At 41.2% G+C, this 144,179-nt stretch overlaps 2 protein-coding genes across 2 annotated transcripts; both read right to left on the bottom strand.

The window, feature by feature from the left end:
* Positions 1 to 7,938: 7,938 nt before the first annotated feature.
* ADAMTS1 (ADAM metallopeptidase with thrombospondin type 1 motif 1) lies at positions 7,939 to 16,238 on the bottom strand. The gene is made up of 9 exons (XM_036243881.1): positions 15,074 to 16,238; positions 13,151 to 13,497; positions 12,636 to 12,768; positions 12,118 to 12,282; positions 11,407 to 11,693; positions 11,014 to 11,200; positions 10,751 to 10,926; positions 9,646 to 9,821; positions 7,939 to 9,482 (listed from the first exon to the last, which is right to left on the bottom strand). Exons 1-9 carry the CDS (start codon positions 15,750 to 15,752, stop codon positions 8,783 to 8,785), a joined length of 2,850 nt encoding a protein of 949 aa, XP_036099774.1. The 5' UTR covers positions 15,753 to 16,238; the 3' UTR covers positions 7,939 to 8,782.
* A 60,794-nt stretch (positions 16,239 to 77,032) lies between these two features.
* Positions 77,033 to 121,610, bottom strand: ADAMTS5 (ADAM metallopeptidase with thrombospondin type 1 motif 5). The gene is made up of 8 exons (XM_036243149.1): positions 120,377 to 121,610; positions 108,807 to 108,939; positions 97,662 to 97,829; positions 87,997 to 88,280; positions 85,981 to 86,164; positions 85,441 to 85,616; positions 83,431 to 83,606; positions 77,033 to 78,013 (listed from the first exon to the last, which is right to left on the bottom strand). The coding sequence occupies exons 1-8, from the start codon at positions 121,478 to 121,480 to the stop codon at positions 77,446 to 77,448; spliced, it is 2,793 nt and encodes a 930-aa protein (XP_036099042.1). The 5' UTR covers positions 121,481 to 121,610; the 3' UTR covers positions 77,033 to 77,445.
* Between the last annotated feature and the right edge of the window lie 22,569 nt (positions 121,611 to 144,179).

Below are 144,179 nucleotides of genomic sequence, written 5' to 3'. Positions count from 1 at the left end.
TTAGAGGGTATTTCAGTGTTTTTAAGTATGTGTACTTTAAATACATTTATTCACATACACACACAAAAATAAGTAAAAGTTAGAGAAGAAAATGACACAAATATATGTCGCATCTTAAATGATTTCAAACACTGGCAATGATTTGTAAATTGGACCAAACAAATATAACTTCTTTTTCATTTGTTTTAGTTTTTCTTCTTTACTTTTTATTATAGAAAAAAATTAATTACGCAAAAGTAGAGAACAGAGCATGAGTCCTCTTTATCTATATATCACTCGGCCTTAACAATGATCATCACTTGGCTGGTCCACTTTCATCTATCCCAACTTTTCTATTTTTGATTGAAAATTTTAAAGAAAATTCCCCACCTTTCATTTTACTCCAGGACCTAGCTTTAGCTTCTGAAACAAGAGACGGTTTCGAGTTCTCTCTCCTGGTTAGGTACCCTGGTGAGAGGACAGGACCTTCCCTGCTGTGCTATCAGCAGTAAGCCCCACTGAGGCCAGAGGCCATGATTGCATCTTCACTTGCTGCTTTGGCAGTGTTATTGGCTCTTCTTTTCTTCCACTGCTAAAGGAAAACATTTCTCTGCTCCTCTGACAATTTCCAGAAGGAAAATGAAGACAAATATAAAAGGACAATTTAAGACATTTAGAAAGTTATTTTGCCGAAACTTCTGTAATAAAGAGGAATATCATATCACATTTGACTTCATTCTTTATGCACGTGTCTGCAAGCAAAATTGTGATTTATTCCCTTACTCTTAGCTTTGGGTGCATCCTTTTGGTCCGTAGATAATCTCAGATACTGAGAATGGTGGTGTGGAGCTTTTTCCTCAAAGAAGACATTGGGCTACTTTTACCCCTAGACAGCTGCGGAACTACAGGACGCAATAACACAATGAAACTCACACACACAGCCGCGCAATCTGTGTGGATTTTGTGCCTGAGACTGATTCTTCTGGATCTCCTCTGGTTCGTAGGTGCATTTTTTTAAAAAAAATTGAAGTGACAGTTACTCTAAATTCTTAGGAATTTACTCTTCATTCATCCTCTTTACAGATGAATAAGGACAGAGAAGTTGAAAAATATAAAAAAGGTGGAAAGCCCAAACAGATTTGAATTTGAAATGTGACTTTTTATTTTCAGCTACATGTGGTATACATTTCTTTGAAAGATATCTTACATACTGAAGTTACAATATGAAGTCAGTTAGTAATAAACTGACCAATTTATGCCTCGTGACTTCTGCCTCCACTCTCGGAATGTCCATCACCATTCAACTACCAATAAAACTGGCTTTCTCTTATGATATGGTCCTGCAAAAGCACTTTATATTTTTGAAGAGTTCTTATTGGAGAAAAACTAAACAAGAACAGCAAATGTTTATAGTGTTTATAAATTACTACGTAGGAAGAATTTATACAATAAAAACTATTCTAATTAGAGTTTTCCACCCATCAAAATAACTTTTTTTCTAATTTGTAAAATGATATAGTTGAGTTTTTATTTTATTTTATTTTATTATTTTTTGAAATCTTCATCCAAGGAGAGAGGACATTTTTCCATTTATCTTCAGATACAGTGAGAGGGAGGGAGGGAGAGAAAGAAAGAGAGAAACATCAATGTGAGAGAGAGATACATCAATTTGTTGCCTCCCTCACGACCCTGACCAGGATCAGAGACTGAACAGCAACAGAGGTGCATGCCCTTGACTGGAACTGAACCTGAGTTTCTTTGATTCGTGGGCCGATGCCCTAACCACTGAACAAAACTGACCAGGACTGTAGTTGAGTTTTGAGTTTTTAATTAGAATATTTAGAAAAGCATAAAGGTAAAGAGAAGAAAATTAAAATAACCAGTAAGGTGTGTGTGTGTGTGTATGCATTAAATGTGTGTGTGTGTGTGAGAGAGAGAGCGAGAGAGAGAAAGAGAGAGAGAACAACTTGGTAGCATAATATGGCTTAAATTTAAGAGTAGAGAGGGCACAGACTCTCAGAGTTGGATGTGTGAGTTGGAATCTTTGCTCAGACTCTTGCTAACTGTCCGACCTCAGCCAAATAGTTCAATTTCTTTTTGCCTATTTCCTTATTTTTAGACAGAAATAATGATAATATCTACACAATTTTTTTTATTAACTGAGTTAATTTATTTAATACACATAGTGAACTTCCAGGAATATTAGGCATCATTGTTGGTATTTGATATTCGAGTTGGGTATTGTCATCCATAGTCTTCAGTATACTCCGCTGCTGGCTGAGTTCAGATTAATATAACATTTCATATAAATCCTTGTGAACCTAGTTGATTAATTATTTAGGATAGATTCTTAGGATAGAAATGTCTAGAGCCAATCGTTTAACTAGTTTCGAGGGTCATTCACTACCTGAAAAGAATATCTCACAGGCACGGTTCTAGGATCTGGGAAAACAATAGTGAACAAAACAGATTCAGAGGTGGAAGAGTGTATGATTTCTGCAAAAAGTGCCAGGAAGGGACAGTGCAGAGCACTTCGAGAGTGTAAACTTGCCTTGGTGTTTGGGAAGGGTTTCCGTGGAAAAGTGACAGGCAGGTGAGATCTAAAGGGTGACTCGTGCTTCATTGGGGGACCATTCGGAAGTCTGGGGTGAAATAATTGCTCACTGGGAAACTCTAAGCCAGTTCAGTTGTCTTTTGTGTTTAGTGAATATAGTTTTTTTTTTGTTTTGTTTTTTTAAGGATTCTTCAGAAACACAGAAGATTAAAGTTTTAAGCCAATCAGTTCAATCCATTTGTGTGCATTCTTTCATTGTTTCTATGGTCAGATCTCCCTCATTATCTAGCAATAAGATAACTATTTTTATATATTTTCTATTATTCTTAAGATTTCCATGTAATTCTTTTAACTTTTTATATATCTGGAATTTAAATTGATGAATGGTCTGAAGGAAGCTCTAATTTTTTTTTTCTTAAACAAATTTCTTTCTTTCTTTCTTTCTTTCTTTCTTTCTTTCTTTTTTTAATTTAAGGCTATGTTTAGAATTACTCTTTTTAGCTCCCAGATTTATGGTGTTCATTTCGTCATACACTAATGTTTTGTGGTTATGGTTACCTTTATTTCTGAACTTTCTTACCCATAATTCTACAAGTACCACTATTTTTCTAATTGTTACTTTATAGTACGTTTTCAAATGAGGTCAAGGAAATAGCTTACATGACACTTAATTTTCAGTTGTGTTTCTTTTTATTTATCTTCATCAAGTTGATTTCCTCAGACGAACTTCAGAGTCATACTATCAAGTTCCAAAAATTTATGAATGCCTAATGATTGAAATTGTATTACATCTACTCATTATTTTAGAACAAACTATAAATGTTTGTCACCTAAACAAATTTGTATGTTTCTTGCTTTGGTCAAGCCTTCTTTTTTTTTTCTCCTCACCTGAAGACATTTTTCCATTTTTTGTTTAGATAGAGTGGGAGGGGAGAGAGGAAGAGAGGGACAGAGAGAAACATCGACCTGAAAGGGACACATCGAGTGGCTGCCACCCACACGACCAACTAGGGCTGGAGACAAACTGCAACCAAGGCACGCGCCCCTAGCAGAAACCGAACCCGGGTCTCTCTGGACCGCAGGCCGACGCTCCAACCACTGAGCCAAACTAGCCAGGGCATTCAAGTCTTCTTTTATGTCTTGGTAAAGTTTTGCATTTTTTTTCTTGCATATTTAATTTGCCCTTACCTAGAGCTGTGTTAAAGAAAAATAGGACAGGCCTTACTTGTTGTTTATCTATTGTACTTTTAACAATTTTAAATTCATACATAGATGTTATCTTGGACACATATTTTGTTGTAGATTCTACCTTCAGTTTATAAAGAATGTCATTCTTTACTTTGCTTAGTGCTTTTCTATCTTCAATATAATTTGGGCTGATATTTTATTCCTACTCTTTTGCTGTTTGACTAATACATTTTTGGATTTCTTTGAAGAAATGTCATTTTAATTTAGATAGTTCCCTTTCATTTATCATGTTACTAAATTTTATTTTTAAACACATCCTGAAGATATTTGTCTCTTTAGTGTCATGATAAAGTGGTTGTGATTTTCTCACCTTATTTTTTACATTTCATTTTTTTCTTTATGGGTTATATATTACTATATCCTCTCCCCACAAAGAGACATGTTTAGGTGTTTGTTTTTAAGAAGTATCATTCATTTATATTACCTAATTACCAAATTCAAGAATAAAATGATGCCCTATGATAATTTCCAACATAATATAAAACATATCTATTCTTCTGTTATGATTTTGTCAATATGACACATGGTTTTAGACTTAAATTACCATTATTAAAATATTTTCGATGATATATTCTCTTTTAACTACTATTTTTATATTTCCAGATAATTTTGAAACCATATTTTCACAATTATTTATATTAAATGCACCATAAAATTACAATAGCTATGGGTTTAACTGGTTTCAATGACTAGTAAAACTTTTGTCTTTTTAATTTCTATTGGTTTTTAAGTACAATGTTCACCTGCAAATATTAAAGTCCTGAACTTGAAGAGATGACCACTTTTTTCAGTGGCATTTTTTTTATTAATTAATTTATTTTTGTTACAGATATTTCTCCTTCTTTTCCCCCAGACACACTCCTCCCAATCCTCTTCCCCATCCACACCCAAGCATTATTGTCTATGTCTGGTGGTTGCTCATATATATATATATATATATATATATATATATATATATATATTCTTTGGTTTAAGGAGATGACCTCTTTTTATGACATCCATGGCTGTCACCTTAGTTTAGCCCATCAGTATCACCCATTGCAATTACTGCAAAAATCTTCTTCCAGGTTAAAATGCCAGGTTATGCCATGTCTCTCCTCTGCTCAGTTTCCTCCCTGGCTCCTCATCTCACTCAGAGAAAAACACAAACACACTTCCTTCTCTTGTGGAACAAGCACTCTGTCCTGCACTGACCTCCTGTCCTCAGAGCTACAAACACACTGGCCTCTCGCTGTCCCCTCCAAGAAGCTGAGTTCACTCACACACACCTGTGGTGGCCACCTTTCTATTACAATCTCATCCCTGGGAAGGCTGTCCCCTTGCATCCTTCTGGTTTCCTTCCCAAAACCTCCTTGTTAAGGAAACCTTTCTGGATTGTTCCACATAAAATTGTACCATGCCTCTTTCCCACAAGTAAATGCTTTGTACCTTCTCTTAACAGCAGTAGAACATAAAACAGTTGTAATCCTAGAGAAGAAGAAACTACTATCATAACTAACAAAAATGCTAAATTCTAAACAAGTAATTGTAGAGTGATTATAGAAACTGACCCTTAGGTAAAGGCGATGTGATTAGTAGAAGAGAGCTGTAAGGAATAGCTCAGACTTTTGAATGGTGGAGACAAGAGCAAATGGAACAAAGACTATGTTAGGAACGTCCGAGACCAGATGGAGGAGACAAATGTGGTGAGCGGGTTTTCTCTATTGCTCTGTGTCCCTGTCACTTGCCATGTTGATGAGTTGGTATAGTTTGTGTTCCACTGCTGTTAGAAAAAGGTACAAACCATTTATCAGCTGGGAAAAACTGGTTGATAAACCAAAGCAGCTTCCATGTTTTACTGTTTGATTTCTGACGATGTCATAGCAGCTCATTCTTGTCACAGAAGTCTGCGTATGGCCGAACAGGCTACACTTTACACTGGGGTACCTTTGCTCAATTTTCTTCATAGATTTAGCACCCCCAATCTTTATATTAATAATTTTTGGCTTTCTTTCATTTGGAAAAGCAATGAGATTAGCAAGTTGTTGCTGTTATTATTCCTAAGTCACATAAAGACTTGTAGTGCCCTCTTCTAAAGACAGATTAAACAAGGAGCAAAAATTTGGCACACTTTTTGTCAATTTTTGCATGAAAGCTCTGATTCAAAACTCACGCTTGCATGGTGGTTATTGGGATGCTGGAGAAAGTGCCCACTGAGGGCTTTGCACATTAGGTGTTTTAATTAATATTCTGTATCATCCCAGCTGGTCAGTTACACCTGTAGCGTGAGGAAGCACAGCATCTTTCCTCCTTTTAAGCGGGTGCCCATCAAGAACCGGCTGTGTTTGGAGCTAAACTTCTTTGCTGTCAAAACTGTGTCTTTCGAAACTGCTCAGTTTACTGATAAAAGGAAAATCTCACCAGCAGAGGGCTGAAAAAAAGAACGTGGCGACATCGAGAGTTGTTTGGCATCGAGAACGCAGAGAACAGTGCGAAATCTTTTGACAGCTTTTCTGTCTGAATCCTGAACCTGTGTCCTGGCTTTCTATGTCCAATCAATGTAAGCCTTTGGGGAGAGCCAAACTCATCAGTGAATTGGACAAGATCCAAAAATGACCTCTTTATGTTATGGGTTATCATTCTAGGTATATTTATCTCATTTTATCAAATAGCTTGTATAGTCATTGAGGACGAGGGCTTCCTCCACTTCGCTTACTGAGTACCATAATAATACAGGCAAAGAAACAAAAAGCAATTGTGGTCAAGATCATTGGTGCAGAGAACGCACTGGGCCAGTGAAGTACATGACCACATCTGATGTGTCACGGAGTTCTCTGGAACCCGCACCTCTTCCCAGTGTGAAGACTTGACTTTTACCTGCTAGTCCAGTGGCCCAGCAAGTAGTGAAAAAGTTACCCAGAGATTAACATGACTGTCCCTTCCCCGGCCCTACTGTCTGCCATACATCTCTGGCTCCTGGAGTCTTACATTCAATTTCCCAGGGGGAGAACACTTTGCGGATTCTGAAGGGCGAATGATAAATTATCATCTGACTCTGAAATCAGCAGGTTATGTAGAACTTTTCGAGGAAGCTCTTCGAGGGAGGGTGGAAAGGGGAATGAACGTGTGAAGTTGGAAATGGCTCTGGCTAACCACGATTCAAGTCTTCTCGGAAGTCCCTGATTCCCTGCGAGAAAGGTAGGTACCATGGAGAAAGTCTGTACTTTTAAAGTCATTGATGTCCCATTTGGTATTTTAAATAGTCATTCACAGAAGACTGCCCAGAGTGCTCCTGGTGTCCCCGGGTTTCTGACATACCTCGGGTATTTCTGAAGAGAAAGGGGAACATTTGGCGGGCTCAACTTACCGTGCTTGTCTATACTAAATGTAATTTAAGGGATCCTTTTGTACTCAGTAGTTAAATACTTCCATATAATTTTAGTTATGTGCTATAGTTGAGGAAGACATACAAAAATTCCAAATACTTCCAGAATCCCACCTTTTTCCATTTATTTTATGATATACATCAGAGGTCAGCAAACTACATCCAAAGAACAAATCTGGCCTACTGCCTGTTTTTGTAAATAAAGTTTTATTAGAACACTGCCATGCCCATTCATCTGTGTATTGTCTATGGCTGTTTTCATGCTACAACAGCACACTTGGGTAGTTGTGACAGAGATGGTCCAGGCCACAAAGCTGAAGAGATTTATTATCTGGCTCTTTACAGGAAAAGTCTGCCAACCACTTGTATATATTATACATTAGTAACAAACCTACCTATCACCAAAGATACCATAGCTTCCTTTCTTGGTAACAATCACATAATCCAGGATACAAAAAATACATTTCACTAGAATGAAATCTTGTTTCTAAAGAATTTAAGAAAATATTCGTTCCTCAAATTCAGTATTTATGTCTCTGATTTCCTTCCTAGAAACAAACTCCCACTTAAAAAAATATACACACATATTTGAAAAGTGTTCTTTTATTATTTCTAGTAACATATACTGTATAAATACTCTATTTTATATGCCCTTTAAAAATCATGATATAACTTAAGAGTTTATCATTAAAAAGAAATGTATAAAAATAAATATGTTATTATAGGCATTTATTACATACTATAGTCCTTCTTAGAAGGAACACACAAACAAATACTTATAAAGTACATAGAATTTATAGTAACGTATTTTACTATATACATATGGAAAAAGTAATTTTCTTTCATAGTAGAAGAGCTGAACAGACATTCACCAGGATATGACTGTTGGACCAGCTGCTGGGGATGGCCCTGCTACCCCTCAGTAGCTTCCCCATCATGAGACAAAGGATCTCACTGTCCCCAAACACTGGGGACCGGTTCTGCTCACCCCATTCTTGTTTTGGCATGACGGCCTTTTTGTGTGTGTGATCTTGCTGACTTTCTTGAGACTCAAACTAGTTTCCACATCCACATCCCCAGCGTAGGCTTACACAAGGAGGAGGGGGAGGTAGGAGATACTGAGCTGGGGGCACCTCCTCTGGTTTTTACCAGCACCTGACACGTCGCTGCTGTTTTCCCTTTGGAGACTTAGCCCATGTTTACAAACCCATAGAATTGTTTCTTCGTCAAAATAAATGCACAAAGACACGAGAATGGCACCAGAAGGAAATGATGGAGTCATCTGTCATCGCTAACCTTTTTTCTCCAGGGTGGACATTCTTGAATTCTTAACTCTCGGTAGAGAGGATGACATGACCTTCTCCGAAAGCATTGCAACCGTGCACAGTGCTGGTCAAAGCTCCTCTTTGCACTCCTCTCCCTCCACTGCCAGTGAGGTAAAGTAAGCCACACCTTAAACTAAGAATCTCACCTTTCTCCAGCTTTGCGGTTCCCAACCCCCAGGATACCAAGTAGTGAATCAGCACCAGGGGACAGACTGTAACGTCACCAGCAAGGTGTACTGGATCCGCCCAGCCTTCTTGATTTCAATGCCTCAGCCCTTCCTCACCTCTTCTCTCCCTCCACGCCGGGCCTGCTTAGCTGCATTCTGTCATCGTGCAAAAGTCTATGTAATGCTTCGGTTTCTTTAAGGGATCGCAGCTCTCGTGAGCCAACACCCCGCCGTCGTCGGACAGGCACTGCAAGGTTCTCTTCTTGTAGCCCTTCCCACAGGTCTTGGAGCAGGGCGACCACTCCCCCAGCTGCCAGCGGGGGCAGGGCTGGTCGTTGCAGGGCCTGGTGCTGGCTGGCTTCACCTCCTTGGCGCACTCGGCAGCGGGCTGCCCGTTGAGGTCTCGGCACTCCACCAGCCTTCTCTGCCAGCCCCGTCCGCAGGGCCTGGAGCACTCGCCCCACTCCTCAATGACCCACTCCGAGAACATCGGGATGGCATTGAACGGCTCCTTCTTCTTCTTCACGAAGTAGGTGTATTTGATCTTCGGCCGCAGGGCGTTGCCCACCGTCAGCACCTGGATGGTCAAGGGCTCCGTGAGCGGGCTGAAGCTGCGAATTCTCTCCAGCGCCGCGGACGAGCCGCTGTAGCGCAGGGCGCTGCCCTTGTGGGTGATGTCCTGCTCTAGCGTGGACAGCGTGAAGTCGCCGTTCAGGATGTACGCGCCGTCGGCCGCTTTGATGGCCAGGAAGCTCCCGGTGTTTCTGGACCCCCTCTGGCTGCGCTGCTTCACCTCGATGTTAGTGGCTCCCACGGGGATGGTGACGATGTCATGATACCCAGGTCTGCAGGCAAGAAAAACAGGTGTCAGGGCCGCTCGTTCACGGGCGATGTGTGTGGCTAAGCCTGAAACCACAGCGGTCATTTACAATAGAAGTTTGACCAGATCTGTGGAACTTTGCAGCCTAAAGGATACGACCTTTGGGAGCACGGCGTTTAAAAACTTACTTGGAACTAGTAACTGATCCTGATATTTTCTTGCATGTAGATCCATTTCCTCCACAAATGCCACATTTATCGAATTTCTTTTTGGAGTCGATGATGCGATCACAACCAGCTTTCACACACTGTCCTTGCACGCAGACAGAGGTGGAATCCGGGCTGCACGGAGTGCCGTCTACCACCTGAGCAAAGAAGATTATGCACCTGGTCACACACAGCCAGGGAAGACCTGAAGCTATGACTATAAAAGTTCTCCCATTAATGTTACGCCTCTGATTTCCAGACCATCACAGTGAAACAGTCCTCTCTCCATGTCATGCACTACCTTTCTCTTTGTCTTTTCCCCGCATAGTACATATAGACATCTGAAAAAATTACAAATTTTGTGATTATATGTTTATTGACCTATCTCACTTCTAGCTAAGTTCCATGAAAGCAGAACTTTTTGTCAATATTTTTTACTGCTGTGTCCTCAGTGCCCAGAATAATACTTGGCAACTGTAGGCGCCGAAGAAATCGCTTACTACATATTGAATCTGCAACTTGGGGATATTTTTATTGCCTACAGTGATAATGACGCCTAGCAGGCAATTTCAACCAAATTCAATGCCATGTTCTACCTCCGCTAGGTTTATCCCCTCAGCCAAACAGCAAAACATTGACGCTAGTTCAATATATGTCCTTAAACACAAAAGGTATCGAAGCTCAGACTTCCAACTGAGTAAGTCTGTTTGCACATGCTACTGCTCGTCACCCAGTAACAAGTACTTTGGACCGTGCTTAGGTTATTTTTCAAAACCACTGGTTGGTTGCCAAGTTAATACATAATTTATCTAACTAGTAGTAAAGGGCTGTTGTTTATAAGAGTAATAATAAGCGATTCCAAGAATCATAAGTGCTGGATTCAAGCTTCACGCATGACTGAACGACATCAAACTTAAACCTGGCCGTTGCTGGGGCATCCAGAAGAAAATGAATTCTACTTTGAAACTGAACATGTTAATATGCAAATTTATGGAAAGCGCATCGTAGGTTGAATGAAAAGCCAACCTAAAAGCCTACAACCCAAAGCCTGGGTTCTTAGGCAAAAAGTAAGTAGGAAAGTTACTACCTTGGGCTGCAGAACGAAGAAGTAGCCAATGCCTTTGGCTTGACAGATGAGCTTGCACCGGTCCTTGGGGGAGACGCCAGCGTACTTGGGTGTCCACTCCACTGGGGGCGCACTCCCGAAGGAAGCTTTGGAGAACTCATTGTGTGCCTCGCATTGTTCCTCTCTGAAAGTTTTTCCTGGAAAGAGAATACGACAATGTTATCAGTTCCCATCCCTTAATTGCCTCTGGGTGGACACACCGTTTCCCACACATTTTCACTCACCATTATTATCTGGACAGTCTTCAATGTTACATGATCGGTATCGCACACGTTTGCCTTCACAGTACTTCCCTCCATTCTTGGGGACTGGGTTGTCACATTCCCTCATCGTATACTGAACACCTCCACCGCAGGTTCTCGAGCAGTCTCCCCAGGGTCCCCAAGGCCCCCAGCTTCCATGAACAGGAGTCTAAATAGGGACACAAGTCATCAGCATTAGATTTCTCTACAGAGACCTTCTTAGGGAATAAAAGAGAAAAATCAGTTATAAAAATAATCAATTCTGTGCCCCGCCTGAGAACAGAGGTAGGGGTGTTCAATGTGCCATCAGACATTCTGACATCGCTGTGTTCAATTCCAAATTTTAAAGGAGTGTGCCCACGAGTATAAACTCACATCAAAATGCTTCTTGTCGGTTTTGTTCACACACTTGCCGTTGACACACCATTTCCCTTCTCCACAGCTGGTGCCGTCTGCCCAGGGGAAGTGTTTGGTTTGGCATACCAGCAACCCGCCAGAGGTGCCCGTGCACCAGAGGGTCGAGCATGTGCTGGCTGCATCTGGGCAGTGTTTGGACTCCTCCCCAAACGTAAACTGGCACTGTCGGTTGGCATCATACAAGGTCCCAGGGAGATCAGAGGGGAGCTGTATGGGACTCTGGGGCTTGTCCATCAAACATTCCCCTGCAAAACAACAACAAACAAACACCGCCAACCAATATTAGTAAATAGTAAATGAAAGCATGTAGGGGGTAGATCAGTTTCAGCAAATGTGTATCTAATTAGCTAATATAATAGCAAAGCGACTTGAAAGTTGTTGAACGTTAGGGAAGATGCCAGAGAAAGTTAAATGAAGGTATTATTCTCCATGGAGTATTTCTGCATGAACAATGACAGGAAATTATTATTCTGCTAAAAACTCAATGTCCGTGAGGGGTCACTAGGCCAGAAGCACTATCTTTTGTTGGAATTAAGATCTAAAACGTGTGCTCTTGGCAGTGAACGTAATAGAAGGGGGGACAATACAAAGAAAAATGAGCTTGTTTAATTAGAACTCTAGACATGGAAGGTTGGAAGCCGTGTAGAAAGAGTAGGTGGAGCATCTTACCATGACCATTATCCAGAAAGGAGGTGATCATGTAGGCACTGCAGGGAGACCAAGGCTGGCTGTGGTCCAAGTTGGAAAGCATCGACGCCATCATGTGGGAGTCCCGGTCGACATTGATGCTGGCGCACTGCTTTGCATCATCGTGTGGCATGTTAAACACGTGGCCTGAGAAGCAATCCCGAAACCCACATTACAACACAGGTCAACTAGCAGCATTTTATTCCCCATAGAGATGCTTCTGGAGGAAAATAACTGTATTTTGGAGACAATGTCTAACTTTTCACAGTGTGGAAACAAACGTACGACATCCAAATAGCCATAGCGCTAACAATCTTATTTTGTATTCTAGTAAAGATGAGCATGTTTAGAATAACTGAAAAATATGTTCTGCAATGTCTAAGGAGCCCTGGCACCCAAAATAGCAACATAACCTATAGACTCTCTCCCTCAAATTAATATTTTGTTTATCAGTTTGAGTTCACAAACTGGGCTTAATGCTTACTCTGAAACAGACTTACCTAATTCATGGGCTGTGGTGAAGGCAGCTTGTAAGCCATCATCTTCGATGACAGAGCAGCTTCTGCTGGGATCACACACAGTTCCAACATCCGCCATCCCAAGGGTATCACACGTCTGAGTCCCACACAGATCCTATAATGAGCAAAGGTATATCCCTGTCAATGGGGACGTAGCATGAATTTTGGGATCTTTTCGGACAGGGTGTATCTTCACATACGTTTTGGAGCATCTACATTCACGACTGTTGAGCTGTCCTTTTAGGAGTATTACATGTGACTTGAATCAAGATTTTTTTTTTCCCTAATACGATTCAAACAAGACTGTGAAACTTGAGGAATTAAAACTATAGAAGAAATAAGGAGATTGAGTGACCATGCTAGCCAATTAAAAAAAAAATGCAAGTGCCAAAAATTGGTGAACTGCCTTAGAGAGATGTGTTACCAGGTGGGTCCCAGGAAGACGTGTTACCAGGTGGGTCCCAGGAAGACCCTGTCGTGGGTGGCTGTCCTCTCACCTGTCTGGTGAACAGAATCGCTGTGTCGTAGTGCTCGGCATCTCGGTCACTGGGCGGGTTGTGCTGCTTCTGCCAGTTGCAGAAGTTGCGCAGAGTGAGGGCAGCGTTGGAAGTCACTTCTGGTCCCTTCTGCTCTTCATAGATGACCAGGATCTTCACCACCACCAGGCTCACCGAATTCCGAATGCTGGGGTGTTTGTACAGCCTGGCTGCCACCGAGAACAGGGTGAGAAGGTAGTTCTTCAGGCCACTGCCGTGGAACTCCGCCATGGACTGGTCAGCCACCAGCATGGTCTCCACGTAACGGGGGCTGGACACAAAGCGCTTCTTTCTTATGCTTCCACTTCCTGCAAAGAAACAAGAAAGATAGTTTGCTCAGGGGCAGTTAGCTAGGAATAGTTACCATCCCGGGGTATATAAGGAAAGACTCACCAGTCAAAGCAAATAAAACAAAAATACACTCGGAACAACAATAACAAAAATATTTGCATCTCTTTGACCGAAAATGTTATTTGTAAAGTTCTCTCATTTATTTTAAATTTAAAAAGGCCATGAGCTCTTGTGAGAGGGTCAGGCTATTTTTTTTTTTTTTTAATATTTACTAATTTTTTTTTTTTTTTTGGTGAGCAGGGTTTCTTTTGTCCTCTTTGAAAGCCTACAATCCAAACCGGGCAGTATGCACACCTTCCTCCCCAGCTGTAGTAAAACCTTGGAGCAAGGGCAGCAGGCAGAGGCCCTGAGTCACTCTTTCGCAGGCCAGGACTCAAATCCTGAATGAGATCATCGGGCTCCACGTGGAAGGCCCAGGGCAGGGCTGGGGCCTCTGCCAAGGGGCCGGGCCTCAAGGAATCTCAGCCTGCACTGCTTTGCAATCTCATTCCAGGGGTCCCTGGGGTGCACTGCTCCTGCCAAATCCAGGCAAAAAGACCACCCACTCTGCCCAGCAGCCTATTGCCCCACTCCGCCGCCCCAGGGGAACACATTCCTGCCTCGAACCACTATTGATTACTTAGAAAAGAGACCTTGACTCCTGAGACTGGGCCCCAGGGAACTGGGCTGTAATCACGTAACCACTTCAGGGAGCAGATGGACCGAGGAAAGTGGAACATTCTAAAACAAGACATGTGAGGAAGTTAAGGAGAATAAAGGCACCAGAGTGAGAGAATGAAAAGAACTAGACAGTAAGCACTGCACACAACAGAGAGAGTCAGGGGACGGCGGAGCAGGATTAGCGGTGACTAATATTTAACAGTGCTTGAGAGCAGAATTATGGCCGCGAGAGGGAGCGCAAACTGGGAGGCCGGGTGGGAGGCGTGGAGAGGCGGGGCAAGCTGGGCAAAGACCTCCCAAGCAGGTTCTGCAGAGGGGCCCCGCGGCCGCCAGTCGGTCGGGGTCAGCCTCCTAACTGGGGAAGGGGCCAGGGGCCAGAGGAACAGAGAGATCTTAGTGCAATCTCGCGGGCTGCACATTCCGAGGTCACCATCGCTCCTCTGCCCCCCGTCCCCGCCCTCCTGTGCGCACAGGGTGCAAGCACAGGCAGAGGTTACAAAACCAGCGCAAAGTTGCAAGGCGACCAAAGAACACATACGCGATCCCGAAACGAAATGAACAGTATTGAAAGAAGTTACACACGCTCACACTCGTCTAAGGTGGAATGAGCTGGTGGGTTACCAACTCTCCCTTCCTGGTCTAAACGCTTCGCCTGAGTCAGCAGAAAATCATTGCTTTTTTTTTTTTTTTTTTTTCGGTTCTGCCTTGACCATTCATTATTCAGGCAAACGTAATTAAGTGTTCTAGCAGGACCTCAAGTCCCATTGCTCCACACCAGGTCTCCGTCCTGTCTGCAAACGGGAGTCTACTAGAAAGTGGGGAGAGGAGGATGAATGGAGAGATAAATGAGAGTAATTCTTCTGGGACGGATACCTGTTGGCTGCCCCTCGCGCTGCGGCTCCGAGTCCCTAGGCCGCCTCTGTGCTTCGGCGCCCTCGCCCTCTGGTCCCACGCCCCTCAGCGGAGTCTCGTCGTCTACCACCCCGCACTTGGCACCGCCGCCGCCCCGCCGCCTCCGTCGCAGGAGATGGAACTGGGGCCGCGTCGGCAGCTCCTCCCCGGTGGCGGCCGGGGTGAGGCGCACAGTGGCGGCGGCGGGCGCGGGCTGGATGAAGAACTCCTCGCCCTGCAGATAGAAAGCGCCGCGCACGCCCTCGCAGAGGCTGAGAGCGGCGGCCGAGCTGGGGTCGCCGTTCACCGTGCCGGAGTAAAAGCAGTGCGCCAGGTCGCCCACGGGGTCGGGGCTTGGAACGTCGGAGCCCTGTCTGCGCCCGACGGTCTGGAGTGTGAAGCTGGGCGCCAGGAAGCCGCGGTCCGGTTGCAGGTCCAGGGTCAGCTGCCGGCCGAAGGCATCGAGGCGGAGGTGCGTGTCCCTGTGTCCCGGGTCTCGCTCCACTGCCGGTAGCACCAGCTCCTCGTCCTCCTCGGCCGGGCGGCCGAGCGCTCCCGGCACGACCAGCACGACCAGCAGCGCTGCGGCCGCCGCGAGCAGCAGAAGCACGGACGCAGGCTGCGAGCCCTGGGACCACCGTGCCCGTTCCGCCTTTCCCATGTCGCCGCCTAAGGTAGCCTTCGAACCCCGCGGGAACCGCTAGCTGCACCCGAGCCCTGGAGGCACCGCGCGCTGCAGCGCACTGAACGAGGAGGCTATTGTTTGGGTCGGGAGTGCAGAGCCTCGCTGGCCTCGCTCTGGATGGTTCAAGTGAACAGTTACTATTATTCTTTGCAAGTTCACGCAGAGCCGGGCTCCGGGAGTCACTTGGGAAGAGGCGCTGCAGTTCAGCCTGCGAACGCGAAGTTTTTCTTCTAAGCGCGGGGTTAGAGGCACCGCGCAGCAGACTCTGGCGGGGTGGCTGCTGCGGGGACAAGAAGCGCCCTGGGACGCCTCTGGGGCGGGGGCACCGGGCCACGCGAAGATCGGTGCCTGGAGCCCCTCTTCGGCCTCCGCCTTAACCAGAGGGCTGCTCGGGCTGTGCAGGGCTCTGTCCTCTTGGCCCAGCTGCGCAACCTGGCTTTGAAACAGCCCCTGGCTCGGAGTGGCTTTCCTGCGAGTGCAAGAACCGGGCACTCGGGATCGCTCTTTTATAGCCTGTGAAGCGGCTCATCCCCTCCCCCCTTCCTCCTCCCTCTTGGCCGCCTTTCCACCCCGAAGACGCCGCCCCCTAAAGTCGGTGCTCGACCGCGCTCGGCGGCGCGGGCCCAGGCGGGGGAGGGGGAGACCTGCGCTGGCTCCGCGCCACCGGCTCGTCAGTCTCTGGCCGGAAGACGCAGGACGGGCGCTGTGACCAGCACATTGTACGTCTGGGGCTGGTGCGGGGAGAGGTACTCACTTCCACCGCGCCTTCCCCTCGGCTGGCTTCCCGGACCACCCTCCCTTCCCGCCGCCCCTCCAGTGCCGGAGCGCATTCGCGCGTTAGGCTGCAGTTCCCAGAAGGGACGAGCGGGGTGGAAAGCCGAGTCCCTGCTCCAAGATTTCACAGCCCAGGAACTGGCCCTGCGAGGCCTCCCCCGCTCACCACCCCTCCCCTCGAACGCCCCTACTCCCCAGACTTGTATGGAAAGGTACCCGCCCCTCCTCGCCATCCCCTTGCCTGCCTCGGGCAGGTTTGCTGCAGTGTGCTTTCTCTTCGCCCCAACTTTTCTCGGAGAAGGCTTGGTTGGCCCAGCGCCTCCCCTAGAAAGCATGCTGGGTGAAGGGGCCGGGAGACGCTTCCCAGGCTCTGGGTTTTAAAACGCGTGTGCACTGACCTTCACACCTACTCCTTCCAACATCCCTCCCCCTCCCGCCGCCCTGGAGCCTTCTCCGTGGGGACCCAGGTCCAGCTTCCGGGAGGGGCTCTGTGGAAGGCGGCCCTACACCCTAGCCTCGGGAGGGAAGTGCGCTTTCTCGTCTTCATTCGAGAAACGATCAGCGCCCGCCCAGCCGCCAGCCGTCCTCGACCTCGTCGCGGCAGCGAGACGCAGGCTGGGTGGCAGAAACGTCAAGGGACCCCGCTTTTCCAGCGAGGGGCTACCGGGATCGCCGGGGCTAGAAAGTGTGCAGCGGGGTGCTTTAGGAAATCGGCTTGTTTCCGGGCCCCTCCCTCTTCCCATCTGGAGTGGAAAAGGCTGCATCCGTGTTGTAAGAGCGAGAACAGCTGAGCCTTTCCACCGTTAGGTCTCTAAGAAAAAGTCGAGCAGCTCTTCCATCGAAAGGAGGGAGGGGCTCGATGACACAGAGGAAGGAAATGTTTCATAATGCTTCCACAGGCGGAAAACCACGGGGACAATAGTGAGAATGGCCGCCGGTCCCGGGCAGACCCGAGTCCCTCGCCCTCTCGCGCTCCACCTCCTGGGCTTCCGAGTCTCCCGTCTCACTGCGCCCAGCCCTCAGTTTCCACCAAGTTTCAAGGCCCTTTCCTCCTCCCCCCGCAGACCTTCCCCACTTCGTTCTGTCCCAGCTAGTCCCCTTCAGCCCTCCCACACAGCCCGCTTCCAATGTTTGCTTTCAGAATACTTTCCAACTTGGATTTTTTCTCTGGGAGTTCTAGATTGCCTACTTGAACAATGGAACCGAAAATTGTGCTTGTTCAAATGAGAAAGAAGGGCCCAGGGAAGCGCACACACTTCACTTGGAAAGAGATTGACAGCATCCCCTGGTCCCTACGCTCTGAGGCGTGCATGCTTTCTTACATGTAGTTTTCTTTGTCTAAGGTCACTGTCATAGTTAAATGCTGAATGAGCAGCTCAGGAATTTTAACAGCAGCTCAAGGTAGCTCAACAACCACTTTTTTCTTTCCTTTCCTCTTGCTTTCGTATACTAACATTTTGACCTTGTTTCTGCCTACCTCCTTTCACAGTATCTCTTTCTAGAACAGCCCATTCCAGTTCTCCTTCAAATTTGATATCAACAGACACACTCATGAGTGGCCACATTCATTTCCACACCGTCCGGCCTCACTTTTTCTGTTCGTCATTGAGGGAAGAGATTTACTCCTCTCTGCTCACAAGTGTCATTTCCCAAACATCCTCACTTGTCAGTTTAGTTTCCAGAGATTGTTTTACACTCCCCTTCTGTTACCAGTTTTTAACATTCAATTTTTAAAATGATTTCTTTTTTTTTTTTTTTTGGCTAGAAGAAATGTTAGATACTTGGGAGAACATTTGAGGAAAGTCACTTTACACGTACAAGATACTAACTATGGAATTGTAAAAGCAACATAGCGAAGCCATCAACAAATGTTCAAACCTCTTGCTTAGAGGAGTGCTCTGGAAACAATATAGGGTGACCAGCAAGTGGGACCTCAAAGTGGCTTTGAGATGGGGTTTCAGACACTTGAGGTGGTCAAGGGCTGGGAGGTTTAATAGAAGACTAAGGGTAAAGGTGAGTTCAGAAGACCAGCAACAAAATGTGTAATTTTAAAAATACTCATGTAGTATATTCTAAACTGTCACCTCCCTACATAAACTTTAGCTTTTGAAATATATGAATGCAAGCTTGACCGTCAGTCCATTTCTGCCCCCAGTACATTCTTATGGAAAGTTTAATACAAGGCGTAGGTTTCCAATCTTGAATGGTTTATTCATAATTTATTCAAACTCATAATTTTTGCATATTTCATAATGTATGTCCAAATAGAGCTGAAAAACAAACAAACAAAAAACAGAAAGCTAAAGGCAAACGGATGGCCAGGAACATGGCTTTTTTATTCACTGGGTTTCTCTCCAGCTTTCTGTTCCTTTACATAATGACTCCAATCTGCCCTGCACCTGTAGTTCTGGGAAATGATTCTTTTCTGATCGCTTCAACAGAGCCATAGATGTAGGAATTGCCAATTACCAAGCTTGAAAAACTCCATCCATACTCAGAAGAACATTTAATCTACCTACTATTTTTTTGTTTTTTAAGACCAGCACTCTTTGGGCGTTTGTGGTATTACATAAATATATACATATAACATATGTATATCTTTAACAAAGTTGCAAATTGAAAAAAATACTTTACTGTGGAAACAAGACCAACAGAAGTAAAATGTGTACATGGTACTAGTAAAAGAGTCCTTGTAAGTAAGTTTCCCACTCGCCTCCTTCATTTGAACCAGCCCCCAAAGATCACATGTCGTCCTAAGTTCTACTGTATTTTCAGCTTTGTTTTTATAGAGTACATATGTGTTTATGCAGACATAAATTTTGATATGTTCTAATTTATAGACTTTTCCCAGTTTTTATTATTTGTGGAGAGGAGCTAACCAAAGTTGAAATATAGGGTGGGGCAACAGTAGATTTACAGTAGTTTGTATGTACAATAGTACAGTAATTAATAAATAATAATATAAAAATAAACTCTGTTTCAGGTAGTCACAACTGTAAACCTACTTTTGCCCCACCCATATTTGACAAAAATATTCTTACAATGAGTGGTTTGACCTTTTAAAAGCATTCTTGTCCTCTATTAACAGAGAAATGAGAATGTTTGGAGCATTTTAAAGTAAGAGAAACAAATGAGTATTTTTACCTCTACCATATAAATGTGTTTGACTTACTCATGTTATAGGCACAATACTCTATTCATAATTCTTAAGAAGTCTACATCAAATTAAGTATTCAGCAACTAGCCATGAAATGAGGGAATCTGGTGATATACATATGCTGTTAGCATTGTTTTAGTGAAAATATTGTCTACAGAAATGATTAATGTACATATTCCATAAAGATGTGATGCTATTTACTCATATTTTCATACCAGAGGACTTATCAACTAGAACTGGGAAAGCTGTTTAGTGCTTCTTTTAGGAACACATGGGCTAAAGTAAGATTAAACAAATGGATATGATCATAAATGAGAAAATAGATACGAAACATTTCTTTAGAGCATGTTGTATATCCAGAAATACAACAAATATTGAAAACAGAAAAATTGATGTAAATTGCATTTGCATTACAAATTGCTGTGACCCTAAAATCACACATTTGCAAGAACTGAAAAAAATGTAATCTGTGCAAACCACTTTCCCTGTTTCACAGATACTGAATTATGTCAAAGGGGCTTGCCTTAAATGTAAACCAACTGGGTGGCTTAGAAATGACTCTGACTCATAATTTCAATCAAATGCCTTTTTGGCATCTTAACTATATAATTGTTTGGTAGGTTAAATATGTTATAAGACTTGCTACTGCTGTTGTTTCCAATCATTAAATTTCATTTAAATTCTAAAGAGGAATTTTCTGGCAATAACAATTCCACCTTAAAAGAGTCACAGCTTTTAGTACCTCTTTCAGCCAGGAGGTGGCGACCGTCTACAGCAAATAAGGTACAGCTCAGTTTTTCTTAGTAGAAGTCATGAATTTGCAAAGTTGGTTATACCATTTCAATTATATTTAATAAAATTTTATCAAATTTTCTTTCACCTTTTGGTATCATGGAATATACCTTTTAAATATGGTAACTTTAAGTATATTTACATCCTTAATAAAATGCTTTAGCCAGCTACTTTTTAATCAAGTAGCTTAAACCAAAAAATTTTAAAAATCAATTAAACTTTAAAAAAGAAAAATACTTTGAATAAGCTAATACTGTGGACCACTTTCATTTGTCACATTTGAGAGCTTTATGCCATTCAAATAAAAAGATCAGAGACATTGCACTGAATCAAATTAAAACCTCACACATTCAATAGATCTTTAAGTACCTACTATATACTTAGTGTATTAGTGCTGGACTATCGATGCTGAAGTTTAATACTTGCTAAAGTTAACTCTTTTCTTGATTTAGAAATTTCCCATAGTAAAAAACAGAAAAGAACTTAATGTGCCCCCCAACATAAATAAATAAATAAAAGTGAGGAAATTGTTCTACCACCAGGTGGTGACAAAAGATAAAATTTAAAATTGCTCCTAAGAGCAAGTAATTCATGCAGATATTTGCCCACCCCCAATGCAAGTGACTTCCAAATGTCGAGTGAATTTAAAATCATATTCTGGGGAAGCTGTGTACCTTACGATGAGCCAATGTTAACACAGCACATTCCTAGCTTAATACATTCTGCAATGAGTGTGGAAGTAGATTATTTTAATCACCAGGGGGTGCATGAGACTACAGAATAAGACATTTTGAACTCTAAAGATCCCCCCTCCACCCCAGTTTGCAATATCAATTATCTGATGGAGATAGAAGTTGTCCCGCCCCCCACCTCCACCCCCAATATAGCTGTTTGAGCAGAGGTTGGAAGTCAGTTGTCTGGATCTTTGGGAAGTGATTATTGCCAGTGATAAAGAGCAATATTTAATGATTTCTAAGCTTCCTTCTTACAAGGATATGACTTTATAAGGCCCCTTTGTGTCTTCTTGATAACCAGTGACTGAATTAAGAAGTTTTGAGGTTCATTGGCAAGCCACCAGAGAAATTAGAATGAATGTCTCAGAATTACTGGCATTGGAGTATCTTCCAAGTGCTAGACTGTGCCTCCTAAAAGCAGCTTTCGATCCCTCAATTACCACTTCTCTTCGCTTTGCTCTTCCAATCTCCCACATCTAACCTTTTGACCCTGTTTCTGCCTACCTCCTTTCACCCGGTCTCTCTTCACAGCCCATTCCACTTCTCCTTCAAATTTGATATCAACAGACACACTCATGAGCCATTCATTTCCACTTCGTCTAGCCTCACTTTTTCTGTTTGTCTTTGAGGGAAGAGATTTACTCCTCTCTGCTCACAAGTGTCATTTCCCAAAAGTATAAACATCCCTACTTCTCAGTTTGGTTTCAGGATTTTTTTTCTGCCTTCTGTCCTCTGTGACACTCAAAGAAATGTATACTTGCACAGCCCACTGGAATCAATAGATAAAGATGCTGCTGAAAACTGACCTAGAGAACTTTCCTGTCTCCGTGGCTCTCGGGCCATCCTGAGAATTGAGGCGAGAGCTAGCTCACTTACCTGAACCAGGTGACGGTAGGCTAGCCAATGCATTCATGCCCACTGGGGAGCTGGGACCTAGACGTCTCTCTAAGCATAGACTACGGAGCACATTAGAGTTGGAAGTCCTTCAAAGCACACCATGTGCCAGGGTGGGAAACCCTTCTCCCTCGTGTACTCAGTGCCCTGACAGCTGGAAGACACATCTGTCCTGGGGATCTGCATTCTGACACAACCCCTGTGGGGTTAGGGAGCCGATGCCCGGAGCCTCAGCCTCCTCACGTATAAAAAACAGATAACAACCATCCTTGACTCGATGAGTTGTTGCAAGGATTAGAGATACGACTGGCTCAGAACTGTCAATGGCTGAATGGAACTTTCGGGGGCTTTGAAAGTGATGGCGAAGGAGTATTGGAGGCATTGGGACGACTACAGGTACCGAATTCTGACAATGTTTTGTCTCATTACCATGGAACACGACAGAGATGAGCATGAGGTGAGCACACTTTTTCTTTTAATGAATGAAGCAGGGTGGTGTTCTGCATGTAGCAAGATCACCTCTAATGGTTGAATGGTATGAAAAAGCAGAGAAACGTTGGTGTATGTGGCGTGAGGCTATCAGGGGTGCAATAATGTAGTCAAATAAAAGAAAGTAAAAAAAAAATCAATGGGGATAGAGGAAACAAAGCGGGACAAGAAGAACCGAGGCCAGTAGTTTCAAAAGGGCAAGGTGACGGATTGAAGAAGGGTATGCAAGGACACTTTCCGAAGTCATCGCCTAATGAGACCTCATGAATTGCCTCAAAGTCAACCCTGCTGAGTTTTCCGTACGTTTTGCCTTTTCACCATGTCGCTTGTGGCTTTTAGAATGCAATCAGTCTACAAACTAACTTGCCCCGGGGCGGGGGGGTATTCTGCAAACCTGTGTTGGACGCCTCACCGCTGCCTCACCTTCTCCTGTCCTCTCCGGCCAGCGCTGCACTGGATGCTTTGGGGCAGGTGCAACCTGACGGCACCACCTCTCGGCAGCACCCTGTGTCTCGGATGCTTGCCCACCGTGGGCGCCTTGCAGCTGCAGGTGCCCGTTCTGCACGTGCCACCCGGGAGCTCAGTAGAATGGATCTAGGTGGCAGCCTTTAACCAGAGTGGGGGCCAATGGGACGTGGCTTCTCTTCTGTCCTAATAGAAATGTCTCTTCAGAGGGTCCTGACGGGGTCCAACCCCAGTTGGCCCGAGCAATGACCGCTTGATAATGCACCCTTGCCTTGGCTTCCCCCTCTTCTGTCTTATTCTCACCAGCCCCCCTCTCCTGTTTCTTAAACTTGCTCGAGTGCTTCTTGCCCTTCCTCCCCCCTCAAGGGCTGCCTCCCCACCCTTCTGTTTCTCGGGTTCTGCTTCTGGGCTCAAGTGAGTCTGAAACAATGAGAATCAGCAGATCCTTTATTTATATGTTTTTTATTCTCACCCAAGGACATTTTTGCATTATCTTCAGATAGAGTGAGAGGGAAAGAGGGAGGAAGAGAGAGAGAGAAACATCGATGTGAGAGAGAAACATCAAGTGGCTGCCACCCACATGACCCCAGCCGGGGCCAAGGACACACTGCAACCGAGGTACATGCCCTTAGAGGGAACCGAACCAGGGTCACTTGGACTGCGGGCCGGCGCTCTAACTGCTGAGCCAGACCAGCCAGCGCTCAGCAGATCCTTTAAATGGGGCTGCTGGCTGATCAGAGAGTGGCAAGAGGCCCTTCACTGGTGGTGCATGAGTGGCACAGCCTGAGGCAGGCTGTGGCATTGCAGTGGCAAAGATTGTCACTGTGGGGCGAGTCAGCAGTGTGGGATGAGGTGCAGGTGCGTGAGGTCGCTGTGGCACTTGACAGAATGCCAAAAAGAGCAATTAAAAAAGTGTGCCGTTGGATGGCTTTTGATAGTTGCTTCAGAACAGGGGTTGCAAAATGTGGCCTGCGGGCTGTCCACCTGTTTCTGTAAATACAGTATGACTGGAGCAAAACCGCAGTCATCCGGGGATGTGTTGTTTACGGCTGCCGCTGTGCTACCAGGCAGAGTTGAGCAATGACGAAAGATCGTGGCTCACAAGTCCCAGATACGAATTATCTGGCCCTCTGTGAATGTTGTAGTTGACTCACGCTGCAGGAGCCTTGAAAATTTTTAAAAGGAGAGGTGATGTTTTTTTCTAACTCTTAATTTCAAGGTATACCATGGAAGTCACCATTATTGCCTGCAGCCAGAGAGCAGACTGTTCTGAAAACCTGAAAATGCACAATCTTACAGTTGCCTGAGCCCAAAGTCAGGTCCTGAGAGGAGAAATGTGGGACCCGGAGGCATGAGACATTGGTTGAAGCCTGATCACCTTGAACCCGCACGATTTCCTGGACCCTCAGGTCGTCAGAGGCAGAGATCAGCCTCTGCTGCACCAGAACGGCCTCCTGTTGCGAAGAGACTGTCAAGTTTTTAGCTTGTCCTCCTCAGTACCTGTGTATCCCTTCATCCTGGCCTCCAGGCAACGTTCAAAACTTCCCGGAGAAACTTTTTAGAGAAACGCTGGCCATGCAAATTCTGGCCCCCAAATATTTTCTAAAACTTAAGAAGCAAGCAATATTAGCTGGGAGCTTTGCATTCATTAGAGTCACACTGTCAAATTATGTGTGCCTAAGACTTATGACAGTATTAAACAGTTTATTGTGGTGTTGTGAAAATGTTTCCACAATTTACAAAAGCTCCATTGTAAAAATGCAGAATTGCATTATTTTGAGGTTGATGCTGTGATGTGAAGTGTGTGCGGTCGCTAGCTGGAAGTTTTGGAGGTCTGGCCATGGTCCCAATCAGAAGAGTCCCAAGGGCCGCAGGACACCTGCTGGTGGTTGCCTGCTCAGCATTACTACCAGTGGAGTATCTCCCTGAGATTCCCAGTCTAGCAGAAATGATTCCAGGAATCTTCCTGTTCATCCACCTGGTCAAGGGAGATGGAGCTGGCAGAATACTGAGGGTGCATGTGTGTGCAGGCAGGTGACTCCTACTCTGTATTCTCCATTCCCTGCTTTCTGGGCAGTGGTCCCTACTGTCTCTGCCAAGCTGTGCCCACCCTTTCATGCCACTAGTAAATGAGGAACTCTTGTCCACTCAAGGGAACTAGGCAGGAGGAGGGAGCCAGCAGGGAATGGCATGTCTGAATTCACATTATTGTAGGGTTTGACCAGGGTAATCATACTACTTCCTGGTATTCACCGAGTGCTTAATACATGCCATGCACACTTGATATATAAGCTAATATATATAGTGCATATATATATATATATACTCATTATTCCTCACATGTAGATTTAGTGCTGTAGTATCTCTGTTTCACAAAGTAATTGAAGCCCAGAGAAGTTAAGAAATGTGGCCAACCCCATGCAGCCGATAATTCATGGAGTCAGGCAATCTGTTATTTTAACCTTTAATGCAAGCAAAGCTCAATATGTGTGCACTTAGATTTAAACCATCATAAGGAGTGCAGAAAAACCAGGACTGGGGCAGGAGACAGGGTAACTAACTGCAGACGGGCACCCGCCTTCCCAGCTCTCGGTCGCAGACCCTCTGGAACACGGTCATTGCTCAGTCTGTACAGTGAGTGGGCTGGGCAGCTACAGCGTGCATCGGCTGTACCTGTTCAGGTGATTCAGCACTTCGCATGGCCAGCCACGCGCATGTGGCTGTACCTTTGTTTTAACGCTATAGCTCAGTTGTATAAGCGATATTTTTATATGGGCATCCTGGGTGAGGTCATTATTCCTCAGTGAAGCTCTGCCTCAGTTAGAACATAGTTCTTATCTAAAAATCAGACACTATTTTCTGTTTCTCGAAACCCACCGTGGCTAACGGTGCTATTGCGTCCAGTGTCAGGAAACCACGCAGTGAATCTTCAGTGGAGCTCGTCCGCCTCCTCCACAGCTGGAGAATGTGATGGCGAAGGGGGCAAGTTTCCAAAAGGCTTCGTCACCACATTTTGTAGATTCTGTGGCTTAAAGGATCATATTTATGTATATGCATTCTATAAATATATAAGCATATGTATTGGAATGAAGAAATGGATTCCAAATTTCCATATTGTATCACTGAGGCAAGAAATATAAAGTGATGTCATTGGTGTGATGACTTTTTAACTTTCCAAACCATTTTATTTGTCATTTACAGTGGACATTAAATATTATTTTATATTGGTTTCAGGTGTACAGCATAGTGGTTAAACAATTAGATAATATACGAAGTGATTCCCCCTCCGATAATTCAAGTGTCCACCTGGCACCCTACGTAGTTACAATATTACTGACTTTAACTCTTATTTCAGTAAATACATGGGACTCTGAGGAACGCTTTCTGAGAGTCGTCAACACCACCCTTCTCATCTCCGGCATCTAGCGAGTCCTTGTGTACAGACGCTGACCTATGGATTTCACATATATTATACAGTTTTGCCAAAAAGTCATTCCTATATTTATAAGACAAAGTTTCCACTAAGAAGAGATAACTAGATGGTAAACTTTAAGAATAAAGAAATATTTCTATCTGGAAGAATGTGACATTTGCTCCAAGTTGCCGAGCAGCTGACATGCACCCAAACTTGAGGCAACTGCACGAGCTATATATGCCTCTCATTAGAAATCAGAGCTCAGATAAAAGTGAGCAGGTGAAGCCCAGAGGAACCTTGCTGCAGCTCTGCAGGAACACGCGTGTGCGGCAGCTGAGGGGTGAACAGTAAGCGGGTGAAAGCCAGAGGAACCTCGCTGCAGATCTGCAGAAACACGCGTGTGCGGCAGCTGAGGGGTGCAAAGATGGGAAATACTACTGTGTGAGAGAAGGCTCCAGGAAAGCATCTTTCTGTTTTTGCAAAATTGGGAATTAAAACAAAAGAAAATTAGTGCACTATATGGAATAAGCCAAAACTATAAAGCATAATAATATACTTTTTTTCTTAAGGGAAAAGATTTTTAACACATTAGCCTTCTAAGCCAGATAACCATTTCTGAGCAACTGGGTCTCAGGATATGGCTTTTGACAGAAAATTGAGACAGTGAGTCACCCACTCCCTGTCTTAAGTCCAGGTGCCATAATGAAAAGCAATTCTTACCTGAGGCTTGGGAATCATTTGATGATTTTAGAGATGATGGAAAAGTCATATTGTGAGAAACAAATAGAAAAAAAAATAGGTTTTTGCCCATCAGCTATATGTCAAATCACAGATATCCGTGTTCACTTAATTTGCACATAGAAAATGAGTGAACAATGGGAAAACTCCCTTTGAGATGATAGCCATTTCCCCCTAAGGTTTATTTTTATTTATTCCATTTATTTTTTTATTTTTGGAGGGGATGGGATAAAAGTGATGAACACAGTAGAATCAGAGGATACATGGAACAGGTTGACAGATGTCAAAGGGCAGGGGGAGGGGGCACCAGACGAAAGAAGATGAGGAGATTAGCCAAAGAACACACGTACATAACCCATGGGCACAGACAACAGTGTGGTGAAGGCCGGGGGCGGGGGGAGCTGGGTGGAGGTGGGCAAAAGGGGGATGGGGGACATCTGTAATAGTAACAACAACAACAGATGGAGCCATTAACCTTGTCCAAGGGCAAGAGGTGGGGGCAGTGGTGAAGGTTCCACAAAGAGGACGTTTTTTAATCTCATTTTCTTTCTTTCACTGTTTTGAAACTTCATAGCTATACCTTGGAAGGGACTAGCATGCTGTTTTCTGTTCCTTTTCCAAGAAGGTGTGAGTATGGAAAGAGTCTCTTTTTATCGAAAGGGTCGTATGCGCTAAAAAGACCTTTGAGTTCGATTTTGTCATTGGTTTAGCGCCTTTCACCCTCCGGCTCAGTTTCTACATCCTGCTGCATTGCCTTTACTCATTACTCTGTGCAGAAGCCACACGGAATCCATAATACAGCTCGAAGATATTCATGGAAGTAAGGACTTAGTTACCGAGAAATAAGGTTTAGATCCATTTAGCATTATCAGGAATGAGAAAAGAAATTATGCTAAAATTAAATTTTAAAAGTGTAATGAATACTTTTACTGGGTAACTCTTTCAGCATCTCTATAAACCTTTCTTCTAGCATCATTTAAGAATTTTATCAATGTTTCTTTGTTCTTTGAGAAAAGAAAAATTCTGGGCACCCATAAACCTAAAGGACTAAAATTCTATTTTTTATTTGGTGTCGAGAAGGACTGTGAGGTATGGTAAAAAAAACTCAGCAGAACCAAAAAATCTTAAAGTTAAAGCCTTCAATATTAAGTTTTTACAATATTTTAATATTTAATATATTCTCCTTTGTATATGATTTGTTCATTCTCTTTGAAAGAATTGGCTGTAAGTAATGGGAATAAGTTTTTACACCTTTTAGATGTTTTCTTACTTTTCTAATGATTCTTGGTAATGGTGGTACAAAACAGTGAAAGAGAAACTTACCTTTCTGAAAAAAATAGATTCCCTAGCATTCTGTTTTCAGATTAAAGGAAATGTTTATATTGAAAAATAAAAATGTTCTAAAACTAATTCCTGATAGAATATTATGCGTGCATATAGTGTGGAAATCCATATATGCCTTCAATCGCATTTTTACAAATTGTGATAATATTGCAATTTTGAACATAAATTGGCACTTTGAATAATATACAATATTTTTAACATGCATTTATCAAAGAATTAAAAAGTGTATTTAATAAAACACTTATTCAACATTTTCCTCACTCACTCTCTGGTAGATGCTGAAGTAGGTACCTAAGTCCAAGTCCAGAATGGTCTCCACGTAATCAAAAAGAATTAAGAAAATAACCATAATAAAGTCTAGTTCTTTTTAGTTAATAAAGGAGCCAAAGACAAATAATTCAAACTATTGGGTAATCTAAGGTAAACATATAAAAATATTTTAATAATACTTTAATAAAATTGATTTGTATATAATGACGATAATGGTGATGGTGGTAAGGATGGTAAGTCACATTTATTGATAATTTTTTGGTTGCCAGGCATTACACTAAAGACTGTCTATGCACTAGCTTATTTATTTCCTCAGAACAGTTCTATGAGGTATGTTCTGTTATTATGGGGAGTCTAGAAAGGTTAATGACCAGCCCAAGGCCCCCCAAAAGAAGTTTATGGATAACTTATGATTATGTTGATTCATGGAGTAAAGACTATTATTATTATTATTCTTAAATAAATTGGTTGAATTTTTAAGAAATAAGTTAGCTTTCTAATTCTTACTACATACCAAACAAATCCTAATTAAAGTTTAACAAATTATTAAAGTTAAAAAATTATTAAAAGGGAATTATAAAAATATTAAAGGGGAAGAACATAAAGATGGTATCTGTTTTATTATTAGGAAAGTAAAGGGTTTTTTTTAAACATAAGAGCAAATTAATGACTGATAGATTGAACTTGAAGCAATATTAAAAAATTAAACTGATCAAAGCTGAGACAGTATATGAAACAGGAGACAAAGGTTTTCTTTTTGTCTCCACTTCACTCAGGTTCCCCTGAACTCTCTTATCAGTTCCTGACTTTGGGGTTCCCCTGTTTATCTCGGCAAGGTCCAGTTTTGTCAAGAATCCTGCTAAGTCAATTTAGCCATAATTCCCCGTCTTCCAGATCTGCTCACCATCAATGTCTGATCAAACTTCTCATCTTCACCACCCCCCAGGTAGTGTTTGGCCACCTTGGCCGATCTTCAGCAGGAATCCTGTTCCATTGGTTTAGCCAGAATCTGACCTTCCCCTTGGTATTTCCTCCTGGAAACCTTCCATTCCCTCACCCCCGCCCTGCTGCGTGGCTGTTGAGTCCCACTTTTCCAACTGTACTTGGAGAGGATCCAGATGTCTCCCCGCCGTACAGCCCATGGCAACGATCGCTACGCCTATTACTACAGTCCCCTGAATAAAGTCAGCCTTACGATTCTTTAATAAAGCTTCAGTATTTTTTCTTTAACACATGCATGACAGAATGTTCATGTTTTTAGAATGCAAAACTCACAAACAGTTTTAATAATAAAACTTGGGAATTGCAATGGAAAAATTTAAATATCAACAAACAATTCCCTAAAGAAGGAACATTGTTGTCCTATAAACAAATGAATAAAGAAAAGGAAAAAAAACACCTCCTTATTAGTAGCCAAATACATTGAAATTAAATCTCAGTTACATTCCCATGTTGAAGCGAATATGGGGAAATTGGCACTCTTTTACATTCTTTTGAGTAGTGAAAACGAGTATAATAAATTTTTGGAGGTCAACGTGGAAATATGCCACAATATTTTTACACGTTTTTTAGCAATATAATTTAAGGAGATATTTAGGCATATACTTAAGCATTTATGTGCAATGATGTTCCCTGTGTGACTTTTTTTTTTTTTTTTTTTTACTAACAGTGAAAAAAATATTCCAACGTAAGGAATTTTAAATAAATTAGAATAAAAGCATATGATTTAATGCTATGGGGCATAAAATGCTGTGAAAGGGAAACTTAAAGGCATGGAAACTTCTTATAATATCTCTTTAATTTAATGAAAAGATTATAATACGTATGCTTCAAAAAAGACTTAAATATGCATAAAAGGAGAGATATATATGTATATATATATTACAGTTTATATATACACACAATAAAATGAATCATTTTCTTGGTGATAAAATAATATATATCCCTTAAAATGATAAGTTTTATAGAAATATGCTCTATCTAAACTAAGAAACTACAATACAAAAATGAAGGAGAAATACCTATGCATGTTCCACTTATTTCATCCTCTACAAATTCAAACATGATATTTCTGTGGTAGGGACTTGTTTTGCTCCTATGTGTCTTTAACCAGCGCTTCTAGTCATCTGGAAGATACGGTTCCGGCTCCTTCCCACGGCCCATGGCCAGGTGTGCAGTCTCGGCTCCCATGGGCCCTCTTGTCATTTACATCCTCATGCTACCAAACTCTTTGTTACTCCTGCACTCACAGTGCTGTTTGATATTTTGGTACCTTGACCTACTCTGTTGTCCTTTCCTGGATGCCAGAACAGCCTTTACTCTCTTGTGACCTGAAAAACTGTTTATTTTCTACACACTCTTATGTCAGCTTCGTGGTGGGAAAATGCCACACGATGCCGGTTTCTTCCCCGCAGTGGAGACAGATTGAGGTAAGAAGTGTCTTTCTTCCAATTTTGTTGCTGTGGTCACAGTTCTTGTTATTACCTTTTACATCTGTCAAGTCGTGGTAATTGTTTGGTTCCTTTTATAATTCTCCACTGGAAGGAAAACTCCTCTAGGGTGAGGGTTGTTTTATCTTCACTCACAACTTAAAAAAAATTCTAGACACTCAAGCAACAAATATTTACTTCAAATACATTTAAGACATATGAAAATGATGCCTGCCTATCGTGGGATTCAACAGAGAGCGTACGTCTTTAGTATGTGCGCTGCCGAAGCAAGCACAAGAGCGTATGTCTTCAAGTGCACTTTTTATGGTGAAGGACTTATTTGGGGAAATTTTTTTTGTGTGTGTGTGTGTGTGTGGTGCGTGCCCCTAGCAGAAACCGAACCCGGGACTCTCTGGCCTGCAGGCCGACGCTCAACCACTGAGCCAAACTGACCAGGGTTTGGGGAAATGTTTTTAATGATTTCCTTTACACTTCATAATTCAAAACAATAATTACTTCATTTTTATAAATGAGAACTCTTTAATTCAAGACTGTTGGAGAGTGACATTTTAATTCATAATATAGGATTGAGAAATTAGTTCACTTGTATTTGTTTGAGGCTTTGTTATGAACTAGATTGTCTTAAGACTCCTCATGCTGAAAACTGAAAAAGTTGGAGGGGGAAAAAAAAAAACAAAATATATATATATATATATATATATACATATTTATATTTATACACATAGACACACATACATATATATATAATTATCCTCACCCAAGGATATGTTTTATTGACTTTTAGAGAGAGACGAAAAGAGAGAGAAACATCAATGTGAGAGAAAAATATTGATTGATTGCCTCCCGTAAGCACCCCAACCAGGATCAAACCTGCAACTTAGGTATGTGCCCTGACTTGGAATCAAACCCACAACTTTTTTGGTTGACAGGACAACACACGAACTAACTGAGTCACCCAGTCAGGGCTGGAGAAAATATTTCAAAGAAATATTCACAAATGCATCTATGAACAGACAAGACAGTAAGAAAACCTTAGAGATCAAAGAATCAATAGAAGGCAACAAAAGGGCATCTTCTGTATAGATAAGGTTTGTTTTCAGGGATTTTTTGGAAACAGGGAACACAGATAAACCTCAGGTTTGTGTAAGATGGGGTGTCCCAGGGAATCATCTCTTCACACCCCATGCATTTCTCAAGAGAGGACAAGAAAAATAGTCTGTTTTGAACTTCAACATCATATGGAGGGGAATGAAAAACTCTTTTAGATTTTGTAACCACAAGCCACCTGATTCAGTTTTACTGACTGAATTCATACTTCCTGGGTGGTCTTAATATTACACATACAACTTTTCAAGGTAAAGTAGTCTTTGGCTAGTAGTGCCCTTGGGACCTGGCAGGGCCATACAAAAGCCCTCTCTCATAAAAGCACCAGAGCACAGGGCTCAAACAATATCTCTAATAATATGAGTTCTCAGTAAAAACAAAAACAAAACAAAACAAAAGCCATATTATCTGAGAGCCAGCAGAAAAAAACAAACCCAGAATCATATCTGCAATAAATTAGATATTTAAATGATCACACATAGAATATAAAATAATGGTTTTGAAATAAACTTCCAAAGTGAGCGTCTATAAAAAAGACCAAGCATAAAATCTGAATAAAATGGGTTTAGTCAGGGATTAAACAAAGATGAAGAGCGAATTTGCGAACTAGAGAGTGAGAATGGAAAATTTTCCAGGAATGTAGCAGAGTCCATAGAATGGAAAATAGAAAAGACAGGTTAAGGAAAAAAATAATAATAAGATGAAGATTGTCAGAGTAAAATAATTATAGAATGGAACCACCTACATATTCTTTATATGAGTCATGCCTTAAGTGAAAAGCATATATATATATATATATATATATATATATATATATATATATACATACATACATACATATGCATATATATATATATAATTATGTTTGGATACATAAATTGAAAATAAAGACTGGAAAATGATATGCAATAAAAACTCTGACAAAATATATATGTCGTGATTATCGTATCCCTATCTGTTACCAACATTTTGAGGTTCTAAATGGTGTCTTTAGAAGAGCAGAAGTTTCATCAGCAAAGTTATGGACTAGGAAAGAACTATGGGCTCAGGAAAGAACAGCTTCCTAACGGGCGCTGCGGGAGGCTTTCTGCAGACCTGCCTGGTGAGCAGAAGCCAGCCGTACTGAAATCTGTGCAGAAAGACGTGTCACGTCATGAAAATGCTCATTGAATCTGCATGTCACGTTTGTTCTCCGATGAAGGCAGCTTGTGAAAACAGGAAGAAAACAAGTCCAGAAAAGAAGATACTGCAGGGAGAGAAGGAAGGGGACACCCGCAGAGGCCTGGCAAATGGGAAGAGAGATTGAGAAAGAAGGTAGGCAAGAGAGGTCAAAGGCCAGACCTGACATTTGATTATACCTTGGAATAGTTAGGATCTTTTCAGCTGCAGGTAACACATGTGTGACTCAAAATGGCTTCAACAACAAGGAATTTTCTACAGGTCGAAATCCAGAAGTGACGCAGGATTTTAGCAGGACACCATCAGGGCTGTAGCTTTGTCTTCCTCTTTCTCGGCTTCGTCCTCCGCAGGAGGGACAGATGGAGATAGAGAGGCAGAGATAGAGATCAGCAAAGATATAGAGGATAGGAAGGTGTACATATGGGTATAAATATATGTCTGTTGTCTCCAAGCTTTTCTATGCCCCTTGCTCCCCAAAGTTTCTGGTTTTGCTCTCTTGATCTCTTCTCCTCCCCACTCTTGGAGACAGGCTCTGCCCACTGGTTCCTTAGATTTGCAATGGAAGTGAAGATGGGTAGATGGACAGAGGGCACCAAAGCTAGAATTAAAGGTGAAGCTTTTCTGGGAATTTTATAAAATTGTAGAAAAAGAGAAGCCAAAAGATATGAGATGATTAGATCAAAGGTGTATTTTATATATAGTTGAAAGTAGTAGAGATGTCCCTCCTTTTTTCCCTCCATTGACACCCTCCTCCCTGCTCCTGTCCCCTCCCCCACCGTCACAGTATTGCTGTCTGTGTCATTGATTGTGCATATATGCATATATGTTCTTTGGTTTATCTCTTCCTGGCCACTCATCCCCCGTCCCTCTGAGGTTTGTCAGTCTGTTCCCTACTTCCATATCTCTGTATTTTTAAAAGAGCTTTTGAGGCAGATGTATTCCTTTCTTAATGTTATTACAATTAAATAAAATGCTTGAGTTTTGGGGAAAATAGAAAACTAGAACTTTTTAATGTTAATGACATACAAGCTATCAACTTTTTCTTTTATGATTAGTGTTTTCTGAATCTTGTTGAATACATTTTACATAATCCCAGGTCCTAAAAATTTCCTCCAATATTTTTCCTAGATATTTAAATATGGTTACCTTTTACATTTAGAGCCATAATTATTTCAAATTAAAGTTTGGATATATAAAGTGAAGTAGGGCCTTAATTTTCTAGTTTTTTCAATGATAATTATTTGAGTCATCCTTTGTAAAAGGGCTTGGCCAGGTGGTTCATTTGTTATCAGCTGGAGCACCTGGGGCTCAAGGGTCTGTGTCCAGGATGGCTTCTTCACCCACAGGTCTGGTGCTCGAACTCTTTGACTTCTCTCTCTCTCTCTCTCTCTCGCTCTCTCTCTCTCTCTCTCTCTCTGTTGCTCTCTCTTTGTCTCCACATTGTGTCTCATCCTCAGTGAGGGTTTCTTGGTGTGCCCTGGGATTCCTATAGCACGGTTGGACTTCTTACACAGCACCTTATGTTTTCAAGAGAACAGGAGGAAGCTGGTAGCCCATGGGTGGTGCAGAACTGGTATAATGTCACTTCCTACATGCTCTCTTGCTGAAAGCAGTCACAGGAAAACTCAGAGTCAAGGGGAGGAATACTGACCACATCTCAGCAAAGGAGTGTCCGCAAGTTTGTGGCCATCTGTAATCTACCTTAGCATCATATTGAAAAGAACATTCTTTCCCCACTGAATTACATTAGCACAGTTGTCATAACTCAAATAAGCATTTACATGTGAATCTATCTCTAAACTCTCTATTCTTTAAAAAAAAATTTTTTTTGTTTATTGATTTTAAGAGAGGAAGGGAAAAGGAGAGAGAGATAGAAACATCGATGACAGAGAACATTGATTGGCTGCCTCCTACATGCTTCCCACTGGGGATCAGACCCACTACCTGGGCATGCGCCCTGATGGGGAATCAAACTGGCAACCTCTTGATGCATGGGTCAACGCTCAACCACTGAGCCACACTGGTTGTGCCTGAACTCTCTATTCTATTTTTAGAAAGTTAGACAGATTTAGCATATGATCCAGCAATCCTATTCCTCAGTATTTGCATAAGATAAATAAAGAAACCTATATTTACATCAAAACTTTTCCATGAATGCTTATAGCAACATTATTCATTATTGTTCAAACACAGGAACAATGCAGGTGACTTTTAACATATAAAGTGCTGTGTACTGAGTGATACAAGGGACAGCACTATTGATTTACACATGGCTGAATGTGAAGTACATTTTGCTAAGTAGAAGAAGCCACACCCACCCAGAGGGCTGCTTGGTTCATTTGTATGCTATTATGAAAAAGCAAAACTGTAGGGATGGAAAACTGACCTAGAGTTCCTAATAAGAATGAGGGGAGATGTTCACAACACAGGGACAGCATGAGTGAATTTCGGGTAGATTATACTGTTGGGTATCACGACTATGTTAGTGGTTACATGACTCTATGCATTTTTCAAAACCCATAGAACTGTGTACCACAAAACTAACCTGATGTCAAGTATAAAACGAGCATTATGCAAATAATGCATTTTAGTTAGTAAATGTGTTTCCTATAGAAGTATGGGTTAATAATTTTGATACTACTTTATGAGTATGTGTTATAATTAAAAGAAAAAGTACATATATTATAGAAAATGAAATCCAAGTCTCTCTTCATTGTCTGAGAAAAACCTTGCAAACAAGGAAAAGGGGATAGGTTAGTTGAATCATGTGGTGTTACATTAGAGTTGGAGATATTTGTATGAACTCGTGATATGTGTATACACACACACACACACACACACACACATACAAACTTGGCTTTCATTTTCTATCACCTATTTACTTATATTTTTATATGTACACATATACAGATAAATGGATACAGAAATAAATAAAATGTGTATGTATGCACAGGTCAGTACACATACACATGTCCTTGCATTCTGTATGCGGAGAGGATCTAAAAGCAATGACAATCCAGTAACAATGAGCACCTTTGGAGCTCAAATCTTGATTTCTAAATACCATTCTACAGTAAAAGGAACCAGGGCTCCTTGGTGAAGTGGCTTATTGGGCAGAGAAAATATAAGATGTGCATGGAATAATTTGTAGTACCAGAAAACAAAACAGTTCTCACAAAAAAGAAAAAAAAAGCAACCCTAACATAGATTAATTATATAAATATAATTTCAAGCAAACAAAAACTATATTACAGAATATATACAGTATCATTCTATTCATATGAAGTTTGGGACCATCTAGAAGCAGACATATTATTAAGGGATGCTAGCATATGTGGAGATGATCTAAAGAAAATCAAAGACATGGTAAACATGCACAATATTTTTCTTATTTGCTAAAAATAAAAACACCGTTGAACTTTCAACAGCTAATTAGCTTCTACAATCAGGAAGAGTTCATTTCTTTATTTCACATGCATCTTTCCATTGTTACAATTAATCCCATCTGTTTTACATTCAGTACATCGAGTGATTGCATCTTCTGGGTAGTAGCCAAGTTTAAAATTGAAGATTGATTTTAGCTTTCCTTCTCTAGAACAAATAATCCCATGTCTTAAAGATCATGTTCTCTAATCACTTTACCATATTTTCTTTATTTTCCTGGCCTTTGAGTTTTCCTTATCTTTTGGCTTGAAAACCTTGTTCAGCACAAAGCTGTGGAACTGACTACTCTTGAGTACAGTGAGTTGAAGACCTCTTATTCCTGTGTGCTGTATTATCTATGATATCAGTTAGCAAAACCATATACATCGGTTCCAAATTCAATTTCCAAAAAATCATGAATAAGGTAGCTCTCTATTGCACAATTCTTCAAATATATCCAAACCTTGTGTGGTTGAAGATTTTCTTTCTCCCACTTTTTCAGGAAGTTCAGAGTATCATCTTTATTTAAGTGGATTGTGTTTTTTTTGTTTGTTTGTTTTTTCTGACTCAGATAGTTTGTAGTCATGGAAATATATCTTTCTATAAACTGTATAAATAATATTATAATAAATATATGGAATATAAATCCCATTTTTCCAGAGCATATATGAATTTATTATTATAGTGTTTTCATATAAATTTTTATGCTTATATACTAAACTAAATGTAAATTAATAAATACTGAGAGCAAAATGAAAATTATATTTACACTAGAGGTTCCAAAGTTACTAAAATCAGAGATTTTGTTTGAAGTTTTATAAAACCTACTGGTCAATCAGTATGTTAGATTTATCCTAAAGCCTTCTCTTAATGATCTTTGGCTATGGTCATGGCTGACTGTAAACCTTCTTTGCCTAGTACCTCAGCATGTTTGATGCATATATTTCCTCGGCTTATTTTGTATTTGCTGTCATTATTTTTGCTTTACCTCTTCACTGGCAGTGATTACCAATAGCTTCAACTAAGACAGAAAGTTATGATATATTTGTGAAATATTTCTATGTCAATTAAGTTTATATATATACACACATATATATATATACACATATATATACACACACACACATATATATATGTATATATATGTAATATATGAACTTTCTTGTTTTTAATGATCTAGTTAGGTATAAGAATAGAACTTTGGGAATCAAGATAAATGGATGGTAATACACCAAACAGACTGTTTGATGAATGACTTATATGAGTCAATGGCAGGTGCTGGGTCACAGCCAATGGTATTTTCCATGTCTAACCCAAAGCAGAGAGCTCTTTATTAGATAAATTTAGAACTGTCATTTTTAACATACCAGATGTGAGTGGGCAAGTCAGTTTGTTGTGCAATTTCGAAAGCAGATTTCTTATCTCACCTGGAATCCGAACCATGTTATCAAGTTGTGAGCTCTAGAGGATGTTTGTGAGAGCCAGTACTTTGCAGTGCATGAATATAGTTCGCGGAGTTAGTGTTATGAGACCTGGATGTGATTTTTTAACTCCATACTTGCAAGTGTTGAGGCATCAAGGAAGCTTCTGCCTCGCTGTACCAATGACACAGCTCCTCTGAGCAGCCACAGTTGACCACTGATTTTTTAGTTTTCTGAAAGGGAAAGAGAAGACATAATGTAGATCAAAGTGTATGTGAACGGGAGTGCTGGGGTATGTGTTGAGGTCCAAAAGTAGAGCAGATGGGATAGACAGAATGAATCTCATGATTCAGAAAACTTTAATAAGGAAACTTTACAACACCTACTTTATTACAGGACATAAGCGAACAGAGTTCTTATTTAATAAACCGTATAGTTCATGTGTAAAACTTCAATTAACACATGTACATTCTCTCTCTCTCTCTCTCTCTCTCTCTCTCTCTCTCTCTCACACACACACACACACACACTAAATTTCTAGCTTTTAAATGTTGATGTTATGTAATAACAAGACCAACCCAAAAGGTGGCACTAAAAAACAGATAGTTATTATGTGACCTTCAAGTTAAAAAGAGAGAGAGAGAGAGAGAGAGAGAGAGATGGTAGACAAACTTCAGTCTTTTTTGTTTAAATGGGTAAGTTGTCTTCTTGGCAGCTTTAAATATTAACCAGTAGAGGTGCTAAAGAATCACTTCTATTTCAGTCCAACCTAACGCATTTGAAATTGATTTGGATTGTAGCCATTGTATGTTTAATGTAATATCTTTTAGCTTTTAAGATTAGTGTCCTCTTTTTGTCATCAGAAGATACTGGCATTTGTAGGCTAATTTGCTTTTCTTTTGAGTCACGCTTCTACCATAAACTTTGAATGAGCAATAGATCTTATCTGAATCTAAATTTATATATTATTGCATGTCTTTGGGCAATAGAAAATGCAAGTAGAAAATATGTTAAAACTGATATTAGCTTTATTGCTTCTATATAAATAACCAAGCCATTAAATAAGTAGATTAAGAATATGCACATATATTAACACATTAATTTCAAATTGCTAATACATTTTTCTATGAAAAAATTAGTTGCACATTCTAATAACTGACCAAAAATGTATAAGCATCACTAAATACCAAAGTAGTAGCTGCAGTATAATAAGGGTAGAAAAAAGCCTATTATAAATATTTATGACAAGTATACTTAAATAAATAATATAAAACAATACACTATCTTTAGAAGTTGCGAGACACAATAAATGCATACCACTGACCCACTCAGATTCCTCAGCAACTAAGAAATATATTAAGTGAATCAACAGATGGAGAACAAAGCAGTAACTCTTGTTGCAGTTAAAACTCAAGTCAGAGTGTGTGTTTTGTACCTGGAAGCATGAGGGCTTCTGAACCAGTGTTGGTCCCAGATTTGGGCAGCCTCACTCACCTGTCACAGGGGTGCTGGCCGGGACAGGCTCTCCCAACAAACACAGGCCCACCGAGAGTGACGCTGTCTCTCAAGAGAAGGAGGATGCCGGCCACACGTGCCCCGGTCCTCCTCCCAAACTCAGCAGGCAGAGGAGCTGCGTGGGAACGAGCCGAGTGGGAGGAAAGCCGGAGCCTGGCCCTGGCTAGAAGTGTGTTCTACCCACCCACACACGGCCTTCTTCACGGAGAGCTCTTGTCCCCCGTGAAAGAGCCTTACATTTCCCGATGATGGAGTGCCAGGGTTCAGGGGAAATTTTTCTCATGCAGTACCTATTATCACAGAATTCTCTCTAATTACGGAGAACACATAGACCCTTGAAACACAGAAACAAGATGCCCGCTGGCTCACACCTCCCAGCGTTTCTCTGGAAGCTCCGGGTAATTCGGCTGTAGCACATCAGATACCTGCTAGGTTCTCCGTATGGGTCCGCTCAGCTCAGCATCGGTAAATGGCAGCCTTTCATCCATTCTGAGCAGAGCTTCTCACGCGTGTGGGCTCTTGGCCGTAAGAGTCTCAGATCACGCTCAGTCCACACTGCTTCCCACCTGGTCCCTGACAGCAGGAGGCGAAGATGAGTGTGTTGGGACAGGCAGTCATCGGCCTCAACTGTTTTCTTACAGGTAGTAATGTTCCAACATGACACCTTGTAGTGCTTGAGGTGAGACTTTCTTCTTTTACTCAACTATCCTGAGATTAATATACAAAACGTTTAAAAATATTTTTTATTTATTTTTTTATTTTTTTAGAGAGAGAGGAAAGGAGAGGGAGAGAAAAATAGAAACATCAACGAGAGAGAAAAATTGATTGGCTGCCTCCTGCACGCTGCCCACTGGGGATCAAGCCTGCAACCTGGGCATGTGCCCTGACTGGGAATCAAACCTCGTGGTACATGGAATGGCGCTCATCCACTGAGCCACACCTGCGGGGCTATAGATTTATTGTGATGGGAACAGTAAAGCTCGCTAAGACTTCTGTTGCTCTTCCATATCTGAGGCCCGCTTCCAAGTAGGTGAGACCATGTGAGCTGAAATGAATTATGTCGTTTCTGATCGGAGGAGATGAAAATCCCCTGCACCGTTTCTAGCTTTTCTCTTTCCCAACCACGGCCACTGAGGATGATATGACACCAAAAATGCCCCTGTTTTCTGGGAGCTGCCTGATGACCCACAGGAGACATCAGTTTGAACGAGAAATAGACTTCTGTGAAGTCGCTGAAATTCAGGGACTGTGTATTGGTATAGCATAAATAGCCTGTCTGGACTCGTACAGTTATCCAGAGCTTTTGTATATAGAAGGAATCCGAGTTTGTTTGCATGTTTTACTGGAGGGACTATTCTACTAGCAGAAAGGACTTCATGGCGGAATTGTGCAGGTCTTCATAGATATGCAATCAGAGCAAGTTGTTTTAGAAGACAGGTAAAATGTGGGGTAAGTTGAGAAAGCTATGAAGGCATATTGAGGAGTGGATTCTGAGCAAACATGTGGGAAGGGGAATCTTTGTGGTGTAGTAAGACTGGCTTGGATAGAGCAAGGAGTTTACATTTAGAGTTATACAAGATGAATTTTTATAGGTGTGATGAATCTCGTAGGGCTGGGGAACCTCTTTCTGCCAAGGGCCATTTTAATATTTATGACATCATTCTCAGGCCATACAAAATTATCAACATTAGTCTGCTGCCCAGCCGGTGTGGCTCAGTGTTGTCCCCTGCACTGGGAGGTTGCTGGTTTGATTCCTGGTCGGGGCACATTCCCAGGTTGTTGGCTCGATCCCCAGTATGGAGAGTGCAGGAGGCAGCCAATCAATGTTTTTCTCTCATTGATGTTTCTCTCTCTCTCCCCCTCTCCCTTCCTCTCTGTCTAAAAAAATCAATAAAAATATAACTAATCATCAGAGAGATGCAAATTAAAACAACAATGAGGTGTCACCTCACACCTGCCAGAATGGCTGCCATCAACAAATCATCAAACAAGTGATGGCAAAGGTGTGGAGAAAAGGGGACTTTAGTACACTGCTGGTGGGAATGCAGACTGGTGCAGCCACTATGGAAAACAATATGGTATTAGCTCAAAAATTTAAAAATTGAACTTCCATTTGTCCCAGTGATCCCACTCTTAGGAATATATCCTACGAAGCCTGAAACACCAATCAGTAAGAATATATGTACCTTTATATTCACAGCAACACTATTTACAATAGCTAAGATCGGGAAACAATGCAAGTGTCCATCGGTGGATGAGTGGATAAAAAAAGCAGTGGTACATCTACACAATGGAGTACTATGCAGCTGTAAGAAAGAAAGATCTCTTATCCTTTGAGACAATATGGAGGGACCTAGAGAGTATTATCCCAAGCGAAGCAAGCTAAGCAGAGAAAGACAAATATCACATGATCTCACTTATTTGTGGAATATAATGAACAAAACAAACTGATGAACAAAATAGTTCCAGAGACATAGAAGTAGGGTACAGACTGACAAACCTCAGAAGAGGGCGGGGAAAGGGAAAGATAAACTACAGAACTTATATGCATGTATGCATAACCATGGACATAGACAACGATGCTGGGGATGGGGAGGAGGGTGTCAATGGGGGAAAAAGGAGAAACATCAGTAACAAAAATATTTTATAACTGATTTTTTGGAACATTCAATGATGGAGGGAGGAGAGAGAGAGAGAGAGAGAGAGAGAGGGACTCTATACAAAGGAGAAAAAAGGAATTGAGGATGACATGATACTGGAAGATCAGCAGTATCTACAGAAATAGGTGACAAGAGGAATTGCTATTAGGTTGAAAATTATTGATTTGCTCTTGAATAAATTGTCTGAGATAAGGGCATTAATGTTAAGTGGTGGTAATTAATGCCCTAAGATGGTAATTATAGGAAGAGAATCATTTTGCTGAGGGACAATGTATACAGAAAGAGGGGCAAAGGGCTGATGACTGAGAAATGTTCATCACAGAAGAACAAACAAATTCTTAAGGAACTGTATCATGTCTTTTATGACCAGAATTCCACACTCTTTACCATATACTGTTGCCTTTTTTGGTTACAAATGCCTGTGAAACCATATTCTGTTTGATTCCATCCTAGGAGAGTGTCTTGCATAATAGCCCAGTCATTCTCTGGTTTCTTGGACAGCTTTCCATTATTTTTGTCTGAATTTCTTTACTCAGAAAATATTGTCCAAAATGTTGCATATTTCTTTGGCTTTAACGAATTGGCTTAATTTGTCCTATTTTTTTTTTTAAACCAATTCTGTTGGACTAGCTTCTACTTCAAGTATACTTGAGGCATTAATATATGAAATGTTGTCCCACACAATCCAAAGGCTTTGTGAACAGCTACAGTTTTGTCAGTGTTTCTATGAGAGTTTATAGTTTGATTGAGTCAATAGAAACTTGACATAAATCTCGAAAGTTTACTTGTCTGTTGTAATAAATTTGTTAAATTTAGGTTGGCATCTTTAGAGACTCCCGAAACTGTACAAGGTCTAGGTATTAAGATATTTCCCATGTTTACAAATAGAATGCCTAAAATGTATCCTATCCAGGTCCTCTGTGTAATTGGGTCAGTAAAGAAAATGCTATATGCATTATTTTATGTGTATTCATTCAGTTCAGTAAACATTTGTTGAATATTTTCATGTGCTGGGTGTTCTATTAAGCATGGGGAACAGAAAGGTGAATCAGACAGACTTTCCAAACTAAAAGAACAGAACCTTCCCTCTGAAAAGGAGACATACAAAGGGAGAGAAAATTATAACAGAGACGGATAATGTGTGCATTATAAATAGAGAGACGGAGTGTGTAGGAAGTAGGCACAGACTGGCTACTGTGGCAGTTGAAGAAGGAGCTGTTTCCCTGGGCCTAGAGGGTAGAAGGGTAGGAGTCCTCCAGGTGCAATGCAGTCAGGGAGCAGGAGGGGCATTCCAGGCAAAGAAGTGGCTGGGGCCCAGGGCAGAGGACAGGGTGACGGTGCTGGAAGGACCTGTAAGTAGTTCAACATGCTGGTGGTGCAGAGTGGTGAGAGATGAAGCTCAGAATAGGGCAGGAGAATAAGAGGCCAGGAAAATTCCTGGGCAAGTGGAATGGGGAAACCGAGACAAGAAAATTAAATAAAGCCAAACAGTTTGGGCACCATAGAGCCAGCTTGTGAATAGCAAGATCTTTTCTTCCCTAACCAAGGACACTTGAGAGCAAATGGTTTATATCCTCCTCCCTAACCAGAGAATACATAGGTTATATCACCCTGGCCTGGGAAATAGAGAACAAAGTCCCAATTAATGGCACTTGTGCCAACTAAACCCAAGGATAGGTGAAGTCGGGGAACAACTACCAAAAACCCCATTAAAGCCAGACAGACCTAAGATAAAAATAAAACAGACCAAAGAATGATACAAAACTCCCCTATACACTCATTTTGATGCTGATGCTGATGAAAATTCTGCTGAAACCCTCCCTTAAGAATCTCATCTACAAAAAAAAAAAAAAGATAAATAGCCCTCAGGACAAAGACTCAATGTAGGCTCACTCTAGAGCATGCCCACGCTCCTTTCTGGGCATGAACCTTTTATTTCTAAGGGTCCCCACAAGACTTGCAGCCAGGGGAGCAGTGGGCAGTGAAAGCTGGACCCGAGCTCATCCCTAATCCTGTCTCCAAGGCCCCTTTTCTCTGACTTCCCAGTGACCTAAAGCAGCCCAGCCTCGGCTCCCCTCTTTCCTGTAACATTTCTAGAGAGCTAGAAAGCACCACCTCGGCTCGCCCCGTTGTTTCTTCTACTCTAATTTCTTCCTTAGTCTCGCTGTCCCCGGCATTAATAAACATCCTCCCAAACCCATTTGGACTTGTGTTGTGAAATCTTCCCTCCATGAAGTCAAGGCTCCACACACCACAGGCAGCCTGAGGCAGCCCCGCTTGGGCCAGTCTCTGTCCTGTAACAGAGGCAACTGAGCCAGAGCAAGATAAACCTTGCTTTCCGTTTGTTTGTTTAGTTACAGCTCACTTTGTTCCAGAAGGGTTTTCAAGTGCCTTGAAGGACTGTGAATCACATCCGAAGACATGTGGAGCTCTTCTAAGATGCTGGCAAGCCTCATGGGGAGAGCAACATCATCTGATTTGCACTTTAGGAAGAAAAGTCTGTCTTCTTAGAGGAGACTAGATCTTAAGGAGCAGAGACAAAGTCAGAAGGGCCAGTTACTAAGTTGCTACGGTGAGTGGGTTGATAAAGGCATCAAGAGAGGCTGAATTAAAGGAGATTCTTTGGCGATGGAAAAAGTAAAAGATCTAAAGTAAACACAATAACATGGTTTGTCAGTAAATATTTTCTCAACGAATGAGTTGTGACTCAATATGTGGGTTGAGGAAGAGAAAAGTCAAGGGTGAATTACAGGTTCAGGCTTGGAAAATGAGGTGTTTCTAAGTCTTTGCTTGCATGCATTTTTTCTGAGTTCCTTGTATGCCTGTGAGCAGTCATTGTTGCTTGTAGATTAATCTTAACTCTACAGTAAACCCTCTGAGATTAGGTCAATGTCTTCCTTTTTTTCTATACTTTCTCCAGCACTAAGAACAATTCTGATCAAACAAAACGGGATCTATTATCTTCGTTAACCTGTAATCCATTGTAAACAATTCAGTGAATCCCGCATACAGTGTCATCCATCTAAGAATGACTGACGTGTTTTAATTAAATACCAATTAGAATCCTTCGATTGCATGCAACAGAAACTGACTGACTCACATGAACCAAAGAGAATTGTGGTGTGCTATTAGAAGTTCTAAGGCATGACGTCAAGTCTGGAGAAACAGGCTTAGAAATAGGCAGTCAGACAAGCGGGGGTGGAGAACAGGCAAGACCACAGGAAGTGTCCTGTAGCATAAAGGAGCTAGTCAGGAAACCACTGCAGAAGTGGACAAACCACAACTTTCAGCTCTTTTCCTGTGTTCGAGATTCACACGCCAGAGCGCTCTAACTTATTGCTCCTTTTGGTAACATCTCTGTTGCCTCGCTAGTGCAGGATCAAGCCCCCAGTGACAGTCCCAGAAGAAGGGAAAGGGGTAATTCCTCAAACATTTGGAAATCATGGTGTTCTTAAGAAGAAAAAAAGGATGCTGGTCAGCCAAATATTACAAATGTCCACTTCAGGCTCATTATAACAAATGTTGTCTTCTGTTTAGAAAAAACAATTCTTAGAAACAAAAATGAAGATTGATGAAATATGGGTAAAAGAAACTTGGATCTTCGATTTAGCTACTGTCTTTGACAACAAATTTAATCTATTATTTAGTGTCTAGAGAGTAAAAGGGACATTTAGAAAACAGCAGGACTCAAGCACTAAACCAGTGAGATGCAATAAGAAATTCTCCTCTTGGAAGGAAACATGAAAATAATTTTACAGGAGAAAATCGAATAGGCTGGGGATGGGGTGGGAAAGAACACATGTGAGGAAAGGGAGACACACTCATAGAAGAAAGATCCAGCCTTATTTGGATACACTTGAGAACAACATTTAAACCGAATCTCTAACCCTCAAGTGTCCAGAGGGAACACCCGGCACTAATTACAGGACTAAGGTATGCAAGAAGCCACCTCAGGGCTGTGGGGCCCGGATCCGTCATCCTGATGGTGGCCTTTCAGATGTGGCTGTGGTTGTTTGTTTGGTGGTAGAGAGAGTTTAAATTTACTTCCACTGGTCTTCGTCGATGTTGATATTTCTTCCATCTCTAATCTCGCTCCAGAGCTGGGGAGATACCTGTGCCAACTATGGCTTCATTTGGTATGCACACAGTGGGGGTGCGACAGGGTCCCATCACCAGGAAGGATGTTTACATAAGTGTGGGAAACAGGGCTGTAGTCCTGTTTGAAGTTCTGCTTGGAGGTCACTGTGAAGGTCCCTTAGCCCACCCCGTTTGAGAAAATAAATGAAAGGGATTGCTTTTATATTTGATTTACAAAACGATGGAAGGATTTTACATTGTTTTTTATTTGAAGCCGTGATTTCGATGATGCTCCTATCTTCTTTCATTTTTCATACACGTTTTTTAAGATAACAACAATTTTCTTTTTGTACAAACATAGATGATGAGCTCAACCTTGAGAAAGTCTGCCGTCCTTGGTTGGGTAGAATACAGATGAGACATTAGACATGAGGTGTGAAAAGTACTTTTTGAAAACCTAATTAGCATTTTCTGTGAGAAATGTGGTCTTGTTATTGGATTAGACATATTATATACTAGCTTAACTATGTACTTCATGTAACTATGCAGTTGATGTTATAACTTAGACTGGAAATTCTCAGTTTTTTTTTTTTTTCTTTTTCCAAACTACAGAGATGCCCTAGAAAATAAATAACTCATAGTTCATTTATTTTCACTTATTTTAAAATCTCATGGGTGTGATTTATTTTCTTTCTCTAGGTAAAAAAGGTGATTATGGAACAGCAGATGGGAAGAGGTAATCTTCAAAATTTAGAAATCAGATGTCTGAGCTGACTAAGGATGAACTTTAAACTATTTTAATTTGTCACACAGAAAGGAAAAAAAAAAAAAAAAAAAAGATCTGACATATTCTTTCTGTTTTAGACATGTTTTTCTCTCTTTACAGCTAGGAGAATTTATGCGTTGCCAGGGATGATGAGAACATTAAACATCGGTTTATAAATTGGACTAGACAACCTCTTAAATTTTTTCCAAAAATGAATTTTTGATGTTACTATTGTGGGCAAGGATGTGGTCACCAGTGTAAGCTAGACTGCCTGGATTTAAATGGTAGCTCTCAGCTGTAGAATCAACTACCATCCAGAAGTTGCAAACAAGTGGCCTTTCGCAGAGCTATAACTATACATATTAATTGGTGCAGAAAAATCCAGAAATTTTACTTTATCAGTTGCTTTTTCATTTGTTCTAGGGAAAGATAAGAGTTCGTGTCTATACATATCTATGGTGATATATAATGTATACATGTGTATGTGGAAATATGTATGCATTTATGTATGTATCACTAATAAAGCTGACAACTCTAAAGAAGATTGATTTAAGACTCTGAATCCTACTAAGCTATTCTAAGGGAAAAGCTTTCATTGAGGATCATAGTGCTGTTATCCCAACCCATTTCACATGGAAAACAGCTGCGTCATTGTTAACCACTCTGCACCAGCTCCTTTGTGTAGCACAGATTAATTCTTTGTAAGAGAGATGAGATGAGTTGGTAGGTGGAGGTGGAATGGAATTCAAGATAATTTACTGTTTGTTTTAGAAGCTCCCATTTTAATCTGGGAGGGGGATATGATCGAGGTGAGTGCTGAGGTATTGCCCCATAAGTGGCAATCAGTAAGATTTCTGATACATAATACAGAAGGGCATGTTGATGAAAAGTTGGTAATTCCACTTGGGCATACTTTTATAATAATGTATTTTAGCCTTTCTTTAGTCATTGTTAACTTCCTTTTAGGCTATTTGCTGAGCATGATGAATCTTGCATGATAACTTGGAGAAAGTCCTTGAACTAAATTAATTCAACCTACTCCTGGCAACAAAATTGTGTGGCTCTCTGCGCATCTTTGGGCTTATGTCAGGAGGGATTTGAAATGAAAGTTACTGGACCAGAAGCCATTTTGAGCTATCCACCAAAATTAAAAATTTTATTCCCCGAGAGATGCCTACAAAATTACGTGCATTTATTATTATATTTCCTTATAATTTTTCATGGAAAATAGGTGTCTCTGATCTTATAATAAAAGAGTAAATTCCCAACTACAATAAAGTTGTCCAGTCTGGCTTAATTCCAGTATGTAATTTGACTTTTTATTTATTTATTTATTTTTAAATATTTTTTTTTTATTGATTTTAGAGAGAGAAAGGGAGAGGGGGAGAGAGAGAGAAAGAAACATCGATGAAAGGGAACATCGATTGGTTGCTTCCTGCACACCCCTCACTGAGAATCGGACCCACAACCTGGGCATGTGTCCTGACTGGGAATCGAATTGGTGACCTCTTGGTGCCTGGGGTGCCGCTGAACCAGTGAACCACACAGGCCAGGCTAAGTTGACTTTTTATCATTTTCTTTTTTTAGAGGTAGAGTGAGTGAAGACATTGTAATGATACCATAAGAAAGCTTTTACATCTTGACTTATTTTGAGATTTTACAGTTCCTATGTTGCTGTGGCTTGATTTGGGTGGGATAACGCCAATGGCACTTATTTGGAGTTTGAGAAGTTTGTAGCAGATTTTTTATTCCGATACTTGTACCAAAACTATTTAGAACTCTCTAAGTTCTCTTCATGGCTTCATTGTCTATTCATGCCTCAGTGAGAACATTATTAATATATGGCAGCCCATCTGGAAACTGAGTGGCAAGGTCAGGCAGAAGTCGTGGAACATTCCAGAAAGGTCAAAATTCTAAATAAAAATAGCTTAACTCAGAATGCTCTTCAGTAAGTGGAGATTGTTTTGGCTTCTGCAGTAGCCTCAGTGATGATCTGCCTTTAAGAAGCTTTCAACAAGTAGATTTTTAAAAAAACTGCCCTTCTCAAAGAGGAGTAAGAAATTCATTGACTGTAAGCATTAGATATGGGTATTCATTAAATCTGAGTGTTTTTCAGAAGGTTTCACACTATCATTACTCTTTGGTTCTAGCATTACTCTGTCGAATATAATAGCTATTAGCTAGGGGTAACCACTGAGCACCTGAAATGTAGCTAGTGAGAAAGAACAGAATTTTTCATTTAATTTAATGTTAATTCATTTAAATTAAAGCACTGACTATAAAATACCTCATTAATATTTTAATATTGATCATATGTTAAAATGGTTAATCTTTTGGATATATTGGGATTAAAGTATATTGTTAATAATCATTTTACCTGTTTTATACTATTTTTGCTGAATGTGACTACCAAAACATTTAAAATTACATGTGTAACTTGCATTATATTTCAGTTGGATAGCCCAGTTCTGCATTATACTTGTTAATTGTCCTCAGCTGGTTAAATTACTTAAATGTGTGACCTCTACTTATTTTTCTCACATAAAATGATGTTTATATATCTGTTTTCATTGATTAATTTAATAGTTGGTTTGAAGTGACTCTGATTTTTTCATGTAATTTCCCAGTTTCTCAGAGAGTATCTTGTCTTTTCTGAGACCAGATTTACTATTATTAAATCGTCAGAGTGACCTAATGTATCACAGTGTCTTTCTTTCTTGGTCCCCTTTAATTGTCCAGCTAACCCATGAGTAGGACATTGAAACATATTACTTTGCTTATATTTTTGATTTAATAGTGCCTCCAGTAAATCTCAATCCTGTCTGCTCTCGTCTAACTAGCAGAATGGCTCCTCCAGAATTCTGAACTTGGCCTTCAACTGCCGCTCTCTCTCCTTATCCGAGATGCATTTCTAATTCTGAGCTAAGTTACTTCCTATGGCTTTCCTCAGGATGCACCTTGCTAAGTCACATCTTCCCAATTCCGCACCTTGACTCTTGGGAACCAGGATAGTACCCGACTGGAATCAAAAGCACTGTTACATTTGACACCCTTTTAGGTACTGAATACAGCTTTGTATGGGATGACTTGGCTTCTAACCCCATGAGATCCACAGCCTAGTGAGAGAGATACAAAATAGTCAAGTTTGTTTTTTCTCCGTTTCTGGAACTTGCCTTGCCTACAAGCAGAGAGGGGATGTACCTAAGAATTTAGTTCTCCCTCAAAACAGCCCTTAACCAATGCCTGATGCATGGGAAATAGGAATAGTCTGTTCCCTGAGCAAGACAGCTTGGGGGTGAGACCTACCCAAAGTGCAGAGCGCCTTGAACTGTTGGATTTAAGTTACACTCTATGGGGCTTTGTTGCTCCCATCCTTACCTGGCCTACTTCTTTACTGGACCTGTCTCCTCACTCTTTCATTATGTCCTGGAAATACCCCAAATACATCACTTTCTCAAAAATTGTCATCTCAATGTTAGCTTCTGGGGGATCGAACCCTCTGTCAGTAATCTTAGGTACTGCATGTGTTCTGGGAAGAGACTCTCATGGATGAGATGTTGGCATTGGATCACTCAGTGGCTAGGGTAACAAAGATCCTGTTGTTGTGGTGAGTGAAATGGCGACAACCTCTGGCCTCTGGTAGCATTACAGTTGTTGATACTCTTACCTGTTGCAAATTGGGGTGGGATACAAATGAAAGGGGGTTCACTGGATTACACAGCATATAAAGAATTGAGTAGTTATGGTAATTATAAAAAAGTTAGAGTTGTTAGTTGACGCCAATTGATGTATTGTAGAAAAAAAATACAGTACTCTGGTTGGGGAGGAGGAGATCAAAAATTCCATTTTATAGATGCTTAATTTGTACCCAAGGGAGATTTCAAGGGTGGGGTGGGGTTATGTATCTGCAGATGGGATCAAAGCTAGAGATGCACATTTTCAAATTATCACTGCACACATGATAGTTGACTTAATCCGTATTAATCTGAGTTCTTAGTAGCAAACAACAAAAACTATCAGGGACCATTTCAAGAAGAAAAGAATATTGGATGGATGTTGGGTAACTCACAGAATTGCTAGAAAAGCTGAGAAAGAGACTCAGAATATTGTCATAAACCAGGAGCCCAAACTGCTTAGACAACGATAATGTCACAAATCCTGTCCAGAGAAGACATCTGTTATTGTCATGACTACACAACTTGATGTCTCGGCTTCTACAACCTCGCGGAGTCCTGGTGCCCTAGAAAATGGGTGTGGCTGCAGCCAGCATTAGAATGGGTTCCCTTCCACCTCTGTTTCTGTGTTTCATAAATTCCTAATTTGAAGATTGGCGAGTGCTTCTGATTGGCAAGCCCAGACTATGTGGCCCTGGGTCCTACCCCAGCTACCCATGTGGCATGTAACTTCTGACCCTTAGGAGAATGCTTCTGACAGTCACCCACATTGTGTGCACCATTCAAGTCCATCCCTTTCTACTGCTGAGTAGTGTCTCATTTTATGTATGTACAAAAATTTTTTAATATCCGAAAACATCCTTGCCTTCAAATTCTCAAAGGTGTTTTCCTGTTTTGTTTTTTTTCCTTTTGGAAGCTTTATACCTTCAGCTTTTATGTTTCGGTGTATGATCCATTTTGAGAACATTTCTTTTTAATGTTGTTTGAAATAAGTATCAAAACTTATTTTTACTACTTAAGTATCCAGTTATTTTGTGAGCATTTGTTGATAAACTCTCCTGTCCCATCGACTCAGTGGGACTGCCATGGTTTACCCTTTAGAAAGTGCTTTGAGGAAGGAAGTTGCGTTGGTCACGGAGTTCACCTCATTTGTTTCCCTCCTCTCAGATGTCACAGTCCTGCGCTCCCAGTTGCTCTCTTTTCTTGAGTCATTTTGCCATGCAAGTAAACACAAAGGGCCAACTAAATATTTGTGCCTGCTGGCATATAACAGATTAAAATGACTTTCAGTGTTTCTTTTTGGGAAATGTAAATAGTGTCTGTCCCCCCAAAAACTGTAAAGAGGCCCCTTCCCACTCACAGACATGTGATCAATGCTGCTAACTCTGGTCGGAGTCTCACTTTCACACCCTCACCCCTGTGTCCTAGCGGCTCTTCCCCTGAATCAGACGGCCCATCACAAGGGCAGCACCGGGCTTGGCGGGTGGGACAGTTCCAGATTTCCCAGTGAGCACTAGAAGTCCTGTGTACTTGCTGGGTTCCAGAATCTCAAAGAGGTGATGGTTTGGGTCAGTGTGGGTCGGGGGGGAGCAATGGCAGAGGTAGGCATGGTACCACACTTGCCATGGACGACCATCCTGAAGTTTACGGAAAAATAAAATGCTGTGAAGACATGAGTGCGGACTTAGTCCCTTTGAATCAATAGATGAAAGACTGTTGTTAACAGCACTGGCAGGTAATTTGACTGCTAGTCATGAATTATTGATCTCCACCCATAAAAATGCAACAAGACAGGTGACCACACATTTTCTAATTAGTTTTGACCATCAGCTTCTGGTCATCTCTCTGTGTATGTGTTTTCTTCCACAGGTAAATAAACTCACTCCAGCTGTTCTGGTGTGTCAACTCCTCCAACAGGTTTGGGCCTTAGCTCTGATTTACCTCCATACAAACCGAGCACTGTCTCCAACCTAATATTTAGTTCGACTTCTCTCTTCTTAGGTCCATGATATTCATGAGTGTTTTTCACACGATTTCAATGTATTTTTATCCAATTAAGCAAGCATTGAGTCAGCACACAACCTAGCTATCTTGGGTCAGTGTTCCTGGACTAAAGGTGTCTGTTTGTCTGCAGTGCATCAAAGTCCAATCAAACGCAAATAGGAGTTTGCAGCCAAGGAAGTCAAAGTTTATTTTTAAGGAAGTGGCACCATACCCAGAGTCACAGGTGACCTCCTGCTGCAAGACCTGTTCCCAGATGGCTTCTAGGGGATGGATTATAAAGAGGACTGAGGGAGTTAAGGTCATGGTTAGGGTCGTGGTCTCTACTGACTGGTCACCACTCAGTTAGGGGGTAGTTGATTATTTCATCTAATCCTGATGTCAGCCCATGACATCACTCTGTCTGGTTTCTCAAGGGTGTGGTCAGTGGGGTCATTCTGCTTTTCTGAGTCTAGAGCTGAAACACAACTGAGACCTAGATGTTATCTCTAATTTGACTGAAACTCTGACTCTGTGGTCAATAGAAATAAGACTTTTTTTCTAAGATTATTTCACACTGACCAGAAAGAACCTCATTGTCCTGGCAGCTTAATGTTTAAGGAAGTGAACATGCAAGGGAGAAGGAGGCAGGTGAGTCAGGGTGCTGAATGGGGCCAGTTTGAATCAAAAGGAAAGAAAGGAGAAAAGATCATATTTAAGAAATGAAACGTCTGCGTAGTTACATCAGTAAGACAAAACATGATGCTGTGTTTGAAAGCATTTATAAAAAAATACACAGTACTATTTTATATGTAAGAAATTATTATCATTTATGTAGCAACTTGAACTTTAGAATTATCTTGAGGTAGTTAGAACATGTGAGGTGTTGGCATTATCCAGGGTCAGGATGTACATGCTGACCATCTCCAGTTTTCTCAGATCCTTGAGACTAAATTCAGTGAAATTAACAATAAATGGTTATGGGTTGAGCCAAGATGTGAAACTGATTTAGATGTCATTACTCTGGTTGGTTGTTTTGCCTTCTCATTTTTCTACTGCTATGAAGTTATTCATCTTAGTTCAAAGCTAATACTTTGGTACTTCTTTTGAAAAGGTAGTAAGAAAGATATAGAGAAATGGGGGAAAAAATTAAATGAAAGGAGATAGTATGGGACCAAAAACTCAAGGTGTGAATGTACTTGAGACCCTAGGACTTCTCAAAAGTTCAGGAGTCTAGATCCCAGTTGGATGGATGTTTTTCATAAGACTTGGTCACTGTGAACTTCTCAACTCACGTGGACATGTCTACTTAATATTTGCATTCAGTTAATTATGATCTCATGTTCATTTTGTGGTTTTAACACTCATTAACAATAAATGTATCAATGTTATGATGCCATATGATGGGACCAATAGTTACAGAAAAGGTCTACATGAAAATGAAAAAGGGGTATAACTTCTTGAAGTAATCCTCTCAAATATTCACATATTCAATTTAGGGAAAACTATAGTCTTTGAGATTTTGTTACAGAAACCAGAGGAGTAAACATTCGTTCTCTTTTTCAGTTTTCCCATTGAACATTCTTTCTGTTTTACTCAATGTCTTTCTGTCTCTCTCTATTTTTACTCATGACTTGATTTTGTTGGTATATTCAGTTTGTCATTCATTCATTAAAATGACTGGAAGGGAAGTTCCCTTAGAAGTTCAGCACAAACACGACTGGTTTATTTCAGTGGAAGCCCATCAACCAAAGGTGGAAAAAATTCCAAAAAATTCTATTTGCTGGAAAATTTGCTAATAAGCTCTTGGTTACTCAAAGGCTTGCTCACAATGTGGGATTTGAGGGTGGGGGCCTGGGTGGAGAGAAGACAGAATATAATAAACACAACAGAAACTTACTGGCATCAAACTAGAGCGCATTAGGAAAACATGAGAGAGAACTGTGAAAACAGTCTTTGTGCTTTGAAAGTGGAACATTTAGGGGATGCCGATTATAAAGATTGGAACTACTAGCAGTGCTCCAAAGCAGGGTTTCTGTTTCAGTCCTACGTATGCACATTTTATTCTTCATTCATAAAGAAATCTTGGTTTGTAAACAGGATGTATACCAGACCCTTCAATGATCTAAGAATTGTATTCACATAGAGAATGAATGTAAACACATGCCCTTCTTTTAGAGTGGAGAGAGATGAAGATGAAATGGAACCAAGAGCATTTAGCTTAGCTGACTTTTAAAAATTAGAAATACAAAGTGTATAAATGAAGACTCCGATTTTTAATTAAAAATGTATTTCAGCATGTTTTCTTTTTTCTGGCACATTTATTTTCTTCTTCCATTTGTTGACTCCAACGTGAATTCAAGTAAGTTCTTGGTTTATTTTGACTTTTGATTTTAAATGGCAAGGGATGAATTTTAGTCCCTAAATTAGGAAACATGTCTTTGGAGTGAGGTCCTCCTAACTTCTGGGAGGGAGTGGCAATTACATTGGCTCACAGAGAAAGGGCATGATTTTAATAACAAGGGATGGGGTAGAGTTCTACAACACAGAGGGCATGGGGTCATTGGATGCAAGGATATGGATGAGGGCCAAGTCATTTGTGATGAGTAAGAGTGATCTTATGGTGGAAGACAAGAGCAAAGGGAGAGGAAAGGTAAGAAATTCATCTTGTGCATGCCCCAGAATGCCAGGCCTAGGAGTTTTATTTGAATAATTGGCCCTTGGCCAACACTGTCATCTTTCCTCCAGACCGCAGGCCGATGCTCTAACCGCTGAGCCAAACCGGCCAGGGCAGCACTGTCATCTTTAAGTAGAGCTCCATGAAGAGAAAGTGGGTAAGCCTGAAGAGAGGAGCAAATGAAGAAAGACTAAATGATTGTGGAACTATTCCTTGTGCTATACATTATAGAGGCATGTCAAATTTCCCACTATGCACCTAGGGAAACTTAGACTCAGAAATGATGAAAATTGCCAAGATTAAAAAATTTAGCATTCAAATCCAGATTTGTTGAATAAAAGCCTAACCTTCAATAATGACAAGATGCAAAAAGTAGTTTAGAACCAGAAACCTGGCAGAAGACCTAGAGATTGGGGGCAGGGACACTAGCCTTCATCTAGGTAGATCTTATGAACTATGATGTTAAAGAACATAGGGCAAACACCAGAATTCTGGTTTATTATTTTTCTCATTATCAAAGTTAATAGAATTTCTGGGTTAGCATATTAGGCATGCTTAATAATATACTTCATCTTAACTTCCCCTTAAGATATCATAATGAGCCCTGGCAGGTTTTGCTCAGTGGTTAGAGTATAGACCTGCGGTCCAGAGAGTCCTGGGTTCAGTTCCCGCTAAGGGCACGTTACCTCGGTTGCAGTTTTTCCCTGGCCCTGGTTGGGTAGTGTGAGTGGCAACCACTAGATGTGTCCCTTTTACGTCGATATTTCTTTCTCTCTCTCTCTCTTCCTCTCTCACCCTCCCACTCTATCTGAACTAAAAATGGAAAAAATGTCCTCGGGTAAGGATAAAAAAAAAAAAGATATCATAATGGTATACAGACAGAGTGGCTGCAACATTATACATCAAACACAAGAAGAGAACAAGGGCAGACCAATTTCTAATTGCATCTCTGGTGTGGCAGATTTGAAAGGCGTAGTCTCTGACTATATGAACTAGGTTCCAACTTCTGAACTTGGGCAAGAAAAAAGCCAGCCAAGCAATTAGGCAAACACGTTTAGCTCTCCATTCCAGGTTGCTGACTGTTAGGCTATTAGATTCAAGGGGTTATTCTCCTTGGCACGTAGACATGGACTTGTGAGTGGTAAGTGCACTCAGATCCAAACTCATGACATTCAAGGTCTAGTTCTTTCCCTCTTCTCTTGTATTTATATGCATACATTTCTCTGCTGACACTCATTCAGAGATTCTGAAGGCCAGGAAGGAGAGGGGTCTACAGGTAGATGGAGATGGGAAAATGTTTCCAGTAGCACACTGAAGATATGAAAAGCTACGAACAGCCTCTGATTTCAAGCATTATCAGAGCAACCTACTGTTAGTGTTGAAGAAGACACACACTCAGCTCACCACATGCTCACCAGGTAAATCCTGCCGTGGTCCAGGAGATGAGCAAAGCATTACGCACCTCCTCGTGGCTTTTAGATTCAGAGAGGAAAACGCCCAACATTCAAATGGATTATGAGAGAGGCTGGTCATCTATACTGCAAAAATTACGGATGGGTAGACTTCAAAGATGAGCCACTAAAAATGAAACCAAATCAAAGCATGTGGCCTATGATAAGAAAATACAGAATAAGAACCGAGAACATTGCCACGAAGACATGCAGAAATGGTTTGCTTCCCTGGTTGCATGGTTAATCTCCTGAAGAGATTAAAAATAAATAAATACCAGTACCTGGGCCTCAGTGCCAGAGCTTCTGAAGTTATTGGTGTGTAGGTAGGCCTGGGCACTGGTGTGTTTTAAATGTGTCCCCAGGGAACTAATGCTGCCAAAGTTAAGAACCATTGGCTTAGCAAGAACATCTGTCCACAGCTGTAATCCCCTCACTAACGGGCACTTTCTTTATTTGGTAGAAATCCTTCAGTGAACCACTGTGAAGGTTTCCTACCTTCTTAGGAACGTTCCTTCTGTAATGTGTATATTGTAAAATGCTCCAAGAAAACACATACCGTTTTCAAACACGAGAGCCAAACAGCAAGTGAAATAAGCCCAAACTGCACATGACCTCAGAGTATTTCTTTGTCTCTTTTTTCACTGAGAATGCATTGTTATTCCAAGATTGGTTGAGTTCAGACTAACGCAGGGCAGTACTGATAAAGACAAGGACCTTGAACTGGGCCATTGCACAGGGAAGCTGACTGGGGTTCTGTTCATGGTCACAGAACACAAAGAGCTACCTGAAGATGTTGCATTACCAACCAAAAAGGAAGTAAGAGTGTTTTCCTAGGCTGTTTTCTCCTGAACTCTGACCATCGGGTGCTTCATCTGCAGGGGTGAGGAACGTCCAACCAGAGAAATCAATACCAGCTAACATTACATGCCTCACCAAATTAGCCTGACCAATATAGCAGGCTAATTTTTAAGCTGATAACTTTGTATGGCCCATGAATGATGTTATAAATATTGAAATGGCCCTTGACAGAAAAAAAATTCCCCACTCCTAGAAAAATGTGGATGATATGATTTAAAATTTCTTTAATTTTCTAGTCTATACATTATAATATTATTTCTCAGTACTGGGATTTGATTAGCATTGAAGACAGCAAATAAAACAAAAAGTGTGTTCTACTAAATTTTCAGCAGTTACCTTAGATGTCATGAATATTCAGGCATCAGATTTATGACACAGTAATTAAGAAAAAAGTCTAGTGTCACATTCAAAACAATTAAAACTTGTATGAAATATCTTTGATGAACAAAATATCAGTCATTGAAATAAAAACAGGCTACATCTTAACATTTAGATTTGCTTAGTGTAAATGAATGTTTACAGTGTTTTCCCAAGCTAATATTCAGACACATGTTTATAAATCATTCATTAGTCGACTTGGAGTGATGGCAAATGCAAGGATTTGGAAAACATAGGCTTGGACTTGAAAGGATTCATAATCTAATGTGGGGTGGTGAAGTCTGCAGGGTAGAGGAAGAAGCAAACATATACAATTAATTTTAAGACAAGACAAAATTGGAGAGTATAATTATATAGGTACCCATAATATGGGCATTTAAAAGACAGGGTTTTTGACTGGGAGTGTGTGTGTGTGTGTGTGTGTGTGTGTGTTTCTATGTGGTAGATTTGGGCAGTCTTCATGAAAAATGTAACTTTTTATCAGCGTAGGTTTTGTTAGGAGACAGGTTGGAAAGACAAACTGAAGTAATGGAATGACAGAAGCACAGAGACTTCAGGATACAGAGAAAATTCAGGAAAGGAGATGGCTTCTGTGGCAGAGTTGTAAGTGTGCAGGATCAGATACGGTCGGACCGGCGGCTGCAACGTTGGTTGGGATTTGGATGTTATGAGTACCCATCACCAGCTGGATCCCAGCGTCTGGTCCGCCAGAACAGAGCTGTGAACACCCTTTAGAGAGCGGAATCCCCGCACCTGAGAACCCACTGTTTCTAAATGCAACAGTGTTTTTTCGGAGATCGGTAGCTCTGGCCTAGTAAACTTAGCCAAGAAGGGTTAGTTAAACATCAAGGAAAACAGGCTGCCTCCAGAATTTAGCTTCGAACTGACAAAAGTCGTTATTCACTCCTCCATCTGGACCACGTGCGCCGAGAAGCAGAACAAAGGTAACGCGTGTTCAGCGATGGCCCCAGTTTGGGTGGCTCATGAGAGATACCGTTCACTGGGTATCAGGTTTTGAATGAAGCCAAGATGGACTCTTAAGATCGAAAATAATTACTGTGAGAGAAAAATAAGGCACATCAAAGAGCGATCGTTTTTCAAATTGTACACTCGCTTCTGGAGATGGAGCGTTTTTGGCCATGACTTGAAAGCTGTGGTGTTGAGTCTTTTAGGAGGTGGAAGGTAATGGCTTTAGACAGCAGAAATAAACGAGAACCTCAGGAATTCTTCTGGTTTGGCATGATGGAATCCAGTGGCAAGTATACTGTATATATCCAACATGAATAATAACCTCATAAAAATGTAAGCAAATTTTTAAAATTTCAGTGTCCTTCTCTGATCTTACCTGACCTTAACCATAATGCCCGTGACCTTCTCCCTCTCTCTCTCTCTCTCTCTCTCTCTCTCTCTCTCTCGCTCACACACACACACACACACACACACACACTTTCTACTTAATCTCTCAGACACTGTGTATTGTTTTTCCTTTATGGTTTTGACCAAATTTCCATGTGTTGAATTATTGGTGATTTTCTTTCTACTTTAGGATATTGTGGTCGAAAATAAAAAGAAAGAAAAGAAAAGAAAAACCCCCTTTTTTTTCTTTTCTTTAGTCAACTGGAATAGAATTAAGGTTATTCTAAATGACCAAGTTTGAGAATGTATAGTTTGGCTATATAAAGCCTTGATATAACTTATTCTTAAACAAAAAGATTTTTAAATAAAATGAAACAAACAAAAAAAATCTAATATTGATAGCTACTGACTCATGTAAAAGAACTGGGACTGTCTGTTGTATGACTGTATTGTTGTATTTTCTAGAGTTTCTGCATTTCTAGAGTTCTCTAGAAACTAAAACACGCTCACTTACAGTGCTTACTATTTAAAAATAAGTGCTGTTTGTACCTAAAATGAAATGTTGCTTAAAAAATACCCTTGAAGAAACAAAACTTTCCTTCTTCTCAATTTCTTCATTTGGCTATATGGAAAACATTCCACTTAGCTCATTCAGAAAATGTGCAAACCTGGCTTTGGGCGCAATACTAATTTTCTAAAATGGATGGACTAGGGCTGGTTTCCGTACATTTCTTGAAATCAGTTGCACGTGGCTGGAAGACTAACGGTGATTTATAATGATTGCCTGTCATCAGTCTACGCCATGCTCACCTGCATAATCCATCAATTGTCCCAACAATGCCCAGAGCTCATAACTTCTCGGAGGTTATTTGGTTCTTGTGTGAGGAAACACAAGCCAAGTGCCAATGTTCCAGGAATGAAGCCTGGCCCCCGTGCCTGCTGCTCCAGCTTCCATAGCAGCAAGGAGAAAAGAGTCACAGGCATGTTACTCCATCTAATTGGAAGGTAAGAGGTAGTCCCCTGAAATTGTGCAACCCACAAGCAGAGTAGGACAGGAGTGGTTTACTAAGGCAGGGTTCTCCAACCTCATCACTATGGACTATGGGCATTTGGGGTAATTCTCTGTGGTAGGGGCTGTCCTGTGCAATGCAGCATCCTTTGGTTCCACCCACGAGATGCCAAGAGCACCCCTGCCCTGCATTGTGACAATCAAAAATATCCCCAAACATTGCCAAATGTCTCCTGGGAGACTAAATTTTCCCCTAAAGAGAACTGTGCTAGGGGGAAAGTAAAACTGAATTTTCATAATTGGCCAGCATTGCATTCTCAGTGCATGAAATCTATAGCAGTCCACAGCATAAAAAGGAAAAATAAGACAAATATAATTAAATCTATTTAAAAGTAATGCAACTATGTGCAAAGCATAGATTGATACTTTTAGAAAACTTTTCTCTGGGGCTAGGTAAAAATAAACCTCCACAGTTACGGTATTTCCAAAGCTCCTATGCTATGGATGGTAGAAACTTTTTTCACATTGGTCCCTATTTTGGCCAACTCATTGGTGTTTGGTTTTTAACTCATCTTTATTTCTGGATGTATTACAGATGTTCCCCTCTATTTTCTCCATTGATTCCTTCCTCCACAATCCCTCCTACCTTCCCGATACTATTGTGGGTGTCCATTGGTTATGCTTATATACATAGAAGTTCTTTGTTTTATCTCATCCCACCCTCCCTCTCCCCTTCCCGCTGTGGTTTATCAGTCTAACAACTAATTTGTACTTTTTAATTTTGTCATCTTTTCCACCCATCCCCCCAGCCCTCACCCATCTGGCAAGCAACAAAAAGTTCTCTATGAGTCTGTTTCTGTTCTGCTTGCTCATTTTGTTTGTAGATTCAATTGTTGATAGATATGTATTATTTGTCATTTGCTTGTTCATATTTTTGTTCTTCTTCTCCTTTAAAAAGACCCTTAATGTATCATATAATACTGGTTTGGTGGTGATGAACTCCTTTAGCTTTTTCTTGTCTGGGAAACTTCTGATATGTCCATCGATTCTAAATGATAGTTTTGCAGGATAGAGTAATCTTGGTTGTAGGTTGTTGCTTTTCATCACGTTAAATGTCTCTTGCCACTCCTGACAGTCTCATGGGAACTCCCTTGTAGGTAACTATCTGCTTTTCTCTTGCTGCTTTTAAGATTCTCTCTTTGTCTTTAACCTTTGGCATTTTGATGATGATGTGTCTTGGTGGGGACCTCTTCGGGTTCAACTTGTTATGGACTCTGTGCTTTTTGGACTTGTATGTCTGTTTCTTTCACCAAGTTAGGTTTTCTGTCATTATTGTTTCACATAGGTTTTTAATTTCTTGCCCTCTCTCTTCTTTTTCCAACACCCCTATGATGCAAATGTTGTCACACTTGAAGTTGTCCCAGAGACTCCTTACACTATCCTCATTTTTTGGATTCCTTCTTCTTTTTGCTGTTCTGATTGGGTATTTTCTGTTTCCTTATATCCCAAATTGATGATTTGCTTCTTAGCTTTATCTACTCTACTATTGATTCCCTGTAAATTATTCTTTATTTCAGTTAGTGCATCCTTCATTTCTGACTGGTCCTTTTTTATGTTGTTGATGTTCTCACTAAGTTCCCTGAAGGTCTCACTAAGTCTCTTGAATGTCTTACCAGGTTTCTTGAGCAACCTTATAACCTGTTTTTTCAACTCTGCATCTGATTGATTGCTTATCTTCATTTTATTTAGTTCTTTTCCTGGAGTTTTGTTCTTTTCTTTCATCTGAGACATGTTTCTTTGTCCCCTCATTTTGACTGCTTCCCTGTGATTGTTTCTATGTATTTGGTAGAGTTGCTATGTCTCCTAGGCTTCATAGGGTGGCCTATTGTTGTAAGTGTTCTGGAGGATCCAGAGGCACAGTCTCCCTGATCACCCCAGCTGGACCCTTGAGGTGCACCCATAGTGTGGACTCTACACCCTTCTGTTGTAATTGAGTCTTGAATGTTGTTGGCACGTCAATGGGAGGGATTTACTCAGAATGATCAGCGGCAAGGACTGGCTGTGCCCACTGACCACTGGCCTCTGACTACCTTGAAGGATCAGCTGTGTAGGGACCCACCACACAGAGCAAGACATACTTCAGCAGGGCTCTGGTACCCACTGAGACTGCTCATTGAGTGTGTTACTTGTGGAGGTGTTTAGGTGGTGGTGTTTTGACGTGGTCTGAAGCTGTCCACTGGGTGTGCTGGTTCTGGGGCAAGGTCAGCCACTGACTGTGTTCCATCCAAGGCCACCTGGCATAAACTACAAAGTGATCTGCAGATGGCTGCTTCTTGTGCTGGGCTTGGAGGTGCCCAGGAGAAGCCAAATTGTGAATTATGGCTGGGTTGCTTCTCATGCCAGGCACGGGACCACTTGATGAGAGGTATGGGGCTCATTGAGACCAGATGCTGCTTGCTTGAGAGATTTTAGGAAACTCTGTAGCAGGATCCAAGACAGGCCAATTTTATGGTAAAGCCTTTGGAATCAGCTTGGGTGGGGCTGAAAGTTGGTTGGGGCAGGGCCTCAGGGAAACACCAGGGCGGGGCTACTAGTGTGAGCCAGGTTGCTGGAATCTCAGATATGGTGGCCATCTGCCGCCCTGGGAAGGGCTCACCAAAGAAACATCAGCCTCTGCCAGCACATCTGTCCAGGAGAAAGCTGCCCATCCAGCCTTCATCTCAAGGCAAAACAGCTCATTTCTTCCCTGTAGGTCTCTGGTGCCCCTCAAGCTGTCTCCCCTTCGAGTTCAGAGGGAGTAAGTTCGAGTAAATCCATGCCCAGGCCCTTTAAGAGGAGCTGCCTGGGGCTCCAGCAGCTTCAGCCTCCCTCAGCCTCAGTTCTCCCTGGTATTACAGACAGAAATTATGGGGATTCTCTTCTTGGCACTGGGACCCTGAGCTGAGGGGCCTGGTGTAGTAGGGGGACCATCCCTTCACTCCTCTGGGAGGACTTTTTCAGCCGAGGTGTCCCTCCTGATTTCTACCCACCACACGTGGGTGTGAGACCAGCCCGTCCCCTCCGCCCTCCTCCCAGTCTCTGTGTGGCTGCTGCTTTAATTCCGTAGTTGTAGGACTGCCATTCAGCTTGATGTCAGGCAGTTCTGAATGATGGTTTTGTTGTAATTTAGTTGTCATTTTGATGTGGTTGTGGGAGGAGGCTATACTGTGTTTACCTACTGCCATCTTGACTGGAAGTCCAACTCATTGTTTTTAATCCTACCTTTCTGGCTATGTAAAATAAGTATAATTTTCTTCCCCATGATAGCCCATCAACTATTTGAAAACATATACTGTATTTTTCTAACGTCCCTTCTAACCTTTCTGATTGTACAGTATAGGGCATTTTAAGTTCCTTCATCTTTCTAATTTATTTCCACGAATGGAGATAGTCTACTTAATATTATTCTTAAATTACAATCCCCAGGATTGAAATGAGAACTTGAAACAGTTAAAAATGCCTTTGCTTGCAAGCAAGAGAAAATTCAGTAGGAATTTAAATCTTTAAGAAATGTTCTCACAGAATAAGAATTTCAAAGATTATTGGTTGTTAGCATTAGTTCAGCTGCTCCAGGACCTAGCCTTTCGCTGATCTTCTGTCCTACCCGTGTTCATACCGAGCAGAAAGGGAGGCTGGAAGGATGTTAGCATTAGCAGAGTCTGTAGCACATGCTATCAATGCATAATAGGAGGAGAATCACTGTATATGTACAGTGTGCATATGACTGTATCAATACACTTAAAAAGCCTAGTTGCTTCTTGGACAACTACATTACATGACTGACACTATTTAACTGTATCATAGAAAGGATTCTACTACTACAATATAATTTGTCTCTCCTTGGCTTTAGATCCTTGATTACAGGAACCCTGTATTATTTGCTCTTGCACCCTAAATTATTACAGCTTATATACATGAGTAATTACTAATACTTCAGATAGAGTGGGAGGGAGGGGGGGGAGAGAGAGAGAGAGAGAGAGAGAGAGAGAGAGAGAGAGAGAGAGAGAGAGAAACATCAATATGATAGAGACACATCAACTGACTGCCTTCCAAACAACCCTGATCAGGGCCGGGGGCTGAACCACAACTGAGGTACGTGCCCTTAACCAGAATCGAACCAGCGACTCTTTGGTCTGCTGGTTGATGCTGTAACTGCTGAACCAAACTGGCCAGGGTACTGAAATATTTTTTAAAATTATCAATGTATATCAATATGTTAAGAACAAAATTTTCACTTGCAAGAAGTTGTTTATTTCTATTTACAACGTATAGTATTTATTTTTCTTTGTGCTATATTAAAATTTCTTGTGGAGGTCCATGAACTCTCTAGAAATGTATAGTATTTTGTGTGCATATACATTTATGCAGTGAACCTCAGCTTCAGTCAGGTTCTTAAAGAGGTATTTGGCTCAAGAAATTTTAAGTTCTCATACAAGATATAATTTATTTATTTTTTAAACAGTTTTTAATCATTATTGATTTTAAAGAGAGAGGAAAAGAAAGAGAGAGAGAGAGAGAGAGAGAGAAATAGAAACATTGATAAGCGAGAACATTGATTGGCTGCCTCCTGCATGCCCCTCACTGGGGATCGGGCCCATAACCTGGGCATGTGCCCTGACTGGGAATCGAACTGGTGATCTCTTGGTGCGTGGGTTTATGCTCAATCAGTGAGCCACACCAGCCGGGCCATACATATTTTTAAAAAAGGATAAATGGAAGACCAAAGAAAAAGTACTCTGAGAGAAGAAATATGTTCGGGATATTTGGATCGTCAAAAAAAGGCCTATTTTGGAAAGATTTCTGTATCTTCCTATGATCCCAAGTTTAAAAAGGAAAAAAAAAAGTCTTCAATGATAGTTCTGGATTTCATGTCAAATTCTGTCACAGAGCTTCCACAATGGAGACTAGTCAGTGCCAAAATCCCAAAAAGGTTTAGGAGTCTAATCTCAATTAGATTATGAGTATAAAAATAATAGGCTCCAGAAACACCACCAATATTAAAATAATTTTATTCTTTCAATAGGATAAAGATGCAACATGTAACTGTCTTTTCTGTAGTCTCTAGACTCATTTTCAGCAAATGCCTTTTAAATTCTGTGTTGATGCATTTATACGAATTCATCGAATATCTGACTGGCCCGCTGTAGGACCAATGGTAGCAGAACTGGTAGTATTTAGGAGTGAGGTCTATCATTTTAAAGGAACAAGAATTTGATGATGCCACATTAAAGAGAGTCAGACTAAGGAGCTAGGCACATTGACTCTACAGCACATTTCCTAAGTCTCATGAAATGAACTGTGGATGGCTAAACAATTTGTTATGCTATCGTATACATTGGCTTAACATAGTTCGGAAAATACAGATGTCCAATTCCACACGTACCAAAGCTTTCTCTGTAATCTTAAATTGGAGGCTGCCTTAAGTCAGACATTCCTGACCCACACAGGCTGAAACATCTTCTCAGGGAAAGGCATGCAGACTTGGAAAACAAAACAACAAAACTACAATAAAAATCAATTTATCTTCCCCACCCAACGAGGAAGAGTCCCGAGAGTCAGGGCTGGTGCATCAAGTGAATTAGGGCTGTATGACTTATAGTCTGGAGCCTGTTTGTTTTGTACTCAAGTGGATATCTAGGGCAATAATCCCCGTTGATTAACTATTATGCCTTTATATTTCTAAACATTGCTGTTTTTAAAATGAAACCCTCCATTAATTTGCATGTAGAAATGACATGTTTGCAAAGGAAAATTAACTTTAAAATGTTGATGACCAAAGTGCAAACAATGGCATATTATATAATCTTTTAACTTCTGGAAAAATCAAGAAAGGATCTTTGAGTGTTGCTGATTCACACACTGTGAAATTTTTAATTAGCTGTGTTAAAACAGGAGAATCCGGGACTTCCAGGTCTCTGCCCTAAGAACCTTGCAGATTCTACTTGGTTCTCTGGACACACCTACTCTTGGAACCCGGAGCCACCTTGTGAGAAGACTGACTGCAACGTGCTGAAAAGAACATATAAAAAGGCTAAGACTACATGAAAGGGAGGGCACCGCTGAGACTGACCTTCCAGATGTTCCTGCCAAGACACCAGGCATGTGAGCCAACCTATCTTGGATCCTGCAGTCCTGGCCAGCCACCAGATGAATCTCACCAGGCGATATGAAGGGCAGACATTTGGTCTAACTGAGCCTTGACTCTCATGAAATCCATGGACTGTCGTCTTAAACCATTAAATTTTGGGGTGATTTGTTAAGAGCAATATAAAATCAGAACATCTTTGTTAAAATTTTAATTTATTTGATCAAAACCTTTATTCAGTTATTTAATGCCAACAGGATTTTTTAGCTACATTTTGAAAAACACACTTCCAGGCAACTGATTCCCCCATCTATAAGCTCTTATTCCTTTTGCCCCTGTTTTCAACCTTGTTTTTGCTTATTTGGATCCCTGTGGCTACAGACTCTCACTTCAGACCAAACTTTTAGCTACTTCTGTCCTTGAGTCAGGGTGTTTATATGAACCTCATGTCTAGCTGCCCAAGTGCCTCCCTATCATAGTTAGCTTAGATGGTCCTATTCCAAGACAGTGTGCCAGTTCAAGTAACTGATTCTGTGTTTTTCTTGTGTCCCTCCTTGTACTGCACGCAGTCCCAGTAACTGGGTTAACCTGTTCATTCTGCTTAAGCATCTAACCTGATAGCCTTTCTAAGATTCCACTGTTAATTGAGATCCTTCCTTGTTTTCATTTTCTGTAAGTGCTGTAACAAATTGCCACACATTTAGCAACTTAAAACAATACCAATTTATTGTCTTTCAGTTCCGTAGATGTCGGGGCTCAGCATGACTTAGCTGGCTCTCTGCTCTGGGCATCACCAGGTTGGAATCAAGATGTCAACAGGGCTGCCTCCCTTTTCTGGAGGCTCTGAGGATGGATCTGATTCCAAGCACCTTCATGTTCTTGCTTCAGTCTAGTTCTTCACAGTGGTAGAACTGAGATCCCTGTTGCCTTGCTGGCTGTTTGCTGGGGGTTGTTCTCAGCTTTTAGACACCACCTGCATTTCTCGGCCTGTGGCTCCGTTTCTCCATCTCGAAAGGCAGCAGTGGAGTATAACATCCTTCTGCCTTTCTCTTCTGCTTTTAAGAGTTCATATGGTTACATTGCCCCCCACCTCTCCCCAGTTAATTCAGGATAATCTTCCTATTCTGAGGTTTGTTGGTTAGTGACATTAATTCCATCTACAAAATACTTTCACAGCAGTACCTGGATTAGCATTTGATTGAATAACGAAGGGATGAGAATTACGGAGGGACATCATTGGATTTCTGCCTTCCACAAGAGACCATCTTAGGAACTGAAGATCTGTCTTGAAGTCAAGGAGCAAATGTCTTACTACTACCCATCTATTCTGGCTTCCCTACATTCCTGGCCTAACCCTGGCTTACTTTTTATTCTAAACTATCAGTGTTACATGTTTAAATATTTTCATTATCCCATTTTGTCCACTTGCAAAGACACTGTTGATTATTTTCTGAACCCCCCTCTATGATGATTATCTGCCTGGATTGCCATCTGTTCGTTCGTTCGTTCATTCTTTCCTTCCTTCCTTCATCCATTCATTCGTCCATCCATCCATCCATCCATCCATCCATCCATCCATCCATCCTAAAAGTTTTTATTAAGTACTTATTATATTCCAGGAACCTTATTTAGGAGCTAGCGATATGGCAGTGAAAACAAAAACAAAAACAGAGACTGTGCCCTGACCGTATGTACATTTGTGTCCATATATTCACACACATATATATCAAACACGTACACATGAATATATAATAAAATCTTAAGTGTTGACAAGTGCCACGAGGAACAATGCAGGACCAATGGATCTAGTCAGGGATGGGCTCTCTGAGAGGGAAGCAGGACTAAGGGGAGAGAAGCAGCAAGCCTCTCTCTGGCCAAGGGTCCGGGCAGAACTCACGCTCAGCCCAGTAAGTAACAGCAGGGAGGTAAGGCAGCCGGAGCCCGGGGCCAAGGGGAAGGACGCAGGAGAGGAAGTCAGAGAGGAGGCAGGGACCTGGGACCAGGGGCCTTTGAAGGTCATGGAAAGTACACATTTTTGTTTTGATTAAGATAAGGCATTGAAGAAATTTTTGCAAAGGAGTTAAACGGTCTGACATTTCCCTGACTTGTCTGGCTGCTGAAACAGGAGGCCCTGACGTGTCTGGGGTGGAAAGGTTGGGGGCTTGGACTTGGTGGTGGCAATACAGGAGCTGAGATGTGGTTGTTCAGCACAGTGTTGAAGGAAGGGACAGGTACTGCTTACTCCTGTGCATAATCTTCTGTCGGACATGCCTACAGCAGGCCGTGGCTCCCGCACCGCTTCCCCCACGTAAGTTCTTGTGTCCTTTGTATCTTCTGCCTGGACCTATCCAGCCCTCAAATCTGAGCTCCCATCCCCAGATTGCCTACAACAATACAACTGAGATCCAAGGAGCAAGAAAAAATAGCAAAGAAGCTGGAGACGAAAGATGCACTCTGGATACATTCTTTACCTGCTCTCGAAAGTACCAGATGTATTTGGAAGGTAAATAAGTTAGTAGTTCCCAACACTTTTGCAGAGAAAGATTTTTTTTTTTAACAAAACTAGTTCAGTCACTGTTTTTGTGATGAGTCTACGTACAAGCAATTAAAAAATGATACTCCTCTGCTGTCCAATATTTAGGTGCTTTTAATAATAAATAACAGCAGCAGCAACAGCAAAAGGTCTGTAGCTACAAGTCAAGGCAAACTCCAATGAATGCTGAAATAGGGAGATGAAATGCTGTGGGCATCTAGAGCGGAAAGAGAAGTCTATATTACAGCAAATGTTAGGACTTCACGTTCCAGTGAGGTCCTCAGACTGTTTCTTATCTTCCTCCATCCCTGGAAACTGCCCAGAGGCTCAGTCATTCTGGGATGTGATTCTATTAACCTATGAGAGGTCCATAGAGGGGAACTGAGACAAAGCAATGCCCCTTCCATTGTGTCTATATTAAGACCTAAAATCTTTCATTCTGTGGGAAAGATAGAACAATAATGTATCAAGGACCACTCCCCAGAGTCTAGGAATTAAAGACAGCTGTGAATTTTCAAGCATCTATACTTCCATTTCTAACCATCTTCTTTGTTCATTCTCCTAATCTGAAACCTACCCTCAGGACCATTTTTATGCCTTTGACCTTGTCTGAACTAGCTCATTATTAGCTGTGAAGGAGTCTGTAAGGTTAAATACCATAGGTTTTTGTGTTAATCCTTCTGAGCAATTAACTCGTTTTCCAAATCAAATTCTCTCTCCTCAAACAACAGTCCTTTGTGTGTTCTCAGCGTTTGCCTCTAGTTTTGCTGCTTGTCTGATTCTCCGGAGTTTCTTTGCCATTTTTATTGGAATTTTAGGACCGCACTTGCTTTTACACAGGGGGCCCACACATCGGGGCATCTAAACACTTCCCCTAGTTTCCCCAAACTCACACGGTCCTCCATCCACCCAACGGTCCCTCCGTTGGATTCATGGTCCATAAGGATTTGAGACTCTCAGTGCTTAAAAAAGCCAATAATTGAAAATAAATGTCTAAAGTGCTTATAACAGTGCCTGGCACTTGGGAACAGCTAGATGGCCGTTAACAGTTTTTATGAGGTGATAGTCATCCGTAATATTGGAATCTTAAGACCGAGGTCAAAAGGGTCATGGAGAGAAATATGCGGGAGAAAATTGGTGAGGTATTTACCACCAGGCCTGACCCAAAGAGATGGTCAACAAATCTCAGCCATTTATGATGGCTGCTTATGTACAATGTTTTAAAAAATGCAAGTGTTTTAGATTATTTCTTAAAAGGTAAATGTCCTACTAAGAAGGAAAAAATGTACACTTTTGATACGAGAGAGAAGTTCAGTGTTTGCAATGCATGCTAGACAGTAATGAGTTCAGGTTGAGAAGGAACTGATGTCTTTAGGAGCCTTAGTACCACACATTTGTTAGAAAATAAATAGGGTTTGCTAGTGAATATCAATTCTTTTCGAATTTCCACGCATGCACTGTCATTTTGACTCTTTAATTGTGTAGCTAGAAAAACTTTATCTTTAAAAGAGTAGATGAACCAAGTAGATTATGCTGCTTGCTCTTTCTAATTTAATACCAAGATTTGGATACTAGACAGACTTAGGGGGTGGCAGTCTGGTAAGAAAAGTTGAAGCTATATTTCTATAGTAATTTAAGACAGAGAAAGTATTAATTGTCTGTGCCAAAGCAGATCAGGGACAGTAGAAATTACAGAGAGCCTAGAATCTCCTTAAGACCTGGCTGAGTTCGGCTGCTATTATGAGAACATTTAAAATAAATGGACAATAGTTTCCAACCCTAAAACATATTGTATGCAGTACATATTTTAACCTAGTTTACAGTTTACATTTATTATGCTCACTGAAACCACAAAGCCAATGTTTAATTTTACAGTTTAAAGTCACACATAGGGAAATGCTTTACAAAATAAGATATTGTTCCTCGATGAAAAATATTACAGTTGAGGTCCCAGATGACTCGGTTCAAGTGATTTACCTGGAAAAAACAGAGCTGCTGTGGAATGCAAGCTGTAAGACACAGTCATGTTGTCAGCAGTCGATTCAGGTTTGCAATTTGCCAAAGCTGAAGAGACATGTTAGATGAGACCCATCTTAGTTTTCCATGATTTGGGGGTTTTCAACTGCATTATATGTACTAAAAAATGCCATCACTTTTGAAAAACCGGGGGTAATAAGCAGCTTACATTGCTTGTGTACAACATAAATCTTCAATGTTTTACTCTGCTTTGTAAGCACCTTTCAAGATTTAAAAAACTCAGTTTTACTATTTACATTTATTACCTGAATTTACTCACAGACTCTAATACAGAAATCAAATATTTGTGCAACTGCTCACATCAAATTGAACATATTTCTACAATCTGTTAGTTATCTGCAGTTTATTTACAAAGCATATGCGTGATTTTCTCTGACTTAGATGTAATATTAAAATGTAAGCAGTATTTGTTGACTCCTACATTTACGTCATGCCTGAGTTGTATAAAGCCAGAGAACTATATATTTTTTCATCAAAAGTCTAGCCTCACAAAGTACACGCAGTATAATCTAGTCTCAATATGTTCTCTCAGTATGGGGTGAAGTGTTTCTAATACGTTGTGCACTGTTAAAGCAAAGGCTGAGATATAGTAGTAGCCAAGTGTTTACTATGGACATAAAATATTGCAAAGCTTTAACAAAGTCAGGCCAAATATACAGAGAAGTTTGTTTGTGTATGAGAACCAAACAAGATTGTTTACAAGGAATGTCTGAAAGAATGCTGATGTCTTAGTACATGATGAAACATGACTCATCTAAAAGTCTGCTACTCCAGCCTGACACTTCAAGTTCTGATGTCACCTGAAACATCCTCCACGTACAGATGGCTTGTGTCACTCAACACTGCTGATCAGAATGACCATTCGATGCAATTTCCCTAACTTTGAGTATCAAGTTGTCCCCAGGCTTGACAAAGAAAAAAACCAAAAAACGTCTTTCTTTCCTGAAAACTGAAAAAACACATAGACTAAAATAGTAACTCAGAAATACCACATTTGACGGTTGATCACTGAAGATCTTAGCACCTCAATAAAAAATTATAATTGTTCATTGGATGTGCCAAAGGGAAAAAAAATAAAAAAAGGAATGCCCTGTTTTATTTAAAAATCACAGTTTTTCTCACAGTGTTAGACTTGGGTCACTCTGATGTGACAGTGCCTTATTTGCTTCTCACTGACCTATGTGAGACCACATGGACCAGTTTGAGCTGTGTGGCAGGACCACAGACAGCAGACTTATTGCTAACATGTTAGTGTATCAGAAGGGTGCCATTATCTGGGTTAGCTAACACATCCATGGCAGTCCTTTTCTCTTTTAAAATCAGCATCTTCTAACAACATATTTATTTTTCCACAAAATCTGCATTGAGAGTTACAGTATGATGGCACCAGAAAGATGTTTGCCAGATCAAATGCTTTTCTGGCCTGCACACCATGTCTATTTCCATTTTCTGTTTCACTAATACATGGGTTCAATTTCAAAATATTCCCATACACTAATTGACAAGAACACAATCATGCATTGCACATGGATATGTTCATGATGATAGAAATTGAGGAGTCATTTATTTGGTCCCTGTTGGCAGGAAGCTATTAGGAAGACTGTTTTTTTCCAGTGGATCAGTGAGTTAAGTTGACCTACCTGTGAGACCATTTAAAACTACAGGCTTTTGGCAAATGAGAAAAATAACAGAGAAAACATCCAAGTTCCTTTTCTATGTGTCTAAATGATAGATCATCTTGACCCTGCACTTAGTTTTATAATAGTTTTGGATAACCAGTTCTGTTCTCATGGTCATTCATTTATTTAGCTTTGAAATGTTAAAAAAGTAGAAGGTGTTTTTATGGTCTCAAGTTTAATTACAAATAGAGTGATAATATTCATCAAACATGCCAATGAGATTTCACACTCAGCCATAGACTATCAGCAAAATTTGGTCATTATTACATTCAATGTTTTCAGAAACAGTGAACTAAATCTAAGCCATAGCACAAGTCCTGGGCTTCTTTGAATCTGGCTGCTGTCCTCATCTAGACCATGACAGTGACCTTGATAATAAGGAAGGAGTCAATGAGAGAAACATTAGAGCCAGAAGCTGATCTGGCCAATTGTGTGTCCAAGGGTACTTTGCCTTATGGCTGTGACTGGACTGTGAAATCATAGTCAAGGGCAAGTAGTTCTGATCAGAGGTGTCCCTGCCTGTCCCAAGTCCTATTATCATTCCTTGAGAGACATGGGTAGTAGTAAAAAGTCACCCTTTATCAATGGAGACTGCTTATTTGTAGAAACAGTTATGACTACATTTAAATCCAATGTGTAACTCTCATCTACAGAAACCTATAGATACTAGAGACTAAGTGATATTAATTTTTAAAGCAGCAAAAGACAATATTTGGTTTTATTTTCATTGATATCACTTGCAGGTTATGTGTACGTGATTTTCATATAACCATTCAACAGTTCTTTGTCCAAGTTTATCAGTGAAATGAACAGACCTGATTCTTAACTGTGTCATAGCTTCAATGGGAAGGTTCCAAGCTATCGATGTACCCAAGTTTAAAACTCAGACCACAGTTGCTTGAATAGTGTTTTTCCTATTTGTGACCTGGAAAAATTAGTATTAATGGAACCCAAAGGACCTGTTAATATAACTATAACTAATGAACACTACTGGTCATGAAAGATTAAAATAAAAACTTCCTTAGAAAGGAAAACCATAGTATCAGAGTAAAGATACATAAGAATATATACATATACACTTGTTTCACACAGAAAGCCTTCTGTAAAAAAAAAAAATACAAAAGCAAACAGTGCTGTATATTATGTAAACTCACAAAGTGTACTTTACACACAAACATGAAGCATAAATTAAAAAGTAGGACAACAGGAAAACATTTTAAATATAGAATTTGCACATATTTTTGTTAAATAAGAATAAATAATTTTATCACAAAATTCACATACCAGTTGCAAAAACAATAAATTACTTTTTTCAGTGCTGCAACTTTTTCTTTTTGTGATTAATCCCTTAATTCTTAGTTTAATGGGATAAAACTGTTTCCACAGGAAGGCAAAGTAAATTGAATTTGTTGAATAAATTAAATCAATGCCCTTAATTCCCTAAAAACAAGGCAGGGCTTAATGTGACCATTTCTGCTTTAGAAGAAATAAATGCTTTTTTTTTTTTTTTTCTGGGCTCCCTTCATATTTAATAAAACTTAATCTGAAGTGTTTTGAGAGTGAGGTTAGATTCTCACTAACCTGAGCATTTTTAGACAGACTCTTTCTTGGAGGAAGTAGTCCTTAGCATCGTGAATCCTAGATTCTTTATTTAAGATGCAACTATGGAAAAGTGACAGGAATAGTCCCAAACCAAACTGGACTGAATTAGAGCATGTTATAGAGGATTTCCCTTTTGCTTATCATTTTTTAAAAAATATATATCTATAGAATACTCAATTTCTCTGAATTTCAGTTTCCAGCCTGTATCATTTTTCTCAGGACATTAGTCATACATTCCTTGGTCAATCTATTGATACTCATACAAAAAAACAAAAACAAAAACAAAAACAAAAACTAAAGAAAATTCCTTAAAAGTATAGAATAGTGGTTTATTCATTTAAAATTCTCTAGGATTGTTCCAGTGAAAAGTGTAAAACTTCATTATTTGGGGGAAAATGAATCACTGAGAAATCATGTTAAAAGTCTATGAATCTAGTAGAGAGAAGCAGAGTAGGAGACAATCATGTTTGCTCTTCAATTATCTTTTAATGTTGCCATCAATATACCCACAAAAGGTCAAATAAACTTTGTCATAACTGAATAACTTAATTAAAATTACTTTGAAAATTGGAAAAAAATAATGTTGGTCTCTGTAATAATTCCTTTTGCATAGTAAAATGGTCATTTTGATTTGATTTTATTTTTTCCTGACTAGCTCTGCTCCCTGTCCCTGATATCTGGTTGACTTCCATCAAGTGTAGGCTACCAGGCTTGTCAAGGCCCCATTTCTCTAACTGATCATTCATTAATAAAAAATGACTATATCTAAAGCAAAGCCAGTTTATAAAAATCCAAATAATGATTATCCGTTTCATAAAATAATTATTTTTTTACCAAATAATTTCTTAAGAAAACATTTAAAACAGTGAGATATCCATGCTCCTGGCCCACTGAAATGAATCTGATATAGCAAGGTGAGTTACATAACTCTTTTATATTAAAAATATCTTATAATAAAAATAAACTCTCATGAGCTTAAGGGAACCCAGACAATGGCCCCCTAACATCCCTATATGCAAATTTTCATAATAGGCACATTTGGTATGATTATTATACAATTCTATAAAAACAATTGGCTTTGTGATATTTCACAAAGAAAAAGAAATCCCAAGGAAACAAAACACCTCAGATTTTCTCAGCTGTGTGGTGGAGGGATACAGTTTACTGTCTAAAAAGAGATTTTTTAGGCATATAATTGCAAAATTTTTCCATGTCTAACTATTCAAACTTACAATCTATCTAGATAGGCTATGGAAATAAAAGCAACAAACTTCTCAAAAATCATGATATTCATCACTCAAACACTTACTGGTACAACCAAATGCTTTCCAACAGAGAAAAGTCCTAAGTGCAGTATCAGTATAATTGGATTTTTTAAATGCAAGGAATTATTGCCTATATGATGTGGAAACAGTCTTATTAATAACCACTTATTTTTTGCACTAGCCACACTGATGATAATCACCTTCTAGATGTAACTAACTCCTAAGTGATCTTTCATATTCCTATTAAACTAAGTCAACAAGAAGTAGAAAACCTTATAGGTCTTACAGAACCCTTGAATGAAACAAGCAAGCGAAGACAAACACATTTTAAAGGCTTGCTGGTAAGAGGTATACCAGGATTGCGTGTCGAATGTGATTAGAAAACTGTTTGCTGTGTATATTTCACATACTACACATCGTGAGATACCAGATGAGCGCCATAGAAAAAGAAAGCAATTGTGAAAATATAAATGAAAAATAGGGCGATGGGTGTGTGCGTTTTTTTTTTTTACTTTTTAAATTCTAACATGAGGAAAATCATTTTCAGACTCTTGAATACCAATTACATACACACACACAAACACTACTTCTACAACCTAATTATGCATTAATTTGGCTGGCTGCCTGAAAAAATACAGGCTGTCAAATGCTGAAGAAGATGGACCCGTGTATGTATTTAAATGTCTAGATACACTGAGATCCCTTTCCTTTCCAGAATTTCTCAGAAGATGCTTGCTGTCAAGTGGTTTTTGACTACAACTGTATCTCCTGTTGTCTGAAAGTATACTAAATCTTAGTAACACAGCAGCAAGGTCTTCAATTTCCAGTAAAACATCCACAGCTCTTTCCAGAAACTGGAAGGAGTTGAAATAGCTGCAGACCTACTTTGGTCAAACACTTTTTTTTTTTTTATAGAAATATATTTACATATATTTCTATACATATTTAATAGAACCAAGTGATATAAAGTGACATACCAAGGGAGAATGTATTTACAAACAGTAAAAAGAAGCTACTGTGCATTGTGGGTGACAAGGATCACAATGCCTTTGAAGACATTCTGTAAGAGGTAGGTGACAAGGGGGAGACTGTCATTCTGCCATCTTCAGATGTCACCTGATTCTACATTCATCAGTGTTTTTTCATTCTCGCAGGCCCAGATGTTTGCAAACTCCCATGTTCTTCTGTATTCCAGGGTCACCCCGTCACGGGAAGGACTGCACACCTTCGTTTGGTCGCGGAGAGCAGATTCTGCCCATGATCGGACTCCTGCTGACAGTGATACTGATGCATGACGTTCTGTGCTTCAGGTGGACCTTGTTCACCACGACCGATGGGTAACGTCATCCGTCATCTCTGCACCGGACCACAGCCACAGGCTAACACTTCTTGAGCAAACACTGCTTGAATGCCGAAGGCCTCTGAGAGAGAAGACAGCCCTTGGCCAACTTCCGATTTCCATCCTGACACTGCACCGTCCGGGTGTGCCAGCCCGTGTCGCAGGACCTAGAACAGGCCAGCCATGGGCCCGTCACCCACTGCAGCTGTGGGGGGTGTGATCCCACTTTATTGCTGCCATGGCTAGTCACAGAGTTGACTTTCTGGGTGGACTTCTTGGGAACAAAGAAGCTGTAACGGACATCTAATGCTTTCGTTGGGTCCGTTGCAAGAATCTGCACTATTAGAATCTCCTTGGTGGCGGAGTAGCCCATCCCGTGCAAGAAGTCATCCCTGTGGCTCCAGCCGCTGTAGTTCATGACTGTCCCATTGATATCGACAATGGTTTCGGAGGTGGAGATCATGTACTTGCCGTTGATAATGTACTCACCGTTTTTCTTCTTCAGGGCTAAGTAGGCAGTGAATCTAGTCTGGTCCTTGGCTTTGAACTGTCGGACTTTTATGTGGGTTGCCCCTTCGGGGATCCTCACTACATCAGTGTAACCCTTACTGGAAGCAGGAATGTCCACCGGGGAGACGCAGAGAAGGGGGGGCAGGGACAGAGGGAGAGAGACAGAAAAATAAGTAAACACTTAATAAATGGATAAACCAGTAGACATCCCATAAAAGTCTTACCTTATGGTAACACCCATTTTAATGTATTTAAGAGATTAGTTTAAAATTGAAATCACAAAGGAATTTTCTTTAAAAAAAAATTGTAGTCAGACTATCCTATCATATACATTTTTACTACGACATTTCAAAACCAGGATAATGTTAGTGACCTGCCTTTGTTTAAAAGATGTATACAGACTTCATTTAAAGATTTACAAGACATCAGACATCCTTATTAAATCCTACCACCTATTTTATACTTTTCTGGCACAAACACGTCCTAACGAGCTCCTGTCCTCGATCTCATAGAAATCTTTAAACCAATGTTTCTCAAGCTTGTTTGTATATTGGGGTCACTGAGGGATCTTGGAGACATTTTACTCCCCAGTCCCCAGACCAGTGAGATCCCTGCCTTTCTGCACGGCCTGAGCAGCAGTCAGCCGCTCACATTGTCCCAAATGTGCAGACTAGATGGGGAACCACGGACTCAATGAGTCTGTTGAGCTAGAGACAGAGTCCAGGCTCTGTTTCCATTTCTACTAGAACTCTGGACTTCCTGGACAGGACACAAAATGGAACATAAAATTCTGTAACTGGGGCACCACTGCTTACTAGTATCATCAAAAGAAAAAAAGGAAGAATCTTAAATGCCCTAGCAAATTTCTCCGAATGCCTAGTGTCCAGGGAGCATCAGGACAGATTGAGTGAGGCTTTCTGGTGGGTGACAAGAAAGACTAGTCTCTAAAAACCATCATTAGTCCAGGAAAATGGGCAAAGGCTTAAATGTCTCTAATACCCATAAGCTTGTGGAAAAGGCTAAGAGAGAAATGCTATTTAATTTCCTGGTCGGTGTGGCTGAGTGGACTGAGTGCCATCCCATGGACTGAGAGGTCCTGGTTTGATTCCCGGTCAGAGCACATGCCTGGGTTTGAAGCCTCGATCTCTGGTGGGGGGTGTGCAGGGGGCAGCCAATCAGTGTTTCTCTCTCACATCGATGTTTCTCTCTCTCTCTCCCTTAAAAAATGAATGAAAACATATTTTTTTTAAAAAGAGAAATGCTATCTAAGTAGCAAGGAACTACCCCAGGAAGAAGGAGTTGTCTGTTGCCACAATCTTTGCCTCTACAAGTAATTTCATAGTAAGGTCTCCCTTTGTTTTACTTTCATAGTTATTTAAATAGAAATAAATAAATGGCTTGTGCCCTTGGACTGATGTGTGTAAAATTTAATTATTTGCTTTCAAATTCTTATTCAAGTTTAGAGGTTTAGGTGCAACTGATTCATACACTAAAAATCCACCTGTTCCCCCACTCAAGCATTTTCTCTGAGTAGGAGAGGAAGCTCCTCTCCAGGAGGTTCCTGTCCACTGGGCATCTGGTCTCCAGACAGGTGTTGGAGCCTCCACAGTGCTGAAGACAAGATACAATGCTGACAATGTTGCTTAACCATTCTACTTCATTTGCTATTTTTATTTTTGTAATACACTTTGGATTAGATTTTATTACAGGACTATTTTGTGTGTGTGTGTGTTTAATATCTAGTATCAAGAGATGATATACAAACCTACAGTGGTTTCAAACAAAGCCAGGACGGTGGAGATGATATCTTATCTTACATAAAAAGCACATCAAGGGGGCCTATATTAGAGCACTACAGCCCAGCTGGTGTGGCTCAGAGGTTGAGCATTGGCCCATGCACCAAGAGGTCGCCAGTTCGATTCCCGGACAGGGCCCATGCACAGGTTGTGGGCCTGATCCCCAGTGGGGGCGTTAGGAGGCAGCCAATCGATGTTCTCTCTCATCCATGTTCCTCTCTCTCTCTCTTCCTCTCCCTTCCTATTTTTCTAAAAGCAATAAAGATAATAATAATAAAGCACTACAACAGAGGCAGCGCTGGGCCTCCTGACTCCGAATCTGTGTTCCTGTCCTCATATTCCTGTGCACGTGACCGTCACCTCTGCACTTACGTTTTACAGCAACTGAATGAAAATGAGTTCCGGTTATATTCAGAGTTGAAATGATACCCAACAGGGTGTAAAGGAGATCGAGAGGAAGTGTAAAGGACTCAGGTAGGACAGCTGTTTGTGGTTTGTTTGTTTGTTGTTGTTTTCTTTGGTTTTGACCTCTTCTTTACATCCTGGGTCACATTGGTGGGAATCATTGGGGACTGTCGGCATTGCAACAGGTTCACAAACTAAGCTCACAAGTATGAGAATTAGTGCCTTGATTTCTAGTGCCTTCGTAAAATAAAACTCTCTTTGCACTCATTCATTTTCTTGGCACCATGCTGGGCGTCATCTAACTCTGGACATTAAACAGCTTCCCTGGCTACCGTGAATGAACCCAGCTGTTATCACCGCACTCTTACTAAGCTTGGCTGGCAGGACAGGGGACTCTTGTTTGGCTCAGGGCTACGTCCACAGCTCTCAGAACAGTCATCGCCTTACGTTCATTCCTTCATGAGTATGCCGTCATGGCAGTGACATTCTAGCGGGGGACAGGCAGACCCCCAGCTCCTCCTCCAAACAAAATATGTGACCAGATCTATTGATAAGAGCTGAGAAGAAACACAGAGCAGGGTAAGAAGATAGAGAGTAATGACCGGGATGGAGGTTTTCATTTACAGTAGCAACTACCTGGGGAGGTGACATTTGACTGCTATCTAAAGGACTTCTTAGAAAACACCTGGCTTGTTCACTGGGAACATGGGTTCTAGGGAGAAGACATAGTGCACCCTCACCTGCTTTCCATGTCTGAGAAGTTTCAGGAAGTCCAGTGAGGGTGGAGCAGAGCCGGAGAAGGGGATGGTACAGAAGAGATCAGAACAGGACAGGACAAGGCTCTCAGCACCTTGTAGGCTACAAAACAGTGCGATGGGAGCCACTGGAGGGTGTTGAGCCAATGATTGTCACGCTCTGCCAGGTACTACATAAAGGAGCTCCTTGCTCTGTGAAGGAGGGGTTGGGAGGCAAGGGGCCTGAAGACTCATGGGAATACTGCTGGGCTGGTCCCGGTAAGAGGTGATGATCACTGGACTGGAGTGGTAGTGATCCTGGTGGTGGTGAGGAGCAACCAAATTCTGGATATATGCTGGGAGTAGAACTGACAAGACATGCTGATGGACAAATGTGGGGTGTGAGAGAAAATGAGGAGTAAAAGGTGACTGCAAACTTTTGGACCTAAGCAGAGGAAGGACTGAGTTGACAGTGAGGTGAGAAAAACTGAACAAGGATAGAATTAAGAATTAAGAAAAGGATCCTGCCCTGGCAGGTTTGGCTCAGCGGTTGGAGCCTCGGCCTGTGGACCAGAGAGTCCCAGGTTCAGTTCTCGCTAGGGTCACGTACCAAAAAATAAAAATAAAAAATAAAATAAAAAAACAATAGGGTCCTATTTCTGAAGAGGTTTGAAGTGGATGAAACATTTTCATACGCGTTACCTCACTGGACCCTCAACGCAATAGTACTTTGCAAGATAATTGGTGTCATTTCCATTCGGCTCTCAGGAATTCTATAGTAAAGAGATCAAGCGACTCCCGAAGGCTCACATGACTAGTGAACCACTGGGCCAGAGCTGGACCGCAAATATCCCAGCTCCGAGATCAGCAATCCTTTTCATCAATCACAGCAGGCCAAGGTAATTTATTTGGGGTACTTGAACAGGCCATTTGTATCACATAATATAATCTTGGCCAAATCTATCTGTCAGGGGTGATGTGCACCCCACCTAGTGGCATCATGAATCTCTTCACAGTTTCATGTGACATCAAATGTGCGGACATTGGTTGTCGATACAGAAAAATTAAAATGCTAAATTTAGCATTCAAAAAGTGGTTTATGAGTTCATATAGGAAGAATCTATAATATATTGTATTTTTTTCTTTATCGATTTCAGAGAGAGAGGAAGAGAGAGGGGGAGAAATAGAAACATCAATGAGAGAGAACACTGATTGGCCGCCTCCTGCATGCCCCCACTGGGGTTAGGGCCCCCACCCTGGGCATGTGCCCTGACTGGGAATTGAACTGGTGACCTCTGGTGCAGAGGTCGATGCTCAACCACTGAGCCACACCGGCTGAGCTATAATATACAGTACTAAGGTATTATTTTTTAAAAAATAATTTCATTTCTTATTTGGCTTCTGAATTTCATTCCCTCCCTCTTTCTCTTCCATCCTTCCTTTTTCTTTTTAAATTTTGTACGAAATGGCCTGTGCATCCTATAACCTAAGTTATAGCCTCCACTCTGGCATTCATCAACCATGTAAACTTGGGTAAATCCTAAACTTTCAGAGTCCCAGTTCCTTCATTTGGAAAACAAAAGGTTAGACGTGATCATTTTTAAGGTGTCTTACACCTTTGAAATATATAAAATTCAGGATATAATTGAACTTGCAGAGTTTTTGACCTAGATAGCCCAATAGAATTAGATGAATAAGGATTTTATTGCTAGCAAACAGGGTTAGCAATGCATATTTTAATTCAGAATAAATTCTTCAGCCATACAAATTTTTATCAGATCAAAGATGACTTTTTACATTAACATGGCATGCGATTGTTTTAAGTAATTCTATCATTAACTTGGTTTGCCTATTACTCTCCATGGAAGGACACCACGGCACATACCTGCAGAAAACAGGGGTCCTTTCCCACTAGCACTCAGCCTGAGAGCAGTCTGGTGAAGAAAAAACCAACCCTGCATCCAGCAGACTCTTTAGCTGACTCCGCCGTCCTAGCTGATCGCATCATATTTTATGCCAGAAATTTGACTTTAACAACTTGCATGTTTAAAGCAAGCGTGGAGTCAAGGACCATGAGAAACAGACATTACTCCGTATAGAGTAGATTTAAACCAGGATGGTTTAAATGAGACTGCAGTCTACATCACAGCAATTAGCTGAACATTTTTCAATGAGAAAGGTTTTCTCAAGAAAACTAGAGCCCCATGAGAATTGGTTTGAAAAAGGAAAAACAGCAGGTGAGATGGAAACCAGCTTCCTTTCCCAAATTGCGTCTCAGGAGTGACGGACCTGCAAGATAGGGGTCAATGCATCTGCCTTTGCTTCGGGTTTGAGTCTGCAGGATGCGGACCTGGCGGCCGCCGCAGCCCACCTGCTCTGGGGGCACCCTGAGTTCCCGCTTGGCACCCAGAGCTCCTTCCTCTCCTCTCTGCCCCTTCACATCTTCATCATGTGTAAGAGCTCTGCCAGCCCTCCTGGCACACACAGCTTATTATGGGACATGAGCCCTTGATCGATTTTGCCAGAGTCTGACTCAAGCTTCCCCCACTTCAGATACGGGCAATTGTTCTACCACCTTACCTTTTCTTATTGAAGGTTCCGATGATCTTCGTACAACTGGAGTTGTCTCCTCCGCACACTCCACACTTGTCATACTGCAGCTTGGAGCCAATGATGCCGTCACAGCCGGTCCGCACACACTTGCCCCGGACGCAGACGGAATTGCTGTACGGCCTACACTCCGTGCCATCGGTCACCTGCGAGCGAGAAGCACGTGAGCTGCGGAGTGACTGTGCCCCGGCACTTGGTTTCTTTGGCAAAAGAGCACGTTGTAATTTGTGAGTTTTGAGTTTGATTGGAACAGACAGTACACAGAGACACAAAGAACCCCAAACCTATAGTTTTCAAGGGGAGCTAAGTGAAAAATCCTGTGTGTTGGCAGAAGACAGATCTCGGTGATGCCCTCTCTCTCTTGAGCTTAAGTCCGAAAGTGTTTGGACACCCAAGGTGTTCGCCTCCATTCCTGAATGCATCACACGGTCCCACTGTACAGCCTTGTACACTGAGAGGAGCAGTCTCTTCACTCAGTCTGTGGGGCTGTCCCTCGTGCTGAGAGCAGGGTGTGAGCAGGCTCAAGATCACAGGAGATCTTTCTTTGTCGCGTAATTGTGATTATAGCAATACATCGGAAAATCTAAACCTGACCTTCAAAACCGTGTAATGGTTGAACTGTGCTGTCGAACTGTTAGATGCTGAAATGGAGACAAATACATTAGTGTAGGAAGAGAAGTCTGTGAGAACTACTTGCTGGAAGAGAATGAATATATTTGCGTGAAAAAATTAACATATATATATATAAACCTAGTTATAAAATAGGATGTACACAGACTACTTATAATTTGTGCATGTAAGTGTATATAAATAACATGTCATATATATATAAACATATTTTGTATCTGTGTATATTCAAATTTTCATATGTGTGTATATGTGAGTGTGTATAAATTGAAGTAAGGTAAACGCCAATAGGTTAACAGTTCTCCGGATAGTTATATTTCCAGGTGTTGTTTTTGTTTTTATGTCTCTGTACTATTTTTAAAAATGAAAAGGCATTGTTTTGCAATACAAATATAAAATATTTTTAAGTTACATTAGTTGAGCATGAAGGTATTTTTCAATAATAGGTCATACATATCTGAAGGCCAGTTACAGAGGCGGTTTTAAATGTAGCACCTGCTGTGAAGGGACTGAGAAGTACAGGCTGGTAGTTACAAAACAGTTACGGGGATGCCAAGTACAGCATAGGGAATACCGTCGATCGTATTCTAATAACGATGTACAGTGTCAGATGAGGATTGGAAATATTAGGGGAACACTTTGTAAAATATATGATTGTCTAACCACTATGCTGTACACCCAGAACTAACACAAAATAATATTGAATGTAACTAATTAAAGAAAAAAGTTTTTTAATTAAAAAAAAAAACTAAATGCAGCACCTGTTTGCAAATTAGATAGGCAGTAATAGATACATTGCTACATTCTGAGAAGTAATGCCACAGTATTTAGAAAATATTCTCCTGAAACATAAGAGCTAATTTCACACACACATATTCTGCATACAACTAGAGAGACATTGATTCACACTAAAGGTGTAAGACATTTAAACATCTAGGTCAGAGACAATGATCTTGGAATCCATCTTCATGAATCACTAACAAAATGCTTAAGTAAATAATCACAAAAATAGAAAAGCTTTCTTGCTTTATAGTCTCCTTTACTAACGTGTCTTAAAAATACCCGTTTTCAGGGATATTTTGAATTTCAGGTCACATCTCACTTGACTTAACAGAGTTACACTTTTCAAAAAGAGCTTTTGAAACATTTACTTGTTCTGTTTACAGAACAATATTCTTCCTTGTATCAAGTTTGAAAATGTGGAAACTACAGAGATGAAAATAAAACCCTTCAAAATCCAGCCACCTCCAAAATAAGGACTGTTTACAGTTGGTATCTGCAGGCTTCCTTCTACCAAATCATGTCCACCAGGGACGCCTCCTGTGTCTGGACAGATGGTGTGCAGTCAGTTACCTTCGGAGAAAACACCACGTAGTAGCCGGTGCCCTTAGCTCTGCAGGTCAGTTTGCACACGTCCCCCGGCAGGACGCCGGCATACTTGGGGACCCATTCCACAAATGTTTTCACTCCTTTCGCATCAGCCTGGTATCCATTTTTGGCCTCACACTGTTCATGGCGGAAAGATTTACCTGAAACACAACCATGTCACATTATCACTCTATTGTTCTGAAACTGACATGCATTCTTGAGCATTTTAATAATTTTTAGAGGATGCTAATTTTTTTCTTTCCAAGTCTCTTTACATGCCAGTGTTGAAAATGTTTTATCTATACAGAGTTGAAAACAGCAATTATTTTCTTCCTACGCACTGACTGCTCAGTTGTTTATAACAATAATTTAAAACTCACTCATGTATTGTTGCTGATTTGCACACTGGTATAACTATGAAGTACAAGATTAGCAGGCGATTTCTCCAGACTTCGCTATTTATTACTGCTAGAACAGAAATTGCACGTGACACAGGGTGGTTGTTGACCCTTGGGAGCAGCATACCGTTAGCAGGGCAGGGCACAACACTGCAGGAACGATAGATGGCCCTCTTTCCTGTGCAGTAACGGCCACTGTTTCTGGGTGCTGGGTTATTGCAGTGGCGATAGGCAAACTGTACTCCTCCCCCACATGAGCGAGAACACTGGCCCCAGGACCCCCAGGATCCCCAGTTGCCATGGCTTGATGTCTGAAATAGATAGCAGAAAACATTTTAATTGGAAGGGAGGAAAGCATTCAAAAGGTATATTTGGAAATCACTTGCATATATGACAATGAAAACTCCATCACAGTTAGAGTTAAATTTTCAATGAATTGAGCATGGTCATAGGTAGTGAATGTTCTGGAATTACAATGTGTTGCCGATTCTAAGCAGTTCATCTTTTCTGCCTCCCCTTCCCCCTCCAGGAGAGGTCTTGAATGCTTCATCCTAAGTACTTAGCACGCTGCAAGGATTACTCCTGGTTCCTCATTTTGACTGATGCATTCTGATAATGCACATTTCTGTTAATCACCACTACACCCTGGTTAACTTTGTAGCCACTCTGATCTTGCACTTTAACAAAATGCATGAAGCCAAAGGTTTTGTATGGCACCGGTGTGAGTTCATTGTGCTTCTATCTGTTCTCCCTCTTGAACGCAAAAGTTCTGCAGTGCCTTTGACATCACACATCCTGTCTGTGATAGACAGTCTGTCACATGCATCCCGTGCTTGACCTAGGCTTGGCTTAATTCCTCGCTAGCTTAGAATCTCAGCACCTAGAGAGGAAATGGGATGGACAGCGGGGTTCACACACACCACGGGGAATGAGGAGCCCTGTGATGCCACCCCAGGTCTGTCACGCTGGAAACTCTGACCGACTCCTAAAGGAAGAATATCATGAACTGCTTTGCCGAGGGGAACGTGTGAAGAACGTCTGCAGGCTGCTGGTGTCAGGGCATCTGAGGAGGTGACAGCTTTTGAAGACACAGGCAACGTGCCTAGGGCAGCGATTTTGGATGATGCGCCGCAACAGTTTTTAAAACATTCAATACCTGACTATTCAGTCAGACGCGTGCACCTCTTTTCCCTTCGATTGTCAAATAAAATAAAAGAATGACAACAGCTAACACACAATCCCCATCTGGGGTAAGGCATGGACATGTGGAACAGACTGACAATAGCAGAGAAGAGGGGGTGGGCGAGACTGGAGGAAAGAAGGTGAAGAGATTAACCAAACAACATGTACGCACAACCCATGGACACAGACGACAGTGTGGTGAAGGCCGGGGGAGGGGTGTGGGGCCTGGTGGAGGCGGTCAAAGGTGGGGATGGGGACATCTGTAAGTGTCAACAATAAAATAATAATAATAAATAAAATCTAAACAGGGAAAAAATTATACGTTTTTTTTTTTTCAGTCAGATCGAGAAAAAATGTATTTTTTGGGGTGTGCCACAGAATTTTAGTAATTAGTTTATCTATGCCAGGAGATGAGTGAAAATCGCTGTTCCAGGGACTTGAAACATTTCGTGAGTGAGGGTAAACACGAGCTTGGTCCGGGCCTTGGAGATGACGGCAGCTGCCAACCTGGACACAGACTGCAGGGCGGGTCCCTGCGCAGGCTGGGTGGCCTCAGTCTGAAGTTACATGAGCTGCTGTGGGGGAGCCAGATCGCTCTGGGGCTGCCCAGTATGAGGAATGCGTGTCAGCCCGACTGCTAGGTCCTTAACGACCCCAAATGAATGTTTTCTCATCACTTGGGTAAGAGAAGCTTTAAGTTAACTTCCAAAGACTGTGCCCTACCGGGGTCCCAAGCAGAGACCATCTGGGCTGTCCACTCATTTGTCACAGACATGAGCTGGGAAGAGCGGGCATGGTCCGCATCGCCTCCAGCTGCTGATGACTGGCAATGGCCCCTGGGCTCAAGGAGGAGCAATGAATAGATCTCCCAGGGAAAAAACATTTTAACGAGAAAACAAAGCCTTCTGGTGACAGTCCCACACGTCACAGGAAGGTACCGCGTGAGAGGACAATCACTTACTGAATAATATTTCTTCTTGGTTTTGTCCACACACTTGCCCTGCAGGCAAATCCGCCCTTTCCCACACGGTGTCCCTTCCACGGCCGGCAGCTTCTTGGTGAGACACACCATCTGGCCCTGGCGCACCACGGCGCACCACAGGCGGGCGCACACGTCCATGCCAGGGCACACGGAGTACTCGGGCCCGAAGGTCAGGTTGCACTGCTGGGTGGCATCGTAGGTCTGTCCCGGGAGTTCCTCGGGGCCCAGGATCTGCTTGCGAGGTAGGTCCAGCAAACAGTTACCTGAAAGAGGCACCAAGATGGACCACTGTTCCGCATCCCGCTTTCCAACCACCGAAGTCATGGATCTAAAGACGTGCTGAAACATGATGCACCCACAGATCTGCAGTGGGTTCCCCGTGGGCTCACCCACACCCTCCAGGGTTTTCAGTGGGTGATGTATTAGCTCTGGGGCATCTATAACAATGGCGGTGGTATGATGGCACATACACACTGGGTAATAATTAGTTAAATAGCCATTGTGCTAACAGACTAGAAGAAACCGGGATAGACCTGGAGGAAATAAAATAATGAACATAACAACCATACATGAGCCTTTAGAACACCGAGCAGCCGTGAGTCTTGGGTCCTCTATTTGTACCCCCTCCCCACTTTCAACCTTCCTCTTCCTCAAGTGCCTAATCATGTCCCCTCCCACTCACCCCAAAAACAGCAAGCGAGGTGATACCTCATTCATTCCACACTCACCGAAAACCAGTGTGGGCTGGATGCCCAGTGTATTTGGTTGGCACCTACAGTGTCCTAACCAACAGACTAGATGTTGGGTAAAAAAATAAAATGACCCAGATCCATCCCTGAAGGCCTCCCAGGAAAGTGAAAGAAATAGACTAAATAAAGCATTTCTCCCCGACAGATGAGATGTTAATGAAGAGCTTTCAAGAGTCACAAAATAAAGGTGGAACGGAAGAAAAAGAAAGAATTTTGCTGAATTGGGCCAAGGTCTATCTTTTTCGCTCTCCTCCTCCTAGGTCTCCCCTTCGTGCTTGTTTTCCATGTACTTCGTGTTTGTTGCTGTTTGGCGTGTCGGCCCCAGCCAGTCGGGGCCCCCCCGGCAGAGTAACATGGGGGGTGTTCAGCGAGCTGGGCAGAGGCAGAGGCCAGCACGCCACATGGATGATGCCATTGCAGAAGCTGAAATGGGACTCAGGCCCCTGCATAAAGCTTCCCACGAATCCTCGCTTCACTTTCCACCACCAGGCGGGAGCCCGGGCATGGCCCAGTACTGCCTGCATCTTTTGTTTCCTTGCTTTTAGGATTCACCTACTGATTCTGAAGAGTATTGAAAATAGCCCTGGCTGGTTTGGCTCAGCGATTAGAGCGTCGGCCTGCGGTCCAGAGAGACCCGGTTCGGTTCCCGCTAAGGGCATGTACCTCAGTTGCAGTTTGTCCCTGGCCCTGGTTGGTCGTGCAGGTGGCAGCCACTCTATGTGTCCCTTTCACATAGATGTTTCTCTCCCTCTCTCCCTCCCACTCTATCTGAACAAAACATGGAAAAATGTCCTGGGGCGAGGATAAGAAAAAAAAAAAAAGAGTACTGAAAATGACAACTATTCCTTTCACACTTACACTATTGTCATTATTTATTCAGTGTACTAGTTTATTTAATCCTCACGAGACTCTACCAAGCAGACTCCATTGTTTTCTTTATTTTACAGACAAGGAAGCTGAGGAACACAAAGACAGATCCTCTACCCAAGGTCACAAGGTCACGGGGCTGTTAGGGTTTTACCCTCCTTCATCATTTAGCGCCTTACCTCCTCTTTGCACGTGGATACATTGTTCTGGTTTTGTTGCTGAAGGGCAAGGGGGTGTAAGGGTCCTTTAAATGGTGTGGGTATCACGCCTAATGGTAGAAACACCAGGTCTAAAGTCTAATTCTGGCAAAACACTAAGGGCTGAGTGTTCTTGGCCAACTTAGTTAACCTCTCCCTAATTTATTTTCCAGCCCTCTGACATGTTTCTCTTTTCACCCTGACACTGTAAGGGTAAATTTAGCTAAAAAAGATACAAGAGGCCCCCAGAAAAATACAAAACAATGATAGTTGCTCCTATGCCCAATATATTTAACAATGTATTTGAGTTATTCTTTCTAGTCAACAATAAAAATCATATTTAAATCCCACTTTCCACCAAGAAATTAAATATTCAGCACATTTTAAATATATTGCAAATGTTTTACAACGACTACACTAAAATTTCTTCCAAGTGAATACCTTAGAATTTGTCAATCTGAGATGGAGGCATTATATGAAAATGAATAAAGGGCAAAGTTCCTATTGAACGTCTGAGCCAGAACATTTGAAGAGGTAAAAACTTCTTAAGGCAAGCCAGGAAAAGCATTAAAAATAAGTATCCAGCCAAAGAGAACTTGGGGAGAAAAACATCGAGTTAAAAGAAAAACATCAACACCAAGTCAATAGGAAAGAATGATAGAACCTCACTGCGCTTTGTTTAGAAGGCAGAGCGAGATTGGTCACCTCAGAAGGTCACCGAAAAACTTATCTTTATTGCTACATCAGAAAGCCCTGTGCAAACCAGGGAACACTCAACAGATGGCTGATGTTGGGAGACTGCAGATCTCTGAGACAGCAAGAATGCTTTCCAATTCTTCAAAAGTGCTGCTTTCAAAATCTTTTAAAAATTTTACTAAAAAGCAGAGAACAAAAGTCTGGGTCACTGAATATTAGCTGGGAAGTCTTCACATGTGTGTAAGTGACATGGGCCTATCTGGTACGTCCCAGCAAAATAACTCTCCACCTGTGTGTGGACATGTGGTTGCCGACAGACATGCTTTCTCCCTCACTAGTCGAGGATGAGTGAAAAGAAATGCATAGTGCAAACAGTCTGAAATCAGCTTGTGAAAAGGTGAGTTTCAGAGGTGGCGCCTTGGTCAGTTTCGCTCAATGGTTAGAGCGTCGGCCCGTGGACCAATGAGTTGCGTGAGGGTTCTATTCTGGCCAGGGGCACGTACCTCGGTTGAGATTCATCCTTGGCCCTGGTTGAGGTTGTGCGGGAGGCAGCCAATTGCTGTGTCTCTCTCACCTCGATGTTTCTCTCTCTCTCCTTCCCTCCTACTCTATCTGATGATAGAAAAAATATGCTCCAGTGAGGATTAAAGAATAAATAAATAAATAAATAAATAAATACAAAATTAAAATAAGTACAGGCTTCTCTACCAAATGACAGAACAATTTTTAAAAATCAATAAAAAGCCTTATTCTGAATCTCTCAGTATAGAATATTTAAAATATCAGTAATAGTGGATTGGACATAGATTTTCCATTTTAAAAATTGTGTGCATTTTGGGGGAGGAGAAAAAGAGGGAATTGATCAATCTTTTAGCATCATTCATATTGACCACTACAAGTATCCAGTCTACTGCTGACTTTTCTAGCCCGGTGTTACTTTTATTCCCCGTCACGTTCTCATATCCACTTCACGTGGTTTTTAATTTACCCTCGTGTGAAATCCTACCCGGGCTTTGCTGCCAGCATCTGTCTGTTCGCCATGTTCCCAAAACTGCCAAGTTGCTTTTTCCTTTCTCCTGCCTTTCTCTCCCTCCCTCCTTTTCTTCCCTTTTGTTTTAACATTTGATGCATATACATGGACCATTTCTATAAGAAAGACAATAGAAATGTGTGCAGATTGTACATTTGTTTTTACTACCCATCTGAAGTGAAATGCTACAAGTAAGGTGAAAAATTAAAAAGTAAACTGCGGTGATTCGTGATGGACAAATAAAAGGCAGAATGGCCTCTCCAGGGCCACAGGTACACTAAGGGGTGACAGGAAGTGTGCCGTGCCTCCAGGACATGGGACAGAAGAACCTTTGGAACAGTTATATCTGACTTCCAGCATTGTTTGTCTTTCGTATTAAAGATTAAGGAGAATTACTGGACTAAGGTAGGTTGCTCTTCATTCTTTTCGTGTTTTCTTCCCTGTATCTAATACTGTAGTTATTCTGCGTTCTGTTTCAGTACATAGGTAGGAAATTAAGCATTGGCCCAAACAGCCATGGCCTAGGTGAAATTAATTAATATTCCTAACAAAACTCATTCAAAGGATCCTAACCACTGCAGACTGTCCCCCCTCCTTCCTATCCTCATCGCCCCGGGCCTACAACTCTTCCTTCAGTCTTCACTTGAATGTTTAACGTTGAAAGGGAACCTGATGCCCCGCGGCAGGGGCACGAATGAGGCCATGAAGAAGGACAGACACTTGCTGATCAAAAATAATTCAAAGGGTCTGTTTGTGAACCTGTTAGAAGCGTTAGGTACACTGTAGAGCAGATGCAACAGCAAGGGAATTAGATGAAAAATTATCCGTGTTCAAGGATGAAGCCTAGCTTTTTAAACATGCAAGTCTCACCATGGACTTTAAATAGATGTCTTCTTGGCAGACTCTAGTAAAGTACACATTTATGGTGAAAATCAAGATACTGCCATAATGGGTTTTGAACTGATGAGGACTAACTTAAACACTGAATGCTACATCTAGCAGACTTAGTGAGGTAGTCACATTGTAAAATATCTGAATGTCGAATCACTATACTATAGGCCTGAAACTAACATGATATTGTATACCAAGTATACTTACAAAATGTACCTAATATTTTCTTTTTAAGAGAGAGAAAGAGAGACAGAGAGAGAGAGATAGAAACATCGACGTGAAAGGGACACATCGAGTGGCTGCCTTCCATACAACCCAACCAGGGCCAGGGACAAACTGCAACCAAGGTACATGCTCTTAGCGGGAACTGAACCCAGGTCCCTCTGGACTGCAGGCCAGTGCTCTAACCACTGAGCAACTGGCCATGGACCTAATGTTTTCTAAATGAATAAAAAAAACAGGATATAAGTAAAGATGCACTAGATATTAAAAATATAATGAGGATGTTATAAACAACTTTAGGCCAATACATTTTGATTGAGATTAAAAGAAACTGAATGTTAAGATAACATTATTAGTTTTATAGTCAAGAATTGATTTTCTCATACATTTTATCTTCAAAGTTCTGGATTCAGTGAGTGGACATAAACTTAGACCTTTAAACCCAGAAATTGACCCAAGACAATATGCTTAATTAATATTTGACAAAGGAGGCAAGAGCATACAGTGGAGTCAAGACAGTCTCTTCAATAAATGGTGTTGGGAAAATTGGACAGCTACTTGCAAAAAAATGAAGCTAGACCATCAACTTACACCATACACGAGAATAAACTCAAAATGGATAAAAGACTTAAATGTAACTCGTGATTCTATAAAAATTCTAGAAGAAAATATAGGCAACAAAATCTCAGACATCATACACAGCAGAATTTTCACCGATACAACACCTAAGGCAACAGAAACAAAGAGCCAATCCAGCCAGGGCGCTCCATGTTAAATTTTTTTTTAATCCTCATCTGAGGACATTTTTCCATTTTTTATTCAGATAGAGTGGGAGGGAGAGAGAGACAGAGAAACATCGATGTGAAAGGGACTCATCGAGTGGCTGCCACTCGCATGACCCAAGCAGAGCCGGGGACAAACTGCAACCGAGGTACATGCCTTTAGGGGGAACTGAACCCGGGTCTTTCGGGACCACAGACCGACGCTCTCACCGCTGCGCCACACCGGCCAGGGCGCTCCATGTTAATTTTTCAAAACTGTCTATAGGTTTTCCTTAGCAGTACTTGAGCTGTACCTACTTGGGTGGCGGCCTTTCTCATCACCTGGCTCTGTGACTTAGGGGTACATTGGGGGCACGGTTATCGTTTTTGGCTTCAAGGTTATTGAGCACTTAAGAAAGGAAACTCAGTAACCTGCGTTCACCGCACAGTTTCTCGGCCAGTGCCGCCCTTTCTCTTTGAGGATCACACTCCTGCCAGCTTGCCTGGAGCTCACTTGCATAAACACTGCAGAATGTGCAGCTATCTCGGCCAGGCTGGCAGGGGCTGGGGTCCCCAGGAGACATGGCTTCTCCTTTTCTGAAGCAGAAATGTGCAGGCATAGTTATTTTCGAGTGTGCATACTGACTTTTCAACCATAACCTAATTGCTACATATTTCTTGTTGGAACTAAATCAGGAAACACTCAGTATTAATGAATTTAAATTTGGCAGTGGTTGAGTGCTATAAATGTCCGGCTACTTATAGCTAATAATTTTAAACACAAATCAAATGATTTGAATTTAATTGTATTCTAAGACCTCATTTCTCCAGCATTGCTGGAGGTGGGAGGGAGAGACGGATGAGCTATTTTTTACCCATAAATAGATTTGTCTGAATAATGAATTCTTTAGGTACCATCTAAAAATTGGATACATTTTGTGAGGGTATCTATTTAAAAAGAGCAATTGCTTTGCTGCCTTTATATTGGGGTCACAATTTAATTTTCCTAAATAAAGGAAAATCACTGCTTTCCGAGTATCAATTTTTGTGTCATGTTGACATTTGAAGGTACCTTCACAGATTGTGCCGGTGGGATAGGGTTTTTGACCTTTTGAAAAATGGTGCCAGACCTCTAAGCTTTTAATGTTTTGGGCTATATCTTATTGTGTTTCTGGTTTCCCCTTTATTGTCTATGACATCATTTCTTGTTCCCAGTTTACCTGTCTGGAGTGCACCCCACCTCCACCATGATTGTGTTATTGCTTAAAATTGTTAGTGGCCTAGAAAATTAGAGCAAAAAAATTAGATTATTTCTACTAACTATGAATATATGGGCTTTGGATGGAAGCCTGAGTAGGTCCCTACAGGTGAAGTGAAAGGTTCTATGAAATGGTTTCATGGCATCGGTTCAGCCTCCTGACAAAGATGGATTTGTTTGTTAATTTGTTTTTCCATCGTCTGGACTTTGACTTTCTTCTTGGTTCTCTCCTAAGCTGCGAAGTGCAAACGTCAGAACCTCAACCACCTGGAAATTGCATTTACTAGTTCCTACTCCCACACTGTCACTTAAGTTGGTTTCCTGGTTGCAATTTTAAAGTTACTGTACTATTTCAATTCACATCGAAATGATAGTGCGACAGAGAGCACTGCCGTGCGTGCTATGTTGGAATGAATATAATTGAGCTTTGCCATTTTATCATAGGGCTTCTCTTTGTTTTTCCTCATTCTGAAATCACTTCATTCATTATAGGCTGCTGATAAAGTTTTGGTTGTTGTTAAAACACAAGATTGACAAACCAATATATTCAGAAGTGAAAGTCTAGGTTTGAGTAAATGAACTAATAAATCAAGTAAGAGAATTTGCTGTCTAAATTCAATTTAGGTCATTGGATTTATTCATTTAACATATCTATGTGAAATTCTGATAAGGCTTGACCACTGCAAGTGAATTAGATCTATTTCTACTAAAAGTATGTTTTTGGTTTTTATATACCATGAGGTCCTTTGGAATAGACATAGAGAGATATACAGAATGTGTAAACTTGTTGCAAAAATTTAATAAATCTGAGTGTGGACTCTTTCAAATACAGAAATATGTTCAGAAATGAAGACAATACTAAAATCATATTTACTACACAGAAACTAAGATCATGGATTCCACAAACGTTAAATAAATGAATCATTCCAAAATTATGGCAATAAGAAACAGGATTCTGCACAGCATTGTAATTAACTGACCTAATACTTGCACAGAAAAAAAAATTTTGGTCCCACTTTAGCCATAAGTATTCGCTGCCTTAGCAACTAAATCCTCTCATTTAGTGATTCAAAGTTTAACTCAACCTTTTGGAATGTGTAACGTGTGATGCTGAAATAATATATTAATGTGATTTCATTTTCAGAAAGCCTGAAAAGGAAAAAAACCCAGCAATAGCAATATTAAGAGTAGAGAGTAAGATTCCACCCAGGAGGGACTATACTAAATATTAACTTGATACATGTAGACAGGCAGATAATTAAGTAAACACTCATTTTGGGAGTTTATCAATATTGTAAACTGAGCTAAACAGAAAATCCCTACTCTATTATTAATCTAAAGGAAAAACTCAGTTCATTAATTCTTAGTATTGTCTCTAAATCTTTGAGATTTTGAGATGTCCTTTCTATTAACAAAGAACATGTATTTTGTACTGAGGAAAATTTTGAACCAACTTGGGCATGGATTATATTTAGGAATAGGAAATTTTAAAAGTCCCATGTGGATAAAGCATTTCTACGAACAGAGCAAACAATGAGTTAATGAATAGATTTTGCCTACAAGATACCAAAGAACCATGTAGCAGAATTTATTTTTGTATGAAACAAATTAAATTTTTAATTGTTTTGGCATTATGAACCCAGCACTGAAGGTGGTGAGCTCACCAAGAAATGATAAATATATCAAGCCATAAACTTTGTGGAACTAGGAAAAAACAGTTATCACAGATTCTCTTTACTCAACTTTGAACTATACATTATAAGTTAAATTTATGGACAATTATTATGCTCAAGAATGTCTATCATATTCAATTCCACCACCACTTTTATAAAGAGACAAATTTTAAGAGAAATAAAAACAAGAAATTAGAGCCTGGCCAGTGTGGCTCAGTGGTTGAGCATCGACCCACGCACCAAGAGGTCACTGGTTTGATTCCCAGTCAGGGCACATGCCCAGGTTGTGGGTCTGATCCCCAGTGGGGAGCATGCAGGAGGCAGCCATTCAATGTTCTCTCTCATTGATGCTTCTATCTCTCTCCCCCTCTCCCTTCCTCTCTCTCTAAAATCAATAAAGGAAAAAAAAAAAAACCCACAATGAGAATATTTCCATTTCTGTAATATGAGAAGCTTGAATTGAGTGGTCTCTGAAGTTCTTTTAACTCCAATGAGTCTACTCTCCACCGTCTCTAGTGTTTTAAAATAAGGAATGCGGGGAAGCTTGCAACTGCTTATTTCAAAGATTGCTTATGGGTCAGAATTTATTATTTCTTAAAACTGTGACCTACTTAATATTTTAATATAATCCACTAATCCCAGATCTAGAGAATTTAATAGAGTATGCCGTGCTCTTGAGCTGTATCTGAACGAGAAAGCCAAAGAATTTCTTTTGAAGTTCTTAAAATATTTTCTCCCTGTTCAGATTGATTTTCTATTTCTATTCTTCAGTTTCTACTTTGCCTTCAGGAGTATCTGCTGTCAGGATGAAACCAAATCCTTCCAGTAAATGGAAGTCTCAAGAGCTTTCTTCCCTGGCTTTCTGTTGCCATAAAGAGAATCTGACAGAACCGGCACCTACGTAACCACACCCCTATAATAGGCATGTAACAAATAATTCTGCGAGTCATATTAATAGCAGGGATGCAAGATGTCTGCCAGCATCCTCACAGGAAGCCAGTGGTGAAAGAAGGAGCAGAAGCCAGGCTTTCAGGCTACTAAGCGAGGCCTTCTGTGTGGTCTCCCACACTGCTTCTCCTTTGAACTTTTCAATTCAAAGGCAAAAATATCATCACTACAATGCCACCAAGGACGTTGGCATGATGCACAACAGACAGTCTCTTGCTCTTTTTCTTTTGACACTATCTAAACCACCCTTGTTTTAGAAGGCAAGGTGAAGGTCATGAGGATATAATGAAGAAAATCTCGTAACAATCCCAAGTTTTGTTTTTGAGACTCTATTGTCCTTGCCAATACCTACCATGGCCATCGTCCAGAAATTCTGTGATGGTGGCTGAGGCGCATTTGGACCAGGGTTTGGATGCATCGATGCTGGTTAGGATGGAAGACATTAAGCGCTTATCTTCTGTGGAACCAAAGTTCTCCTCACAGAATTTGGAATCATCGTGGGAGAGGCCAAGGAGATGTCCTAAGGGAGAGAATATGGGAAGCACACATCAGAGTGATTTTGCGTTTCTATTCTTCTGTGACAGTCACACTAGAACTTGATTTTTTTTCCCCCCCATTGTACACAAGTTCATTTTAACTGCCTTCTCCCTCAGAGACTGGACCCCCCAAGGGCATGAAAGCTGCATATAGTTAGAAGCAGTCACTTTTAGCGAACACTTAGAGGAAATCTGAAAGTTACAGTAAGGAGGGGATGTTCCCACAATGCATCTGGATCACACATGCTCAATGATATGTAGAAACAAGGCCTTAGCTAGAGTCACGAATTTGCAAGGCAACTGTGGGATTATGTCATAGCCCTCACTACATATTATTGTGATTATCTGTCTAATTTTCCACCTTCTCTGATCAACCATAATCCTCATGGGATCTGGGAACATTTCCACCCATTGACTGTTGAATCCTTTGTATTTAACTCAATGTTCTGCAAGTTACAAACATTTAGCAGATGACTCGTATTTTCTTAGCCAAGTTGCTATACAATAGATGACTTGGGGGTGGGGTGGGAAAGAGAGAGAAGTGAAATTAGTAACTTTCTGGTCCCCTGCAAAGATAAGCTTGTTTTATACTCTTTCATTTCTTCTTGTTATTTAGTGAGTTGTGAATGTTTACTAATTGCACAAATACACGACATACTTTTGTTTACATTTAAGAAATGCCTAAAATACCAAGATGCCCATCATGGAGTGTTAGAGCTTGAAGAGCAAAAAATATATTGGGAAGGGTTGTCCAAAATCACTCAACAAGGTGGCACTTGTGCTTATGCCTCCCAACCATCTTCTCCGGGCTACCAACCACTGCCTTCTCCATTCTACAACGTCGATATTATATCACAGAGTTCGTGACCATGTTCTTATGATCCAACTCAATTGGTTCTTATTACAAAAGATTAATTTTTACATAGTCTAAGGATACCATGATATGGTGTGCTAAATCTAAAATACTATTAAAAATAAATCGGGGGTGGCAGTCTAGAAACTGAAAAGTAGGAAATAGATACTTGGGGTAGCCTTTTCGCAGAAGTTTATAGAATCATACACAAACCACTAGACAAGAATGTAGAAAATCCTATTGAAATTATAGAATCGTACACAAACCACTAGACAAGAATGTAGAAAATCCTATTGAAAAATGATTGCTGCATTCTCTGTGGGTTTCTGAATGCCAAAGGCAAGAACTTGGGTCATTTCACCAAAAAAGTCCAGGGTGTACCAGTGAAGCACAACAGAGATGAAATCGTTCACACTGCATTCCAACGACTTTTGGCCAACTTGTTAAATCACCAACACCTCATAACAAAGTTGTCCACGGAGCAGCTGGTTGCTGCTATGGCTGAAATTAAGTAGCTCGGGCTTGGTGACCGTCTGAGGCTCAACATTTTTATGCCATTTCGGAGGTTATTTACTTCAATAGCATTTACTAGACCAGCAAGTTTTCTTTGGGAAAACGCCTCACCAGCAGTCACGTTTTATTTGGTAAGTAGCATGAACGTGCATCGCAGTCTGCAAGGTACACCCCAGATAACACGCGAAAGAAGACGGGAGGGTTTTTTTCCAGCTTTGAGGTGGTAGGTTGAGCTTTTCAGGGAACCCACAGCTCACAGAAAAACAGAACCTTTCATTCATGTCCTATTTGAAATGGCTTAAGGTGACTTAGTACATCAAACATGGGTTTAGAATGCACTCTGTGCTTCTTGAGTTTTTCCAAGGTAGAGTCTTTATCAGTGGACACTGGGGTTTGTGGGGAAATTTCACACTTGCGTTTTTTTACCCTGGCATAAAAGAGGGAAAGTGGCCTAAAGTGACCTCTGCAACAAGATATTTATTTGAATCAAGGTTTTATATTTTAAAAAATGTAAAGTTTGCCCTGGCTGGTGTGGCTCAGCGGTTGGAGCGTCGGCCTGCGGACCAGAGAGTCCCAGATTCAGTTCTTGCTAGGAGCACGTACCAAAAAATAAAAAAGTAAACTTTTGCATTCTATTTTGTAAGGTAGGCATATTTATGTAGTGGACTAATAGCTTTATTTTTCTCCAAATCTATATAAATAAACAGCACTTTGCATATGCTATTATTGCATTATTATGTGTATTAGTGCATGAAGGGACTGTCCCTTCATTTAGAGGGTAGGTTTTAGATTTCTGATTTAAAATGCAGGCCATGTGGCAATCACCAAATTCACTTTGAGGGGCCTGAGAGAGTACCTCAATTTTTTTTTTCCTGTAGTGTGGTAAAGCATATAATTTTAAAGATCTCAATAACATAAGCAAAGCCATTTATTTAGTAAAAGTTTTGTATAATTTTATGTATATTTTGGCATGCTATTGTGACTTTCATGCTGCCTAAATGTACTAATTTGTTAACGCGACTTCATTTCTGCTGAAGATTCATATAGGAAATTCTTACGTGGCCATCAGAGAAGATTGCCATGCTGAGCATGAACAAATCTGAGTTCCACTTCAGCGAGAGCTAAAAGGGAATGTGAATTTCCTAAGATCTCCGAGAGTGAGGCAGGGACGGACTTGCTTGAGTGTCCGTTAAGAGAGACTCACTCTGGATAGATGGTCCGTCCTCCGGGAAAAAAGTGTGTCAGCTGGCTGGGACGGCCATGCTCTCTCAAGGGCAAGGAGAGTCATGGGCAGGATGAAGAACATTTCAGCACCCAAAGAAACAGGCAGCCAGGAGCACAGTCGCTGGAACCAGGGCACAGCGACAGAGACCCATGTGACTTCCTTGCCGGAGCCAGACAGGAATGAAAATGGAAGATCAATGTGAGGGATGTTGGATCTTCTTCAGGAAAGACGTGACATACATACCAAAAGCTGTGAGCAGGAAAAGAAGTGGTAGTTTGCAAATGTGATCCCCCAGTCATTAAGCTAAGACATCGAATGCCAGGTATGAAATGTGCCAATGTCTTCGACCCCTAACATGGCAAGGTGCACGTAGAAGCATAAGCTGTTTTAAAGGGGACACTCTCGGCAAAGACAACACACTAGAACACTAACAGCTAATTCACAGAGAAAAATCCAGCATCTAGGAAATTTAAAATGGAATGTCCCAGCTGACAACAATATATTTTGAGTACATGTTGTGAAGGGAAATCAGAATTTATCATGATGTCATTGACCGCCTAGGGCATCGCCTTTTCCAGGGAGAGTTTGCTCATAAATCACTCACAGAGATATTTAAAATTACAGATGTGGAAGGGAGATTAAGTATTTCTCCCAACGAGCTGCCTCCAGCTGCCTTAGCGTGGCTGGGACTCACACACGTGCCCCGGAGAGAAAAACAGCAAGTGAAGACTGTAACGGAATCTTGGAGAAAAGGTTTACAACTCCTAGAGTGACTCGTCGTTTTCATTAAAAATGTATTTTATGATGCGTTTTTAGAACAACACAAGCAAAGTTATTTGAAGGGTGGGGCCTTGGAGAAGGTAGGGGGATGGATTCCAGAAACCCACAGAAAAGCCATTGTTACCCTTGGAAAGACAGAGAGATTCATCTTTCTCAAGTCAAAGTGCAGGAAAAGAAAGGCGAAGAGACTCAAGGTAATTCCGGAGGGTAAAAGAAGAGCTTAGAGAAAGCTTAACCACGCTCTCTAGGTAAAACACGAAGTGAAAACTCCTAGTGGATTAAGGTGACAATTCACTGTCTGGGTTTCAAGTAGAGGTCCCAACGTCTTGATTTAAGAAGAAACTAGTCTGGCCTGTGTGGCTCAGTGGTCAGAGCGTCAGCCATGGACTGGGAGGTCCTGGCTGGATTCCTGGTCAGGGCACATGCCCAGGTTGTGGGCTCCATTCCCAGTAGGGGGCATGCAGGAGGCAGCTGATTGATGTTTTTTCTCTCTCTCTCCCTCCCTCTCTCTGTAAAAAATCAACATAAACATATTTAACAAGAAAAGAAAAAACTACTTTTGTATTTGCAACCACTTATAAGAAGTAGACATTCAGAAGACTGAAGAACAGTTATTTTAATTAAGCCATCTTGTCTAACATTACCATTTTCCTTAGTGAATCTTTAATTCTCAATTGATGTAAAATCCTGAGGCAATTAAGATCAAATACATGTGTGCAATGGGTGCACTTGTTAATGACATTTGTATTTATACACTAAATAAGAAAAAAGAGTATTAGAGAGGTCATAATAAAATATAGAGAATAATATAACTGTCTAATCCAGTATTTTCGAAAGTGAGGCAGCCACAGCAATTGTATCTTACTGTTTAAGATCAAGGTGTAAATCATAAATGCTTTTGTAGATAATACTGATCTATTCTTAATACATATTAAAGCACATCATAAATACAGAAGTCTTGTTAATAAGTGCCCATCACCCAAAGTGATATCAGGAAGGAGTGCATTTCAATTAGGCTAAAGAAATGAATTTTATGATAAACTATGTCAAAGCAAACACTATAGTCTGAGTTATATTGTGAGTTCATGTAGCAAACAATTAGTCACGTAACAATTTTTCTGCTAGGATAATCACCTTTTTAAATTGACCAATGGATGTCATTTTATTAAATAAATTTCATCTTTAATATTTAAAATATATATTTTTAAAATCATCTTGCATCCCTAAATTCACAAGTGAATCTGGTGTTAGAAAATCTGAGATAATGTTCACCTGGGTAAAGACACATTACTTTAAAGGAAAATGTTAGTTCAGCTTCTTATTCAACTCAGGTATTACTGTACAACCAGGGCTGACTTATAACATTAACCTCAGGAAGGAAATTGGTTGTTTTTCTAAACTTTGGTCTGCAAGTTAAACAGAATTTCAAGCTCTTGACTCTTGACCCCAGAGTGACCAATGGACGAGGGGATACAACAAGCACCACATCCTAAAAATATGTCACAAGAAGCTCCGTAATGTGTTTACTTAAGAAAGCACGGCCCAGCTGAAGCATCTGTCTCTTAATGAAATCATGTTTTTATTTTACCTAATTTTCCAGCTGGGATTATTGAGGTGCAAGAAGGTCTTGCCAAGGGGTTGAAAAGTGAGCCAATAGCTCACATGGGATCAGAATCTAGAATCCTTGCAGAAGAAAGCCGGGAGCGCCAATAACCGAATTGCACATGTCTATTCAAATGCAAATTCTTATGTAAAAATAATAAAACTCTTAAGCTCCCATTTCAAAACGTTAAACACAAATAATAAATATTGCATCAACTGGAAGGAACAAAACCTAATTTTTTTCACCTGATTACTAGCTGTGTCAATATCCTTTTGAATCAAATTCAAGATTGTCTCCTTCAAAATGAGCATCAACAAACCATTAGACGAGAGAGGATAGTATCAAAATCTTGGACTCTGGATTCAGATAAAATGGGTTCCAATGTTAGCAATATACTAGTTGTTGACCTTTGACATGTTTAGAAATCTCTCTGTATGTCAGTTTCCTCCTCTCTTGGGTGACCCATTGATATTTCTTTCTTTATGGCATTTTCTGAGGATTCAATGATATCAAAGATGCAAAGTGCTTAGAACCTAGGCTTGACAATTATCCAATGCCCAGTTATTGTTAGCTACTTGGTTGTTTTCACTGATCTCCTGGGTTTGTTACACTTTCACTTATGCGTATTCCAGTCCTCGGTTGTTTTGGTAAATTTTAACATTCTAGACACTCTTGATTTGGGACAGAAGGGGACATTTCTAATCATAAGAAGAAAAAAAAATCACGCATGAAGTGTGTGATATATTTACTTTTTGAGCCACCATCAACTGGTTGGTTTTCCACATATGGCAGGCAGTCTACAGGCCTCCCCTAAAGAAATATGAATTGGGAGTTGATTAAAAAACAGACAGCTGTCACTAAACACTAAATCTCTTAATGCTGCTAGACAGACAGTAAAGACCTATTCCCACCTTTCATCTGGGCCCAAGAAAGACACAGTGTGGCACTGTCCCAAACGGCATAGAAAAAACGCTCAGTTCGCGCTGATTCAAGCTACGGGTTTGGGAGTAAATACCAAGTTTAATCCTAGCTTCCTTTGGCTTCACATCCCACAGCCAGCCCTGACATCTGACTCTACGCACTTGGCTTTGGTCTGCGGTGTTTCCAGGGCCTCTGCAGCTTTTCAAAACATGGCCTTGTTTAATCTAATCATCTACGGGAGCAGAGTCACACGCAGATCAGCACAACCGGAGAACTCGCTCTGACCACAGCAAAACACCGGCAGCCTTGCTTTGTGTCTCCACCACTTCCCACGTCTCCAGCCGAGTAGCTGGCTTCCGCTTTTTCAGTTGCCTGCTTTTAGCTTAGGAAGCATTTTGGACTCGTTCACGGCGAAGAGATTCACTTAGCATGTTTTCTAATTAACTACCATAAAGCAAAGCTCCGGCAAGTTTGCAAATCATGGATTTCATTAGTCTAAATAAAATCAGATTGTTCCCCCCGCTGTATTAGAAGCTGGCCCAACATCAATAAAATTATTATTTTGAAGAACCATGTGTGCAGCAGGTGAAATCTTTATTATTACAAGCTGATAATAAAAGTTTGACAAGTTAAAAATACAAACTCAAAATATAAACTTACATTCCCTTGAAACTTTCTATAGCTCACATTTGGATTGTAAAGTGGCTGTAGCCACATTCTTGCCTGCGCTCAAGGAACAGGGATGGGGACTGTGTTCTTGATGGTTTAAAGCAACTTTCATAAAGGTCCAATCGACTGGGTCCATGTTTACATGCACGTAACATAGAAAGAAGGAAGACAAAGAATTGCTGCCTCTCGAGAGTCGAGGGTGATCAAAATCTATTTTCCAGAAGACTGCATTGGCATCAGTTGAGTTTGCACCTCCAAAATCTAGGTCTTCCTTAGAAAGAAGCAGCAGGGAAAGAGAAGTGTTCCAGTTAACATGCGGGACATGAAAAGAGTCACTTTGCCAACTGTTCACTTAACCCACTTCACTCCGACTTGAACGTCGTGGATAGAAGAGGGGCCAGAAGGGACTTCCGGCTGGTCTCTCTTTATCTCACGTCTTAATGCTCAATATGAAAATTTTTCAGATGGAGGCAATAAAAGGACAAAGAAAAGGCTGATTCAAGTACAGTGACTTTGTCTTTTAAACCTCTCTCTATAAAAAGAGGACACAGCGGGGCATTCTGAAACGTTTCAAGTTGGTTCGTGAGTGTCTTCCTTAACCAAATATATGCTTCACAGCTTATAGCAGAAATAAAGAAGAAAAAATATGAAACAGCCTGAACATGGTCTCCTCAGCTTATGTTTTGAGCCTAGTAACATATTTACAGTCTGTGTGAGTGAAGCAAACTGCACATTTTGAAATGGGCTCAAGCGAATTCGAACACTCAGCCAAACCAAGGTTTCGAAAGGTCACTTTCATCACCCTACGCAGTCTGTATTGTCAACCTCCAAATCTGAAAAGGAATGTATGTCTGATATATGGGAAGGGAGGAAATTACATGAGAAGGATGGAGTAGAATTAGAATCCAGAGCATGGTAGCTTGTTACAGGGCTTCATGCAACCACCCACAACTACAGCACTGGAAATCGACCCAGAAGCAGCATCACCCAAGAACACACTGGCTGCAGAGGCGAGACTGTAATTACATGCAGATGATCAGGAAATGTTTTGTAAGGTTATCTTCTCTAAATTTTGTAAGGCTCATATTATAACACACGTGTTCACAATTTTTAGGCAAAAAGTGAAATTAAAGAATAACTAAGCAATTAGAAAATGAATGAAAGCCAGATCCCTTTATGAAAGGGGAATTATATCCATATTCCTCTATACTCATACCCTGAAGTTCTCAGATCGGGCCATATGTAATGCAAAAGAAGGGAAATTAAGTAGGCAGAGTTTGATTGGAGCATGGATTATAGGGAAGTCTAAAGAAGTAAATAGAAGGGGTCTAACCGAGAAATTAAAGGGGACTCCAGGTACTAGTCATATGTCAACGATTCAGTTTGACTTTTCATCTAGAAACCCACATTTCTTCTACATTGTTGTCTTGCAAACTATGTTCAATATTTTTGGACCATTAAGAAGAATTTGTATCGCACATATCTAGTTTTAATACAGCATTTGTTCCCATCAGTCTCTGGCATCTTGCCTGTCAGACTACTGCATCTGCCTGCGTGACTCGAGACCCTCGGTTTAGGATTCGGGATTCAGGAGAGCTGGGAAGGGTGATGCTGGGAGGTTCCTCACTCTAGCTCGGTCTGGAGAGTCAATGCAGCCCCCAAGAAGACGCATTACTGCGGGGGGGGGGGTGTTCTCTTACAGGGAAGTGTCCCGTAGTCCGTCACAGTGGGGAAAGGGATCACTACAGACCGACCATGAAACAGCCCTTCCCTCTCCCCAAACTGGGAAGAACCAGCCTCTGTCTTCCCAGAGGCTTAGAATCTTTCTTATGGGACTTCCATTACTCTGAAGAGTGGTGATTAATTGCTGGTGTACTTTACAAATCTCCTCTGTTTCATTCTAATCTTGTTGAGTGTTTGGACTAATCTCTCCGAGGCCCTGATGCAGAGGAGGCAGGTGGCCGGTTCCTGGGCAGCGCTCACATTTCTGCAGCTTACTCACTCGTGAACACAGACATGCAATAAATGTTGAGCGAGGAGCTATATGAGGCTGTAGCTTTTCTTAAATGCTCACCCGAGGATATGTTTTCATTGATTTTAGAGCTAGAGAAAGAGAAACATCAATGTGAGAGAGAAACATCAGTAGGTGACCTCATGCACCTGTTGTGACCAAGTGGGGATCAAACCTGCAATCTAGGTATGTATCCTGACCAGAAATCGAACCCGACACCTTTTGGTGCACAGAACGATGCTCCAACCAACCAAGCCCCCCCCCCCTCCCAGGCCCCAGGCTGTATGTGTGTACACACACACACACACACACACAAGTATATTTTTTAATCCTTACCTGAGGATATTTTTCTATTTATCTTCAGATAGAGTGGGAGGGAGAGAGAGAGAAATATTGATGTGAGAGTGACACATCAACTGGCTACCTCCTGCACGACCCCGACCACAACTGAGGACTGACTGCAACTGAGGTATGTGCCCTTGACCGGAATCAAACCCAAGACTCACTGGACCACAGGCCGATGCTCTACCGCTAAGCCAAACCGGCCAGGGCCCAGGCTGTATTTTTAATCAGTTACTTTTAATAGGGCATGAGCGAGAGACAGATGAAGACATAATCCCATCCCTTGAAGCTCAAATGGCATATGGGTCTTAAAAATAAGGCCTGGGGTGGGGCAGGAACCGGGTGGAGGAGGGCGATGAGGGAAGTAAAAGGGGGAACATCTGTAATACTCTCAACAATAGATAAAAAATAGATCTCTCTCATATAGATCTCATATAGACAAATACTTTTTCTTCTGCATGTTTGTTAAATATTTATATGAAGCACAGTTATATATCAGAAGCCTTAATTAAATACACTTGAATTTATATTTTAATAAAAAATTAGTTCTTCTAGCCCAGCACAACACAGAGCAATGGACTCTTAGAGTGTCTAAATGACTGGCCTGACACAAAACACAGACTACGAAGACAGAGCTGGGCTTCATCTGAGATCTTGGGCTCCGTGAGCCGAAGATGCTCAATGAATGAGGTGTTATATTGAATTATTATCAGCGGTGCCTCTGAATAGTTTCTTATGTAACAAATACATTATGTTGTTTCTTTGTTTGCTTATATTATAAGAAGAGTGTCAGGTAAGAAAATTAACGTCATGATTAATACATAAGAATTAAAATTTAATTACTGTTCTCTATTTTACTGCTGCAATACACTGACTTATGCAAGTACACCTTTGATTGGAAGTTATTTTAACTTCCCAAAGAATACATAGAAACTAGAAATCAACACCTTGTGGAATATCATCTACTAGGAATGTGAAAAAAGTATTAACTTCTATTTAAAAATGAGGGTGTTAGCTCAAAACGCTAAATTTGTTCAATAAAATATAGCAAAAAAATTACAGTAATTTTCAAATTTTCCCCTCCAAAGATGATGCTAAAAGGTGATACACACATTAAAAATGTAAATGAACTATTTAACTAAAAAGCAAAACAGATGTCTATAAGGATATCAACAACAGATGGTATCTACAATCTACCCAATTTGGTCCTGAGAATGACTTCATGAAACAGGCCCTGTTATTCATATATTTCAGATATAAAAACTAAAGCTTCGAAAGTTTAAATAGTGAGACCCATGTGGCACATGTAGAAAGTACTTTAGCCAGAACTGAGCCTAGATGTGTCTAATTCTAACATCTAATCCTAAATCCTAAACTCACCTCTCATTTACATAGTAGCCTAGGTCAATGAATAGGAAACACATATTCCTAACTGTTAGGATATTTTTCAACAGTGAACTCAATCCTATACTTCTAGTTTTAGGGTTCCGATGTGTTTCTTATGACAAACAGATCAGTTAAATGACATTTTAAAACAAACCCTGTTGACTGTTGAGTTTGGTTTTATATGCTTCGCTATTAAAAAAGAGACAGGAATATTTACCATAAGCTATGGATTACCTTTGATGGGCCAGACCATTATCACTCACAATGAAAGAAAACATGATAAATTTGTGTGCAAAGTGCTTAGCTCTGCACGCGTTAATAGAGTCTTGAGTAACTTCTAGGAGGAACATCTCTGAGTTCCATAGTCAACTGAGAAAGAGGTCCTCTAAGAGTCATTGAAGGATGCTTAAAAGACAGTAGCAAATTTCCCTTACACTTTTCAGTGACACTGTCAGACAGGAAACATCGACTGTATGCCTGACTTTGCCTTCCCTCTCCCTTATTCGTTAACCCTAAAAGTGCAAATATAAACAAATGTAATCCCCAAGAGTACATCCGAACCAGGAGAAATCTGGAACTCATCGCCAAGCATTTCGGGTCCTGCTGCAGCTGTCACACGTGTTTGGCTTGGCGAGGGAAGAGAAAAGGCACTGCATACCAATTTCGTGAGCCACAGTGAAAGCTGCGTGGAGGCCATCGTCTTCAATCACGGCACAGCTGCGCTCCGGAGAACATATGGTCCCGACGTCTGCCATTCCCAGGGTGTCACATGAATGATGCCCACATAAATCCTTCCCAGGAGAAAGAAAGAAATCATTAAAATCAATTTACATCCAAAAGGGTCCACCTTGGAGAACCACGTGTTCACCGCAAAAGGCAGCCCTGGGGTATGTTTATGGCATCACCTGTTCAGCTCTGGAAACAGTCTAAAAGCAAACTCATGGCATTGACTCTTCTAAGCGTCTCTGAGCCCCAGGAGCACAGAAGGGTAAGAGGACTCAATTACATTTAAAAAGATGTCGGAGGATTGTAGCTTGCCCTTTACCATCACAGACGGAGCCTTCACAAAGCTATACACCATGTATGCAGACACACAGGTCATGGATCACTTTCACATATGGTCATGCTTAGGACAGCCCTAATATTCCGACCTAGATGCATGCTAACTTTATCAGAAGCCTGGTCTAATCATTTATTTTCTATCACAGGGGCAAACGGCAATCACATATTTGTGGCAGAATATCAACTTATCAGTAATTTGGATGGGAAACTAAATTTTAATCTAAAGCATAATTCCTTGAAAGATCATCTCCTAATTTCCAAGTTGAGTTGTCATTTCACAGGTTGTGTCTTCAGAAATGTATGCATTCTTATTCACAGTATTTAATGTAGTATTTCTCAATCTGGTCAATCCTCAGATAATACATGTTATATATTGTGTTTATATAAGCGAGTGTATGCAATTTTCAGGGGAGAGGTTGTATTTTAAGAGATTCTGAAAGGGGCCCATGATCATACCATACTAATGGTTACAAACTATAGATTTAGATTTAAAAAAAGACATCTATAGAACAATTTAAAATCGAGACATATAAAGAGAAAATACAAGACAAAATTTTTTACATGATAGATCTATCACAATAAACTTTCCCTTAAATGCTATTTGACATTAGAATGTATAATGGACATTAGAATTTCTTATGCTTGACTACTGTTTCAATAAATATTGACAGTGTGTACATTTATATCCAAAAAAAGCAAGATAGTATCCTAGTAAGCCATACGTAAATAACCAGAATAAACAGATTTTTTAAAAAGTATTAATTAGTATAAAGATGATGATTTACTAGTTGAAATAACATGTGCTGTTTCTATTACAGGTATCATCTTTGTATCCCCATTATTACAATGTCTGGCTTATGACAGGAGCTCAACAAACATTTGCTTAATTGAGGGGAATTGTGGTGTACTATCAGTCACAATGCAGACCTCACACACCTTTAACATGTTGTGTGCTAGTAAGACCTCAACGGACTGCAGGAAACCAGCACAAGATGATGTTATTACTACCTCACGAATGCTACCTACTCATGGTCAACATATTCTTCTAACTCTTCTCTACTTTGCCACATAAAAATCCAACCAAGGTGGAAAATGTTTAAAAGATATATCCTATAATCTCTCTAGTACATTTTAAGGTTCTTATTGTGTTCCATGTGTTATGAGGTCCCAGCTGTGATGAATTACACTGTGGCTGCCATCTTATTATAGTTTCAGACAGTGGAGATCTCAGCCAAGCAGCCTTGGTGAATCAAGTCACCAAACCAACAACAGCCAACCCAAGTTTCCTGTGTATTCTTCTATGTCATCCCGTGGGCTCTCAAATTACAGCTGTTGAGAACAAATTAGTAGTTTTAAAATTGAAATTGGAACACGCTTTTGCAAAATACTCAGTCTTTGAGATAATAATATAGTACAATACATTTTTAATCCATTTTTCCCTCAATCATTTTAGTAGCTATAAGACCAAAGACCTAGGTCATAGTTTAAGTGAATTGCTAGAACTCTCAGTTATTTCTGCACACACATGCTTTTGTAAACCAAGATTTATGTTTATCTTCACAAGTTGGGGTTCGCTATCTTCAAATAGAATAATAGAATCCAAGAATTGTTTCCTCTGCTGGCCTCTTATTTCATTAATAGTCTTGAAGAGCTGGAGCAAGTGGAAATGGCCCTCCTGATCTGAACAAACTTCAATCTGGATTTTTCATATCTCTATGTTTACTGCTAATCAATTGCTCATTAGAGGCCATCAATCCTCCTTGTCGTTCTTGAATTGCATCAAACGCATTCGCTCTTTGCCATGGAAATGTGTGCATGTGATAAAATTATGATCAGAAGCAGCTATTTAAAAAAAAAAAACACACTGATTAAACCCCTTGACTACATAGTCACTCTATATTTCTGTCACTATAATTATGTAAAGTGGCACTCTTTCCATTTAATTCACAGTTTCAAACCTTGGCAGTCCAGTTATGGTTTCATCCTCACGATGAACAATAAATGCCTGTTAGTCTTTGTGATTCAATGTTCATTTCCAATGTATAAAAATTCAACTTGTGCATCAAATTATTAAGAATATAGCACATTACACCCATGTCTATTTTTTTATGGTGATTGATAACAATATTCACAGGTGAGAACCATATTTGAAATTTATAGACATTTATATTATTATTCACAGTAGGAGTAAGAATACTATCAGGACAATAACATCTATCTATCTATAATCTATTTATGTATCTACCATCTATCTATCTATCTATCTATCTATCTATCTATCTATCTATCTATCATCTATCTATCATCTATCTATCTATCATCTATCTATCTATCATCTATCTATCATCTATCTATCTATCTATCTATCTATCTATCTATCTATCTATCTATCTATCTAACATCTATCCATCCACCCATCTGGATCTGAGGGAAAGAATACTGAAGAAACGTGTCACATACAGTATTCACAAAAGAGGTAAATGAATTAGTGCTCACAATAGTTTTTTCTGCTTGATTAGTGTAGATCTGAAGGTAAGTTATATCTTTGTTATGTTAAAGGGGTTCTTTTCATACAGGATCAGTATCTTATCACCATGGTATTGATAGTCAGTAATGCAATGGGAGACGTAGTAAAAAGTTAATAAATGAGGATTGCATGGGTGTGCAGAGACTGAACCAATGGGCTTGTGGTGTGGTTTTGGCCAGGAGACAAGACCGGGACATTGTATCTGACTGAAAAATGGAGCCAAGGTGGTCATTAAGACCGATAAAGATTTGATAGGGAGGTCATTGGCATGGTAACCATTCACCAGGTTTGACCATTTAAGATGATTTTGGCCATTATGAATATGGCAATATCTGTGACTTATGATGGAATTTAGAAGAACTAACAGTACCCCAGACCTAGTCTTGCAGTTGGAGTTGGGGGCAGAGAGCCAAGCAAAGTATACTACTTTGAGAAGCGGATGCCAAGAAGATAGTAGAACTTGGAGAATCCTGGTGGTCAGTACTGGGTGGTAAAAATAAACCAAGCAGATGTGAACATTCAAAGTAAAACAAATAACAGAAGTTGTAGGATTTCTAGCCTTGCCCAGAAGACTGGTCTCTCCTGCAGCATAAATGTGCTAAAAAGGAAAGGAGCTAAAAGGAAACACATGCCAATAAGAGCACATGTCATCACAACTGAAGGAACAGCAGCCAAGAGAAGGAAGAATACCTTGTACAGGAGAATTTGGTGTTAAATAACAGCAAGTTCTGTTACTATAGATATCACCACCTGGTAATGGCAAGTGCGGAGCTCAAAGGAAGGGCATAGAAGAGGGTTTATCTAGTCCAGGATGTTTATCTGTCACCCAATTCCTTTGAAGAAGGATTTGTGATAGAATAATTATTCTGGTGTGAAACGTATTCTAGTCATAATATTACACAAACATACATTTACACACTGCAATCCACAATCCCTGTGGATCTGTTTCTTGAGGTATCATTTGCCTTTCTGGCTACCCCAACAATAAAGGCCTTGATCTGGATTTCAGTAGAGACTACATTAATTGAATCTGTTAGTCCAACCATTATAATAACCCATCTTATGCAATCTCTGTTCATGCTTCTGATACAACTAAGTAATGCCACACACAGAGCCCAGCTGGATTAAGGGCCAGAAAATCCAAGTGTATTTATTCCTCAAACAATTATGGTGTGCCCACAAATCTGCCAGACACTGTGCTAAGTGCTGACACTGTGGTACACAATAAAATAAGAGCTGATCCTGACCCTTAAGAAACATGAGGATCTAGTGAACAAAACAAATATGTTATGAGGGGAGCATATTGTGCCATTCTGTTATGAACAGATTGTTGAGGGAGCACAGAAGAGGAATTGATGAGCTCTCTTTTGGGGAATCAATAAAGGTGTTTGGAAGGAGGCAATTGGATCTTGAGGGGTAAACAGAAGTCTGACAGTCTCAGAGGAAGGAAACTTTAACAAGGAAACATTGGTGAATCTGACAAGAGGTGGTAAATGGCAGGGTCTGTTTTGGAAATGATATGAAGTTTGTTGGGGATGGAGTAGACAGCATGTGTTAGGTTCAGGGCTATCGAGGAAGCTAGAAAGACAGTCTGGGCCCAGAGTTCCAAGACAGGAAATGTCTCTGATAAATGTTCAGTAAGAAGAAGGAGAAGAAGGAATAGAACAAGCTGTGGGTTGAGGAGAGTAGATGCTTGGAAGAGTCATTTTGGTGAATGGGAACGGAAGCTAATTAGAGATAACAAATGAAAGAGTGATTGCTTTTAATTCTAACTATATGGGTAAGAATCATCATGTAAGTCATTTGTATGCTTTGAAACAAAGTTCCTTCATTATTAACATAAGGAATTTGGACCAGGTGATCTCTATAGCTTTCCAGTTATACATGTGTTGGTATTAAATGAAAACATTCCAATTTATAGATACAGAAGTTAAAGTTCAGGGACAGTAAGTGTTCAGAGTTGGTAGCTCGAGACTAGTGAAGCTGAGATTCAAACCTATGTCTAAAGATTCCAATTCCCAAACCTACTTCACCATGGTACCGTTAGATCATTACATAGGTTATTGTCAACATTACTCTTATCTTTTACATTCATAAGTTGAGCTTGGTCAAGCTAGTTTTTTTTTTTTTTGCAACATATAATACAATATAGCCTTTATCTCTTTTGTGTGTTTGGCATAACTTAGTAGTTTAGAGTCATACTAAATATACGAAATGCACTGGGAAAGATGTTCCAAAAAATAAGAATATGGAGAAGAGGGATAAGAAGGCTGGTGACATCATTAACTAGCCTCTCTGGTTCTCTACTGCCATATATGGTAGGTCACTATATGTCACTACTCCATCTGGCAAAAGCCTCCTCTAGCTGTCGTCTCTTTCCCATTCATTCTACCTTTCCTTCCAGACTAGACTATCAGCCCAGGCTGATCCCACTGTCATCTGTAACTTCCCTACCTATATGCTGCAATAGGTTACCTTCTTAGACCCCAGATATTTTTATTTTTAGTGATAGGTCACATTCAATATTATCTTGTATTAGTTTCAGATGTACATACAGCATAATGGTTAGACAATCATATACTTTACAAAGTGTTCGCCCCCAATATATCCAAAATACTAATTCAAAAGAATATATGCACCCGTATGTTCATCACAGAGCTATTTACAATAGCCAGGATATGGAAGCAACCCGTGTCTATCAACAGATGAGTGGATAAAAAAGTTGCAGTGCGTGTTTACAATAGACCCCTTACTGTAAGATTCCTCCATTCCTCCAACATTTAAAAGACACAACCTTCGCCCGCCATTCCACCTTGCACAATGCAACCCAGGCTTCCTGTCAGCCTCTACTGAACCTTCCTGGTCCATCGTGTCCATTATTTTCTGTGTATCTCACCCACGTTTTGCCCCCCAAACTTGGCCTCAATGTTCCTTCTGCCAGAAAGAATGAATTAACGCACATCCACCTTAATTTAACATTTCTGACTTGATCCCTGCTTCTCCATGTCTGGTGCCGCTGCTGTCATTTAGACCACCCGAGCCTCCTTTTGAAGATTACTGGGTCCACACAGCTATGTAGGCCAGGAGGCTTATTCCAGATCACACCTCTGGTCACTGCTGTTTTCTTCCACAGATGTTCTTCTAATGTAATTTACCATTTAAACTCTTTTGCACAGTGCTATAAATTGACTTGGGCCCCTCCCCCACCTCAAATTTATATGTTGAAGTCTTAAATCTCCCGTGGGACTGTGTTTGGAGATGGAGCCCATTAGAAGATAACAAATAATTAAGGATAAATGAGATCATAAGGGTGGGGCTCTGTTCTAATAAGATTAGTGTCCTCAAGGAAGAGATGCTAGAGTTATCTTTCTCAGTCTCTCCCTCCCTCTCTCTCTGTCCACCCATCCCCCACCCACATCCCATGGAAAGGCCCCAAGGACTTGGAACACACAGCAAGAAGGTGGCAGTTCCCAATCCAGGAAGAGAGCTCTTACTAGAAACTGAGTAGGCTGGAAACTTAACCTTGGATTTCACAACCTTCCAGAACTGTGAGAAAATAGGTTTCTGTTGTTTAACCCACCCAGTCTATGGTATTTTATTTTAGCAGTCCAAGCAGACTAATACGTGTGGCATACAATTTCTTCAGTAATTTGGTCGTTATTGTCTTCTCTAGATTAATCTGTCACCCTTCCACTCTGATACTGTCTGTCCTATCACATTTCGGCCCCTCCACTTCACAGAACCACCTGCTGCCTCTGGGACACTGCACATGATAGTTGTGTGTGTCCACAGTGCCTGTCTCCTCCTTATGAATGTGGCTAATTCCTACTCTTTCTTCCAAATTGAACCAGATGGGTTAGGCAGGCTTCTTATGTACTTGCATGACATCTAATGACCACATCTATCATAAAAGTCACCATGAGGTACAGCAATGGCCCATTTCTTTGTCTATTTCCTAGAACGATTCTTAGGAAATGGACCACTTTTTAAACCTCTGAATCCCTCTCTGCCTATTAGGAACATATTGAATATCTGAATAAATTAATTATAATATTTTTAGTTTAGAGAGCATTCGATGTAGAACAGACTACCTTCCCTGTTGTTTGTCAGCTGTAACTCTTAAAATATCATTTCTATTTCTCTTCGTGGAAATGTCCTTATCTGTCAAATTGCAATAATGATACTATGGTTTCAGATTGTTGAAAAGATTAATTGAAAAATCACTTATATTATGGATAGTATATCCATAAAGCTGGCTGATTCCAAATAAAATCTAACCATCCTTCAAGGGTCAATTTGAGTCTACATGTGCAATGAAGCCTGTATAAATACCCATAGGCAGGCCCAGCCGGTCTTTCTCAGTGGTTGAGCATTGACCCATGCACCAAGAGGTCACCTGTTCAATTCCTGGTTCAATTCCATGCCCAGGTTGTGGGCCGATCCGCAGTGGAGGGCATGCAGGAGGCGGCTGATCGATGTTCTCTCTCATCGATGTTTCTCTCTCTCTCTTCCTCTCCCTTCCTCTCTCTCTCAAGTCAATAAAAGAAAAAGAAAAAAATCTCTAGGCAGAAGTGATTGTTCCCTCCCCTCTCCTTTTGCAGATTTTGTATTTAGCTCAGCTGTAGCATTTATCAGCATTTTCCTAACATCAGAGTGACCTGCACATGTATCTGCTTGCTCTGCCCTGGTGATAAGCCCTGGCGGGAAGGTGTAATTTCCCATCTTGCCACCTCCAGATGCCTGAACAAGTGCCTTGTGTGCAGAAAGCATTATTGGCATGTACTGCACGAGACATTCAATAACAAACTAGGTTCTGTGTATTGTGCTATATTATCTGTAACACATTTAAATTTTCCAGAATATTCCTCACAATGTATTTATTTTTCCATTGTTATATAACTGGTTTATAATATTATATTAATTTCAAGTGTACAACATAATGATTCAGTGTATTTATAGATCGTGAAATGATTACCACAGTAAATTTAGCTAATAGCCATTACCACACACAGTTATGATTTTTTTTTTCTTGTGATGAGAACTTTTAAGATCTACTCTCTTAGCAACTTTCAATTCATCATTCATTTTTCAAATGTCAACTGGAGCTGGTTAATCTGCTCCAGTCATCCCAGTTTTGAGTTATTTCATCTTTTATTGATTGGGGTTGACCTACAGGCTATAAATCCTTGCTAAGTGTCCATTTTGGCTTTCAATGGGGTTTGAAGTGAAACAGGAGACCGATTTTTGTCAATCCAGCCAGCAAGCAAATAAGCACATACTTCTGCCTCCTCCAAGTTTCTAGTCTCCCTCCAGGGCCCCTTATTGTCTAAACCTAACCAGAGGCCAGATGGTAAAGGAGAAATGGTATCTGCAGAGTCCCTACCACAGCATTAGAAAGCACCCCCTATAGACAGAGTTAGCTGAGAGACAACTGCCTATTAACTGGCACACTGATAATGAATAATAAAAGTGAATGAACCTTTTATATTGTATAGTATCATAGCTGGTTCAGTCTCAAGTCAAAGCTTTTCATCCATGAATAAGGGAGGCTTTCACTGGCGTTATACCAGTCGGGATGGTAAACATCGTCGGTTTTGTTATCAAGCAGGTGGGGCTTTGGCTTCTAAAGAAGAAGAGTGCATGGTCTCCAAAATAGGTTTAAGAGTTTGCATTTAAAGAAAACACTTTAAAATAAAAGAGGAAGCTGGGAATGAGGAAAGGATTCTGGAAAGTTCAATGAAGTCCTGGGCAGATTGGATTTCTGCTGTTTGGTGGCAAAAGCGGTGTGAATTCCAGCATCGGTGCCATTCCAGAATGTAAAATGGCTCTTGTGCCAGAAAACTGACTGGTGCTAAAGTTTCTCTAATTAGAACAGTACCACGCGCTGGGGGACAGTCCTGACAATGAAGCGTGTTACTTTGATAAATGAATTACTAGCACTATTCTGCTGACTCCCAGACACAACACTCAAGGTGGCCTCAGCTAGTAAACAGGGGTGGGAAACATATCCTCACACATTTGCTTCATGCCTGAAAAACAAGTAATTTAGCAGAAGACATCTGGACACAAAATTTGAACAGAGCTCAGAGCCCATCAAAACATGAATTTCATGCCTTGGCGTCTGGCTGCTAAGCAACGGATTTCTGACATCAAAACAGAGTTGTAAAAGTAGGATCCTGGTGCCAACTCTGGGTATTTCTCATTGAAAATAAATAGCTGTGAACACTTTTCTTTAGGTCTTAAGATATCTGATTTCCATGGGACAGAAGAGCTCAGATCATTTCTCCTCTAGCCCAGGATGTGTTTTCCACATTCTTAAGTATTAGGCGGAGATTAACTTTACATTTTTGAAGTACTCTCAAGTGGACGCTACAGAAGAGACTTAGAGCATTTTTCTCGGCCCCTTAATTAATAACATTCTTTTATATTAGGTGCATGTATTCATAACACATGCTTTTCAAATATTTGGTTCTCATCAAATTTGATCTATATACCAGAAGGCCAGCCACAAACTAAATGACAACTGCTTACTAAAAGTGTGGCTGCCTGGCAAGGAGGTCATGGAGGGCCCATGCAAAGTCCTTTCTGTGTAGACTACTTTGACAAGTAAATGTTATTATAATACTGATTAACACTAAGATAGATTGTTCCTTCATTTCTCCCCTGCGTTTATCTATTTAAAATATACTGATAGGTTTCAGAGCTTGGAAAATAGGAAATGTTAGCTACCCAAACTCAAAACAAATCCGGAAAAAGCAACAGACAGATAGATCATTTAAATCACTGACTACTTTTGCCTCTTTCAGGGAAGCAGTGAGGAAAATCGTGGGGCAAGCAGTAAGAAGTAATCATCTTCTATTGATTTTTATTTATTTAAAAAAAATTATGGAATGTGCATTTGCATTCAAAAATGAAAGTGAAGCACTAAAATGACCTACTCTTTGGAGCTGTTTGCCTACAAAAGTATTTTTTCCCCTGTATTTAGAGAACTTCCTTCCATAAACTCTCTGGAGCCTCCTTCTTGGCAGCCTCTTGTAATGTAGGAAAGCAAAAAAATCCAGACACGGAAAGTTGCTCACACACACACAAACTTGGAAACCAAATAAGAAAGAAAGAGTTTTACCAGAGAACTTCACACTGAAGGCTACAAAATGAATGTTCTTCCGTTTCAAAGGTTAATGTTGTGCAGAGAAATTAAAGGATGGTTTCCAGGAGATCACTTCATGAGGAAAAAGATTTTCCATTGTGCATAGCACTGTGTCCTGCCGGGTTCTCTCTAAACTGCTGCCCTTCGCTGTCTTTGTTTACATGTGGTTTACATTTATGTCTACCCCATAACCACAAGTGTTTCTCCACTCCAAATGTATCAACACTATTCCTTCATACCAGGGTGCTTTGGTAAAGAAAGGAGAATTTGGTAGTGGAGCTCTGTAAGTCCAAAATCTCCTGCAAGTCACCACTGAATGTCCTACCCTACTCTGGTTGCTCCATTTCGTCCCATGATTTTGCATACTATTTCAAAGTTTCTTGTCCTTCCTCTCTCCTGGGTGGATAGCAAACACTTAAAGAATGAGCTTTGAAAGTCGATTCTCACCAGGCATCTGAGAGGCATAACCTAAAACTGCCCTTTGGAATAGAGCTGTGAACACCGAGACTCAGAGCTCCGAGCACGCCAGGCTCCAAACCAGCCCAGACGTTGTGTCTAAATGTCCCACCTGCATGGTGGTCTCATGATTGTGCAAATAGAGATGGTGTTCTTCCCAGAACCTCTGGGTCTATAAAGATCAATTTCTTTCCCTTCCTGTAACCATCTTCCTTAAAAGAGGAAATCCTGAGAAAACATTCTTCCCCATGCCTTGACTCTTTGCCCAGATCTTTCCACACTGGGGCTTCAGAAACATTCATCTAAACCCCAAAAATGTAAGCTGGATGTGACCTTTCACTGGAGCAGGCAGTGGTTGCCATACTGGGCAACTAAGCAAAGGAACCTCACTCACTGGGTTTCCACGTCCTCCCGACCTCCTGCATTCCTTCCTGCCCAGGAATGAGATTCCAGCTGGGAGAACATGTAAGAACTTCATTAGGAAGCCAGATTGAAAAAAGAGTCCTTCCTTTGGAAACTCTTCTTTCAACTTAATGCGGAAGAGGTTTAAGTAAGAATGCATGGACATTACCAAGGAGGGCCACGGATAAAAGTGGGTACAATGGATGAACCGTCAAGCCCATCCCATTAAGATGGGCAAAATTCTAGCTTTGAGTTCAGTGGAAAAGAGAAGATCCCTGATTTCAAAGACAAGTTTGCTCGCCCCCTTTTCCACTTAGCTATCTACATTTCCCCACACACTCTCGTCTCTTCTTCTCATATTTCTGCATCTATGACACCATATCTCGGACTAGAGACATCCTACCTGATTGACTGACTGTGTAAGCAGGTCTGGTTCTTTAAGGAGGCGGTTGTTCCTGAGTTTACCCTGAACACAGGAGCGGAGCTGGAGGCTGCGCGGTTATCCTGCAAGAAGCAGTGAAGCATATCCAGAGTGGCAGGTAGTTTGTGGAAGACTCAAGGCCATCGGTATGGCTGCCCCATTGACCTACCTCGGAACACCAGTGTTTGAATCACCCGCCTAGGCTGGACCTACCTCGCGAGTAAACAGGATGGCCGCATCGTAGTGCTCCTCGTGGTCATCCCCCAGCTGGTTGTGCTGGTGCTGCCACTTGCAGAAGTTCTTGAGAGTGGTGGCCGCGTTCTTGCTCACCTCCAGGCTCTTGTCCTTGTCGCCCAACACTACCACCTTCACCACAGCCAGGCGGATGTGGTTCTCGATGCTGGCGTGGCTGTATAGCCTGTTGGCGATGGAGGCCAGAGTCAGCAAGTAATGCTGCAGGCCCCGGCCATACATCTGCGCCATGGACGCGTCAGCCACCAGAAGCAGCTCCACCTGGCGGGCCCGGGAGATGGAGCGGCGCCGGCGCCGCCACCAGGTCTGTGGTCCCTGGCCCCCATCGGACGAGGGAGCCGACTGGTCCAGGAACTGCGGAGCCAGCGTCCAGCGTCGGTCGGGGCTGCTGTGCCGCGGGGGGCGCTCGCGGGGCCCTGGCGGGGACGCGGGGGTCTCGCAGCTAGTGCGAGGCGGCAGGGCCTCAAAGCTGAAGCCCTCGCGGGTGTAAGCGTGAAGGATACGCGCGGATCCGTCTCCGTACACGCGCCCGGTCTCTGCCTCGGCCCAGGGCCCGCGCAGCAGTGGCTTCAGGGTGTAACGCGCGTGCTTGACGGCGAAGAAGCCGTCCAGCCCACCGCAGAGGTCAAAGACAGCCAGGGATCGGGGGCTGCCGTCCACCGTGCCCCGGTAGAAGCAGTGGCCTCGGTGGCGCCCGGTCGCGCTCGGCCCGCCTCCTGTGGGCACAAAGCCAGCGGCGCCCACCGAACCATCCCGCTCCAGGTCCAGGAGGAACCTCCGGCCGCCCACGTAGACGAGGTAGCCCACCTTGCCGCCGCCGGAGTAGATCTGGTCGACGTTCTGCACCAGCCCACTGCTCCTGCGCTGCGGCGCCAGGGGGTGCGGGTGGCCCGGAGGCTCCGCCGGCTCCTGCGCCTCCTCCCACTGCCGCCGGCGGGGCTGGGCGGCCGCTGCAGCAGCCCGAGGCTGCCCGGCTTTATCCTGGGCAGGTGCCGCGGCGGGGCCGGCCGCGAGTAGGGGCAGGCGGAGCGCGCACAGCAGCAGGGACGCCCACCCGAGCAGCATAGTGCGCTGCCCGCGGGGAGGGGCTGCGCGGCGGGGACTTGATGGGTATTTGTTATTCGCTCTGAAATTACCGGGGCGGGAGATGGGGGCACACACACACTTGCTTGCAAGTTGAGTCAAGTGTCGTAGGGAGGGGGACCCAGGAGCAGCGCCAGCCCGTCCGGGCCGCGGTGCCAGCGTGCGAACTTTTCTTTGTTGGTTTGGAAAATGTTTGGGTTCGTGCTCCGGAAAGGGGGGAAAAAATTAAAAAGAGACAAGCCGGATTGTGGAGATTCAGCAAATATGAGAAAAGGGGCAAAATCCAAATCCTCCCCCAAGGCAGCCACTATCTCTGCACCGAGAAAAGTAAGGACGGTGCCGCGCACCAGGCGGTCAACTGGTGCGCGCTGCCTCCCGCCCCCTTGCTTCCCGGGACCCGTCGGCAGCAGGGTTCCAAGCTCCGGAGCCCACTTTCTTCCTTATTTTGTGGGTTTCCTTGACTCTAACGAAACCAGGAGGAAGGCAAGAGAGAGAGAGAAAAAAGCCATAGAAATTAAAACAAAAATGCAAGGGGCGGCCTGCAGCGAGTCAGTGGAGCGGCGGGTCCGTGTCCCTTCGGGCGCAGAGTCTCCAGCCCGCCGTCATCCCCAGTCGGCCGCTGCGAGCGCGGAGTGCAGCGCGAGCGCTGTGAAGATGCGAGGAGGTGGAACAATGAATTTATAGCGGCATGCCATCCTGCAATGGCAATTTCAACAATTCGTCACTGCAAGCTGCCTCTTAAAGGGAGAGCTTCCCCCACCACTCCCACCCTTCCCGGTCCGCGCCTAATCAGACGGGGGAGGGCGGGCCAGGGGGGTGATCGAGGAAAGGGAGACCGGGAAGGAGGAAGGGACCCGGCGAGGTGGAAGGAGGGACGAGGGAGGGAGCAAGGACGAGGGGGGAAAAAAAGTATTTGGGTAAGAAAAACAGAAGATTTCCTTGGCCTCATTTAAAGCCACAGCAGCTCCGGATTTGTCTGATATTTCACAACGAATCGGGGTTGGCTAACCTCGGCTTACCTCATCTCCTGAAGGGGTATTTGGTGTGTTTTTAATGTTACTGAGACATTTCAAGTCTCTCCCTGCCTCTTTCTCTCCCGCTTTTCTTTCCTTCGGTAGGAAGTTCCTGGCGCAAGTTTTTCCCCTTTGCACGCCGGTGCGCTTCGGCCTCGTAAACCTTGCGACTCCATCCACCGGCAAAAGACTTTCGGCTTCCCGTGCGCCCCCTCGCCCCGAGCTTCTCTCGCCTCCTCCCTGCCGTCCCGGTACCGAGCGTCTTCCCTCCCCATTGCAGGGTCTGCGCGCTCCGACGCTCGCCAGGTTGGGGATCCGGGTGACTAACTTCTCCCAGCCACCAGCAGAGGGGCCGGGCAGCGGGAGTGCTGCAGGCGCTTCCTGGCGCGTCGCTGCTCCGGGTGTGCTGCTGGGCCCCCCGCGGGGCCGCCCGCGGCCTGGGAACTCCGCGCCTTTGTGTGCGAGCCTCGAGCTCCCCCTTCCTCGGGCGTGCTTTGCACCAGTGCCCACAATCTGTCACTTCTTCCCGGACGCCTGGAACTTCCTTCGCTTTGCTTTCGGCAGGCTGGGCCGGAAGGAGTTAACTCTTGGAGGGAATTGCGCTCATTTTAAAAATAAGATTTTAAAAAATGTGCCCCCACTTTTCTTCCTTTGATAATTAAATGATGAATACTGGTATTTGTATGTAGGTCTCCAAAAACAGCCACTTATGGCCTTAAGCCCCGATTTACTGTCATTCTCAGAAATTGCTTTTAGGAGAAAAAGACGACTTGGGGTGGGTATGGGTGATGCTAGTTAGCGCTTATTAGCACTTGAGTGGTATTGTTACTGTGTCTTGGTTTCTCCTTCTTTGTTTCTTCTGATTATCAACTCTAATCGAAAAGAAAGAAAATCCGATGACTGTTAGAAGGTCTACTCCTCCTCCCCCATTATTCTTCAGGATAATTCAGTAATATACCAGTGAAAAATGAATCTGATATAATTAGCACATTTCTGTCTTTCCATGTTTGTTTAACTTACAGGGATGTGGAGGTGTCAATTCAATTCCAATTGAATTTTCTTCTTAGTGAAAGTTTTTCACCAAGCTCCTGGTGGTTCCCCCAGGTCCTTGGTAAGAGATCAGATTACTTTTTCAGGAAGGGAATCAGGAGGATCCTGGACTGATTGGAGGTCCTCAGAGCTATGAACCCCAGGATGGAATCCCAGAATTGCTCAGCAATGATTTCTGTTGCCTGTGCCTGTGCCTGGTGCACCCTCTGGAGTCATTTGGGAGGCATGGGAATGAAACATGTCCTGAGATTTAGTTCACATTTATAATTGAAGTGATCTCTGGGGTCCTGGTCTACCTAACAAGCCCTTGTGGATTCTGAAATAGCTCCAGCCCTGGGAGGGAGTGGCTGTTGCTGCAGGCCATGGCCTTTTAATTCCCCAACCCCTCAGTCTCTCAGTGCTCAGTTAGTTGATCACCCCCAATACTAGCAGGTGAATATTTTGAGGAACCAGAAATATTTAGGTAAGGATAGCAAGGAGAAGCTAGGCCCCAGCAGTCTTCTCTGTTCCTCCAATAGCCTTCCAGTGCAGTGGTCCTGGTGCCTATAGAAAGCAGTTGTTTTTCCCTACCAATTCCAATGGAATCTAGTGCACTATTTGGCACTACGCACCATCTCTAAAACAACTTTGATTCAATAATTGTAACCATTTCATCGTTGTTATTCAAAATATCATTTTGATCGTTTTAGATGACAGTGGTTTAAATTATTAATTACAATTAGTTACATTCACGAACAGGAGGTTTCTTATTTAGCATGTAAAGAAATTCCAATTGAATTTTCTTCTTAGTGAAAGTTTTTCTCTTCTTTCTAAAACATGACATTTCTCACGAGTCATGTCTCTGAATTTCATGCTTAACTCAAAGTTTATTTAATAATGATATTTGTACTCAGACAGATTATTTAAATGTTTAGAAATATATTGAAGAAAAGGATAGAAGCAGATAAAACTCCAAATATAAATATAAAGTACTAAATATTTATTAAAACCATGTATTCACAAGAAAAAGAATACAGCTTATAAATATAATGAGTAAATTCTTACATGTTCAGAAAATTTCTACTTAGATTTAACTTTTTGTGAAAGTAACTTGGATACTTTACCAAGTACATATGATGATACTTTTAAAATATCACCCTACTGGATTAGGATGAACTACTATGTTTCGAAAAAGATTTATGCCTGTTAGTCCAAGGAAGTAATTTGCACTGAATGAAAGTTTGTATTTAATTGTTTTTACAGTAAAATGATCAAATATATTAGCAATCATGGTTAGGTGGACTAATTGCTACTTTATTATTTCATTAGTGCAAGTAGCAGTTTTACTTGTGCATATTTAATGGGGAAATTTCCACTGCATTTGCAGACTGTATGATCAAACCTAATATATAATTTTACATTTTCCAAAAGGAGGAGAGACATTGTACTTCAGCCTGTTACAGTTGAAAGTTATCTTGAGGGTCATTTAAGGCAACTCCTTCCATTTACTGGTGAGAAACTGAGAGTGGAGACCAAAGTGACTTGCCTGTGGTTAAAAAGTCCATGAGCAGCCAGCTCTCTGGAAACCTAACTCCCTTACTCTCTTGATTGGTGCTCAATCTACCACACCTCTTAAAATCTATCCAGTTTAACAAATATCTGTCGAGGGACTGCAGCAAAGTGCTCTGTGAGGTTCTCTGAAGGCATATAAAGACAAATTAGCCATGATTCATGTTCAAAGAAGCTCACAGTTCAGAGATGGAGCCAACTGTACCAAGAGATACTTGGAATACGAGCTGGAAAATACAAGTACAGAGGGAAGAAAACAAGAGAATAACTCCTGCAGGTTGTCCAAGAGGTGTATTTCCAGCACGGCTTCACTCCATAGGATTTGTGCATCCTGTAAGTTGTATTTCCTCAAATTTCCATTTGCCAAAGTGTCATTTCCTCCCTTCCCTCCTTTTATGATTTTAATGGTAAGAGTGAGGAAGTAACTGACAATAAAATATTTCCCTCCGAACAAACACCTGCTCCTTATCTGCCATGTGGGGGAATGGCAGTTTCTCAGCTCTGTAATAGTTTCTTTCTCACATCAAGACCCCTACCCTGGTCTGGCCAGTGTGGCTCAGTGGTTGAGCGTCGACCCAAGCACCAAGAGGTCACTGGTTCAATTCCCGGTCAGGACACATGCCCAGGTTGTGGGCCTGATCCCCAGTGGGGGGCATGCAGGAGGCAGCCAATCGATGTTCTCTCTTATTGATGTTTCTATCTCTCCCTCTCACTTCCTCTCTCTGTAAAATGAATAAAGGAAAAAAAAAAAAAGATCCCTACCCTGGGCCTTGCAGTGCCCTAGGTCTTGCAGTGTGTTGAGCACCCTTAACATCATCTTCTTCCATGGTGGTGGGATGATGGATTCTGGGAGCCGAACACTCACTGTCACGCAAGGGCACGTCTGCTGCCTGAGTGACCTTGGGCCAGCCATTTCCCCCAGTGTCACTTGGCTTTGCACATTCTAGTTTTCAGAAGACTTTCTTCAAAACCAGAGGTTATTTTAGGTACCTCACAGGAATGTAATCATTCCGCATTTGTTCTTCGGCGACCAGCTTATTTTTCCCTTGTAATACCTCTCAGGTTCACCATGTCATCACCCATGAAACAGTCAAACCCACAGAAGCAGAGAGCAGAAGGAAGGTTGGGGCTAGGGGCAGGGAAAATGGGGAGTTGTCATTCAGTGAGTCTGAAGTTTGAGTTTTGCCAGGAGAAAAAGTTGGAGAGATCTGGACAACACCCGGCACTGTGCCTGCGGTTAACAGCACTAGAGTGCACACTTCAAACACTATTGTGTTTGTGTAGATTTGGTGTTAAATATTCTTACCACCAAACCAAAGACCACACTGCGGGACTAGGCAAAGGAATGGATGGGCGCTGCTGGCTTTGATATGAATCCTACATTTGCAGAGTGAAACGCTCCCGGAACAGTCTTCCTCTTCTTCGCAGCCTTTTACCTCCCTCTCTGTCTCCTCCTATGTTCCACAATTGTCTAACATGCCTCTTGACAGGCCAGTACACGTTAGACACCCGAGGCACACCAGCATGTGTGTGCTCACACACACACTCACCCGAACTCAGTTTCCCTCTATGCTGCCCTGACTGCTGGATAGCAGGTCCAGCTCAAAGCTGAGAGAATAAGAGATGGCATTTTACCAACTCCGGTGGCCCCTTGCAAAGAAAACTGTCTTGGGACCTGCAGTGTGGAGATTTTATTTTTTCAGGGACAATTTCTGCATTCCTGACAGACCATATTCCCTGCTGTCTGCTTAGGACATGTTACGGAACAGTCTATCTGTGGTGATGGATAACATATGCTTCAGAGTCAGTTTTATCTGATATTATAAGAAAATAAATTTTGGAAAAGCCACATTTTTATTTTTCTTATACATAGGAATTTTATACTGTCCAAAAGTCTTCAAATGAATAATGTACATGTGTATTATTTAAGACATACAGGTGCTGTCCGTAAAGCAAAGCCGACAAGTCAGTTTTATGCTGACCAGCTGTGAAATGTTGTTTTAGCTTTTCTCACACAATTATGCGCACATTACTTGCTTTTATGAGTTACCCCAGTTCTGCTTTTTTCCTTTATTTTTCGGAAATCATCTCAAAATCAAACCTTACTGGAAACACGTGGAAAATCAGGAATTTCCAGCCTAGAGTAATTTGAAACATTTGAGGTTTTTATTTTTTCCTACATGATGGCAAATGCAAGCAAAGATTTCAGGTTACTGAATGAGTAGTAGCCATCACTGTAATTGTAACAGGTAAGAGCTTTCGTTCCACAGCCTTGCAACTAGGTCCTTAACTCTGGAGTATCACAGTCTTCCTTGAAAACCCAGGCTCTCCCTAGAACTGCTTTTCCCTTATTCTGATGAGTCAAGTAACCTCATTGGTGACTGCCTCACTCACCCCTGCCGGTGGGAACAGAGAAACTGTAGCAGCTTAAGGTTACCTCCCACCCATGGATCAAGTCACTGCAAGTTGCTTACATGGTTTGAGAAAAGGATACATAGTGTCCTTTGTTCATGACAGCCCAGGGACTGTTACACTTCTTTGATACACACCTTCCTTGTCAGGTACTAGCAGGTGGCAAAGTAGTCTTCCAGGTAGCCATCCTACATGAGGATGGAGGTTCAGTTAAAGGCACTGTAGTTTTTACTTTCTTTTATTTAGGAAGTGTCACTGTTGCTATGCCCCTCTTCCCAACCTTGAATCATATTGGAAGCAGGAAGCGATAAGGCCTCCATTATTGACTGAATGGATGAAGATTTGATTCTAAATTCCAGAAAGGACCCCCAAACATAACAACCACCATTAATTCCCTGCCCCTTTTCTCTTTCCGACTGGCCACACCTAAAATCTCCCCTTTCACCCCTAGCTGAAGTGCCCCAGAAACCCAACAAGGTTGCCACCTCTGACCTTGAAGATGTGGGCAGAGGAGCTTGAGGCAGCAGGAAGGGAGTGGACTTGACTGATTTACGGCTCAAGGAACTAGTCTTGCTCCACATTCTCCTCTGTTCTGCCCAGAAGACAGATTCTCAACGTTGTGCCTCTCTTGTTCTCATTTTGGGAAACTCTTCCAACCCATGGATACCCTTTCTGGTGTCTGTTAGTGATGAACCAAGATTCCCTTTGTCCTTTAGGCATGAGAAGGGGCAGGCGGGGGGGGGGGGTGTTCAAATTCTCTTGGGAACAGAGGTGGGTTGGAAAGCACGAGGTTGCGTTTCTGTCACTCATGACACTCAGACCCATGTTCAAAATCATCCTGCAGAAGAAGTCTTCCCTCACTGGGTCTGCCCACAAAGGGGATCAGACCCTTGGTGGCTCATGTCAGTTCGGGCCCAAATGTTTGAGGTGGATGTTGAATGAGATCTGGAAGAATTGTCTTTACTCATGACTTTATTTTATTCATTTATTTTATTTTTTTCTTTATTCATTTAAGAGAGAGAGGAAGGGAGAGGGAGAGAGAGAGATAGAAACATCAATGAGAGAGAATATCAATTGGCCACCTCTTGCATGTCCTCCACTGGGGATCAGGCCCACAACCTGGGCATGTGCCCTGACTGGGAATCAAACCGGTGACCTCTTGGTGCATGTGTCGATGCTCAACCACTGAACAACAGTGGCCGGGCTTAACTCATGACTTTAGAATTAATTACCAGTAAAGGACTGTGAAGTACTAAACACAATGAACTATACAACCTTTAGCCTGTTTTTAAGCATCTCAGATCCTGACTTATTTCTGCCAAAGCGTTAACCAAATAGGTTATACTTTATTCATCTATTTGCTGATGAGATGTCTTTCTTTCAGAAAAATCAAATGAGGGAAGTGGTACAGATTAGCACCGAAGAAGGTGGAGGCCTCCACAGAGGAAATCTGTCCGGTGTGATGTCAGGAAAACCTCACGTGTATCACAAAGCTAACTACGGAACTTTCAGGGAATCCAAAAATTACTTTTTAGAAAATGCTGGTAATCAGAGGATTAAAGAGCAAACTATCTCAACTGGTCTCTTTACTAGCTTCCAGACACACAATTTACCGACCCCCAAATGCAAAACAGGGTCTTGAGACTATGAGGTGTTTTTTGGTTCCCTTTCCTCTCTCTATCATAAACCTCATTTTTGTTTGATCATTGACCAGTCTAATGGCTGGGTCCCTCCTACACAAGTAAACATTTTTGCATGCGCAAAATAGTGCTTTATGACTGTTCTTGGCCTCCCTCTCTTCCTTCTTTCCACACGCTTTCTCTTTTGTCCTCCCTCTCTCTCTCTTTATCCCTGTCCTCCCCACCGGAACGCATGCCCACAGGAACAGGAATCATGTTTGTCTTTGCACCATTGCAACTCCAGTTGCCAGCTCGGCACCCGGCAAATAGAAAGCAAAACATGTAGGTTAATTATTTTTCAAAAGTGCATTGATGTTTGTCTGTCAACCTTCTTAACCATCCTTTTTCTAATAATGAAGCCACACCTTTTGAGGGAAACCGAATCCATGTGTTTGAATAAAGCTGATCTCGTTCATGTCTCCTCCCCACAGGTCTGGGCACTCGATACCAAACCTGGCAGCTCCCAGTGCCCGTGCACTTGGCCCTAGTCATCATTTCCATCAGAGCTGGGCCCAGTGGAGTCCCACTGATACATTTCCTCACGTCATTGGCCAAATGCACTTTTTCTCCATGATCAGCAGATTTAAGGATCATGTGTTAAAATGGAACTCTAACTGCTATAATAAACACCCGTAAATTCTCAGTGATCTCACACAAAGTTCATTCTGATTGTTGTAATCAACACCCTGAAGTTCTCAGTAGTTTTACATAATCAAATGTTATTCTTTGCTCATGTCACGACTCTTTGTAGGTTGATAGACAATCATTCAGGAATTCAAGCTTGTTCCGTTCTGTGATTCGACCCCATCCTCTACCTGTTGCCCCGAAGGCAGACTCAGAAAGAGGGGAGAGAGTAGACAAGTCGCTGTCTCTTACTTACCCCATTCTGCAGATGGCACTCCATTTCTGCTTGCAGCCCACTGGCAAACCAGCCGTAAGGCCCCACCCAGACGTAAGGTGAAGGCAGGCAGGTGGGGGACATAGAGCAGCTGTGAGCTCAAGAAGAGGAAGAAAAGCCCCGGCTGGTTTGGCTCAGTGGTTAGAGCATCGGCCTGCGGTCCAGAGAGACCCGGGTTTGGTTCCCGCTAAGGGCACGTACCTCGGTTGCAGTTTGTCCCCGGCCCTGGTTGGGTTGTGCAGGTGGCAGCCACTCGATGTGTCCCTTTCACGTTGATGTTTCTCTCTCTCTCTCTCTCTCTCTCTGTTCCTCCCACTCTATCTGAACAAAATATGGAAAAATGTCCTATAAAAAAAAGAAGAGGAAGAAAAAAATCCAAACATCGAGTCAGTCTCTGCTGACTGCCATTAATCTTACTGATGTCACCAAATAGAAAAAGACTAAGAATAAAGTCAAGCAGTGGTGAAAAGAGAATAAGAGTGACAAAATTAGAAAGAAGAAGAAAAAAAAAGGCAATACCATTATAATCCTTGAGTCCAACAATGTCAGTAAAATCCTTATTTTTGTTCATGCTAGTTTAGAGATTTTCTCATGTAAAACAGAATTTGGATGAACACACTCATTTTGCTTGTTATGTATGTCTAGTCTCCAGCTCAATGCTTTGCATATGGTAGATGGTCTAAATAATTAAAAATTTTTTTTCCTTTGCCCTGGCCAGTTTGGCTCAGTGGTTGGAGCATTGTCCTGCAGTCCAGAGAGACCCGGGTTCGGTTCCCGCTAAGGGCACGTACCTCAGTTGCAGTTTGTCCCCGGCCCTGGTTGGGTTGTGGGGGGGCAGCCACTTGATGTGTCCCTTTCACGTCGATGTTTCTCTCACTCTCTCCCCCTCCCACTGTATCTGAACAAAAAATGGAAAAATGTCCTTGGGTGAGGATAAAAAAATTTTTCCTTTATTGATTTTATAGAGAGAGAAAGGGAGAGGGAAAGAGGGATAGAAACATCGATGATTGGCCACCTCCTGCATGCCCACCACTGGAGATCAGGCCCACAACCTGGGCATGTGTCCTGACCAGGAATTGAACTGGCGACCTCTTGGTGCATGGGTGGATGCTCAACCACTGAGCCACACAGGCCAGACTAAATAATTTTTTAAATCAAAGGTTATAGGAATAAATACTCATTTTTAATATGTTGGTCTGATATTAGCTATCAAGCTTATCTCATACAATGTTCCTAAGGATTGTTGTCTCAAATACCTAACAAATGCATACCACTTATCTTATTATTGTATTTTCTGTTATTCTGTTCTGTGTCCCTCACCTGTGTATGTCTCATGCTGGTGTGTATCAAAATTGTCAACACCTTTTATCTAGGTTGATATACTAATTATAGAATTTTCACATGTATGATGAGTTAAAACTGAGACTTCCGCTGTATTTCTGTTGCTTTGAGTTTGTTTAATCGTATAAAACACAGCCAGTGTGTACAGTTCTGGAATAAAAGGACACCCGACGCCCCTGCAGTGTATGCTCCGAGAAGATGAGTGGCTCACCTGCCTCCTCTCTCTGCCTGAACCCGCAGTGCAGGCAGATGCTGATCACTTAGCTCTTCATAGTTAGAGCAACTTGTCGGAGCTGAACCTTGTAACAAACACCCCCCACCAAACCGCGAGGCGTGGGAGAAGCAGAAGATGCACACTGTGCTGACTTTCTGTATGATTGGGCATGCCCCTCCGAGAATAACAATGAGACAAGAAGCCACAGTGCCTATGTTTATGTACCAGCCTAGGAACTCTCTGTGGTCCTGGGGAAGTTGTGTAGACGTTCTGTGCACCTGTTTCCTCCTCTGCAGAAGTGTGACAACGGTATCACCTACTTACAAATAGGTTAGAAGGGGTGGCCTCCCATACCCAGTAGGTTTTGTTAAGATGAAAAATTTTAATATGTGTAAAGTGCTTGGTGTACAACAGATTTATATAAATAAGTCTTTCACGTCCATTTATGTTTTGGCTCAAAGAGTGTATCTCTGACTTTGTTCTGATAGGACATTTTGAAAGAGAATTATTACTATGGCTGTGAAGAATAAAGATATTTAAGACATTCCAGCCCAGCCAGTCTGGCTCAGTAGTTGAGCGTCAACCCATGCACCAAGAGGCTGCTGGTTTAATTCCCAGTCAGGGCACATGCCCAGGTTGTGGGCCCGATCTCCAGAGGGGGGCATGCAGGAGGCGGCCAATCGATGTTCTCTCTCATCAATGTTTCTATCCCTCTTTCCCCCTCCCTTCCTCCCTCCAAAATCAATAAAAAAAATTGATTTATTAAAATAAGACATTCCAGATGCTCAAGTTGGAGACAAGCCTGATGCAAAGTAGAAACTACAGAAGGGTTTAGAGAGATGGATCTTCTAATGCTCATTACCTCTGATTTCTGTGTAACTGCAAAGAGAAATGTGTAAAGCCACTTTTTTTGTTCCGTTCGTGTCCTCTGGTGTTTACACTCCCTGGTAGAAGTCAAGTCATTTGTGTGCGTGTTTTTCCTCCCTCCTGCCGTCGCAGAGGGTGAGGACTGCTGTCCCCTCCGCACACGCCTCCAGCATCTAGCACATCAGACCTTATGGTGTCCCGACATAAATTAGCTTAATTAATTCCAATTAAATCAACTCCCTCTAATCTCAGAAGGTTTGGGTGAGGAGAGACAGAGCAAAAACTATTCAATTTCTGTTTCTTTCTTATGATCTTGGTCTGAGCTGAAGAAAAAGAGAAAGTATCTAGCTTAGGAAAGTAGTCATGGCTATCTATAACTCAGTCTGGTAGAAATTTGCATTCTAGAAGCCCATGTCCAGAAGAGAATTCAGGTGGTGACAATAAAATACTGGTTGTTGGTACTAGAAGGAAGACTCAATAACTCTCATCTTTCCTGTCACATGATGTAACATACAGAATCTTGAGGATCAGTGGATATGATATTCCCGTTCTCAATCACTGGGTGCTTTGTGAAAAACCTAGATGTATGATACGCAGCAGTGCATAATTTGCAGTGTGGTCAACCGGTGAAGTTGCCTGGCTTTTCTGGTTCTGGGTTTTGTTTCTTTTCTTTTGCATACCCATTAGCACCTAGCAAGCAACTAAGATAAAATGATTAAGCAAAAGCTAAAACCACAACCCTTTGTTTCTTTAAAAGAGACCATCGGAAATCACAGAATGTGACCCTACTTGGAAATAGGGTTGTTGCAGATGTAATTTGTTAAAATGAGATCATCCAGGATTAGGGTGGACCCTACATTAATGACTGGTGTCCTTACAGGACACAGATACACACACACACACACACACACACACACACACACAGGGAGGATGGCCACATGAAGATGGAGATCTGAGTGATGAAGCACCTAGAAACCAGGGAAGGCCACGGATTGCTGGCAACCACCAGAAGTTAGAAGGAACAAGAAAGGATTCTTCCCTGCCACCCTCAGAGGGAGTGCAACCTTACTAACATTTTGTTTTTGGGCTTTTGGCCTCCAAGATATGAGAGAATACATTTCTGTGGTTTTGAGCCATAAAACAAAATCCCATAAAACTAAAACGTTTTTCTCTTTTTCTTCTTTAAAAGAGATGTTTCTTCAAAGGAGGTAACTATTTTGTTGGTGGTAGAAGTAAAGAGAATGTAAATAAGGGTATGGCTGTTGTATTTTAAGGCAGAAAATAAATTGGGTTTGTTTAAAAAGGGAATTCAGTAACAGTTCAGCTCTATCATGTTACTTATGTTGCCCAGAGGTATAAGAAAAAGAGGTAAATGGGGTGGTGACTCCAAGTGGTTTATGCAATGCAGAGTTTGCTCACCAGACAGATAAACATTTGGCAAAGTTGCAAGATGATGAAATGTGTTGTTATGTGCAAAAAAGCACCAACTGTGAATTTCCACGGAAATCAGGTTGAAGAGAAAGTCAAGAGTGCAAACATTTCTACAACACTATAGGTGGTAAAGGCAAGAGGAGGCGGTTGAACTGAGTGTACCCAGAGCAAATGTTAGTTTGAACCTTCCAGAAGCATTTTATTTTTGACACATGGGAAGTCAACGCACGCATCATTATATGATGGATTGCTCCAGAAGTGTTTTCTTGAACAGAAGAAACTCATGGAGGAGAAATAACATGTTCAATAAAGAAAATACCTTCCAAAATATTCATTCATCCATGAGATGGGTAAGCAAACATGAGGATTTAAGGAGGCCAGGGATAAACTGACTCATCCACTTTTGTGGCAATGGACCATATTTTGGGATTAAGACTCACTTGTTTTTCTCTTCTGTCATTTCCCAACCGTAAGGGCCTTGAATAAGAACTCCGTTAATGTTTGTTGACATTCCGTTAAAAAGAATATAAGACATAGCTAAATTCTTTTTTTTTTTTTTAATGTCCACAAATACTTTGTGCTCAGATGATATTATAAAATGTGTCGGTTGTCAATGTTTTCTTGACGTCTCTATAGGGTAGGATCCTTTACACTTTTTCTTCATATTTCTGCTGAAACACCAAAAATAAACTTTCATCATCGAGACAGCAGTGAATCTCAAATATTTTGGGGTCTCTTTAAAAATTATTGAGGATGCCAACAATCTCTGGTTTATGTGGGGTCCTCAATATATGATCATATCTAAGGATAGTTACTGTAATAGGAAATAGAAGTCAAAAATAAATATTTGTTTTGTAATAGTAACCTTTTACATGCTAATGTGGGCGATATAATTATTTAGAAATCAGAAATCATGAAAAATGTATTTCTAGAATTTAAACTATTTTAATTCCATTGTTCCGTGACATGGTCTTAATTTACCAAGGTGACTGAGGGACAGCACAGAAAGGTCAATGCCACTGAAAAAAATGTTGATTCCCTCACGGGTCCCCTAGAAATGACAGACACAGCTAGCATCACAGGACCACAGGAGGGTCACTAGGCTCTAGGCAGAAAGCAGGAGCCGAAGCAGGGGCCATGCTTTTATTGAGGTTTTCACAAGAAAGAGGCAGGACAGTGCACGGTAAATCATCCAGGATTGTCTAATTCGAGTACTTTTGGTGGACTCAGCGATGTCGATGTGGTTCCTCGTTGCCTGGCACCTGGCCCTGGAATGAGGAAGGCACAGGCATATTGTCATGTTGGGGGCACAGGCCAGACAGAGGAACTATGGCTGTGGATTGGCTAGTGCCCATGTCAAAGGTGAATCCCTTTCTTATATCTAAGAACTGGCTAGCCCTGGAAGAAGCAGTCTTTCCCCAAACAGAAAGGTTTTTATAAGATGTCAAAACATCATACAGAAAAAAATATATATAGAGAGACAATACATCCAATAAACTGCATGATTGAAGACAGTGATTTAGAAGAAAGTTCTGAGGAATTCATCTAGAGTGCATCGGTCTTAGTCTATTTGGACTACTATAATAGAATACCATAAACTGGGTGGCCTATAAACATGTATTTCCCACAGTTCTGGGGGCTACCCTCACGATCAGTGTGCAGCACAGTTGAATAAGGGCCCCCTTCAGAGTCACCAACTTTTTGTTGTGTCCTCGCATGCAGGCAGAGTCTAGGGAGCTCTGCGGAGCATCTGTTACAAGGCACATCTCATGTCCTAGGGCTCCATGCTCATGACCTAGCCACTGCCCAAAGCCCATTCCTAATACCATCATGTTGGGCATTAGCACTTGAACATATGGATTTAGGGAGGGCACATTCACATAGCAGCATCACAGAGAGACAAATAAAAGAACAGGTGCAAGATAGGGGCATTAATCAGGAAGGGCCCAATGGAAGAGAGAAAATGGAAGAGAGGAAGTATATGAAGAGAAAATATTTGATACATTTACAGAATATATCAGATCAAAAGTTTACTCTGAGTACCAAAATGAATTAATAGAAATAATTTCTATGTAGACTAATTAGGCTGAACCTTTCTAACAGGAAGGATATTAGTTTATTTTAAGATCACCAGAGTGGGATGAACCCAGACAAACATTTAGTAAACTTTTTTTTTTTGTCAGCAAAACATATATAACAGAAAATAGTGGATTAATATATATATTTTTATTTAATTTATTTATTTTTGTTACAGATGTTTCTCCTTTTTGGATTAATTGTTTTCAAGGACTGAGGGAAAATAATTGTGAGCCTAGAATTTTATTCCCAGCTACATTATTTTCCAAGAATAAGGGCAAAATACATGTTTAAAATTTTTTTCCAAGACTAAAAAAATGTCCATCAACCAATAGGCCTTGTACAGAAACTATGAAAAGATGAAAAGCATCAGGAAGGAAGGTCAGCACAGAGAAAAGGCACAGGATATAAGATAACATAATGAATGCGAGACTGATATGCTATGTTGATCAATGTTTTGAATTTCCACATAAATGAAAAACAACATTTTGCATGTTTTTTGTTAAAACATCTACCTAAAATAATAAAACAAGGGAGATTGTTATGCACTTTTTACCATAGGCACCAACCTGGAAGAGCTCTCAGTGGCCGAAGATGGGATCATTTGAGCCACAAAATAAATAAGGTATCATTGGATTATAATCCAAAGCATATAATACTTACCCAAGAGTATATACTGATGTAATTATATTATTGAATAAATAAATAAATACAATGGGGCAAACTTCCATACAGAATTCCACATCATATGTCAATACTCTCTCCCTTAAGGAGATGAAGCTTAGCTCTTTATCCCTCGAGCATGGGTCGCACTCAGTGGCTTGAATCCAGTGAGGAGAGGTTTGGAAAGGGGCGAAATGCCTTGATAGTGGAGAAACCCTACAACACTACCTCGCCAGATGATCAAGGTTGGCAGTGCCAGTGATAAGTAATGCTGATGTGACGTGATGAGAAGACTGTCTTCATAGTCTTCTTTCCAAACACCCAAACCACAGTGGAACTGGAGAAAAACACGTTGGGAGAGTGGGGGACTAATGTTGCTGAGAGCAAAGAGGAGAGGAAAGAAAGGGGCGTTCAAAGGAGCCCGGAAGGATTGGTAGTGAAACAGAAATGTAAATACAGAAAAAAACAAACAAACAAAAAAAAACATTTATATTTAGGGAGAGAAGGGGAAAGAGAGAGAGAGAAACATCAATGTGAGAGAGACACATTGACTGGTTACCACCCACCCAACCTCAACAGGGGCAGGAACAAACTGCAACCAAGGTCGCGCCCTTAGTGGGAACTGAACCCGGGACTCTCTCGTCCCCAGGCCGACGCTCTAACTGCTGAGCCAAACCAGCCAGGGTGAAAAAACTTTCTTTTTTTTTATAGAGGAAATGAAGGTTGATTCGGGCCCAGTTAGAAGGATGAAGAGAACTGGTAACTCGTGAAGCTTGAACAGTGAAGAGAAGAGACAGAACGTTGTCAGGTAATGTGTGGCAATATCCAGGTAGAATTTCACTGTAATGTTAAAAAGGAGAAAATTGCCCTGGCAAAGCTGAAGGGAAAGAGAAAATAAACAAATTTTGTGAACGGTGATGATGTTTTGGTTTCGGAAACTGAATTAAAATTTGACTGTGTTTATGTGGACCAGAACTCAGACTAAGGCAGTCATATGGGCTTTCTAGGAAGGTTCATGCATGAAGCTAAAAGGAAATAACTCCCTTTTTAATTTTTTTTTACAGTAATTCACATATATATTTGCCCCAGATCCCTGTGTCCTCCAAAAAGGAAGCTTAGAAGAGACACTTTGACCAGATACAGGTGCGGCAAGAGGGAATTCCTAGAAAGTACCGCAAGCCAGAGTTGAGGAGGACACATTTTCATCACAGAGATCACTCTTTCCCTGAGTATTCTTATGCTCTAAAAGTCTCAATGAGGCACTTGTTTCAACTACAGGTGGTTCCTCATTTACAGCAATTTGACTTATAATGATTCACTTACTCAGTGCTCTGCCAATTACTCAGAGCCCTGGCAGGAGGCCACACACTGGCCTGTCTGCTTTCTGAGATACACAAATACGTAGGACCCTCTGGTCTGGGTCCTTGACTTCAGATGGCCTGGCAGCCTATACAGCTCTCTCCGCCTGGGTTCTCTTTGGTTTTTGGTCTCAAACATTCCTTGTCAATAATCACTAATAATAATGAAATAATAATAATAATAATAATAATAATAATGTAGGATACATATGTAAGGCTTTGCTCTTCACTCTTATGCATATGTTCTTTATACCTGTTGGGGCCAATAACCAAATATTGATGAGCACTTACTATGTGATAGTCACTGGAGTAGTCACTTTGGATAGATGAGTGTATTTAATCCTTTAACAATCCTAGGGCAAGGACATTGTAAATTGTCTATAAATTGTGGTTTGCTTATAGGTACTTTAAAGTTTTGAAAATAATGTGTAACTTAGGCCGACTCAAGAGCTAGTTTGTGGCAGAGCTGGCACTAGTCCAAGATGTTGACTCTACATCTTGTTCCTTCCTATGCAATATTGTCCCTCCTCAGGAGGCCCTTAGTTGTTCCAAGTCCCTGTAGCGTCAGGTTGTCCTTGTCAAGAACAACTCTTTATTTTTTAAATTTTATTTTCTTTATTGATTTTAGAGAGAGAGAGGAAGGGAGAGAGAGATAGAAGCATAGATGAGAGAGAACATCGATTGGCTGCCTCCTGCATGCTCCCCACTGGGGATTTGGCCCATAACCTGGGCATAAGTACAACTCTTGAAGCTTCTAATGGGTTATCATGCAGAGGTATGAATGGACTGTCTTCTGAGATCAGCTTGCTGTCTACCAAAAAAAAAAAACCCTCAGAGATTCTTGTTACCTCGGAGAGTTTTCATGGTTTGAGATCTGATCATTAGCTTGAAGATAAGAAACCGAGCCTTTCATCTTCCTGGTTCACCCACTTCTCAGTGCTGACAACCCTCCTTGATGCATACTTTCTTTGACATATTTAATTTGCTGATAAGGCCAGCATCTCCTTTGGTCTTGGAAAACATTTTTGTCCCCTTTCATGCCAGGTTGAAGCCAGGGATGGGATCAGTAGAGAGTAATCTCTAATCTAATACAGTAGAAATTTATGTACTCCCCTTTCTTCCCATTACAGAGTTGTTTCCTTTAGAGAAGACTTAAAAAATATTTTCTAAAGTAGAATAAAAAAACAAAAAAAGTATTCTTCATAAAGATATACTGGTAAATAATCTGAATTATGTAATATTCTAACATGTTGAGGAAAAACATGATGAAATTATCACCCCAAAGAACATCTTAATAGTCAGGCAATTATAATGTTTGTGTATCTTATCAGAGTCTTTAATTTTATAATTCTTTCCATTGTATTTTTTTGTCATATAGTTTTTTTTTAATGCAAAAAAGTCTTAGAGTTAAAAAATAGTATGCCTATGATTCCAGACCCACTAGTTCTTATCCTCAGAAGTAATTTCCAAATATTTAGCTGTTCTTTTTTTTATATTCACCTCCCTATTGCTAGGTAGTATGTTAATAATGTTATTTCTTCATTAACCAATTTTTATAGCCCTCCCATCCATTTTTTTTCTCCCTAAATGTACCCAAAAGAATTAAACAAAAATTTTAGAAAAAATCAGTAGCTTGTGAAAATCTTATTTTCCCAATATATAGGAAGCAAGGTTGTAAAGAAGGACGTTGGAAGTTAGTGGGGAGAGAATATGAGGCAGGGAATTCTAGAAGAGCAGGAGAATAAATTGGTCAATCATTGCATTTCATTGTGTTCTTGAAAAGGTAAAGAGAGGATATCAAAACTTGTGGCCCATTTTGCATGATTATGAAAACAGAAACCATTTTTAAAAGGCAAAAATCTATTATTTCAAAAAATGTATGACTCCCTATGCTATGAGTTTTCATTTAGCTTAAATATTGCAGCAAATTAGTTACCTCAGTTAAAAGTAAATATAATTTGAATTCCAAAGAGGTGGCATCTCTAGTTAAAGTTAGCATGCTGTCTTTATTTATCTCCTTTAAACAAACTAAAGACAGTGCCCATAAGTATGCTAAAGTTGAATTGTAATAGAAAAAAATATGTTTTTTTCTAAAGAACTATATCTGGGTCAAATCCTCCCACCCCTCAAAATAAGTATTTTTATTATTTAGGGATTTTAAGTGGTGTTTTTATGAGGCAGCTTACTGTGCTAGGAATAGCATGACTTTGGGTTTGAATAATCACGTGTTTAGTTTGAATTTCAACTCTGCCAGGTAAATTTCCTCATCTATTAAAATATCCCAAATAACATTTTCCTCATCTATTAAAGTGAGAAAATTACCAGTTTCCACATCTATTACAATAACATTTCCGTTTCAGCAACGTTGGGCGGAGTCGATGTCGTTTTTATATAGCACCAGGTACTTCGGAAGCCTTTGATTATTAGAAATAGCTTTGCTGCAAAATTACAGATCAGCAATGCTGTGGAGTCTTCTCGAAGGGGTTCTGGTGAAGTTTAAACTCTGCTCAGGATAAGAACAGGACCATTTTACACCTGTGAAATGAACCATTCCCAGAGCCAGAAGGATGCTAAATACCAGGCACATAATTCTTGCTATGGAAAGTTTCTCCATTATTTTGATTTATCTTTTTTTGAACTAAGACATCGAATTTGTGAGGTGTTTGCACGTGGCCACTACCTTTACTGGCCTGGGAAGCATTGGGCACTCACTGACAATTCATATAAAGGAATCACCATGCCCATGAACTAAGAATGATGCCGGCTTTCAAGCAAAAAAAGAAAAGTAATTATCGTTTATTGTATCCGTCCTTTTCATACAATTGCAACATGGGTGGAAATAAAAAGAGGATTTTTCTAGTTTATTTCCTTAGCTGTTTTTTTTTTAATTGCCTTTGAATGACTTATAAATGTCATAATTATCTGACAGTATACAATAATAGCAATGTTTGTCCTGTATAAGAATTACTACATTACAAATGCAGTTGTTTTTTTAAATTTTAGGTTAAGTTCAAGCCTGAAATTTAAGTGTGGTCTGATCTGAGCGTCTCGTTATCTTGCAGCTGTAAACATGTTGAAATGTGCATGTCAATAAACCACTATACATTTTTACACAGTGATAAAGTCTAAAATGATGCACCTAGCTGGAGGAGGAGATGCAAATGGCATGTTATTTCTATTTAAAGCCAAAACATGTCAAAGTCCCTTAATCATTGTCAAGTTTCCAAGTCTCATTTGTATTCAAGGAGACAGAACGTTCTTATTGACAGTTGACTGACTCCTTGTTTTAACAACTCCTCACAGTCCTCACCTCCACATGTACTACCCCCTCCACCACAACTCTTCGCCTATTATCTCCTCTTTCCACACCGCCAACCCACTAATACAACAAAACAACAAAATAAACACAAAAAAAATCAAACACTCCCTGTGTGACTTGCTCCCTCCTTGCCCTTCTTGTATTGCTTAACCTCCTTAGGGTCCTGGAATCAGCCCGAGCTGAACATCACTAGCTCAGAGCCTGGACAAAGTAGGTGGATAGTAAATATTTATTAAGTGAATGAATGAGTTGCGTAACACTCCACAAGTTTCCCCTATCATTTTTTTTTTTTTTTTTTCAGTTAAGGGCATTGGCATCTATTCATCTGTTGCAGAAAAAAACCTGTGGATTCTTTCTCATTCCTGACATTTATTTGGTCAGCAAGTCCTGGCAATTTGACCTAAAACATAACTCTAAATTCATCTCCTCCTTTCTGTCACCTTTGTCATATTATCTCACCAGGGTGTTGCCACAGTTTTTTAACTGATCTCTTCTGTGTCTCACCCCACCCTCATTTTCTACATAACTTCTAGGGTGATCACATTAAAAAAAAAAAAAAAAAAAAATATATATATATATATATATATGTGTGTGTGTGTGTGTATACATACATATATATATAAAATCTCATGAACCTTATTGATTTATTACATTAACTATTTAGAGTTTGCCATTTCTTACATGAATAAATCTGTAGTCTTCAATACCATGTAAAAAGCCATCAACAATAAGGTTCCAGGACACCTCTTACTACTTCATTACTAGTCTTTCTTTCATTCCTTCCATATTCCAGTCAAATATAATTTATTTCCATTTTTAAACACCCCTTCACTATTTCATTTGTGCTATACCCTTTATTTCTTCTCTCTGCTAGGTGAATGACCTCCTCTCTCTTATGTATCTGGACAACATGCATTAACCTGTATTATAGCTAAGAAAACATTGTGATATGTACCTTACCGCAAGAAGAAACTGATCTTTCATTTTCTGTGATCCCTGAGGATGATAAGGGATGCTGTAACAAACCATAAATTCCTAACTGGCCAAGTCACTGCGGGTAGTTACACCCAGGCCTCAGGGAAAGGTTTTGAAGCAAGCCCTGTTCATTTTTCTTGTGCATCTAGGTTAACATATCTTTGAAATGTTTCCTTTCAGATTCCAGGTTCTCCTAAAAAACTTCCACTAAGTCAAACTGAAGTTAAACCCTCAAATTCCTCAGTAGATGAACTAGTCTTAAATTAATATTTTAATATATTGCAAGTACCTCACATACCCTTACCACTCAATTGAATTTAAAATCTGCACTCTCAACCACTTTGAAAATAAAAATAATGTATATTATCTCTTCCAGTTCTCCTGTTTGCCATCAGCTACCAAAGATTACCTACAGGGAGTTTGCTCAGATCCCTACAATACAGTTCGCCAGGACTAGACACTGTAACACATTGAAAAAATAACATCCTTGGCTATTTTTCTCACTAATTCAAGGCTTCAGTTTTAGCTAAATGAATTATTTAAGTTTGAAAATTATCCTATCTGATAGAGAAAATGAAAGAAATATATGAGTTGTTTAATCTACTCTTTGAATCCCAGCTTCTAAACTTATACAAATCTATTATGTATGTTATTTGTTTGGATCTTACTCTAAGTATAAATAATTGTCAAATTAAGTTTAATTGTTCTTAGTATTTCTCAAAAGACTCACTTTTCTGCTCATTTTCTTCAGTAACTCTTTAAAATTTTTATTCATTTTATTTGAAATTTATCTATATTGTTGGGAGTATTACTGATGTCTCTCCTTTTTCTTCCATTGACCACCCCTCTCTACTTCCTTACCACCGCCCCGTCTTCACTGCACTGTTGTCTGTGTTCATACATGGATATAAATCCTTCGGTTTATTTCTTCTCCCCTTTCACCCCTCCTTCTGAGGTTCATCAGTCTGTTCCCTACTTCCATGTCTCTGGCTCTATTTTGTTCATAGTTTTATTTTGTTGATTAGCTTCTACATGTAAGTGAAGTTATGTGATACCTGTATCACTCTGATGGGCTTAATTTGCTTAGCATAAAACTCTTCAGGTCCCTCCATGTCATCTCAAAGGATAAGACATCCTTCTTTCTTACAGCTGCATAGTATTCCATTGTGTGTATGTACCACAGCTTTTTTTTATCCATCCATCTATTGTTGGACATTTGAGCTGTTTCCAGATCTTAGCAATTGTAAATAGTGCTGTTATGAACATAGGGGTGCATATATTCTTTCTGATTGATGTTTCAGGCTTCTTAGGGTATAATCCTAGAAGTGGGATCACTGGGTCAAATGGCAGTTCCTATTTCATTGTTTGAGGTAACACCATAGTGTTTTCCACAGTGGCTGCACCAGTCTGCATTCCCACCAGCAGTGCACCAGAGTCTCCTTTTCTTCACACCCTCGCCAGCATTTTTTGTTTGATGATTTGTTGATGGCGGCCATTCTGACAGGTATGAGGTGACACATCATAGGTGTTTTAATTTGCATCAATAACTTTTCAATTGTAATTTGTCCCTAGTAACCACTGCTTATCTTTTTTATGTTTTAGCTTGGCAAATATTCATGCACCTAAGAGCGCTTAGTTCAGATTTATAAATTGCCTTAAGCGTATCAGTACTGTTTTCTCCATGGACATATTTTTTAATTACTTAGAATTTCACTTCTGCTCTGTCATCTTCTCTTTTAATATTTCCTCCCTTAGAGAGTTCCTATTTGTGTGCTCGTTCTTATACTCTTTCCTGAACATTTTGAAATCCTGGTCACTAAATGTAGAATTTATGTCT

Source organism: Molossus molossus, unplaced genomic scaffold (assembly GCF_014108415.1).
Source record: "Molossus molossus isolate mMolMol1 unplaced genomic scaffold, mMolMol1.p scaffold_m16_p_5, whole genome shotgun sequence".
Classification (NCBI taxonomy): Eukaryota; Metazoa; Chordata; class Mammalia; order Chiroptera; family Molossidae; genus Molossus; species Molossus molossus.
Note: the sequence above shows the minus strand (reverse complement) of the source record. Positions and strands in the feature narration are given on the sequence as shown.

What these genes read in the sequence shown, in the direction of transcription:
- ADAMTS1 (XM_036243881.1), bottom strand. Translation starts at nt 15,752, where the DNA reads ATGGGAAAGGCGGAACGGGCACGGTGGTCCCAGGGCTCGCAGCCTGCG. An exon ending in CCGACAAGAAGCATTTTGAT is followed by an intron (nt 11,201 to 11,406) that starts GTGAGTTTATAC and finishes GTCCCTATTTAG; the next exon opens with ACTCCTGTTCATGGAAGCTG. An exon ending in TCTTCGTTCTGCAGCCCAAG is followed by an intron (nt 9,822 to 10,750) that starts GTAGTAACTTTC and finishes TTCTTTGCTCAG; the next exon opens with GTGGTAGACGGCACTCCGTG.
- ADAMTS5 (XM_036243149.1), bottom strand. Translation starts at nt 121,480, where the DNA reads ATGCTGCTCGGGTGGGCGTCCCTGCTGCTGTGCGCGCTCCGCCTGCCC. An exon ending in CCATCCTGTTTACTCGCGAG is followed by an intron (nt 108,940 to 120,376) that starts GTAGGTCCAGCC and finishes TCTCCTGGGAAG; the next exon opens with GATTTATGTGGGCATCATTC. An exon ending in ACGTGGTGTTTTCTCCGAAG is followed by an intron (nt 83,607 to 85,440) that starts GTAACTGACTGC and finishes TCTCGCTCGCAG; the next exon opens with GTGACCGATGGCACGGAGTG.